The 116593-nt window shown below is 53.7% G+C and overlaps 17 protein-coding genes, 1 long non-coding RNA gene and 1 other non-coding gene across 43 annotated transcripts in view; 7 read left to right on the top strand and 12 right to left on the bottom strand.

Moving 5' to 3' along the window:
* Positions 1 to 7113: 7113 nt before the first annotated feature.
* Eef1g (eukaryotic translation elongation factor 1 gamma) lies at positions 7114 to 16009 on the bottom strand. 2 transcript variants are annotated; one of them, XM_003467927.5, is made up of 10 exons: positions 15833 to 16009; positions 14870 to 15028; positions 14116 to 14179; positions 13884 to 14026; positions 13344 to 13487; positions 10986 to 11115; positions 10615 to 10819; positions 7626 to 7798; positions 7430 to 7554; positions 7114 to 7346 (listed from the first exon to the last, which is right to left on the bottom strand). In XM_003467927.5, the coding sequence occupies exons 1-10, from the start codon at positions 15842 to 15844 to the stop codon at positions 7188 to 7190; spliced, it is 1314 nt and encodes a 437-aa protein (XP_003467975.1). In that variant the 5' UTR covers positions 15845 to 16009; the 3' UTR covers positions 7114 to 7187. The 2 variants fall into 2 exon arrangements, with proteins under 2 accessions (XP_003467975.1, XP_063084323.1); XM_063228253.1 differs by having other exon boundaries at positions 15680 to 15859.
* Positions 16010 to 16465: 456 nt separating this feature from the next.
* Positions 16466 to 26042, bottom strand: Tut1 (terminal uridylyl transferase 1, U6 snRNA-specific). The gene is made up of 9 exons (XM_003467854.4): positions 25854 to 26042; positions 23681 to 23871; positions 21639 to 21957; positions 21457 to 21557; positions 19032 to 19495; positions 18207 to 18316; positions 17981 to 18091; positions 17799 to 17891; positions 16466 to 17567 (listed from the first exon to the last, which is right to left on the bottom strand). The coding sequence occupies exons 1-9, from the start codon at positions 25933 to 25935 to the stop codon at positions 16480 to 16482; spliced, it is 2559 nt and encodes an 852-aa protein (XP_003467902.1). The 5' UTR covers positions 25936 to 26042; the 3' UTR covers positions 16466 to 16479.
* Positions 26043 to 27041: 999 nt separating this feature from the next.
* On the bottom strand, positions 27042 to 34954 carry Mta2 (metastasis associated 1 family member 2). Its single transcript, XM_003467926.5, has 18 exons — positions 34602 to 34954; positions 34340 to 34407; positions 33926 to 34019; positions 31768 to 31885; positions 31613 to 31676; positions 31352 to 31469; positions 30929 to 31031; positions 30687 to 30786; positions 30363 to 30551; positions 30207 to 30281; positions 30066 to 30124; positions 29577 to 29674; positions 29356 to 29495; positions 28907 to 29135; positions 28704 to 28793; positions 28117 to 28235; positions 27871 to 28019; positions 27042 to 27780 (listed from the first exon to the last, which is right to left on the bottom strand). The coding sequence occupies exons 1-18, from the start codon at positions 34627 to 34629 to the stop codon at positions 27615 to 27617; spliced, it is 2007 nt and encodes a 668-aa protein (XP_003467974.1). The 5' UTR covers positions 34630 to 34954; the 3' UTR covers positions 27042 to 27614.
* A 148-nt stretch (positions 34955 to 35102) lies between these two features.
* Eml3 (EMAP like 3) lies at positions 35103 to 42326 on the bottom strand. Of its 5 annotated transcripts, none has more exons than XM_063228258.1 (22): positions 42169 to 42326; positions 41793 to 41940; positions 41443 to 41697; positions 41246 to 41356; positions 40237 to 40304; positions 40028 to 40148; positions 39714 to 39884; positions 39523 to 39592; positions 39348 to 39458; positions 39138 to 39233; positions 38771 to 38926; positions 38530 to 38671; positions 38057 to 38208; positions 37858 to 37983; positions 37660 to 37791; positions 37405 to 37472; positions 36670 to 36758; positions 36504 to 36601; positions 36076 to 36163; positions 35733 to 35831; positions 35527 to 35657; positions 35103 to 35423 (listed from the first exon to the last, which is right to left on the bottom strand). In XM_063228258.1, the coding sequence occupies exons 1-22, from the start codon at positions 42188 to 42190 to the stop codon at positions 35235 to 35237; spliced, it is 2643 nt and encodes an 880-aa protein (XP_063084328.1). In that variant the 5' UTR covers positions 42191 to 42326; the 3' UTR covers positions 35103 to 35234. The 5 variants fall into 5 exon arrangements, 4 of the variants coding, with proteins under 4 accessions (XP_063084328.1, XP_005002928.1, XP_063084329.1 ...); XM_005002871.4 differs by having other exon boundaries at positions 40028 to 40151; XR_216263.4 differs by lacking the exon at positions 35103 to 35423 and having other exon boundaries at positions 36504 to 36549; positions 40028 to 40151.
* Positions 42327 to 42550: 224 nt separating this feature from the next.
* Positions 42551 to 44428, top strand: Rom1 (retinal outer segment membrane protein 1). 2 transcript variants are annotated; one of them, XM_063228262.1, is made up of 4 exons: positions 42551 to 43141; positions 43262 to 43416; positions 43699 to 43945; positions 44023 to 44428. In XM_063228262.1, exons 1-4 carry the CDS (start codon positions 42827 to 42829, stop codon positions 44239 to 44241), a joined length of 936 nt encoding a protein of 311 aa, XP_063084332.1. In that variant the 5' UTR covers positions 42551 to 42826; the 3' UTR covers positions 44242 to 44428. The 2 variants fall into 2 exon arrangements, with proteins under 2 accessions (XP_063084332.1, XP_063084331.1); XM_063228261.1 differs by having other exon boundaries at positions 42695 to 43416.
* A 129-nt stretch (positions 44429 to 44557) lies between these two features.
* B3gat3 (beta-1,3-glucuronyltransferase 3) lies at positions 44558 to 47886 on the bottom strand. Its single transcript, XM_003467922.5, has 5 exons — positions 47655 to 47886; positions 46879 to 47053; positions 45631 to 45991; positions 45213 to 45503; positions 44558 to 44931 (listed from the first exon to the last, which is right to left on the bottom strand). Exons 1-5 carry the CDS (start codon positions 47734 to 47736, stop codon positions 44833 to 44835), a joined length of 1008 nt encoding a protein of 335 aa, XP_003467970.1. The 5' UTR covers positions 47737 to 47886; the 3' UTR covers positions 44558 to 44832.
* On the top strand, positions 47872 to 51391 carry LOC134470994 (uncharacterized). Its single transcript, XR_010040294.1, has 2 exons — positions 47872 to 48008; positions 48382 to 51391. It is a non-coding gene; the product is annotated as an uncharacterized LOC134470994 (long non-coding RNA).
* Ganab (glucosidase II alpha subunit) lies at positions 50590 to 64292 on the bottom strand. 6 transcript variants are annotated; one of them, XM_013150523.3, is made up of 25 exons: positions 64167 to 64292; positions 60413 to 60517; positions 60183 to 60291; positions 59931 to 60058; positions 58160 to 58339; positions 57721 to 57786; positions 56989 to 57058; positions 56828 to 56906; positions 56656 to 56752; positions 56394 to 56574; positions 55931 to 56051; positions 55547 to 55782; positions 55334 to 55460; positions 55158 to 55237; positions 54821 to 54964; positions 54641 to 54737; positions 54369 to 54470; positions 54000 to 54243; positions 52551 to 52615; positions 52384 to 52460; positions 52205 to 52279; positions 51966 to 52079; positions 51761 to 51873; positions 51583 to 51683; positions 50590 to 51492 (listed from the first exon to the last, which is right to left on the bottom strand). In XM_013150523.3, the coding sequence occupies exons 1-25, from the start codon at positions 64202 to 64204 to the stop codon at positions 51383 to 51385; spliced, it is 2859 nt and encodes a 952-aa protein (XP_013005977.1). In that variant the 5' UTR covers positions 64205 to 64292; the 3' UTR covers positions 50590 to 51382. The 6 variants fall into 6 exon arrangements, with proteins under 6 accessions (XP_013005977.1, XP_003467969.2, XP_063084325.1 ...); XM_003467921.5 differs by having other exon boundaries at positions 55931 to 56084; XM_063228255.1 differs by having other exon boundaries at positions 55931 to 56084; positions 56828 to 56902; positions 56985 to 57058.
* A 139-nt stretch (positions 64293 to 64431) lies between these two features.
* Positions 64432 to 68876, bottom strand: Ints5 (integrator complex subunit 5). The gene is made up of 2 exons (XM_003467920.5): positions 68741 to 68876; positions 64432 to 67463 (listed from the first exon to the last, which is right to left on the bottom strand). Exons 1-2 carry the CDS (start codon positions 68824 to 68826, stop codon positions 64523 to 64525), a joined length of 3027 nt encoding a protein of 1008 aa, XP_003467968.1. The 5' UTR covers positions 68827 to 68876; the 3' UTR covers positions 64432 to 64522.
* Positions 68877 to 74261: 5385 nt separating this feature from the next.
* Positions 74262 to 76244, bottom strand: CUNH11orf98 (chromosome unknown C11orf98 homolog). 2 transcript variants are annotated; one of them, XM_013150522.3, is made up of 4 exons: positions 75785 to 76244; positions 75584 to 75708; positions 74821 to 74918; positions 74262 to 74741 (listed from the first exon to the last, which is right to left on the bottom strand). In XM_013150522.3, exons 1-4 carry the CDS (start codon positions 76046 to 76048, stop codon positions 74632 to 74634), a joined length of 597 nt encoding a protein of 198 aa, XP_013005976.2. In that variant the 5' UTR covers positions 76049 to 76244; the 3' UTR covers positions 74262 to 74631. The 2 variants fall into 2 exon arrangements, with proteins under 2 accessions (XP_013005976.2, XP_063084349.1); XM_063228279.1 differs by lacking the exons at positions 74262 to 74741; positions 74821 to 74918 and adding an exon at positions 75289 to 75444.
* On the top strand, positions 76042 to 76189 carry LOC111756256 (small nucleolar RNA SNORA57). Its single transcript, XR_002790734.1, has one exon. It is a non-coding gene; the product is annotated as a small nucleolar RNA SNORA57 (small nucleolar RNA).
* Positions 76245 to 76350: 106 nt separating the features above from the next.
* Positions 76351 to 77324, top strand: Cskmt (citrate synthase lysine methyltransferase). Its single transcript, XM_003467852.4, has 2 exons — positions 76351 to 76514; positions 76645 to 77324. The coding sequence occupies exons 1-2, from the start codon at positions 76451 to 76453 to the stop codon at positions 77298 to 77300; spliced, it is 720 nt and encodes a 239-aa protein (XP_003467900.2). The 5' UTR covers positions 76351 to 76450; the 3' UTR covers positions 77301 to 77324.
* Positions 77325 to 80604: 3280 nt separating this feature from the next.
* On the top strand, positions 80605 to 81307 carry LOC100734804 (ubiquinol-cytochrome-c reductase complex assembly factor 3). Its single transcript, XM_003467851.5, has 2 exons — positions 80605 to 80899; positions 80987 to 81307. Exons 1-2 carry the CDS (start codon positions 80780 to 80782, stop codon positions 81128 to 81130), a joined length of 264 nt encoding a protein of 87 aa, XP_003467899.1. The 5' UTR covers positions 80605 to 80779; the 3' UTR covers positions 81131 to 81307.
* A 1345-nt stretch (positions 81308 to 82652) lies between these two features.
* Positions 82653 to 85553, bottom strand: Ubxn1 (UBX domain protein 1). 3 transcript variants are annotated; one of them, XM_023564313.2, is made up of 10 exons: positions 85425 to 85553; positions 85275 to 85350; positions 85146 to 85199; positions 84989 to 85083; positions 84834 to 84903; positions 84144 to 84335; positions 84000 to 84051; positions 83779 to 83895; positions 82911 to 83103; positions 82653 to 82792 (listed from the first exon to the last, which is right to left on the bottom strand). In XM_023564313.2, the coding sequence occupies exons 2-10, from the start codon at positions 85331 to 85333 to the stop codon at positions 82743 to 82745; spliced, it is 882 nt and encodes a 293-aa protein (XP_023420081.1). In that variant the 5' UTR covers positions 85334 to 85350; positions 85425 to 85553; the 3' UTR covers positions 82653 to 82742. The 3 variants fall into 3 exon arrangements, with proteins under 3 accessions (XP_023420081.1, XP_023420080.1, XP_063084345.1); XM_023564312.2 differs by having other exon boundaries at positions 85275 to 85486; XM_063228275.1 differs by lacking the exon at positions 85146 to 85199 and having other exon boundaries at positions 85275 to 85486.
* A 4025-nt stretch (positions 85554 to 89578) lies between these two features.
* Positions 89579 to 91883, bottom strand: Lrrn4cl (LRRN4 C-terminal like). 2 transcript variants are annotated; one of them, XR_010040296.1, is made up of 3 exons: positions 91444 to 91883; positions 89884 to 90790; positions 89579 to 89715 (listed from the first exon to the last, which is right to left on the bottom strand). XR_010040296.1 is itself a non-coding variant. In XM_063228277.1 (2 exons), the coding sequence occupies exons 1-2, from the start codon at positions 91454 to 91456 to the stop codon at positions 90105 to 90107; spliced, it is 699 nt and encodes a 232-aa protein (XP_063084347.1). In that variant the 5' UTR covers positions 91457 to 91883; the 3' UTR covers positions 89579 to 90104. The 2 variants fall into 2 exon arrangements, 1 of the variants encoding a protein (XP_063084347.1); XM_063228277.1 differs by having other exon boundaries at positions 89579 to 90790.
* A 200-nt stretch (positions 91884 to 92083) lies between these two features.
* Bscl2 (BSCL2 lipid droplet biogenesis associated, seipin) lies at positions 92084 to 99695 on the bottom strand. Of its 7 annotated transcripts, none has more exons than XM_023564307.2 (11): positions 99449 to 99694; positions 98157 to 98461; positions 96241 to 96322; positions 94948 to 95091; positions 94155 to 94289; positions 93957 to 94054; positions 92896 to 93037; positions 92727 to 92801; positions 92554 to 92643; positions 92390 to 92467; positions 92084 to 92310 (listed from the first exon to the last, which is right to left on the bottom strand). In XM_023564307.2, exons 1-11 carry the CDS (start codon positions 99518 to 99520, stop codon positions 92209 to 92211), a joined length of 1323 nt encoding a protein of 440 aa, XP_023420075.2. In that variant the 5' UTR covers positions 99521 to 99694; the 3' UTR covers positions 92084 to 92208. The 7 variants fall into 7 exon arrangements, with proteins under 7 accessions (XP_023420075.2, XP_013005972.2, XP_063084337.1 ...); XM_013150518.3 differs by having other exon boundaries at positions 92727 to 92787; positions 99449 to 99691; XM_063228267.1 differs by having other exon boundaries at positions 92554 to 92787; positions 94155 to 94256; positions 99449 to 99695.
* A 294-nt stretch (positions 99696 to 99989) lies between these two features.
* On the top strand, positions 99990 to 101000 carry Gng3 (G protein subunit gamma 3). 2 transcript variants are annotated; one of them, XM_003467917.5, is made up of 3 exons: positions 99990 to 100075; positions 100319 to 100418; positions 100605 to 101000. In XM_003467917.5, the coding sequence occupies exons 2-3, from the start codon at positions 100320 to 100322 to the stop codon at positions 100731 to 100733; spliced, it is 228 nt and encodes a 75-aa protein (XP_003467965.1). In that variant the 5' UTR covers positions 99990 to 100075; position 100319; the 3' UTR covers positions 100734 to 101000. The 2 variants fall into 2 exon arrangements, with proteins under 2 accessions (XP_003467965.1, XP_023420071.1); XM_023564303.2 differs by having other exon boundaries at positions 99999 to 100075; positions 100578 to 101000.
* A 3610-nt stretch (positions 101001 to 104610) lies between these two features.
* Hnrnpul2 (heterogeneous nuclear ribonucleoprotein U like 2) lies at positions 104611 to 115737 on the bottom strand. 2 transcript variants are annotated; one of them, XM_063228263.1, is made up of 14 exons: positions 114856 to 115718; positions 112770 to 112905; positions 112476 to 112552; positions 112147 to 112286; positions 111651 to 111741; positions 111446 to 111558; positions 110980 to 111243; positions 110594 to 110716; positions 109948 to 110076; positions 108670 to 108838; positions 106592 to 106792; positions 105561 to 105634; positions 105229 to 105336; positions 104611 to 105144 (listed from the first exon to the last, which is right to left on the bottom strand). In XM_063228263.1, the coding sequence occupies exons 1-14, from the start codon at positions 115418 to 115420 to the stop codon at positions 105064 to 105066; spliced, it is 2271 nt and encodes a 756-aa protein (XP_063084333.1). In that variant the 5' UTR covers positions 115421 to 115718; the 3' UTR covers positions 104611 to 105063. The 2 variants fall into 2 exon arrangements, 1 of the variants encoding a protein (XP_063084333.1); XR_010040295.1 differs by lacking the exon at positions 105561 to 105634 and having other exon boundaries at positions 104986 to 105144; positions 114856 to 115737.
* Positions 115738 to 115898: 161 nt separating this feature from the next.
* The window catches only part of Ttc9c (tetratricopeptide repeat domain 9C), an 8284-nt gene continuing 7589 nt past the window's right edge, over positions 115899 to 116593 (top strand). The window contains exon 1 of one of the 2 annotated variants that reach the window (XM_003467912.5): positions 115899 to 116593. This exon is cut by the window's right edge and continues 463 nt beyond it. The gene's annotated coding sequence lies outside the window, so the exon portion shown is untranslated. The other variant, XM_023564301.2, reaches the window with a different exon arrangement.

Raw genomic sequence — 116593 nt, forward strand, 5'->3', positions numbered from 1 at the left:
GTGGGGGAGGGGAGGAAGGAGCTGCCACCGGCGGCGTGGGGCACACACGCGGTGCGCAGACACGCGTGTGGCGGTGCAGACGTGCGTACAGGCACAGACAAGCGCTGGGGACCGGCCTGCAGACCGGTAGAGACATGCAGAGACCAGACGTGGCTCGCAGTATCAGCGACTGACTCAGCCCCGCCGCGCGCCACAGGGACCCGACAGGACTCCCCAAACTGCCTCCCCTTTATCCCTGCATCTCTCAGCCCCCCATTACTGAAGGGGGGGCAACCTGTGGGCATGCGTGCTGCGGCTAGAGCAGCTAAACTTCCAAATTTTGGGGCATATTTTTTAAAAAGCAAAAACCAAGAGCCATTTGTGTCCTCTGCCGTTGTCTTCCTGCAACTTTTCTTTCTCCTTCTATTCCCCCCTCACCATGGTGTCTTGGGCCATGGTCCTGCACTGCGTGGTCCAGACTGGCCTTGAACTTGCGGTGCAGCCGGCAGCGAGCTGCCCTTCTGTGTCATAAGACCGAGAGTCAGTGGCCTGTGTGCCTACAAACCCAGTGGCAGCTGCTGACACTGTTTTAACAGTAAAATCAGTGGCTCTCTCGAGCTCTAGGGTTTTTTTTTATTTGTTTTGCTTTGCTTTTTGTTTTTCAGTGTTGTGAGCTGGACTTGGTTGTGCAGGCCTGTGATCCCCTAGCAATGGGAGGCTGAGTTCAAGCCAGCCTGGGGTACATATGGAGATCCTGTCTCAAAAAGCCAAATTAAAAAAAGTGGATGCCAAGAGTAGAACCCTCAGGCCCTCCCCAAAGCTAAGCAGCACCCAGCCGGCCACTGCCCCACACCCAAGTGCCTGGAATTTAAACAACACAGAGGCAGAGGTAGTGGTAGGGCCCCTCCCCCATGGGCCCACGCCTCCGTGACAGAAGGATTCAAACTTGGAAAACTCATTTCTCGAAAGAACAAGTTTTCTGTCCCTGTTAGAACACAAGTTGGTCTACACCTATGTTTTCAGAGACAGTGGGGCTAACACAGGCCACAGTGGCTCAGTGCAGCCCAGAGGTGGGCTGGGAGGGCATGGGGGAAGGAAAGGAGGCAGGGGCAAGAGGGGCAGGGAAGGAAAGAAGGGAGACCATGGCATCACTCGTCACTCGGAGTCACTCACACGCTCAGTGCCACAGCACACAGCAGAAGTTACGTCTGTCCCCTCCTGGGGCTCATCCTGGCCACTCAGGGTCACTCAGGTGCCACAAGTATGGGGAAGGGTGGCAGGCTCCCTGGAGAGCCCCATCCTGAGGCCAGGCAGACCTGAAAGCCCAGGGCTGCCAGCAGTAGAAACACAGGCAGGGCAGATGTTTCAGGGCTCCTCCCCTCTGCCCAGGCCTGGAGTGCAGTGGGGTTTTCCTGTTGGCTCATTGATCCCCAGTGAAGGGAGAGTCTCAGAGAGGGTTAGCAACCACAAGACAACAAAGCCAAAGGTTGGTGTTGCCACTAGAACAGGGAGTACCTGCGTGTGTGTGTCTGTCTGTGTACTGTGTGTGCTGTGTCTCACTGTGTGCACATGTGTCTGTGTGTGTGTACGCGTGCTTTGTACCTGATGGACAGCAGTCAGCTTTTATCTCATTCATTGAGTGATTGAGCTATGCTGGTGATCAAACCCTCACACACGCATGGTATGTGTGTTCTACCTTTGCTGCACTTCTAGCTGCCAGCAGCAGATTTTCTTAACTTAGGCCCTTTGCATGAGCTTTATCCCTTGCCCTTATTTCTTATCTGAGAAAGGGTCTAAGTCACTAAGTTGCTCAGGCTGTGCTTGAACTTGTGATCTTCCTACTGCAGCCTCCTCGAGTGCTGGGATTATGGGTATGTGTCACCACCATCAGCCAGGAACGGTTTCAAGGTGGCATAAGCGCCTGCCTGGCAAGCTCAGGGTCATGAGTTCAATCCCTAGTACCACAAAAAAAAAAAAAAAAAAGAGAGAGAGAGAGAGAGAGAGAATGAATGCCAGGTGTAACTGGCCCCCAGAGGCCTTGCTCTTTCCAAGCGGTTCAAAGGCACTGCCACAGGCTTCTGGGCTCCCAGCCCCAGAAAGCAACTCCTGTACTCATTGTGGGCCACTGTGTACACACAGGTACAGGTACATGTGCACACAGATATACACACATGCGCACAGTTTTTAAGACAGCTCGGTCTTTAAAACTGTCTAAAGGATCTAAAACTGTAACTGTGAAGAAAGGCTGCATCTGTCCATCAGCTCCACATTCTGTGACTTTGTCTAAACAGGAGTCTTCTAGGCCCCACTGCAGCAGAGAGGCCCCTGGCTTCAGGCTGGCCCTCCACACCCTTCCAGGTGTCCCCATGAGGCCCTTCGAATGCTGCATGTCGTCATCGTGGGGATGGCCCCACTTCCCCAGGAGTGACGCTCCCTCCGGGGTTCCCTGAAATGCGGAGGTGTGTGTGAGCTGAACCTTGAGCTGCTGTGTTGCTAGGCAACAGCCTTTGTTTGCTTCTATTATTCACATTTCCATGGTAACCACCAAGGGAGCTCCTGGGCAGGCCCCTGGCCAGGGGATTCCCCTTCCCTCCTGCTGAGGGTCCCCTCCTCTGAAATCTGGTGCAGCCGGGAGGGAAGCAGGCCCACAGCTCAGTGGTAATCTCTGAATCGTGGCCCTGACAGGAAGCAGGGTGAGCAGCCTGCGTTGTGGTCTCCACAAACACCTTTTTTCCCCAGGAGCAGCCTTCTGTATGGCCTGCTCCAAAGTCCAGAAATGACTCCTCAGTGCTGCATCCATCCTGCCCCCAACCACACAGTAGACTCCTGGGCGACACAGGAATCCATGTCAACCCCAAGCCTTGTCTGGCTTCAGACTCTTCACCCTAACCAAACAGTAGGAGCCAAGTAAAATCATCCTTCCCAGCTCTGTGCCACCCAGCAGCCTGGATTAGACCTCCAGATCCCATGGGGCTCCTGAATGATCAGGTGGGAGACTGTCACACGGGCTCTCCTGACTCAGCGCAGACCCACAACTGGAAAGACTGTCAAGGCAGAACAGGAAGTAAGAGTGTGCAGAGGGAGGCAAGGGGCGGGGGGCATGGGTGCTGAGGGACTGAAAGGAGCAATATGCACCTAAGACTGGAGGAAAGAAGGGCCAGGAGGGACTGCAGGGCTGGGAAAGAGGGAGGGGAGACCGAAGAGCACAGGGCCAGCGGGGGCCTGGGCGGGCCGCTCAGGAAACCAGAGCTGTGGGAGGGCACTGGAATGGATAGCTCAGCCGCGCCCAGCCACCCCCCCTCACCCCACCCCACCCCCGCCCCAGGACAGCGGCCTCTGCCCCCTCAGTGGAATCTGCCTCCCTGCCGTCCCATCCACTTCCTCTGCCCGCCCCCGGCTCCCGGGAAGGGAGACTGCCTGGGATCCCCGCCCTCGTCAGCCCAGCCAAGGAGAGCAGGCTGGGCGGGAAGGAAGGGCCGGGGCTGCCCAACCCTGAGTCACCGAATTGCTGAGTTCCCGTCCTGAGCCCCACCTGGGCTGCACGCTGTCCTCTGCCCACCCTCCCAGCTGGCATTGCGGCAGCCCACCTTCCCCCAAGCCTGCTCCATGTCTCGCCCTTCACGCTGGTCCTGGGGTGGGAGCCTCTGGGGGCTGAAGATCTGCTAGTCTGGGGTGAAGGCAACTGGGTGGCAGCCAGAATACGGGGGCAGGATGCACCCTTGGTCCTGTCCTCTCGCGTGCATTCACAGGTGAAATATGGGACCTTAGGAGGCCTGATGGCCCCTGCCAGCTACATTCTGTGAGGCTGAGTCAGGACAGGGCAAGTGGGGGAGGGGTGTGTGTCCGGTAATCCCTGTCCCAACAGTAGAATCGATATCAACACCCCAATGACTCATCTGTACCCGTGGGATGTGGCATCTTGAAGCAATGACAGCCAGGGTCCACTAGTTGACCACCCCACCGTCACCAGCCGAGCTTCAGTCATGAGCAGCTGGCTCCCAGGACGAGGCAGCCCTGCATTCATGCTTTCCTCTCCCTGGGCTGCTCAGCTGATTTACTCCCCCACCGGAATGGCAACTCCAGTGCCTTCAGCTGCGGCCCTCCCCTGCTTCCCCACATCTGCCTCCAGTCCTGCCCTGTCCACTGACGACTGGCAGAGCCAGCCAGGCTGCAAAGGGCTGAGGCAGCAGAGGCCTCCCCAGGACGACAGCCGAGGTGGGGAGGGGCGGAGAGGGAAGCGCATTCCACAGAGAGCCAAGCCTGACAGTGGCCCGCCCCTACCCCGCCCAGGCTATTGTGTAAAAAAGGGAAAGTCAACAGGTCCGGGCTGCCCTCGGGATCCTGAGGAAACCAGGAAAACAAAGAAGGCCATGGGCCCTGGGTCTTGGGCCACGGGGCACAGGGCATGGGCCATGGGGCGGGTCAGGGCCATGGGGTATTAGCTGCTGGGCCACACCTGCTCAGGCATGTGGCCTCCCAGGAGGGATTCCAGAGGACCCCTCCCACCACCCCTGGGTGCTCAGCCCTGGGACATCCCAGGAATTCCGCTGGAATAAGATGACGGGTACCGGGAGCCATGCCAAAGGATCAGAACAGAGTGACAGAGCAGGTGGCCGCTTCTCTAACCTTTCAGGACCCTTAGGGGAACAGGGTGGGGCGCCGAGCCACATCCCCGAGCGGGTTGAGAGGCATCCCACACCCCGAGGCCCGGCTTCAGAGGTGATCAGGCAGTGGGACCCACAGCGTCCTCCCTGCTCTAGGGCAGGCAGCCGCTGGCGGATGAGTCTCCCGCAGGGACAGCACCAGCTGCCTGGCTCCGGTTTATGACAGGACACGAGAAGATAACCTAGGTCTTTCTTGGAAGAACTTTAAAGACTTTTAACTTTAATAAGTGACAAGAAGATTACCAATGAAGCTGAAATAAATAGCCGCTTGCCGCCAGCATGTGCTGGTCTACAGCTGAATTAGGCCCGGCCTGGCGCTCTCCCCGACTCGGCGCGGATCCTCCTGCAGCTGCAGCCCAGCCCCAGGATCCCCTCGGGAGGCCCTGAGCCTCCCAGCAAGCGCGCAGAACACCCCTCCTTCCCTCATTCCGCTAGTTTCCCGAGACCACGGCGTCCTCGGCGCCTGGCCCACCGCCAGCGGCCCTCCTCTTACAGCTCTCCCTGCCCGGTGAGAGCGGGCCTGGGCCCTGTGCTGCGCAGAACACGCTCCCGCCGCATGCGGGGAAAACTGCCCAGCAACCGGAGACATCTGCTGGTCTGGGCTCCCATTGGCTATGAACACCCACGGGCGCGGGCTCCGATTGGTTGCTCAGGGTGGGAAGGGCGGGGCCTAGAGCAAAGAGGCTAGGCTGGTAACTCTGGTTGCAGGCTTGTGGGGCAAATTGAACCGCGTCCAGATGTTTCCGTTTCCCTCGCCACATCTGCCGCTGCACTCAGGCAAAAGAGGCGAGGGCTCCAGCCCCCAGCTGCTCCTGGGCAGCCTGGGCTGAGGCGGCGGAACCTGCACCCGACGCCCCTCCCCCCCCAATACACCTCCACACCCGACACCTTCCTCCCCGTGCCCGTCCTGCCGGCCCAGACCAGGTTCCGTCCAAACTAAATCTTGCACAACTTGTCTCCTCTGCCCAAAGCTGCAGCTCCCGGGGATAGGGTGAAAATTGCACAAGAAGGGGTGCGGTGGGAAATGGAATTCAGGTGCCTAACAGGTTCGGCGAGGCTGGCAGGTAGCCGGAGCTCCAGATCCCGTTGGATGCGACCTATGAGAACAAGAGCCACCCATCCTCTCGGTGGAGTGTAGACGTCCACGGCGCCTGCCCCTTGCCGAGGCTGTCAGATTGCCAGGCTGCCAGCTTCTGGCTTGGACCAGGGGTCGCGAGAGGGAAAACAGTCCCATTTTAAGCAAAGGTAGATTTGCATTAGCCTCAAATGTGAACGGAAGCTGGGCATGGTGGCACATGCCTGGAATCCCAGCACTCAGACGCTGAGGCAAGAGGATTGTTGCCAAGTTCGAGACCAGCCAGGGCTACAAAGTGAGCCTAAGGCCACCCTGAACTGATAACAAGACACTGTCTCAAAGACAAAAAAAATAAGTGACTTGTTTGCAGCTGAGAGCATTTGACCCAGGGTACTCCTGGCCACTAAGCTGTATCCCTGACCCTTCTTGAGACTTGCTAAACTGTCCTCCAACTTGCAATCTTCCTGTCTGAGCCTCCAGAGTGGCTGGGATTATAGGGACCCCCTCTCCTGTCTGGTTCTTCCCAATCTTTTTTGGTACCAGTAACTCACAAGCTTGCCCTTGTCAGGCAGGTGCTGTGTAGTGAGCTATATCCCCAGCCCTCTTTCCAGATTTTACCTTAAGCTGTTAAGATTAAAGGGACAGGGACTGAAGATTTAGCTCAGCGGCATAAGCATCTGCCTTGCAAGCAGGCAGGCATGAGTTCGACCCCTGGTACCAATAAAAAGGAAGAAAACAACAACAAAAAAAAGATTTAAAGGGACAATTTCAGTGCTTTTTTTTGATGTTTTGTGGGTTTTTGGTACTAGGGATCAAACTCATGACCTCATGCTTGCCAGGCAGGCACTTACGCCACTGAACTAAATCCCTGGCCAAAACGTTTTTGTTTTTTTTACCAAGTATAATCTGGCATTTGCCAGGCCGACATTTATGCCACTAAGCTAAATACCAGGGGCAAATAGTACTTTTTTTTTTTGGTGCCAGGGATCAAACTCAGGACCTTGTGTTTACCAAGCAAGCACTTATGCCACTGAGCTAAACCCCAAGCCCAGCTCAGCCAGCAGGCAGGAAGCACTCAGGACCACACTCTGCAGCCTTGCTCCTCAAACTGCAGTGTAGCTGCCCATCGGGACCAGATGTGTCCACAATGGAGAGCCGAAGCAGGGGGCACGCTCAGGCTCCATGCAAGTGTACTAAGTGTACTACTTACTCAAGGGATTCGGGCACCAAGAACATGAGGCATGGGGGGTTCCTGGGACAGCATCCAACCCTGACCCAGGTCAGCTGCCTGTGCCTCAGACATACCCTCCCCTCCCTGGGAAGAGCACAGGTGCCACAAAGGAGGCTGCAGAATGCACCACAGGGTCCCCCCAACAGAAGGCAGAAGGCCAAAGATTCAGTGTTCAGTTTCCTTTAATGACCCCACCTCCCAAGGGGCAGAGCAGGCGGCTGGGCGATGGCAACAATGGTCACTTGAAGATCTTGCCCTGATTGAAGGCTTTGCCCACGTGCTGGAAGGCCCCCTCCCAGGAGAAGTACTCTCGGACCAGCGTCTGTGTCTCCTCGTTGCCGGGGTCCAGCTTCCGCCACGTGTAGGACTCATAGTCCACCTGCCAGTCGGGACTCAGCTGCAGGAGGCAAGGCGCAGGCAGTGGTTAGGGTGTTGGCCACCATGGGGCCCCACATGCCCCTAACCTAGACCCCTCCTCACCGTAAAGGCCAGCTCCTGGCCCCGGAAGACCCAGACTCCAGAGATGGAGCTGCTGTTGTTGGTGCCAAAAAGGATGACACTGGCAAAGGCATTCTTCCTCAGCTTGTCCAGCCGCTGAAACATTCCTGAGGCAAGGGACAACGGTGTGAGACCCCGGCCTCAGCCTTGGCACCACTGCCCCAGTCACCCTTCTCACCAGTGATGAGATTGCAGCTCATGAAGGTCTGTGTGAGTTCCTCTGGGAAGCGGTACTCAGCAAACCACAGGGACCAGCCGTCCTTGTCGAAGTGCTCCCAGAAGTACGGAAGTGCCACAGACAGGGTATCCTCATTGGAGTACTTGCGCTTAAACTCATCCAACACGAAGGTGCTAAGGGGAAGAAGGCACGTCACCAGGGTCTAGAGAACCCTCCATTTCCCTGTAGAACGAAGTTTTTAGATGTACCCACGTCTGGCAGGCAGCAGCTATGCAGGGCCACCAGGGCCCACCCTCCATGGCCCACTGCTGCCCCCAGGTGGACACCTGGAGCCATAGCTGGGTACTTCCCAGGCCACCTCCAGGCCCAAAGATAGGCCTTGGGCCCCAGCTTGCACTGGCCTAGCAGCCCCTCCTGTGGCTCAGATGGGTTTTTTTTTTTTTCCTCTCATTCTGCAAACACACACTGCCCAAGGACACTTACTTTGTCCTCTCTTTTCTCTCTTAAGTCCTGGGGCTTGAACACAGAACCTCCACCCGGAACTGTGTCCCTAGAACGATTTTGCTAAGCCCCTGGCTGGGCTTCCAACCCTGCAGAGACTGCACCTAGCTAGTAATTCACATTTACAGATTCCCTTTGGCTTCTGAGTTTCTGAGAACAAAGCCAAACTGTGCAGCAGCTTGGTGACTGGCAGCTGCCACACTGTGGCAGACCATGAAGCACACCTGGAAACTACCATCCACCTTGGGCTGAGCCATTGCCTCATCAGCATGCACAAGAAACTCAGATAGTTGCCAAGGATCAGTTGGAAAGCAAGAAGGCAACCCAGCGCCTGTCTACATTCCCACCATGGAGACCAGGGCCCTGCCCCAGCCCTGCACACAGCGGCCTGCCCATCAGGGACTCCGCACACCTCATCTCTCCAATCAGCACAGAAGCAGAGGGCTCAGGAATCACACACACACCCCTCCCATGATATTAACAATCCCGGGGAACAAATGGACAGATTGCTGCCCACATACAATGGAGCACTACTCTGCCGTAAAAAGGCACATTTTGGACACCTATTAGCTCAGTGGCATATGTGTATGGGCAAGCACAAGGTCATGAGTTCAATCCCTGGTTCCCCCCCTTCAAAAAAACCCAGATGCACCCTGAAAACATCAAGTGAAATAAATCGAACATATAAGCTTGAATATGAATATCACATGGTTTCTCCACAAGAGGAATCCAAAGTGCAAAGGAAAATAAAGAACAAACTAAAGGACCAACGAAAAGAAATGGGAAGATAGATCTGCATATGCTAAGAGGAGACAACAGGTTTGGAGGAGGGGAGGTGCAGTGAGACTTCCCATGACTGCAATTATAGTACACCAGACAGGAGCTGTGATAATAGAATTGAGAAGGGTGGGATGAGAGGAAGCACTGGACTGCTCCCTGTGGGGACCACGGCTACCACCTGTGCTGACAGAAACGTCAGAGCTTGGGGGGGCCGCTGGCTGTGGTGCAAGATTCTAGAGAGGGTGAGGTGAGAACAGAATGCAGGCATGAGGTGTGAGCAATTTAGCAACTGAGTGACACCCTGCTTTGAAATGGAAAAAAGGGGGGGGGGAAGCCTGGGGATTTAGCTCAGCAGCATAAGCACCTGCCTTGCAAGCAGACAGTCATGAGTTCAATCCCTGGTACCGATAAAAAGGAAAAAGACAAAGAAAAAAAGGGGGGGGGGCAGGGGATGTAGCTCCATTCATCCCCAGTGCCACAAAAAATTAATTCTTAACTTTTAATATCCAAAGGAAAACAAGTCCTGGAATAAAGTACTTTTGGCAACCCAGACAGGCATTACAATTGAAAGAAATAGGTATCAATGAACATTTCAAAGATATGTGACAACCACAGCTTAATAGCTGCAGCTCCCTGGGAGGCTGATACAGGAAACCTAGTGGACCCAGAGAAGTATGAGGCCACCTTGGAGAAAGGACTTTTTTTTTTTTTGAGACAGGGTCTATGTATGCAGTTCAGGCTGTCCTTGAGCTCATTTGTAGTCTATCTAGGCCGGTCTCAAACTCACAATTATCCTCCTGCCTCAGCCTCCCGAGTGCTGGCATTACATGTGTGAGCCACCATGCTTGGCGCAAAGGATTTTTAATTTGAGGCCCAATTTATTTTTCCACCCAGCGTACAGACCTACCGTACAGCCTGTGAAAATCTCCAGCCGACGGCACCATCCTTACTACATATAACAGCACGGGTGTGGTTGTCACTGCCCAGCTACCCCTTCAGGCTTCAAGCTGGGCACTGCAGGGATGGAACACGAGGGTCCTGGATGCTGCCCAGCACTGCATGCTGAGCCAGCCCAGAGTCGGGGAGAAACCATGACAAGGCAGGACAGCCCCAACAGAGCCCCGCACTGAGCCCACCCCAATGGCCCAGTGAGTGGGCTCTGAGACAAGCAGATGGCAGTACAGGCAGCACTCAATGTCCTCGGTCCAGCTCCCCATAAGCCTGGGATCAGGACAAGCAAAGAGCAGGCGAGACCATGAGCCCTATCTCCTGTCAGACCCCACTTTCCCTCAGCAAGTGCATTCAAGGAGGCTGCTTGGGCAACACACCAAGACTCTGGAAAGCAGACACAATCAACATCCCCATTTACCTCCTTCTCTCTGGGGAGCCAAATCCTAATTCTGCTACCAGACTGGAATTGCTGAGCAGCCCCTTAGGAAGCTGCCTAGTCAACCCAGCACCCCACTCTGCCACCTGTACCTCCTCCCAGGCCTCACTGCCAAGCCTGAGGGTCTTCATGAGGGACAAGCTGAGCCCCAGTTCCTGCCCTGCTGTGGCCAACATCCCCAAAGACCAGATGGACCTGAAGCTGGCTTCGTACTGCTTTGTTTTAAAAGCAAAATCCACCTTTTGACTCCCCAAGAACCTAAACTTCCAGTGCAGGTCACTTGGGGATGCACGCAGAGCAAGAGGGCGCCCAGTGCCTCACCTCTTAGGCAGGAGTGCAAAGGGGTCCTTGGCCTTGGGCTCAGCAGCCAGCGCCTGCTCACACTCGTCCAGCTCTTCCTCGGGGGCCGGGGCAGCTGCCTTTTTCTCCTCTTTCCGCTCAACCTGAGGCTTCGGCTTTTCTTCCCGAGAGCCCTTCTCTTTCCGTGGGGTATCCTTCTTGGGCTGGCTCTCTGCAAACTTCTTGGCTGGTGGATGAGAGGGGCACAGAGTAAGCGTCCCTTCCTCTGAGCCTCAGGCACAAAGGAGGGGCAGCCCCCAGGCCGTCAGCGCCTTGTTTTAACCTCTACAGGATGCCAGGGGCTGGCAGCGAGTGGACACTCCACTGGGTGCAGTCCCCCAACCTCAACTCACCGTCAAACTGGGCCATCTTCTCACAGAGCTTCACCTCGCCCAGGACTGCGCGGAATTGCGGCTGATTGATGCAGGTGAGGAACCAGCGATTGGTGTTGGGAAAGGCCTGGCGGAAAGAAGGCTCCAAAACCTACAGGAGTGAGGGCAGAAATGAAGTCAGGGGAGGGAGGGAGTGGCCCAGTCCGGAGGAGATTCGGGCGGGCCTCACCTCCCTCCACACCAGCAGACACAGATCCACGGAGCCCTCACTGCACTGTTCACTCTCCACCCCTCAGGCCCATCTTCCCAGGCAGTGCAGCTCACACACCTGCACGCCAGGCCCCAGGAGCACTGTAAATTCAGCTTAGTCTGGTTAAAAAAAAAAAAAAAAAAAATCAACATAAGACCTGGCCTCAAAATGAGATACAACTCAGAGTAAAGGTGAAAGGTTTAATCCCTGCTGCCACCAAAGAATTGGGACTACACCAGGCACAGTGACAATAGCCTGCAATGCCAAAACCTGGGATGCTGAGGTAAAAGGATTCCAAGTTTGAAAGCCAGTGTGGGCTACATATCAAGACTGCTTTAAAATAAACCAAAAAAGGAGCTGTGAAAAGGCACAGCACTTCTTTTAGGCTGGGAATGGAGCAGCAGTGCCTTGTCTAACATGCATGAGGCCCTGAGTGTGATACACAGCACTACCTGCCAAAACAGAGTACTTACTATGCCAAGAAAGAGAAAAAGAAAGAAAAAAAAAGCATCTGGTCAATCTATTTTTTCTTATCCTTTTGAGATACAGTTCTACCATGAAGTTCAAGCAGGCCTTGAACTCACAGGAATCCTCCTGCCTTAGCCTACCAAGTGCTAGGATTGCAAATGTGTGCCACCAAGCCCACTATCAACCTGTTTTTTACATTAACTGATCTACAAATAATCACCAAGTCCCTCAGAACTACTGTGTCATGGCACCTTAAACCCAACACTCAAGAGAGGCAGGAAGACCACAAATTTAAGGCCAGCCTGGACTGCACAGCAAGACTCAGTCTCAAAAAACAACATCCACACAGAAAATCCAGGCTGGGGATGCAGGCCAGGGGTGGACACTCGCTTTGGGTGCACAAGGTTCTGGGTTCACTCCCCAGCACTACAAAAAGCACAAACAAACAAACTCACAAACCGCAAACAACACTCAGAAAAAAAGCAACAGCCGAGCATGGTGGTGCTGCTGCACACCTGTAAACCCAGCATTCAGGAGGCTGAGGTGGGAGAATAACTATGAGCTCAAGGTTAGGGCTAAACTGTACAGTTAGACCCTGCCTCAAAAAACCAAAGGAAAAAAAAAAAAACAAAAAAAACAAATATTCAACTTGGAGGAACCAACTTGGAGGTTCAGTGGTCCCTTAGGTTAACCTCAAGAAAGAGCCCACATACTGTTCATTTAGGCTAAATATAAGGGAAAAGGGCTGTATGAAAGATGTGTTTTTTTTTTTTTGTACTGGGGATCGAACTCGGGACCTCACACTTGCCAGGTAGGTGCTTATTATGCTGGTAAACTAAATCTTCAGCCCCGGGGGCTGGAGATTTAGCTCAGCGGTATAAGCGCCTGCCTTGCAAGCAGGCAGTCGTGAATTCAATCCCTGGTACCGATAAAAATGAAATAAATAAATAAATCTTCAGCCCCTTCAAGGTTTTTTGATGGTAGTAGGGATTAAACTCAGTGTCTTTGCACTGAGTGACATCCCAACCCTTCTTATTTTGAGACAGGATCTTGCAAAGTTGCCCAGCCAGCGCTCGAACTTAAGATCCTCCTGCCTCAGCCTCCCAGAGTGCTTGGATTTTACACATGCACGATCATGCCCAATTGATATGAAGTGCTTGGGTTTGCATTCAATTCCAGCACTGAATGGCTACAATGCCATGGGTAGGAGACATTTCTTCCCTCACCAACTGGGGTGTTAAGTACTTAGAGGACACTGTACAACACCCTTGGCCCAGGGTCTGGCTGGCAGTGGGTACTGTTACTGCTACATCACACCCCTACTGGGCACCAGAGTGGGTCCAAAGCTGTCCAGTGTTCTAGCTAGCCCATAATCTGCAGAGCATGACCACTACGACTTTACAAAACAGAGGGAAAAAATGGACTATGGACTAAAGGGGCTTGAACCATTCTACATCCAACAGCAAACGATGTACAAAAGACCCTGGCTAGAGCTGCCTCTCCGTCTCCCCAACCAAGCCCACTCTGGCTCTGGAGAACCCAACAGCCAACAGAAGCCAGAGGGCACAGCTCGGCACAGATCCTGGCCCTCAAGCAGGGCAAATTGCTACCTGTCACCTGTAGGATCTACCCTGCCTGCTGCCAAGGGGCCCTGAACTCACCTGTTTGTAGAGCCACAGCAAGGTGCAGACGACAGTGATGTCAGCCAGCGTCACTCTTTCACCCACCAGAAAGGTCCTGGTCTTCAAGTGAGCATCCAGCAGCCCCAGCACACGCTTCACCTCCTCCTTTGCATTTTCAGTAGCCTGTTGATTCAAACCTTCAACTCAGCAGCAGGTGCCAACCTCTCTGCAAACAGGACTATAATCCTGGACACCCCAAGCCTCTCAGCAGGAACATGAATCACAGGAAGCTGTTCATGTTAAACTTCCTCCCAGCAAGTCTGACTTTTTGCCCCACCGTATGATGTTCGTCTCCCATTGGGAGGAACTTTAGGGGTCCCTGGTGTAGACATGCCACTCCCTCTGGTCCAACCTCCTTACAGCAGAACTCTCAACCTGAACACCACCCTCAGCCCCTCTACAAGTGCCCCACTGCAGGCACATTACTGCAAGGCCTACACACTCAGCAACACCCTGCCGATGTTTCTTCACCAACCAAATGCCATCTTCACCCACCAACAAGCAGGTTCCACAGCTCACCTGCTTGTTGTGGTGCATGATACCCAAGGTGGGGAACACCCAGGTGCTGGCGGGAGGCACGATGTCGCTGTCAGCGAAGCTCACCCACTGTACCACCTGAGCGGCCACCTCTGGAGTTCTTCCCCGAAGCTCCTCATTGCTCACTATAGAAGCCAGGTGCAAAGATCAAGACTTTGGGGTCCTGCCAACACGGCCCCAGAATCCTGCATCCCCACCAGTTCCCTCAAGTTACCGTAGTAAGCGATGGCATTGCTTTCAAACACACAGAACCCATCATCACCCTCAAACGCTGGAACCTGGAGACAAAGCAAAGGAAGATAAGGTTAGATACATGGGAATTTCTCACTGACCAAGGTCAATTCTGAGAACTAAAACATCTTAAGTATGCTCTCTGCATCCAAGGTCAAAACACTCTTGGAAAGTGCTTGACCGGCTTAGTAATTTTCGAAGTGTCAATTCATACTACCTAAATAAAGCTCCCCAGTCAAATAAGCAAAAGGCCAGGATCCAAGTCTCACATCCATGTTGGCATCCCTGACAGTCACTGGGCGCCTATGCACAGGCATTGACCCGCTGTTCTCTAAGACCTCCCTCACTGTTGGAGCTCCTCACACCCCCGGGGTAAGAATCCCACTCTTAAAAAAAAAAATCCCACTCTTAACAGATGTTTGGTGCAATTGTGTTAATTATTCCCACAAATGCAAATCTGACCTCTGAATTTTAGGCAGTCTCTTAAAAAAAAAAATCCCACTCTTAACAGATGTTTGGTGCAATTGTGTTAATTATTCCCACAAATGCAAATCTGACCTCTGAATTTTAGGCAGTCGCTAAATCTATCTAAATACACACGGATCTCAGGAACAACCGTTCTCAGAATTTGTTTTGGAGTCGAATGTGAAGTAACATGAAAAACTGCCTTTCTTTTTAAAGACGGGGCCACCTCCAGGGACTGCAAGACTGAAAATCCCATCCACCTCCCTACTTACCTTGCCGGCAGGAAATTTGCGGAGAAATTCAGGGGTGCGGTTGGTTTGGCCAAAGTGGAAGTGGGGTGGTGCGGAGAGCACACGAATCTGAGCCCCGCTGTACTGAGCAGCGATGAGAGCCTTGAAGGCCCTCCAGTTTTCGGGGTACGTGTACAGGGTCTGCATGAGAAACACCGCGAGTCAGGGGGCAGGGGTCCTGCATGGCTCCGGGAGGGGATCCCGAGACCCCATCAGCGTCTCCTCCCTCTAGACAACTGGGTCCCTCAGCCTGTACCCAGTGTAACCAGAGTCCCCTGCAGCACCGAGCGGTGTACTGCAAACCAACTGCTAAATAAAGCTCGCTGCCACCCGACCTTCCCCGAGGACACCCTGGCCCCTCAAGTGCGTCTCCAGACACCATAACTTGTGGCCGCACCGGACTCCCCTGCCCTGCCGAGCTACGTGCGTTTCATTCATTTCCCAGCGCCTGCGGCCACGTACCGCCAACCCGGCACGCGGCACCCAGCGGCGCCCGTGTCCTCTCCTCCGCAGGCCGGGGACCGGTGTCTCCATCGCGGTCAGCCCCTCCGCGGCCCCCTCCTAGGGCTATTTCCACAGCCCGCCGGCCGGCCCGCAGGCGCTGGCAGGACCTCCCCGCAAGACAGAGACCTATGTCCCTGTCCGCGCCATTCGATAGCAGGAGCGCCGTCCCCCTGACCAGCTCCCTCTTCACACACGACAAGGAGCGGCGTGGCTCTGCGGGAGCCTGGCGGCGCCGTCCCCACCTCCCTATCCCCAGAATCCCCGCTCCGGCCCGAGCCTCTATCTTGCCTGCCGGAGCACCCTGCCCTCCGACACCGCGGACTGCAGACCCAGGCCGGCCCCCTCACTTGTCTGCAGAACGCCTCTGGTCCTGCCCGGGCCTCTAGGTAACAGGATGGCGACGGATAGGGCGAACCGGCTCACCACAGCCGGCAAACTCACCCCAGCCGCCATGGTGATTCCGCAGAGAAAGGGGGTGGGGCTCTGGCGCTGCCGCAAAGTATACCGGCCGGAGGGGGGAGGGGAGAGCCGTGAGGAAACAGCAGCCGGAAAGTGAGGACGGCATAGAAGGCTTACGCACGACAGTTTCGTGTTCAGTAGCGTGTCTCAGACAAAGGGGTGGGGCCTGGCTGCTTGCGCAGCGGAATCGTTGATTGACCCGCCTCTGGGGGCAGCAGGCCAATTAGAGCCCCAGCTGGTGGGGCGGAGGGCGGGGGAGGGTGTGAGAGCCGGCAGGAAGGACCGCCCCCTAGAGGTTCCCAGGCTGGGAGGGAGCTGGTCGCGCAAAGGGTTCCTGCAGAGTTGGGGAAAAGAGGGTATAAAGGGGCGCCCTCCAAGGTGGGGAGAGGGCCCCTCAAACGGACGCGGGTCCATGTGGGTCCTTGCAGGGTGGCGGGTTCCCAGCAGAAGCACGCACCCGTGACCCTTACTCCAAACCCACAGGACCGTGGGGACCATGCTGGCATCCCAAACCCTCCGCTGTGCGAATAAAGAGCAACTCATCTCTGCATCCCCCGTCCTGTTTGGCCACAGAGGCCGGACCTGGGGAGGAGACAGAGGACACAGAGACACTGGTGTGGTTCCGCAGTTCATTGTTTTATTGCCTGGCGCAGCGCCTGGGGCACGAAGCCCTGTAGGAAGTGGTGTAGCTCAGGGAACAGACCCTGCGCATCCTGTAAGGGGGTGACCGTGAGCGTCCCCTCTGCCTCAGATAGGCTCGCCACAAAGGTCACAAGAGGCTCAGCCCTCGCTGCCTGCTCCCCGCCGCTGCCAGGTCTGGCCAGCTCCTGGGTCACACGGGCCTCGACTGCTAGCCACTCAGTCCCTGTGTCGTCCCCCTGGCCCTGTCGCCACTGCTGCTGCAGGCGCCGCCGGACTCGACGCCGCCCCTGCCACGTGCGATACCAGAGGGCACAGCGCCAGCTGGCATGGCCCTGGCATGGTCGAGTTGGCCCAGAGTGGCTCGTTCCCTCTCCGGGACTCGGGCATTGGCCAGCCACCACTGGCAGGTCCCCTGACTGCCCGGGGCTCCACATGCCCCAGTCCTGTGCCGCCTCGCCAGCCTCTACAACCATCTCCTCTTCTGCTCCTCGACCAAGGTCCCTTGTGTCTCCCCACGGATCCTCAGCCCCAGCCCCGTCCTTGCCACCCTCTCTGTGTCCATCTAGTTTTGGTCTTTTAACAGCTCCTCCCTGGGCAGCCTCCTCCATCCCTGCTCCAGGCCTTTGCCTCTTTGTTCCCTGTTCTATCTGGCACCCCAGTGCATCCCGCAGCACCTGGACCAGGGCAGCAGCAAGCTGAGGGAAGGGCACTGTGGGCAGGAGGATGGGAGTGGCTGCAAGCAGTGAGGCAGGGGAACACGGTTGCAGGAGGGGCAGCAGCCCCCAGTCCCGGCCTCGGGCAGAGCGGCGCTGATACTGCAGGCTCCGGCAGTAACTGGCTGCAGCCCGGCAGCAGTTCTGCAGTCGCGCAGCCACACAGCTGGTCACGTTGGCAGCCACATTGTGACTCAGGTCAAAGGGGTCTTGAAGATTCATGGGGCCCAGACGTAGACCCTCCCATAGATCAGCTAGCTGGCCCCCAGCTACCAGCAGTGCCTGGCCCTCCCGTAGGGACAACAGAGAGCCACGAAGATTCCAGCAGGACACACAAGAGAAGAACTGGGCCAGCAGAGAGCCTGTAAGGGAACCAGTATGAGGGTCCTTGGAGGCCACACTGTAGTAAGACTGGCTTCATCCCCGCAGAGACACCTGCAGCCTCACAGACAAGAGGTCACCCCCTCCCCTTGCTCTGCTCCAGGGCTGAATTTGGCAGTCCCAGGCTCCGGTGGGAACTCACACCTGGGAGTGCATTGCATGAACACTGACATTTTCCCCACCTCCCCCAATCCATGCCCACTACTGCTCACCCAAGGGCTCCACGTTAGTGCTGGATTCCAGATTGGAGGTGTCCCTGGGGAAACTGCAATCCCAGCCATCCACTTCCACCTGCTCCTCCTCACCTGTGAGAGCAAAGGAAGGGTAAGCTTGGAGGAAGAAGCAGGGTGCAGGAACAGACGGCACCCCAGGTGGATGGCGTATTCAGCAATACCTGCTTTCTGGGTGAGCTGGGCTACCGTGGGCAACACAGGGGGGTCCCGGGTTTGCAGGAAGTAGATCACAAGCAGAGTCAGAGCATAGTTGCTGAGGAGGGGACCACTTCCTGGGTAAGCAAGGAGAACACTGTCAAAGAGGGAGCCTACTGCACCCCTGTCTTCTCGCCCTAACCCTTGAACCCAGTACCCTCTCTAGCCAAGTCAGTCCCAGTCTGTGCTTACCGGTTAGTCCTCGGCCCTGCGCCCAGCAGCGGACAGTGTACACGAGGGGTCGGACGCGCCCGTCCAGCTCAGAGCACAAACTAAGGAATCGGGAGTTGTGCAGAGCCAGGCTGGGGCAGAGGAGACAGGCATGTCAGGCTTAGCAATCTTGGCCATCATTCACCCGCCCACTCCATCTAGTTAAAAAGAGGACAAGTGCAAAAGTGCTGCTAAAGCCTGATTTTGAGAGAATGCCAGACAAGGCTGGGTGTAGCTCCGTAGTACAGCACTTGCCTGGCATGTGTGCAGCCCAGGGTTTAATCCCCAAAACAAAAAGGACAGTAGGGCAAGGATGTCACCGGACTGCTGGGCATGGTGGGACATACCTGTAATCCTAGCATTCTAGAAGGCTGAGACAGAGAATCACAAATTTCAGCCCACCCTAGGTAATTTAGGGAGTTGGTGAGACCCTATCTCAAAAAGGAGTTTGGAGATGTGGCTGGGGGTGAACCACCTGGGTTCCATCTCCAATACCACAAGAGAAGGAGGGTGAAAAGACTTCCGGAGCCTGTAATATGCAATGGACAAATCCTGGACAGGCAAGGAGAAGCAAGGAGGGACGTGTTTGCATCTCCCCTAGTATTTCCCAAATTGATGCAGCCACAAACTTTGCACATGCTCCCTAGAACCAACATTTTAAGATGCACACATCCCAAACAGTAAAGCTAGAGACAACCCAGAGAGACAGAGAAAGACACAAGCAAGCAACAGAGGGGCCCGGGGATGACCCAGCAGAACCCAACAGCCTCCCTGCCCAGACTCCTCCCCCTGGTACCCTCCAGGTACCGGTTACCGAGGGAGATGTCACCGTGAAGCCCTGAGGGCCTGTGACAGAACTTCACCACAGGGCGCCTGGCCGAGGGCACGCTGTGGACTCGGTACACACCAGGGACACAGCGCCGCAGGATGGAGCCCACCAGCTCCAGCACAGCTGCTCCCACTGGTTTCTCATGCCCTGGAGCCTCTGCCAAACTGGGGCCCTTCCCAAGGTCCTCCTCGCCCCTGTCCTCCTGCAGTGGTGAGGCTGGAGGCAAGGACTGCGGAGAGGCGAGGGTCTCAGAGGCCAGTGCAGAATCTGGTGTCTGGGGGGCTCGGGAGGAGGACAGGGTCTCAAAGTCCAGCACTTCAGAGTCATGGGGAGATGCTGGGGACTGCAAGTCCACAGAGGAGGCTGGGGTACAGGCTTGAGGATCCAAGGGGGAAGCGAGGGCAGAGTCCAAGGATGGAGACTCTGGCGCCTTCAGGACTGGCTGTGGATAGAAATGAGCCACGTGAGTCCTCATCCACTCTTCCCAAAACAGGGACATCTGTCTGTGTTCCCAGGAGTTCTTACTGCCAGGTCCTGTCCTATGGGCTTTTCATATGATAAATTCCTTCAATTAACACAGCAACCCTTTCTTAAAATCATCTTTCAACTCCATAAAATAAATGTGTCAGCCGGTGCAGTGGTACTGGCCTGTGATCTCAGTGCTCAGGATACTGAAGGAGAAGGATCACAAGTTCAAGGCCAGCCTGGACTTACAGCAAGACCTCATCACAAAATTTATGATACTCCTACCCTCCGCGGCAGTGCCATGGTCCTGACAGACAAGCACAGAGGAACCACTGCAGAGCAAAGACTGAGAGGTAACACACAGTACACTGTTGGGACAGCTGACAGCGAACACAGGCTGCCCACTGGTGCCCTTTTGTTCTTAAGTGATGCGCCCTACAATATCAAGGTACAAAAGAAAACAGTGTATATCACCTCCACCTCAACAATTCTGAAAACATAAATAATAAGCATGCAGAGAAAGAGAAAGTAACAAACACCATTACAGACCACTCCCTGTGGAAGGGGGCAGCTAGCTCAGCACAGAGATCTTACCTAACAAGCACTCAACACTCATCTAGTGCCCAGCACTGCAGAGAAAACAATGAAAGTTCTCTGTGGCGGCCAGAGGTGGGAACTCTATTTACTTTCCACCCAACTCTCCTGGGAACCTAAAACAGCTCTAAAAACTAAAGTCTTGGGACTGGATTTAACTCAGGGCACAAGTGCCTGCTTGGCAGGCACCAAATCATGAGTTTGATCCCCGGTACCAAAACAATAAAAACTAGTCTTCTTTAAAGCTGGGGATAGGGGCTGGGGATTTAGCTCAGCGGCATAAGCGCCTGCCTTGCAAGCAGGCAGTCGTGAGTTCGATCCCTGGTACCGATAAAAACGATAGTAGGACATGTCTACAATGGGGATAGTAGCACATGTCTATAATCCCAATATTTGGGAGGCTGAGGTAAGATGACTGCTACAAGTTCAAGGCCAGCTTGGGCTACATAGTGAGTTCGTGGGCTGGCTTGAACTATAAAGTGAGACCCTGACTCATAAAGAAAAAAAATCTTGGGATTTAGCTCAGCAGTATAAGCGCCTGCCTGGCAAGCAGGAGGTTGTGAATTCAATCCCCGGTACCACAAAAAAAAAAAAAAAAATCTTTAAAAATAATACCTTTTCCTATTCCAAAAAAAGAATCTGTACATTAGATGTTACAAAGTGCAGATAAACAGCTGAGCCTGGCAACACAAGACTATAATCCCAACACACTGGGAAGCTGAGTCAGGAGAAATGCAAGTTCAAGATCAGTTTGAACAACTTTTAGCAAGTCAATGAAACCTTGTCTCAAAAAAATAAAAGGGGGAGAAGCTGGAAATGTACTCCAATGTGAAGGCACTGGATTCAATCTCCAGTACCACAAAAGAAAGGAGAATAGATAAACGAATGACCCCAGATTACTTTACTAGTATCTTTTTTTCCCCAGTTTATATTGTTCATATCATTTAACATTACAGTACCATACTACTGCCTAGTATTGAGACTCAGTAATTCACGACTGATACAATTCCACCAAATCTATGTATATACTTTTTTTTTTTTTTTGGGTACTGGGGATCAAACTCACAATCTTGCACTTACCAGGCAAGCACTTGAGCCACTGAACTAATCTCAAGCTATTCTTTTACAGATTTTTTTTTTTTTTTTACAATATAATCTACACCCCATTTGGAAATCTTTCTTCCCATCAATCTACCACCTGTCTCATATCAGCCCACAGGCACCCTGACCCCCACCTTGCACCTTTCTCCAACATGCCAACCTCTGCAGGCAGAGCCACAAGGTGGAACCAAGGAACAGAGGCGAGATGTGTATCCACAGGTCCAGCCACCTCCGCTCACTCACCTGAGGCTCCTCCAGCTCCCCCAGATCCAGGAAGAGGTCAAGATCACAGCCATGGACATCAAAGCTATTTGTGGAAGAGCCAAAAGGGTGGACCACACAGCCTAGGGACCAAGACAGCCACAGTCAGGGCCACCAGGAGGGGCAAAAGACTCGAGACAAGGGGGGGGCCAGCCTGTACTTACCTGGGAAGAACTCTGTAAAGACCTCCTGCATCAGGGCCACCACCAGGCGCCGCAGCTGCCGCTCAGCCTCAGACAGCTCCCGCAGTGCCACCAGCTTCAGCATCTGCCCACCCACATCTGGGGCCTCTGCCAGGGTGCTGAGTAGCTGGTCACTGTCATCGGGGGCCACGCCCTGTGGGCCCCTAGATACTGGGCTCTGGAATGCTTTCTGTTCCCGAGGGCGCACACGGAGACGCTGTCCTCGAAGGCTGTGTTGGGGCTGGGCCAGGGCAGCGTCCCGGGAGGCCACATCCCCCATCTCCACAATGGCAAACACCCCCTGCAAACCCACAGTGCCACATGAGGACTCTGAACCATGACTCCCCACCTTCTTACTGATGATTTTCCCCAAGGCAATGCCGTGGAAATTAAATGAGATAATGTAGATAAAATTCTTAGCATACAATTGGTAGACAGTAATTAATAAACACTTTAGCCAGACAAAGTGGCACAGGCCTGCAATCCCAGCACACAGGAGACTGAGGCAAAAGGATTGTAAATTCAAGGCCAGCCTGGATTACACAGCAATTTCAGGGCTGGCCTCAACTACACAGTGAGATCCCATTTCATAAAACCAAGAGGAATAAAACATAACAAAGCAAAATATCATTCTCTGCAAAAGAAGTAAATATGAGCTGAAATGGGAACATTGGGCTTTCTGAACAAGCAGCCTGGGGCAGACAATGCCAACTGCTCACCTACACATTCTCTTTCTTCCTGATAAATGGAACCCCCACTTTGTTCAGAGGCAAAGTCCTCACTGAAAAAACTTAATTTCCCAGGTTGGCTCTAGTGGAGGATAATAACATAGTAGAGTTCGGGCTGATGAGAGAGATGTTGAAGCCTGCCAAGGCCTCTACAAAGTGTTCTCAGCTATGAAGAAGAGGAAAGAAGGGAGTCAGACCCTGGCAGTCACTGGCCTTTCTTGCGCTGCCTTGTCACCTTGTCCATGTTTTCCTGGAGTTGTAGAAACAGCAGCATCACGAGCTTTTGGCACATTGCTCTCACTACGACGTGCCAAAGCGATCAAGGAAAAAAGCAGGTGAACCCTGGCCTTCTTGTTAGATGGAAGAACACTGAAGGTTATAGGTCAGTTGCTAAATGGAAGCCCTTACAGAGTCAGCCTTGACTCCATCCCAACACAAGCTCTGGCCTGCTGAGGACATTTGTTCTTTCCCCTGCAGTGCTGGGCCAGTGCTCACCACAGTGTTGCATCTCCACCCCCAGAGGTGTCTAGGAGCCCCTGAGCCACACCTGAATGGCCCCCATGCAGCCTTAGAACCACAGTGTGACCCAGCAATACAGCACCACATGAATGAATTCATTTGAAGGGACAATTCAAAAAGTTCTACATGGAAGCAAGATAAAAGAGCTACCAAGAATGAGCTAGTTTCTGCCTGGCAAGCATAAGACCCTGAGTTACATTCCTGATACCAAAAAAACTCAACAAAACAAAACGGAATGAGCTTGTTTTCCTATCAGGGTGTTCTGACCCAGTAACCTCAAACAGGTAATAAACTGCCAACCATTTCATCAAGCTGTTTGGAGAGGAGGGGTGTTCTCCAATAGCATGTTTTTGTTTTTGAGACATCATCTTACTCTGTAGTCCAAGCAGGCCTTGGACTCACAGTGATCTTCCTGCCTCAGCCTCCCAAGTGCTGGGGTTACAGGTGTGCGCCACTATGTCCAGCATCTCCTGTGGTCAGTAAACTTCAGGTAAGCAAGGATTCATCTATCTCCTTTACTACTTAAGATCTGACTCCAACATTTAACACAAAGGCAGCAGTGAATAAACATGTGGCAAGCAAATAAAAAACACAGTGAATAAATAAATAAATAAATAGTCCATCAGCAATTACCTTGGGATTGGATAAAGCCCAATGGGGTGGGGGCAATGTGAGCTTATGGAGCTAGACTGTCCCAAGTTCTGTGGTGTCAGCAAGAACAGGCTGCTACTTGCTCCCTCCTGTCCTGATTCACTCCTTATCCCAGGGCCACTCTACCTTATCCTTGTCCATGACCACACTGGCTACAGGTCCAAATGCCTGGAAGTATTCAGACAGCTCTGTAGAATCCACATTCCTGGGAAAACCACTAACAAACACACTCCGAAGTCCCTGGGCCTTTCTGGCAGCTCGCAGTTCTACCAGATGCCGGTGCTTTCGGCCTCCCAAGTGGGCATCTAGGCTCGGTCCTGTAGAGACAAGACAGAAACAAAAATATCAGGTCACTCTTCAGTGCACTACCACCATTCTGCATAGTTAAAATTCTACTGATCCTCCAAGTCACAAAAGTATAGCCTTTGAAGCACTTGGAAGACTGAAGCAGAACTGCCACAAGTTTGAGGTCAGGGTGGGCCATACAGTGAGTTCAAGATCAGCCTGAACTGCATAGTCAAACCTTCTCAAAAAAAAGTGGGACCAGGGATTTAGCTCAGCAGCACACCTGCCTGGCAAGCATAAGGTAATGCATTTGATCCCTGCTACTATAAATAAATAAAAGTAACCTTTAAGTCCTGGTTCCTTCTACCCCTGATATGCTTGTGCATGTGTTTACATAACGTGGAGGAAGTCACTTCCTGACTAGCGTTTTCTAGGTAGTTCTTTTCTTTTTAAAATTACGTTTATTTGACAGAGGGTCTAGTAACTAAATTCCCCAGCCTGGGCTTAAATTGGTTCTCCTCTACCTCTACCTCCCTTCATGCTCGGATTATGAGCATGTATTTGACCATCAGCTATATGCACACTAGGGACTGAACCTAGAGCTACCACTAAGCAACATCTCCAGGCCCTATTTTGTATTCAGACAGAGTTCACTAAATTGCCCAAGCTGGCCTCAAATTTGTGATCCTCCAGCATCAGCCTCCCAAACAGCTGGGATTACAAATTTATAAAGAAGCACAGCTCAAGTCATTCTTAAATCAATTATATGCAGTAAACTGGTAGGCATGACGGCACATGCCTCCAACCCCTGCTACTTGGAGCCTTAAGCAGGATTGAAACTTTGAATTCAACCTGGGGAACCTAGACTTTTTGTCTCAGTGAAAAGTTTCTTTAAAAGTCTGGGGACATAGCTTAGAAGCAGAACACTTGCCCACTATATACAAGGCCATGAATTCAATCCCCAATACCACACACAAGACAGACATACGTATTTGCTAGGTAGAGCAATACGTGCAGACTAAAGAAATCAACAGGTAACTTATCTACCTCATACAGAGAACTCAGGACATGGATAATTCTCTTTGATCAATTGTGGGTATGGTATGGTGACAGCAAGCACAGGATTCTAAATTGCTCAAAATTGAAACTCGGCTTTATTATGCTTTGTGAGAACTTAGGCAAGTTGCTTAACCTCTCTGTGCATCAGTTTCTCCAGATTTAAATGTAGGTAACCATAATATCTTCAACAAAGTCCAAATTTGTATTAACTGACAAGAGTCTGGTACATGGTAAATGAGGAAAGTTTCACTGCTAGTATTATTTGTATTATCAGTCAGCGGCCTGGTGTCAACAAAGTATTTGTTAAGTCAATGAGACTTTTGATTTCCAGCTTGCCCTACTGAACGAGGATAGTGCTATTCACACAGAAAAGGAAAAATGGAAGATCCTATTTAAGAGATCAGGAGTCCAGGAGATCAGGAGTCCAGGTCTCAAAAGTGGAATCTTGAGGTTTCCTGGAGCTCCTTAAACTGCCCTAGGAGAACTAAGTCCGGTTCCCAAACCCATTCTATGTCTTCTCCTCGCGGGCACCTTCAGCTCCTTGCCACACCATCTCGCCCATCCTGGCCCCTGGGAAGATCCTGTAGGTTTCCCCACTCAGCCTTTCCTGCGATGCCACAGCTCTGTCTGCATCCAGATGGGGGCAACTGCAGTCCCGAACCACTCCCCCCACCCCCGGGCCAGCAAATCACCAGGCACGAACAGGGGCCCATAAGAGATAGCTACAGGAAAATGAACCACGGAGCTTTGGCCGTGGGTGTTCCGTACAGCAGGAAAGATGGTGCCGGTGGCGTAAGTCCCCACTCCGCCGTCCCCTCCCTCTGACGTGCAGTGAGGACCAAGGTGAGCGGCCCCGCCAGGAATACTGCATGAATTATGAATTATAATTAACATGAATTATGATCTACAACCACCAGACGAACGCCCCCAACCACCCTCACTAGCCACCGCTTACGGTTGGCTGTAGTAACTTGGCAGAGGCAACAGCGGAAACCCCCCCGCGGCAGCGATTCGACATCCGAATCCACTGCCTCCATGGCGACTCCTGCACAGACCAAAGGCCACCACTCCTGCCTCCGCCGGAACTCTCTTGTGCGTACCGCGATGCTCTTGAAAGCGACTTCCGCCACACCCACAGGAGATGACGTAGGTCGGCCAATCACAAGCACCACCTACCTACCCCCCCTCCCGGAAACTGAGATCTCTCAACTCAGGGTTCCACTTCCGCCTATGACTCTCAAATCCCCGCCTTACGCTTCTCAGAAGGCTCCACACTTTTCCGGCTTTGATTGGCCCAAAGCCTCGTGAATATTCATGAAACGGCGGCAGTGGCGCCCTGGGGCGGGGCTAAAACCTACTTCTAGGTATCCTGCCTGAGTCGCCTGCTGAGCTGCCCTGTCCTGCTCCTTTCCAGTAATTGCTTCTTTTGCGAGAAGCGCCCAAACCGATGACTGAGCCGGGGAGATCCTGGCAGGATGGAAGGCGCAGGACTCAGAGGCGCGCAAACCGGCAGCTGCCGCGGCTTGCGGCCCAGCGCTGAGGCTGATTGTGTACAGCAGCAGGAGCCCAAGGAGCGGACAGGCTGGGCTTCTCCCAGAGGGCACACACAGGCAGGAGAGGTCCTGCAGGACCTGAGATGCATACCTTTGGGGTATGACATCAGTACTCCACTGCCAGCATTCGGGCCCTGGGAGACAGAGGCCAGCAGGCAGCTATCTAGACAACCCACCCCCTGCACTGCGTGAGTCCCTCCGGGCCCAAATGACGCTTGGGGCCCACCATCCTAGTTGGAGGCAGCTTGGGTCTCAAGGCAGTGGAGCCCAGCAGCGGCACATCCCTGGAATCCACTACTCTGGGAGCTGAGGCCGGACAAGCTTGTGCCCAATCTGGGCAACTTAGTAAAACCATGTCTCCAAAACAGCTGGAACTCATTGAGTGTGAAAGCCTTGGCTTTAATCCCAGTAAAAAAAAAAAAGAAAAAAAGGTAGGTAGTGGGGACAGGGAGCAGGCCACTCTGTCACACCTCTTGCAATACTACTCCCCATGTGTACTTTTGTCTACTCTGTCCTTTATTATCCTTGTCAAAGACATCCCAACACATACCCCACACCTACTCAGGGCAGAGAACAGCTGAGCCAGGAGGGACTGAAGAAAACAGCTTTTTATTTGTTACTATAAGAACCAATTACAGAATCCAAGGTTTAAAAAAACCGACAAAAGATCTTTATTTCTGAGAATTGGCATACAAAAGGCGGTAGGGGGAGGGGAGAAAAGAAAGAGCACGCATGGGCTGGGACTGATGCCAGCTCAGGGGCCTCAAATACCAATTAGCAAAGTCCGGACACCGGACAGGAAAAGAAACCCCCCAATTAGGAAAAACAGAAGAGACATGGCAGTACATGCCCCCCACCCCCAGCCAGGTGCCATCACCTGAGAGTTGTCACTCTTTCTGTCCCCTGTCCCCTTTCACAAAGGGAGGTAAAATTTTTAAAAAATTAAAAAACCCTCCCCCTGAAACTGTCCAAGACAAGTGTGGAAGGAACCTTCCAGGGCAGGCCAGATGTCCCCAAGTGCAAGCTCCACAGGCTGCCCAGCCACAAGGAGAAGCAAGAAGGCCCAGTTCCCAGATGGTAAGGCCAAGGGCACCAAGCCCCATGGTCCTGCACACTCCAGAGAAACGAGGTTTAAGTCCTGGGCTCCACCCTGGCTTCCTGGCTCAGTCCTCCAGGACAATGGGCTCACTGGTGCTGGCAGGCCTTGAGGGTACAGGCAGAGGGGCAGGGGGTCGCACCGACATCAGTGCTGGTTTCACTTTGAGAGGCAAGTTGGGCCTCCGGGCTGCCCGCCGCATCTCCAGGTGCGTGAGAGCCTTCCGCAAGGCCCTGCAGGGAAAGCAAGAAAAACAGAAGAGGTGCAGGAAGCCCTGACACTCCAGAGCAGGTCAGCCAGGACCAGAATCATGGACACCTTACCTGGTATCCTTCGTGGCCACAAACACCACAGGATTGGGAGCATCTGCGGGATTCAGTTTCTGACGTTTAGCTGCTGGCTGTGAGCCTGAGCGGATCCCTGAGGTCAGAGGCCTTCCATTGGCAGAGAAAGGGACCCCTGCCCCTGCCATCTGCAAAAAGACAAGACAACACAATGAGGAAGGAGCCAGACTCTAGTCGAAATAATAAAAGCCCACCCAGACCAGCCTCCTCCATCAACCAGCTCACCGTCTCATAGGCCCGCTTCACCATTATGCCTCCCAGACCCCGGTTCTGGGTCAGCTGGTTTCTGTTGATTGGGGTCTTCGTGCCCCGAGGTGTTTTTGGTTTCAGAGGTGCCTGAGCCACTGTCAGGAGAAAAATAAAAGTTTTCACACCTCTACCCTACACTGCCCCTTTGTTGGTTCCATCTCTTTTCCCTCAGCTAACAGTTTACCTTAAACCCTCAAATGTATGGGGAAAGGGCTTGGAAGCAATTACCAAGGTTCGAAATCTTACATGCATGACAATACCCAACCAGGCAAGAGCCCAGAGAAAAAAACTATTGGGCTGAAGATGTAGTTCAGTAGTAGAGCACTTGCTAGGATTCGAAAGGCCCTGGGTTCAACAGCTGGGCATGGTGGTCCATGCCTGTATTCCTAACACTCGGGAGGCTAAGGTACAAGGGTTGCTACACAATGAGAAAGAAAAAGAAAATGACCACCACAAATGCAGTTTATCAGACTGAAATCTCATCAGACTCAGGAAAAAGGAATGTTCGTGATAACACGGAACTGGAAGCCTGACACCACCCAAACTGGCTGCCCATTCTGTACCCAGGTCCTTGACAATTGTTGCCAGGGGCAGCCGCACCAGAGGGTGAATCTTCAGTGGTGTCTTGGCAGCCTTTGGAAGGCGGATGGAGCCTGGAGAAAAGAAAGCACGCTTCTAAGGGGCTGTACCAGCCAAGTTTCCTAAGTACCAGGCTGGGTCCCATTTCCCACAGTTCCTGCAGCCCCCACCCACACTGCGTCCTTACACTCTGCCTTAATGGCATTGGCATTGATGGGGGCGTAAGGCCGCCGGGCCGCCCTCCTTGGCTGTAGCAGGTCCCTGCACATCCGCCGGGCAAGCCGGGTCAGCTTTGTGGTCTGCAGCAGAAATGTCTGCCTGTTCTTGGCCAACAGCTTGGCACGGTTGGCGCTGGTCGTATAGGGAGAGAGACTTTGGGCTTCAGGTCTAGACAAATGACCCCTTGAGTGTGGCTCCTGAGGAAGGACACAGAGGATGGAGACTGCAGTGGCACTAAGGTTCCCTTCTTTTCTCCCATTCCTTTCAGGGGACAACTTATTTCTGCCTGGTGACCTTACTGGCCCATACCCTTCTTCTAGCCACCCTTCTTCTAGCCACCCTCCGCCTGCCTGAAGCCGGTACTCTGCTCTAGTGGGCACTCAAGTCAGCTCATGTTTTCCCTGCTCTGATCCTTACTGTGGAGCCCCGAGCAGCCCCCTCAAGCTGGGTTGGGGTCTTCAGTCCCCCATACTTCTTCCAGTAGATCCAACAGGAAGCACAGAGGCGACACTGCATGTTGGGTGGGCCCCAAGCGTACCACTGGGCAGACTGCGTCGCTATGGGAACATAGGTCTGTCAGTGAGGAACCTGCTCCAGAGACCCTACTGCCCAGTCCCATGTCTTGCCCTGCAACTCACTGTGGCAGCTTTCACAGGTCAAGCCCTTCTGGAATCCAGCTCCATTCATGCCAGGTTTTGAGCCCACAGAAATGATCTGGTTAGGGTTTGGCTTAGTGCTAACAAAAAAAGTAAATGAAAGAAACTAGTCAAGAACTTTTTTTGTTTTCTAATTCTCTTAAGAGAGAGTCTCATTATGTAGTCAAGCTGGCCTTGAATTCAATGGGCAGCCCAGGTTGGCATCAAACTCACAGCAATCCTGCCTCAGCCCCCAAGTGTCAGGATTACAGATGCCCCCAGTCAGCTGGGGAAAAGAACTCATTTCTCATTTTTCTCTCCCAGCCATGGGGCCTGAACAGGGGTATCATGTGTGCCAGTCATGAATTTACCACTCAGCTGAACCCACCTCCACCACTTCACTCTGCTCCCCACCACCCTGCATCACTGAGGAGGGCAGAAACTGAAGGAAAAGAAGGGAGACATGCCTGTCTCCCCTGTGCAAATACTCACTAGGTGGGGATGTAGACTTGCTTCAGTTTGCTGTCTGCTTCAGCAGCCTTCAATCTCTTCTGCAAGAAGAAAGAGGAGAAGAGGTCAGTGACTCCACACACAACTCAGACAGCCCTGGTCCAGCCATGCAGCCCTCCGCACCTGCTGAATGTAGCGGTCTGTGGTCTTCCACATGTAGTAGAACTGGACTATGCTTGCAAGTGACTTCCAGGGCAACTGAGCAGGACAGAAGGCAGAAGAATGAGGTGGTACCTGACCCTGGTCTCTGCTGCCTCCCCTCCTACCCCGTACACTTACAAAGTCCTGACGGATGTCATTAAAATCCTTCCCATACTTCTCCAGGGCCTCCTCAAACAGCATGGCCTCAGAAGCAGACCACTCCTCCATCTCATCTCGACACAGCACCGGGCCCCCCTGGGGCACCAGGGTGGACATGGCTTTGGCCAGGTCATAGCCATTTCTCTGCAGCGTATCCATGGCATGAAACTAGAGAAAAGGAGGCAGCTGAGGACCTGGAGCCTGGGCACTGCCAGCCTGCTACCCTTTGAACACTCATGTACGCTGGGGACATGCATCTCTCTATGCCAAGCCCTGCAACCAGCTCTCCCAGAGGCTGCTCACCAGGGTGATGTCTCGGGAGGCAGCGGCTGCACTCATGTGCAGGCTAGGCTGCCGGATGGAGCTGCTGCAATCCAGGGCTCTTGCAAAGGTCCCCACAGCTCTGCAGGGGAAATAAGTCATGAAAGGAAAGCAAGCAGGAGCAGATTAAGGAGAAACAGCGCCACCTGCCAACATCTAGAGCGAATAGAACTCAGAGCCTTGCCCACAGCTCCCCAGCCCTCTTCCTAGCCACCGGCTCTCACCGGGCCACCACGAGGAACTGGTCAATCTGCCGGTCCGTGAGGGGGTTGTCAGGGTCCCAGACCTTCATCTCCATCTTCTGCTGATTCCGATTGTCTAGTTCTCCTGAGGAGTGAGAAACAGCATCACCAGAAAAAAGAAAGACAAGTGGTATTCAGTTTTCACACTGTCATTCTACCTTCCTCTCTATATACAATCAATCGGCTGTTTCAACTTTCAATAGCTTCCCAGCTATGCCTTGTCACCCTGACAGGGTTCTGAGGTCCCATCCCAGCAGGACACAGCACGGAAACACACAGATTTCCCTGAAGGATAAACATGTCAGCTACACTGACCGTGCCCTTAGTAGCTGACCATGTCAGCTACTGAGAGTGCCCTAGGAATTAGGTAACTGGGCAACCCACACAATCTGCTCTGGTGCTTACCCTCTGCCAGGCGATCAGGAATCTCAGCTTGGTATTTGCAACCAACTCTGATCTCCCCTTGGTCAGCTAACAGTGTCTTCTGCACCGGGTCAAACACCAGCGAGTAAAAAAAACAATCCTGGCAGGGGAAGAGACAAGGTGAGCGATGTGGCATGCATGGGATGCGCAGGCACTGGGCTACCTTTAGGGGTCCTAAGGCCGGACTCTACCAACACAACCTTCTTGCTACCCTACTGTCCTCCTGCAACACCTCCTCCTTACCTCCTTTTCCAGATACTGGCTCAAGATATCTGTCTCATTCAGGAGGGTCACACTGCACTTCCCTCTGCAGAAGACAGAAAAACAGGTGAGCTTGCCCCCTCACCTTCCCAGTGCACAGCTATCCACCAGGCGTCCAGGCCCAAAGAGTCCCCTACCTTATGTGGGTAGCTGGTAATGACTCAAACTGACGGGACAGGAAAAGCTCCCGATGCTTCAGCTGATGCCTCTGCTGCTCTGACACCCCTGGCTGCTTTGATTCCTCCTCGAACTCCCCTAAGATGAAAAGGAAGAAACCGGGGCTGGGAATTTAGCTCAGCGGCATAAGTGCCTGCCTTGTAAGCAGGCAGTCGTGAGTTCGATCCCTGGTACCGATAAAAATGAAAAAGACAAAAAAAAAAAAAAAAAGAAAAGGAAGAAACCAAGTCAGAAGCTAACTGGGACTAAAAGGCAGTCTGCAGCAGGTTGTGACAATACACATCTATAAACCCAGCACTCACCTGAGGTGAGAGGACTGCCAAGTTCAAGACCAGCCTGAGTGAAAACCTGTCTTCCCCACTCTAACTCCCTCCCTAAAAAGGTACCTTTTTCAATGCTAGGGATTAAATTTAGCAGCTTAGCACTGACCTACATCCCCAGCCATTTTTTCATTAAGACAGGATCTTCCAAGCTTGCTAACTTGCTGGCTGAGCTGAAACTTGCTATTCTCCTGCCTCAGCCGCTCCTCTTCTCCCTAATGCTCAGGAAACAGCTATGAGTACCCAAAGAACCCTAGAAATACACCCCAGGCCCAAGTGTACAAATACGACTACAAAAGACCCAGCAGCCTAAGCACACTTGGCTCTTACTGAACCAGCCCGAGGTCGTGTAAGCCAGCAAGATGAAAGGTCACACAAGGTTATGTTTACTAGTTCTTTTTAGATTTCAGAAGACTCTTTGCTCAGAAGCATCACATGTAACCCTAACTACCTCTTCCCTTACTACTTGGCTAATAATAGTTTGTGGGGTTTTCAAGGACAGTACAGCTCAACCCAAGTGCCAACATCTTCCTGCCCAAGAGCCGTTCACCTTAAAACCCTGGAGCAAAGGGTTAACCTGGCTGAGGGCCAACCTCCGTGTGGGGAGAGCCTCAGCCCAGGTTCACTTGAGCATTGTTCCAACCTCAGGGAACAGAGAGGGGGTGAGGAGGCTCCACCCAAGCCTGGTGGAGCTTGCAAGCTGCAGGAAACCCTATGCTAGAGTAGGGGACCACACCCCCCACATCCCCTCTGATTGGTCAAGGCTAAGGTCAGCCCCTGCCAGATGGGGCTGAAAACCCCAAAAGGCCAGGGCTCCATCTGGGTAAGTCTACTTCATTAACCCCTTCCTGACAAAACCAGCCTGAAAAAAATGTGAAAGGAGACCAATAAAGGATAAAAGCTAGTTAAAACTAAAGGAAAATTTTTTTAAAAATGATTAAAGCCAAAAAGGATAAAAACAGCCAGGCATGACAGCAAGTCTGTAATCCCAGTACTCAGAAGATGCTAAAGCAGGAGAATCATTATGAGTTCCAAGCCAGCCTGAGCTACAGTGAGTTCAAGACCAGACTAAATTACATAGGAAGACCCTGTCTCAAAAAAAGAAAAAGAATAAGGAAAAAAAAAGAGAAAATTCAAATAAGGTGGAAAAAAATAATACAAAATAGAGTGGAAAGGGAAATAGAGATAAATAAGAAAAAAATGCAAGAAAATTTTCGGGTCACCTTTCGATTTCCAAGGTTCTTTCCAATGTATACATGCCTCCAACACAAAATAATCCTGCTCCCCCAAAGTGCAGTCTCCCCAGCACAACCTTTCTCTCCAGCCTGACCTTCTCACTGCCCTGTCCTAATCCACCCAAAACTTTCCAACCAAGTATTCTGCTTCATCCTCATCCCCTAAATGCCCTCCCTAAATCCATATTTTCCAGGTGAGCGTAGTGGCACATGCCTGTAATCCTAGCACCCAAGAGGCTCAGGTAGCCGGATCCCCGAAAGTTCAAGGACGGTCTGGGGTACAAATCAAACTTTGTCTCAAAAAAAAAAATAAGTAAACCCATTCTTTCTGTCTCTCTCTCTCTCATACACACACACACACACACACACACACACACACACACACCACAGAAACTGGCTCTATCATCAACTCACCACTCAGCTTCCAACCCCAACATGTGATAACAGGCCACCATCCCCAGACTCACCTCTCTGCGCTGGGCAACTCTATCAGGGCAACACCTGCAGGAACAGGCCCAGGCTCAGACCGTGGGCATGGGGAGAACAGGGACGAAGATACTCACTGGCATTGCTATCAGCCAGGCTGTTGAGACTGCTCGAAATGTCCCTTCTCCGGAAAAGGCAGACCACCTTTGCTTCTACGTTTCCATTTGCAGTCTAAGAGAGACAAACGTGGCAGAGAATGCAGGTCATTCGTAAATGGAAATACACAGAGCCTAACAACAGTCAATGCGCATCTAAGCAGCAAAGCGCAGGAAACTACTGGTGGAAGCCCAAGGCTCCAGGACAGACTTCCAAACCCCTTTCCTCTGCCCCAGGACACAGACAGTAAAGTTTCCACTGAGCTCGCTGACTGCTCTCCAAGACGCGGGGAATGAATGGCTATGAACGGGGGTGGCAAACAGGGCCCTAGCCGTCAGCCGAGCAAACACCACACGAAAGGCGCGCGCCCTGCGGATCGGGGACCCGCCGCCCACCTTGTTGAGCTCCTCGATCCGCCGCACCAAGTACGGGTTGCTGGAAGAGTTCTCGAAGTAAACGTAATCTGCGGTGAGAGGCGGGAGTCATGGCTGGGTGCGAGCCCAGGAAGTGCAGGATAGCCCGCGCCATCTCAGACCCAGACCGGCACCCGGGGCAGCCTCAGGAGACCAAGACGCGACCCCCGAACCGAGCCCACCCGCGCCCCGATTCCGGTTCCGGTCTCGCGCCCGGCCCACGCGGCCCTCGGCCCACACTCACCCCCCACCCGGTACATGTTGGCCGCCATGGCTGCCGCCACACAAAGGGCTCCGGGTCCGGGGCTACACTCGCGGTCTCCACGTCTCAGCCGTAGCGGCTCATCCCGGCCAGCGGCGCCGCTGACCTCCCGCCCGTTGCCTCGGCTCCTTCCGGGACGCGCGCGCTCGGGACCGCCCGCGCGCCCGCGCACGCCGCGACGTGAGCCTGCGCCGGGACCGCGGGGAAGCGCCAGCCGCCTCGGGCTCAGCGTCTTCTGGACGCCCGGCCGGCCGGAGAACAAGGCCCGCCGCTCGGCTCAGCTCGGCCGCTTCCGGAGCGGGCTCGGCCTCTTCCGGCCGTTTCCGCCGCAGCCCGGCCCCTCCCCGGAGCGGACTCGGCTTCTTCCGGTTGTTTCCGCCGCGGCTTGGCACCTGGCGGAGGGCAGAGCCCGCCCTATCCTCTGCCCCTACTGCACCCCCTTGCCCTCGTCCCCCAGTCGCACCCCACGAAGGCACCGGGAGACGACGTTTATCTGTTTATTGCCCTCAGCAGGCAGCGGGTTGGGCCGGGCTGGTACGGCCTGGTGAGCAGGGTCTCAGTGTGGGGGCTCCTGGGGGCGCCGGGAATGTCAAGGTGGGGAGCTGGGCTTCCAGGTCACACGTCCAGGGAAGAGGCTGGGGACAGGGAGGGCGTCCGCGACGGTGTGGTGGGCCCAGTGCCCAGCACGCGCCACTGGAAGATGCTGGCGTCCTTCCCTCCCAGAGAGATGAGGTACGCGTCGTCGTGAGTGAAGCGGACGCTTGTCACATGGCTGCCGTGGCCCGCGAACACGCGGCTAGGCGCCTGCGCCAAAGGAAGTCATTGAGGCCCAGGAACCGGCTGGGCCGTGGGGCCTGCCCAGTCCTGCCCAGTCCCGTCTGCTCCTGACCCCCAGCCCGGGGCTGACCTTGGCACGCGCGCATGGGTACTGAAACAGGTGCACCTTGCAGAAGTCGTCAGCCACGGCCACCACGCGCTCATGGTGGGAGCGACACAGAGAGTTGATGTCTGTCCCGTCTGAGCCATCCGGCCACACTCCTGGTAGTTGAGAGTCAGTACAGCCCGGGCCCCCACAGCCTGCCCTCGACCACCTGCACCAGCCTGCCTGCTTACCGTACACATGAAAGCCCAGCACACAGGTGTAGGTCGCCCACTCGCGGTCTCGGCTCTCATAGCGATTCCTCAGCAGCTTACAGCCCCCAGCCACGTCCCCTGAGTATAGGGCCGGCCCCCCGAGTGTCCCTGAGTTCTCGGACCTAACCTCTCAAGAGGGCCCTGCAACATGCCCAGCTGACAGCAAGCTCCAGGTGTTGCTTAGTGTGGCCCCCAAGAGAGCGTCTCCCCAGTGCCACTGCTGCCCCTATGCCCACCCAACTATCTGGAGCCCCCAGTCTCCTCTTTCATACTTAGACCAGAAGCCCCTGAGCAGAGCCCAGCCCTCTCCCCTACCACTCACAGTAAAGAATCTCATAATCTCCAGAGTTGGACATGATGAAGTTGCCATCTTTGGACCAGTCAAGGTGAGTGATGAAGCTGGAGTGACCCTGGGGACAAGAGTCAAGGGTTTAAAAATGGAGGGGAGGTTGGGGATACAGCCCAGTGGCACAGCAGCACAGCAACCACCTGCTAAGCACAAGGTTGTGAGTTAGATCCCCAGTACCAAAAAAATTCAGGGGACCCACAGATAGGACTGGGAGGGGAAGTGAAGAGACAAGGTGAACTTTGTCTACTGCAGATGTGGGCTAACAAAGGTTGAGAGATTATTTTAAGTGTGTTCAAATAAAAAAAGCTTCAAAACGCAGCCACTGTTTCCCATCTGTTCCCAGTGCATCAGGCTGAAAGTGCCCACCGCTCCCAGGCTTGGCCCCAACCTGGCCCCCTCACCACACAGCGGCCGAAGCGGCTGGACTTGGCCCCGTCACTGGAAACACTGTAGATGTAGATTGTGTTGTCATGGGAGCCGATGGCCAGGTACAGGCCGTCTGCAGAGACAGTCACTCAGATCGGGAAGGGCCAGGGGGACTTGAGGCAGGGTGGGGGCGGCGCCCACCTGGACTATACCGGACGACTGAAAGCTGCTCATTGCCATCGGTGACGTCAGATACAATCTCCCTGGTCTCTGTGTCCAGAACCAACCACCTAGCCGGGAGAGGAGGCCACAGACTAACAAAATGTGTACCAACCCATGCAGGAAAGTGGAAAGGGCAAATGAGAGAGCCTCAGGCTGGGAGGCCTCCACTCTGGGAGGCCTTGGCAGGAGGCAGCAAATTCCAATCCAGCCTGGGGCAACATAGCGAATTAGCAAGACCCTGTCTCAAAATTTAAAAAGAGGGCCAGGACTTGGTGTGGTGGTCCATACCTGTAACCTCTGCATTTGGGAGGCTGAAGTGGTAGGATCATTACAAGTTTGAGACCACCTTAAACTACAGTGAGTTCAATACTAGCCCGAACTACATAGTGAGATCCTGTCTCAAACAACAAATAGATATTAAACACCTGGACCAGAGAAATAGCCCAATGCCACACTCGGACTCACTCCCCAGCACTGCAAATGAGGCAAAAAACTCAGGTTGTCAGGCAAAGGTGCGGTCACCACATTCTTAGGCTGGGAAAGGAGCACATCAGAGAGGCTTCTGGCTTCAGAAGCCTCCAGGAAGGAGGCGGGACCCACAGAGGCCTGTGCCAGTGCTCAGCTGAGCAGCGTAGGCTCCTCCTACACAGGCTCACAAGGGTGAGCAGCACCCCACAGCTGGCTTGTGTCCCCCCAGCGTCCCTGAGCCCTCACCTGCCAGTGTTCAGTCCCACAGCCACGACCGACCCACTCGGGTGGAAGTCAGCACAGAGACCCGTCTCCTGGCGGGGGGGGGATGGGTTAGAAGGTCAAGGTGCCTACCAAGAACCGAGATCTCTCCTGTCCATAGAGCCTCCTCCCTGATGGGTCCTGAGAGCCTAAACAGCTCCTTTGGGAAGTCTCCACAGGTGGGCAGGCAGGCAGCCAAGGCAGCACAGCCTGGGCAGCAGCCACAAACCCTGACTCTACCTTGAGGTCGAGGCTCCAGGCCAGTGCATGTCCCTCCCCGTCCCACAGGCAGAGCTGCCGGTCGTGGCCACAGGTGAGGAAGCAGTTCTGGGCAGGGTGGGTGCAGAGTCCCCAGAGCTCGTCAGTGTGGCCCTGCAGTGGAGCAGTGAGCCGGTTACCACCACCCTTGCCGGCGCCCTGCCCTCACCCACCACTGACCTGGATGACAGGAGAGAAGCCCTGGGCCAGGTCTCCTCTCAGCAGCGCGTTCCTTGTGGTCCCCACCAGCAGCTCGGAGCCTGGCCCCTCGGCGATGGCCCGCACAGCACCAAAGTGCTCTGGAATCTGCACGCAGAAACAGAAGTCTGGGGCCAGCTTGCAGCCACTCCAACCCTCCTGGGTGCAGACCTGCCCTCACCTCTGCCTCCTGGAGGGCCACCAACCCTGGCCCCCACTGCACCAGCCGGCGGTCCCGGCCACCACCACTCAGCACCGTTCCATCCCGTCGGAGACACAGAGCGAAGATAGAACCTTCGTGAGCGTGGGCTTGGGCCACAATCCCATAGGTCTCTGTGGACAAAGCCCTAGGAACCATGATCTTGAGGCACATGGGAATGGTATCATAATAGCAGTAAATACATGGCACCTGCTAGGTACCATCCCTCATCCTCTCACCTTCCGTGGCCATGGGTCTTCCCATTTTACAGATGGGAAAGCCAAAGGTCAGAGAGGCAAAGGTGCTTCCTGAAGGCCAGGTGACCCAGCCCTCCTCCCTCAGCCCCTTCTAGCTCAGAGCCCCAAAACTACCAACTCCAAGGTGGAAAGGGGACCCTCCACTTGTGCCCACAGACCCTCCAGGAGCAGCTGTCCCAGCCAGTAGGGGCCACACACCTTTGGCCCCACCCCTGCCTGGCGTCTTGGAATCAGACAGGCTCCGGCCCCAGGTGAGGATGTTCCCCTCTGAGTCCCCAGTGAGGATGTCCCCGTCCGGCAGAAAGACAAAGCAGGGGATGAACTTGGGCTTCTTGTATTTCTGGGAGTGGGGAAGAGATCAGAGTTAGGGGAAATGCTGAGGAGTCCCAGGACATCTGGGGGTGGCAGGCCCACCAAACCTGGACCTTCCTCGCCTTACCCCAAAGACACCCTGCTTCCGTGCCAGAGCACTATTCCCAGAAGCCCCTGTCCCGCCGTTCCAGTTCCAGAAGTGGACATGGGATTTCCCACTGGTGACAATGCAGCTGCTGTCACGAGGGCTGAAGCCGACAGCCAGGACCGAATCATTTGTGCTCTGGAAAGGGAAGACAGGATGGAGCCACCCCAGCCCTAAGTACCCATGGTCCCTCCAAGCTCCACAGGTGTCCTAACAGTGGCTGTGCCCTGGGCCCCCAACACAGGAAGAACTGCAGTCCCCTCTTCATAGATGCAGGGAGTGAGATGGAGAAGGAGGGGCCTGCTGGGTCCCAGCCAAGAAGGCTGTCAGGAACAGCCAATATCCCCACCTTGATCTCTGCCAGCTTAGTCCCCCGGCCACAATCCCACACGGACAGCATGTGCTCGTTGGAGTCGTCCACCACACAGAGAAAGGCGCCCTGGTCCTAGGGATGCAGAGAGAGCCAGATGAGCACTCCAGGTGCAGGCATCCATAGGCATCAGGCACGGTGCGGCTGACTGGCATGGTGGAAGTGGCCTGGAGCCCTGGGCCAGCTCACCGCTACGGAAAAGGCCAGGGCGCCTACGCCACGTTCAAAGGCACCCAGTCCGATCTCCTGCAGCTTCAGCAGTGTCTCTGAGTCCCAGATGTGGACCACCGGCTGCAGGGGCTGCGGAGGAGGAGGAGTGGGTCAAAGTGGAGGACAGGAGCAGGCCCCACCTGTCTGGCCTTACCTTGCCATCCTTGTCCACACCAGCCGTCTGTCCTGAAGCCACCCGGATGCCATCAGGGTGGACTGCGAGGCTAGGCAGGAGAGGATGCTCTAGGGAGAGTTGGTCTCCCCCAAGACCTGAGTCACCTCCCTCCAGCCCTGCTGCCCACCAGCCCCTCTTCCTGCCGGGCCCATCCTGTGCCAGGCCCTCACCATCGAACGCAGTCTGTGTGCCCCCGATAATGTCTCTGGCCACCATCTCCAGGTCCTCCAGGACCTCCCCCAGGCCGGTATAGCACCACCACACAGGCAATGAAGTAGACCACCTCCCCGGAGCGCAGTACAAACAGGTTGGAGCGGGAGTCCCGGCCCCGGTACCCGTAACTGGGCAGGGGTCAAGTCAAGGAAAGGGCCCAAGAGGCATACAGGGCAGATGGGAAGACTGTGGCTTGTGAGGGTGTGGGTGAGGATGCAGGGCTTCTATTCCCTCATGCCCAGGAGGAAGTTGGGGAACCCAGGAAGGATACACCCAGTCCAGGCTGAGGGTCTCGGGGGGCAAACCACTGGGCAGCTCCTCAAGACTTCGGATGCCAGAGGGGATGTACATGGTGATTGGGCGGCCACGGAGGAACATCTTCACCGAGATGCCTTCTGTGAAAGAAGGGGGTGTCACCACCCCTTCATTGAGAAAAAGTCCTGGGCCCAAGTGCACCCTTGCCTCATCTCCTACACATACCCAAATTGTAGTTGCTCCTCCGAGACCCAGGGCCTCCAGGGCTGGAGAGGGGATCTTTGCCCCCACGGCTGTAAGGGAGAGAAGTGTAAGGACTGAGGACACCAAAAAGGAAGTTCCTCCAGAAACCAGTGACTTAAGGAGACCCTGTCTCAAAAAAAAGTTAAAAGGGCTTAGGATGCAGCTCTGTGCAAAAGCCTACGGGTCAGTCCCACAGACTACCACAAACTTTTTTTGGGGGGTACCACGGATCGAACTCACCTCACGCTTGCTGGGCACATGCTTATGCCACTGAGCTAAATGTGGTGGCCCTGACTACCACAACTTTAAAAATGTATTTCCAGGGGTGGGGATTTAACTCAGCGGCGTAAGCACCTGCCTTGCAAGTGCGCAGTCGTGAGTTCGATCCCTGGTACCAATAAAAAAAAACTAATAATAATAAAAATAAATAAATAAAAAATGTATTTCCAAAGGGCTGGAGTGTAGCTCAATGAAAGCCCTGGGTTCAGGCCCAGTAGCACAAAAACAGCAGGAGTTAGACCAGACCACACAGGCATCAGAGGCAGTGCCGGCACCAGTGCCCTTCCGGCCTCTGTCTTCACCTTCCCAGATACCCGGGCAGCCCTGTCCCTCTGGGGAGAGGAAAGAGACAGCTGAACTCCAAGGATCACTGCCATCGGGGGATGTGGTAGCATTGTCTCTTCAGCAGAAGAGACAGGGCAGGATGCACACCCTGGAGCCCTGAGGCAGAGTCCTGCCTCCTGGTGTCCCTCTGCCCCAAACAGTGAGTGCACAGGGACTTTTTTTTTTTTTTCTCCATGGGACACTGTAGTGATTAGAGACTTAATAGTTTGGGGATGGTCACCTACCAGATCATGAAAGCTTCAGGAAGAGCCTTGAGGGCTCCAGGAAGGCAGCTGTGAACCCTAGAGGTCCCAGGGCTGAGTGCTAGGGCCTGGCCCTTTTGGGCAACAAGATAGAGCCCCAGAGGGGAATGGGTGCTCCGGCCCACCTCTCTGTGCTCCCCAAGCGCAGCAGCAGGTTGGCGGAGGATGCAGCCTTTCGGGACAGTTTCTGCCGAGGCCGCTCAGAGGGAGAGGATGAGGACGAATTTCTCCGGGGCCTGGCAGGGTGGATGGACAGGAATTCAGGTGGCAGTCTGGTCCACAGGCACAGCCCGCCTGCATGCCAGCGACCCAGGTCACCTACGTGTCCACTCGTGCTGGGGGCTGCCCTGGCCTGAGCATCCCGGGGGGGCCCGGCGACCCAGCCCCGCTGCTGCCACTGCCGCCTTCAGAGAGAGCTCCACCAGGGACCTCGCTGCCCGTCCGGGGGCCAGGGGGTCCGTTGCTCAGGCCGAGAGGGCCATGGCCCGGCATAGAGTCTTCCTGTGGCTCGGTCTGGGTGCCTCGGCTCACTAGAGATGGGGTGCAGGGTGGCGGCAGGCCCGGGGGCGCTGCAGAGCTGTGGGGACACGAGGGGAGGAGGCGTGGCGGGCGCCTGTCCATCCCTGTCCCCTGTCCCCTTATTTTCTGACCCTGCCCCGCCTGTCCCCGTACCGGTCCCCGTCCCCGTCCCCATGCGGGGGTCGCATCCGCAGGAGGCGCAGAGCCTCAGCCAGCGCTGCCTTCACGAGCTCCATCTCCTCCTCCTGCGCTTGCAGCCGGCGGCTCAGCACCCGCAGAGCCTCAGGGGCGGCGCCCGCACCTGGGACGGGCGGGATGCGGGGCATGAGTGTGGTTGAGGAATGGGAACGGACGGGAGGGACGTGGCGCCCGAGGACACTCAGCCCGGATAGGGCGGACCTGAGGACGCACGACGGGACGGACAGAGCGCGCCACCGTTCGGGAGCGGTGGACCCGCGGAGTCCCACGGCCTCCGTGACAGCGGGAGGAGTCGGGGGATGGGGACAGGGGCAGCCGCTCTAGAACTCACCGGGCCCCGAGGCCCCGTCCATGTGGCCCGCGGTTCCGCGGTGGCGGCGTCTACACCGCCGCTGACTCGGCCTTGCCAGTCCCCATGCGGGCTTGTGGCGCCGTGGGCGGCGGGCTCCGGGCCGCGCGAAGTGTCGGACGCCGGCGCAGGAAGCGCGGGCGGAGCAGCCCCTCCCCGTCCGCTCAGGTCCCCGCCCCGCGGGTAGCGCGGGACCCCACTTCCGCGAGGCGGGGCAGGCTGTCCCCACAAAAAGGGGCGGGCCAGTCCCTAAGCAGATGGGAAATGTCCCATGGGGTTATCCAGCCTGTCCCCATGGAGGGGGGAGTGTCCCCATGGGGTTATCCAGCTGTCCCCAAGGAGGGGGAGTGACTCCGTGGGGGGTCCAACCTGTCCCCTGGTAGGGGGAGTGTCCCTGTAGGGTTGTCCTATGGTGGGGGAGTGTCCCCGTGGGGATCTGGGCTGTCCACATGGGGCAGGGAAAGGAAAGGACCCTCTGGTGAGTTGAGCCTGTCTCAACAGAGGGAGGGATGTGGGGAGTGCGCCCAGGGTATTGGGGTCAGAGCCGCATTAGCCTGCTGGAGCTGAGCTGCGCTGACTCAGCCCTATCTCCCAGTCCCTGACCACCCCTGTTACTGTCCTGTGCCATCTGCCTGTCCTGATGGCACCCATGCTGGCTCTGCCGCTGCCCCTCGGGCCCCGAGTGCGCCTGGCACAGGGACTCTGGTTGCTCTCTTGGCTGCTGGTGTTGGCGGGCAGCCTGGTACTGCTGGGCGCTGCTCACCTCCTGTCCCAGCTGCGCACCCTGGGCGCCTTCCTACCCCCGAGCTGCTACTTCCTGACGCTGCCTCGAGCTGCACTGCTGGCGGGTGCCACAGCGTTGGGAACAGGGCTGGGTGGTGCGGGTGCCAGCCAGGCCAGCCTGGACGCGGCACGCTACCCAGCCTGGCGTGCCATGCTGGGCCCACTGCTGCTGGTGGGTGCACTGGGCGGTGGGGGGCTGCTGGTGGTTGCCCTGGGGCTGGCCTTGGCACTGCCTGCAGGCCTGGACGCAGGGCTACAGGAGGGCCTGGGGTCCGCCTTATCCCACTACAAGGACACAGAGGTGCCCGGGCACTGCCACACTAAGTGGCTGATGGACGAGCTGCAGCTCAGGCACCAATGCTGCGGACGCCATGGCTACAAGGACTGGTTCGGGGTTCAGTGGGTCAGCAGTCGCTACCTGGACCCCAGCGACCAGGACGTGGCAGAGTGAGTGACTTCTGTCCCCCGCTGCTGCCTGAAGCCCCCTTTGCACTCAAATGGGCAGTGGTAAGCCCCCCACCCAAGGCTCAGCCACAGCCCCACCAGGATCTCTGCAACCCCAGGCTGGGGCAGATTTCCAGAGGGCTGTCCAACCTTCTCCACTGTGAGCCGGAGGTGGCCTGCAGATAGGTGAATTGGGCACACTCAGCACTTGGCTGCAGCCCACATCTTGCACAGCCTCCTTCCCTTCATGCTGCAGACACCTGACACCATCTATTGTTGCCACAGCCGCATCCAGAGCAACGTGGAAGGCCTCTACCTGACCGACAGTGTCCCCTTTTCTTGCTGCAACCCCCACTCGCCTAGGCCCTGCCTGCAGAGCCGCCTCTCGGACCCTTATGCCCACCCACTCTTTGATCCCCGGCAGCCTAATCTAAACCTCTGGCCCCAGGGGTGCCATGAGGTGCTACTGGACCATCTGCAGGGCCTGGCAGGCACCTTGGGCAGCGTACTGGCCATCACCTTCCTACTGCAGGTGAGGGGGACACCTGGCTGCTCCACCTCGTGGGCCCTAGCAGCAGGCCCTTCCCACATTTCCTCTCACTCCTGTAGGTGCTGGTGCTACTTGGCCTGCGGTACCTGCAGACAGCGCTGGAGGGACTTGGTGGGGTCATCGATGGGGACGGCGACACCCAGGGCTACCTCCTCCCCCGAGGGTTCAAAGATATGCTGAAGACAGCCTGGCAACATGCAGGGGGTACCCACAGGCCAGCACCTGCTGAGTCACCCACAAGAGAGGGCCCTGCCCAGGAGGACCTGCCAGAGGCCTAGGGGCCAGGGAGTTAGGGTCAGGAGCTACAGATGGAGAACTTGGCTCCTTGCCAGGAGGCCCCTGAATTGAGGAACTGTCCACAAGCCAGACAGAGAACAGGCACCCTCCTCTGCCTCTGTGAACAGCAGCAATAGAGGACCGGAGGCTGCTTCTACACAGACTCAGTAATAAAGCTCTGGGACAGAAGCCATGGCCACAGTGATGTCCCTTCACAGGAGCGGGCCCTGAGCAGGCTGTGTCTGAGGAGAGGCCAGGCTGCCAACTCCCACTGCCTCAGTCTGAACAGGAAACAGGAGAGCAGACCACAAAGAGAACCACAGGCTCAGGTGGGGTGTTTATTCTGGAGGCAGGAGGGGATTCACATGCTCAGGTGTGGAGTGCCCAGCCCAGCTCCCCCAGCCCTCAGCAAGCTAACCCCAATAAGTTACCCATCCCCCAATCTGTCTGTCCCCTGCCCAGCCCAGCCAGGGCACTGCTACATGGCAGTGCCAGGGAGGACAGGCAGCCGGGCCATGCCCTGGGCAAGGGGTCAGGCCTAAAGAGCCCCACGAGGCATGTGCCTGAAATGAGCCAGAAGCATGGCAAGGCCATCACACCTCCACAGCCCTGTCTGAGCCACGGCCCTGCCGCTGCAGCTGCTCCTCCTGCTTCATCTTGGGCTTCTCTGTCCGAGTGTGCCACACCAGCACCTGGCAGGAGGATGCAAGGTGGAGTCGGGCCAGGCACTGAAGCCCTCCCTGCCCTCTGTACAGTGCTGACTGCAAAGGGGTAAGCTGGGAACCAGGCAAGACTGGTGCCTGTCCCTCCACTTCTCATTTCACGCGGGTTCCCTCCCCATTCCCAATTCCCTTTTCAGCATACCAGACAGCGCGAACGAGGAGGACTGAGGGTCCCTCCATTCACAGTCCCAGGGACACCCCCACCCCTAGCACCGGCCCACCCGAGCCAGGTCCCAGCTGCTGCCCCCTACCCGGGTGCAGTTGGCAGCCCGTGGCTCCAGGTCCTTGGGCTCCACTAGGTGACTCAGGAGGCTGCTTTCCAGGTGGCCTCGAGGGGCAGCAGCATCAAATTGTGCATCCGGCCTGGCCAGCAGGAGGGGCAGGGCAACCGCAAACCCCGCCATGTCCATAGGGAAGGGCCTGGTGGGCTCCCACGCTGTGTGGAACCCCACCACCCGGCCATCCTGTACTCGAGGACCCTCGAAACGCAGGCCCCCAACCAGCCCCACTGGCCACACTGAGACACCCCGGGTCCAGCGCATCTGCCAGAGATCAAGAGAGGAGACAGGGTGGTCCAGGGAAGCAGAGGTAGAAGAACAACATGATTCCCTCCACCCAGAGTACCCCACTCCTCACCCACCCTACAGCCACCATCACCCCAGCCCTCACCTCCTCAAAGAGAGCCCTGCTGTAGGTGTTGTCATCATCAGCAAAGTACACAACTCCTGGGGATCCAGGGGGTGGCGGGTCCTTCTCCCCACCAACAGCGCCCCCTTGGCCCCGGAGCCAGGCCAGAGCCCCGTTCCGCTGCTCCACACCCCGAGGCCGCACCCAGCCAGGCTCACCCTCTCGGAGCCGCTGGGCCTTGGGTGTAAGGACAGCCAGGTGGGTGAAGAGGAGCCCGGAGGCAGCCAGCAGCCCTGAGACCAGTGGGGTGGGACCCTCGGCATCCTCCACCAGCAGCCAGTGCAGCCGGGGCACCAGGCTCAGCGTCTGAGACAGCCGTACCAGCTCAGCCTTCTGCACCAGCCTGTGGAGCAGGCAGGAAGGTGCACTGCAGCTGGGTTCTCCCGGGTTCCCCCACTGGCCCACACTCCTGCTGACCCCCACCTAGCCTGTCCTTCTACCCTGGGGCTCTAGCAGTTAATGACACGTGGTCTGGGGTCAGGCAAATCTGTTTTTTTTAGTGGTTGTTTTCTCTCTCTCTCTCTCTCTCTCTCTCTCACTCTCTGTCTGTCTCTCTCTCTCTCTCTCTCTCTCTCTCTCTTTTTGTACTGTGAATTTAACTCACAACCTCACACTTGCCCAGCAGGCACTGTGCCACTGAACTGTATCCCTATACCCCCAACCTTGGGTTTTAAAATCTTTAATTTTTTTTTTTTTCAGTTTTTTGAGACAGGATTGTGCCATGTAGGTTAGTGACCTGAAGTCACCATGTAGCAGAGGCTGGCCTCCAACTCATGGCAACCCTCCTGCTTTAGCCTCCTGAGTGCTAGGATTACAGACATACACTTCTATGCCTGGCCCAGACCTGGGTTTGAGTCTCAGATTTGGCAGTATCAGGGAAAGCGTCTTTACACTTCAAAGCCTACCTGGCTGTAAAATAGGAATAAGCATACTTGATGTTTTAAAAAGAGTCACTGGAGATAACTCAGTGGTATAAGCACCTGCAAGGTCATGAGTTTGATCTGCGACACCAAAAAAAACAAACAAACAAACAAAAAAACTAAAGAGCCTTGTGCATGACAAGCAAGCTCTCATTAAGAACAGTTCATTGGCAAGCTCAGAACTTCTTTGCAAGACACTTTAAAACCTTTGGTTCATCTTTGCCATGCTCTAATAAGCACAGCACCTCCCAAATTCATCCTCAACTAAGACTTTTGGGAGGATACAGTCCTGGGTGCCCAATGCCCATACCTCGCATAGGTGGGGGTAATGACATAGATGGTCGGCAGGGCCTCGGGGTCAGGAGGCTGCGCGGGGACGGCAGGCGGGCGTCGGAGGTCAGCCTGCAGCTGGGAAATCTTCAGATCCTTCTGCCGGAGCTGCTCCGCTGCTGCTCGCAGGGCAGGGAGGCAGTCGCAGGGCTGGCCTGGTCCCAGGGAGCAACGACAGGGGAAATGATGGAGCAGAGAACCACAGATCATTCACAGCGCAGAGGTTTAACCCCACCACTCTCGGCCTGTCTGCACCTCTGGCGTGGGTAGCGCGCTACTTCAACCTTTCTCCATTTTTAATGCATCCTATGAATGTGCGTGCGTGTGTATATCCCCCACAAAACCAGGGATGGAACCTGGAGACTCCGCGCGCAGGCTAAGTAACTCCTGAGCCTCCTGCTGCACCCCTGCCCTGGGAGTTTTTATCTGGATATTGAACTGATTGCGTCCATCCTGCCCCACTGTCGGTCCTCACTTCAGCTCTGGACTCCTAAGGAACAGATGTGTATGCCGGACTGGGTCGGTGTCACACGGTCACCCTGCACAGGAGCTCCGGGGCCGTGCGCAGAGACTCCGGCCTGGCCCGCTACCGGGAACACGGCCCAGGTGCTAGGGGCGCGGCAGAAACAAATCAGCCCACGCCAGCGAGGACGCCGGCCGTCCGAGGGGGCACGTGACGAGGTCACGGAAACCGCGCCCAGGCCGCAGGAGGGGTCGCGCGGCACTGGAGGGAGGAAGGCCCGCCTGACCGCTCACCCAGCTGCACCAGCGCGTAGAGCAGGCCGGCGATCGACACCAGGAAGTAAACGAGGAACACATTCTTTAGCTTCAGCTTCATGGCCGCGCCGCCGCCGTCGCGGCCGCCCCACCCGGCGGAGTCCCCGGGCGAGAGGGGGTCCTTCCCACCGCCTGTAGGCCCCGCCCCCGCCGCGCGCCCCCGCACCCGCTCCCAGCAGCGGGGCAGGCAGCGCCGCCCGGCGCCCACTTCCGGTCATCGGTGCCCTCCCAATGCCAGCTTCCGGTCCCACAGCCTGTTTCCGGCCCGGCGACCTCACATCCGGCGTGTGGAAGCGGGGTCGCGGATCCCAAACCATTTGGGGACGTGTTCAGGTACGAGGTCTAGTGCCTGTGCCTGGCCTGCGCCCACAGAGCCGGGCGCTCCTGGTGATCCTGAGAGCGCGAGGTTGGGGTGCGGCGCAGTGGTGGAGTGGGCTTCATACGCAGCCCTGCGAAGGGAAAACCGTGCTCGCTGTGGCTGCACATACAGTATACAAAAAGGTCCCCGGCGCAGAGCCGGCTGGCTTGGCCCGAGGGTGACACGCGCATTTGTGAAGGGGTCGTATTTCTTGAAAAAAAAAGAAAGCCCGTGGGATTGTCCTGCGCCCTTCCTTGGCTTGTTGAGACATTGTCTCACTTTGTGGTGCAATCCTCCTGCCTCAGCCTCCTGAGCGTTGCAGCACGATTTTCCCCTTTTAAAAACCAGGTCTTGGGAGCCAGGCGTGGTGGCTCAAGCTACTCGGGAGGCTGAGGCAGGAAGATCGTTGCGAGTTCGAGATCAGCCTGGGCTACAAAATGAGCTCCAAGGCCAGCCTGAACTGCATAGTGAGACCCTGTCTCAAAATGATAAAAAAAAAAAAAAAAATTAAATAAATAAAAACAAGATCTTGGGGCCAGGGGTTTAGCTCATTGGCATAAGCGCTTGCCTGGCAAGAGCAAGCTCAAGAGTTAGATCCCTGGTACCAAAAACACCCAAAAAACTAAGATCTTGCTGTATAGACCAACTGGCTCTCAAATTCTCAAATCCTCCATCTCAGCCTCCTAAATGCTAGGATTCTAAGTGCAGACCACAGCAGTTTGGAGTGGATTGTCTCTATTTCAAAAATTAAAGTTATTGTCATAGTCCAGGTCCCCCCCCACCCCCCGGTTTTGTTTTGTTTGGTTCTAGAGAAAAAAACAATGCCTCGAGCTTGCCAGGAAGGCACTTAAGCAAATGAGCTAAATCCCAGCCTCACCAGGTTTCTTTTTTTCTTTTTTTTGGCTAGTTCAAGCTAGTTCTAGCTAGTTCAAGATGACCTCATGTCCAGGGGGCATTGAACTCCCCCAGCCTTGTGCCTTGGCTTCTCAAGTGAGTCTTGGAGCAGTTTTCTATGTCCACATAGAAACCCATCTCCAGAATGCGTGTTGTTTCTTCTGACCCAGTTCTTTCCATCAAATCTTGGCAAGGAGGTGTTCAGGCAACCCATCCCTGGAAAGAGCTGAAGAACTTCTTCCAAGCTAGGGTACCCTATGGGACTCCCTCCCTCCAAGCCATTCTGAACTTCATTTCTCATATAATAGCCTCTAAGACATGTATGTGTTCAGTGTACAGAATGGAAGAATGTATTTCCTGTCACACAATGGGAGGTTTTATTTAACCAATACACAATCATAAGGTTTTAATACAAATGCTCAGTATTGAGATCAGGGATACCTCAGCCTTTCCCCTTGATTATCTCCCTATAGTTGAAACACTCAAAATCCTTTCTGTAGTTTTTACATATATTTATATAGATGTATATAAATATATATCACCCTGCTGTGGGTAGCACACTACTGTAATCCTAGCACTCTGGGAGGTTAAGGCAGGAGGATCCCACAGTCAGTCCCAGTTTAGGTAATTTAGCAAGACCCCATTTCAAAATAAAAAGAGGCCCTGGGTTGTTGTACCATAAAAATGAAGGCTCATCTCAAGTCACTCTCTTGTGCATCGTGACTTTTTCCCACCAGATAATTAACTTTTCCTTTCTCTGCCTCCCCAAAATGGGAGGTTTGGGAGACAGGGTATCCTGTCACCTGGGGTATCGGGAACTCCTAGGCTCAGGCAGTCTTCCTGCCTCAGCCCAGAGTAGCTCCAGCTACAAGCTAGCACGTAGTCCAACAGAATTTCTAGGCTAGGGATATAACTCAATGAGAAGAGTGCTAGCCTAGTACACATGAGACCATGAGTTCCATCCCTAGCCTTACCAAAGAAAAAAGAATGTTAAATGGGGAGTGGTGGCATACACCTATAATCCCAGTACTGGTGAGGCAGGAAAATCTAAGCCAGTCTGAGCTACATAGTTTTTTTGTTGTTGTTTTTTTAAAATCAATTTTATTTAATAATAAAGGAAAAAACCTACAACAAAACTTCAAAGCACAGCAATCAGGGGACAACAATGGTACATACATTGTGCACTGTCATCCTCAAATCATGGGCTAGTGAGTCCAGGCCAGCCCAAATCACATAGTAAGATCCTGTCTCAAAAAAAAAAAAAAGGTGTGTGGAAGCCAGGTATGGTGGCACACACCTGTAACCCCAGCATTCAGGAGGCTGAGGCAGGAGAATCATTGCAAGTTCAAGACCAACCTGGGCTACAAAGTGAGTCCTAGGCCAGCTGAAACTGCACAGCAAGACCGTGTCAAAAAGACAAAAAACAAGTATGGGCACTGACCTGAGAGCTATTTTGACCCACAGATACACAGGAAGCCCTGGTCCACACACACCCACTAGGCCTGCTAAATCTAGCCCTCCTGAGAGTGTGTACCAAGCAGAGGGAAACTGGTGTGGGTTTGTTTTGCTCAAATGGAGTGGCTTGTGCCGAAGCCAGATGAAAATATTAGGCGCTGGGCCTTCTAGGCTACATCACTACAACCAGAATTCAGATCCTGAAAATTTTGTGTAGTTTATCTCTTTATTGTTTCTTTTATCAAAACCTGTCACAGTTGGGGCCAAAGAGGTTAAAAAAAAATCCCCCAGCCCCCACCCTGTTTCCCCATTAATCCTCCCAACACCCACCCGGGCTTCAGGCCAAACCTGGGCACACATGATCCTCTCCCCCACCCCATCTTCCCACAGCAATAAATACAGGTGACCATGATTCCATCAAGCCACAACCAATTTCTCCATCTTGAACACTCCAAGGGGACCCTAAAGGAGTAAGTTTAATGTCCACTCCTTAACTTGAGGAGCCGTGGAAACACTTTCTCCAGGGACAGAGAGGCAGCAGTGACTGCCCCAGAAGAGCCCAGCCACTCTGCCAGGAGGAGGTGGGAGGGAGCAGTTGTCAGCCCAATGGGGGCCTGTCAGGGCAATCCCAGCCCCCTCAGCAGGTGAGATCCCTCCCTCAGCAGGTGAGCCATCCCAGGACAGCTTCGGGCAGGACAGTGCCAGGGAGAAGCAGTACAGAGAGAGGGCAGCCAGATGGGCAGAGGAAAGGAGAGGAAGAGCCTTTAGCCCATACCCTCAGTGGTGTCTTCAAGGCATCAACAAGGAGGGGACAGCTGAAGTCCTCAGAGAAGCAGGATGGTGGGGAAAGGGGAGTGCAGGGAGGTCAGGTCATAGAGAAGCCCGGAGTCCAGGGCCAGCCATTTGTCGGGGCCAGATGTCTAGGAGAGGGAAGGTGAGGCCGGGGACAGGCCAGACTCAAGGCAGAAGGTGACTCCCCCACCCCCACCCCTGCCCTGGGTTATCGCAGCTGAATGCTCCAGTCAGAGGCCACACTGACGCCAGGCTTGCGCACAACCAGTGTGGAGGTCTCAGTGTTGTGCTGGAAGGACAGATGGCTCTCGGGAGACCCTGGAGGAGGCAGAGCAACTAACCGGTCAGCAGTCAACAACAGGGCTGTCCCCCTCCCTCGAGGTGGGCAGGCTGGCTCAGGAAAAGCACCTGGAACCTGGAGCACCACAGTGGCAGGCTTCTCAGCTCCCATGATCACCACCCGCTCGATCCACACTGGAGTCTCAAAGTGGCCTCGGAGGTCTGCAGAGCTGAAGGGAAAGGCAGATGCAGGCGAGAAAAGGCTGGGGCAAGGGAGGGAGACTGCCCCGCATCCCCCAGCCCATACCTGGAGACCAGCGTGTTTTGGGAGAAGGAGAAACGCCGCAGCAGAAATTCCTGGCGTGTTTGGTAGTTGAATGAGTGCCCATCATCCAAGAAGAGCTCACCTTGGGCCATGCCCTGCACAGGATGGAGGGGTGGACTGAGCAGGCAGAAGATGGCTTGGGGCTGGGGTGGGCCGGGGCAGCCAGGTGGCAGGGGTGGCCACTCACCTGGGGGCTAAGGGCAACAAAGAGGGTGATGGGGTCGTCCTTCATGCAGTCGGAGGAGCGCCGTACACGCATCCATCGAGGCACGACTGTCCCTCCTCGCTGGAACACCGGTATCTAGAGCGAGGGCAGAGCTGGGCTGAAGCCCTCAAGGTCCCTGGTATCTGCCATCACACACCAGTGCCCACTCAGATCCTGGGCTGCAGGGACACGTGTGTCCATGAGGCTGCAGAGCTACTCACACTGCTGAGAGTTACGGGCAGGTACAGGGTCTGTGGACCATGGTGCTTCTGGTAGCTCTGAATGTTGTACCACACCTAGGGGTGACACACAGGAAGACAGTAGTCACTCTGAGGGGCTGGTAGCCCCTCTGCTGTCTTTAGCTTCACTGCCCTAGCCAACCCACCTTTCCGCAACTCACCTCCCCAGAACCAGGCAGATAGACCTGCACACCATGGGCCCCAGCATCCGACACAGGATGAACCAGCAAGGCATCCCCTAAACAAGCCAGAACTCATTCACTCACAGCCTGGGGAAGTGGCACAGCTGCCGGGGTTCAGCCCCCCCGCTGCCAGGTGCCCTCCTCACCCAGCAGGAACTGGTCATCGATGCTGAAGGTGGTCACATCCTGAGGATACTGCACCCACAGGGGCCTGGCAGGGAGACAGGACAATGTCAGTCCAGACACGGCAATAGACACATGTGCAAACATGGCCAACATCTTTGACATGCTTGGTTTCACAAGACTTAGCTTACGACCAGTGTTCCATGGACAGGAAGACTGATGTGTGTCCAGACATGCCCGTAAGGCTGCATTACTGGAAAGACCCCAGAGCCAAGGCCCTGGCCTAAGGACCTGGCAGGAGTCTATGGCACCCTAAAGCCTCACCTCTTGCCCACAGGATACAGCCCCACACTGACCAAGTCTACGTGCCAGGAAAGGCCTCATGCTTCCACTGGGCCCTGTTGTCCTACTGAAACACTTTCCTCAAAGGACACTCAGCTTGCAGGCTGGGGCCCACCAAGCTGGGTGTCAGCCTGGCAGGTGGAAGTGAGGAAGGGCCTTCCCACCTGGCTGCGGACAGCGGACTCCACTCTGCTCCGAACCACCTGCCTGGCCTTGTGCTGCTCACAGGTACCAGGCACAACTAGCCCCAGCCCCATGGCAGCTCACCTTGGGCATTCATGGTAACCCCAGGCACTGACTCAGTACCCATTGACACGGAGCCCCAGGAGGCTGCGACCCTGTGGACACTACCAGCCATTCTACAGTGTGAGCCAAGCTGTCCAGCCACTCAGCTGAGGGTGTCCAGGCTGGCCCACCAGGAGTGGGTGTCATGAGTGATAAGTGCTTCCTGTGCTGACTGGCTCGGCTGCTCTTCATCTGTGAACTGGACTGTTCCTGCCAGGGAACTTAATAAGCATGCGCAGGGTCACTGGGGCATCTGGGCCTGCTCTGAAAACAGAGAGCAGCCCCCCAGGAAGAACCTGGGGTGCATAGCACTGGTACAGCCCCCAATCACACTGCCTCGCCTTTCCCTTCCCGTGTGTTTCCAGGCAGCGGAGCCTTGAGTGTGAAGACTAACAGAATGGGCCTGCCAAGTCCCTCCCTGTGGACAGGAGCAGGGGCAGAGGTGAGGTGGAAGGCGCTGCAGTGAGCTCAGGGTGCAGGGCATGCTGTGCATGGACCACAGGGCGTCCAGGCCTCATCTTGTGTGGCCTTCTCCAAGGCTACTGTCACTTCTGTCCCCACCTCCTGGTCTCACTTCTGTCAAGCAGCTTGTCATTCCACAGCCAGTGTCCTTCAGACTTTCATGGTTACACCTTATACCCCTTGGCCCACCCTTCACACTTCACCTGCCACTGAGCCTCAAGCTCAAGCCTTCCTGCCACAGCTCCCAAGTGCAGGGATTACAGGGGTCCAGGCCCACCTGCTCCCCTCCATGTTGCCATCAGACTCCCTCCTCTAGAAGGTCTTGGTGAAGATCCAGACCAGGCCCCAGCAGGGCCACTCTGCAGTCCCAGAGTATGACTCACCTCATGACGGGAACGCCTTCGATGTGCGCCCGGTAGAAGAGGGTGTACCAGTAGGGCAGCAGGGAATACCGCTGGCCCAAGGCCTCCCGGATCACTTCTTGGTGCTGAGCTGGTAACAGCCAGGGCTCCCGTCGCACTGTGTCCAAGTGGGCATGAGCCCGGAAGAAGGGCTGGAAGGCACCCATCTGGTACCAGCGCACGAGCAGCTCAGGGTCCGGGTTCTTGAAGAAGCCCCCCACGTCCGCTGGGGAGGAGAGAGTATGTTGCAAGAAGTATAAAAAAGGGCACCTACACTAGCAGCCCTCCTGCTTCAGTGCTCCACCCTCACACTGCCTCTGCCCCCAGACATGTCCTGCTCGCCCTTCTCACCCCCACAGAAGGACAGTCCCACCAGCCCCATGCTGAGGCACATTGGAATAGAGATCTTCAAGTGGTCCCACTCAGCAGTGTTGTCCCCTGTCCATACGGCCCCTGGGAATGGAAAAGGCGCATCAAAGAGAGGGCCCTTCTTGCACGGTGGGAGGCCCATAACCTGGACAGGGACACCCCCTGAAGACCACTGCTGGGAAGGCAATGCCCAGGCCATGGCTCCAGTGCCAGGATCTGTGCCCTCTGCCACATCTCCACTCTCTGGATCTTACCAAAGCGCTGGGAACCAGCGAAGAATGCCCGGCTCAGGACAAAGGGGCGCTCAACACCCCCAGAGCGTTGGATGAGCCCTTCTGCAGTCGCCATGTGCTGGGGAGATGGAAGCAAGAGCCAGTGTCAGAGGCATGCTGCCTGGCCCCTGCCCTCCTGCCCGTGCTGCGCCTGTGCCATACCACATAGAAGCCATAGATGTTGTGGACGTCACGGTGCTCCCAGCCCCCATAGTGCTGGGCATCCTTGAGCATGGTAACTTCAGGGCCGTTGAACACGGAAGGTTCGTTCATGTCATTCCAGATGAAGAGGTTGGGAGCGGAGCCCTGGGGACACAGGCAGAAGATGTAAACAGGACAGAAAGAAGACAAGACCCTGCTGGTGCAGCGTACTTCCTAAGGTGCTCCTAGGATCACTAAGGGCCCCCCCCCCCCTTTTACCACAGACAACCAAGCAAAGCAGAAATACTACTGGGAGAAGCAGGGCGGGCTGCACAGACCCCAGAGGAGGCCGCCCTACCTCGTAGTTGTCAAAGCTGAACATGCTGGCCCACCAGGCCCTCGTAGCAGGATTAATGAAGTCAGGGTACCCAGCAGAGCCTGGGAGATAATGAGGACAGCCTGTCAGCCCCCCACAGGTGGGGAAGCCACCAGGCCTCCTCCCTTGCCTTAGGCTTTGGGCCTGGGCCTGCCCACCTGGCCAGCACCAGCCCTCGTAGTCAGAGCCATCCCGGGTCTTCACATACAGGCCCTGGTTCCGCAGCTCCTCATGTACCCGGTAGCCAGAGTCCACTTTGATGTGGGGGTCCACGATGGCCACCAGCTGGGCGGGGCACAGCCGGTCAGAGTCCCCAAGATGTCCATGCCCCAGGCTCACCCATGAGGATGCACAGGGCTTCTGCCCCTCACCTTCCGCCGCTTGGAGGCCAAGTGCTGGAGCATACTGTGGGGCTGGGGGAACCGGCTGGGGTCCCAGGTGAAGTACCGCTTGCCATCAGCATGTTCAATGTCTAGCCAGATCACATCACAGGGGAAATTGTGGTCATCAAAGCCCTGGTCCACCTGTAGCACATCGGCTTCATCCCGGTAGTTCCAGCGGCTCTGGTGGTAGCCAAGGGAGAAGAGCGGGGGCAATGCCTGGGTCCCTGCAGGGTCAGTGAGGGATTCGTGGTAAGGGGCACAGTGGGGCTCAGGCCCAGCCAGGCCCCATGTGGATGCTCAGAGATGGAGAGAAGCCCAGGCCTCCTAGGAAGGAACAGGGCAGCAGGCTAAGAAAGCAAGGGCGCTGAGTACCCGTGAGGCTGGTGTACTGCCGGAAGACATCGAAGACAGAGGGCCCAAGCAGCAGAAAGACGTCGATGATGCCGCTCTCTGACATCCAGCGCACATCTGTCTGAGGGGTCTCCCCGGAGCCCTGCAGGTAGTCCAGCATTTTCCCAAACAAGGTCTGCAAGGACCAGAGGGCACTGCTCACACCCCAGCTCCAGATAGCAGCAGCCCTGCTCTCCTCAAACCCTTGACTGTGCTAAGCCTCTGCCAGGGACACATCTCCTGCCACCTTGCCCACGCCAGCTCCGTGTTGGCAGGATTAATGAAAGATTAATCCTCCCCTGCCCTCATCCTGCCTGCTGCCCACCCCACACTGCTCCTTCCTGAGATGGGGCCCCTTCAAGCTCGCAGCATCAAGCACCTGACACGAACGGCAGCCCCTATGCGTGCCCTCTGGATACCAGGACCCTCTCCCAGCCAGACACACCTTCCCTGCTGTATTGGAGGAGATGTCAACCCAGGTCTCGGCAGCATTGAGCCAGAAGATGCCCAGGTCACGGTGAGGACTGTGGGCCAGCAACACAGGCACGGACCCATACAGGGCCATGGGGTTGTCTAACTCATACTGGAACACATCCAGGTTGTACAGACGGTATGGTTCCCCGCCCCTGCAGAGGAGACAGGGTCTGGTGACAGCCTGTGCACCACACAGGTCTGCATCTCCCATGCCTCGTCTCTCCTATACTCACTCGGTGACCTTTAGCCGCAGGCTGTCTGCGTGTTCAGGGATCCCGTACACATGCTCCATGCCCGGCAGAGAGAAGTCCAAGCCCACAGATGTGGGGCCTGGAGAAAAGGCAAGGCTGAGCCCAGAGGTTCCCTGGGCCAGGGCTCCCCGCCCACCCACTGGCTGGGCCTCACCATAGGGCTTGCTGTCGGAATGAGTCTTGAAAGTCTCCTCCCAGGCCCCCGGCTCCTCTCTCTCTGTTGGCTCCTCTGGCTGTGAGGAGCAAACGGACCCAAGCTGTCACTAGTGGCTTCCTCCCCAGCACCGACATCCAGGCCACACCCCACCGACTTGCCTTGTCTCCATCCCCAGCTGCAGCCTCAGGCTGGGCCCCGTCGACCTCAGCAGGGTCTCTGGCTCCTTGCCTGGAAGGTAGGAAAGCTGTCTGCTCCAATCCAGAGGGGGCAGGGATGAGGGGCTAGTAGAGGAGGGGTGGGGACAGACAGCCACGGGTCCAAAGGAATGAAAGCGCCAAAGGAGGGACTAAAGGTTAAGCCTGGAAGGGCCTCACAGGCAGGCAGGGAAAGAATGAAAAAGTAGGGAGAATGCCACTAGCGGTGCCTCCCACACACAGGCCCAAGTCTGTCTTTGCTGGTGCCCCCAGGAGGCAGGCAGGCAGGCAGGCAGGCAGTCAGGCAGTTCAGAGGTCTGATGTCAGGTGGGCCCTGGACCTCCACTGTCCGGCCAGACAGCTGTGGCTGGGCCAGTGGGGTTGGTCCAGACCTGGGGCCTCCAGAGATTTGGTACTGGCCAGGGCAACTGGTATGCAGCCCCACCTAGAACCCCACTCTGTCCCAGCTGGGAGCCAGGCCCTCCCAAACAGCACCCCGCCACCCAGGGCAGGCAGTTGGCTCCCTAACATTCCTGAGGGCTCATACCCAGTTTTCTCCCTGGGCTCCCAGCCAGGGCAACAGGAAGCAGGATAGGGTGCAGGGCCAGGCATAGAAAGGTTCAGGGTCCCTTCCCAGGCCAGATAAGGGTGGGGAAGGCAGAGGAACAGATACAATACCCGTGGCCATGGATTTACCTAGAGAAAATGTTCTTGATCTTATCCCACATGCTACCGAGCGTGAGACTAACTTTATCCGAGAAACTGGGGCAGGAGGAGATGAGTAGGGAAGGGGGAAAGGAGGCACAAAACCAACACAAAAACAGAAACATAAAAGTGAATTTCAGTCGACAAACTTCCAGAGATGGGGAAAGAAACCAAAATAAACAATAAATAAATAAATAAGAAGGAAATTAACTTGGGAAACATGATGGCGTAAGAAAGGGGAGAGGGAGAGGTAGACCCAGGAGGCCTCCCACTGCTCAGGGCTAAGTCACTGCCTCCTGGTCTGCATGGGGATGGAGGACGCCGCTACCGCAACAGGCCTGACCCTCGAGGGCCCAGCACCAGGTTCACAACAGCCCAGGACATCCCAGCATCCCTCACCCACACCCTGCAGCCCAAACCCTGTACTCACGGGACCCTGCGGTGCCTCTGGTGCTCAAACTCCAGCAGCCCTCGGGCATTAACACTGAGCAGGAGGCTGCGGCCTTCCAGTAGGTCAAGGCGGAAGGGCTTCGCAGTCAAGATGATTTTGTAGGGCCCCTCGGCCACAGTCAGCTCCACACTATTGTCATCACGGCCAGAGACAGAGAGTCTGCAAAAAGACCAAAAATATTTGAGAATCGTAGGGCCAGGGGTCTGCTGGGGGAGAAAAAGGATGGGTCTGCAGAAGCTCCAGGTGGTGGTGACAGTACAAGGACAGGCATGCAAGCAGGGAGTTCCTGCAGCTTAGAAATGCCACCACAGCAGACCAGCAAGGGATAGGAAAAACATACTTCTCACAAAGGAAAAAAAAATATCATTTCTCACATCATACTAGACACAAACATCAACTAGAGAAAGGTTATGGCTTAGGGTCAAGGATATAGCTCAGTGGCACAGTGCCTGCCAGGCAAGCATGAGGTTATGAGTTCAGTCCCTGGTAACAAAAGAAAAAAGAAGGTTACTGCTTAAAAGTTTCTTCTTTGCAGCACTGGGGAAGAAACCCAAGGTCCTACATATGCTATTAGAGCGTAGGGTCTACCATGAGCTACACCCAACCCTGTGGCTTAAGGTATAAAACTAAATACATCAGAAAGAAATATAAACCAATTGACTTTTTTTTTTTCTTTCTGTCTTTTTCAGACAGGGCCTCACTATGCAGTTTATGCTGGCCTTGAACTCACTTTGTAGCCCAGGCTGGTCTCAAAGTTGTATAGATCCTCCTGCCTGTCTTCCAAGTGCTGGGATTATAGATATGTGCCACCACACCCAGCCCCTAGTTGATTTTGTTACCTTGAAACATCGAGATTATTTTCTTTTGAGCCAGGGCACTGTTACATTTCCCAACTGAAACTCATATGCCTGGGTTACAAAGGGGAAACACTGTGGCCCAGACACCAGGCCTATAGCACCACAGCTGACAGAATACAAATTTCTGTTCATCAAAAAACATATTGGAGCTGACCATGGTAGCACATCTCAGTAATCTCAGCACTCTGGAGGCTGAGGCAAGAGGCACACTGCAAGTCCAAGGCAAGGCTGGACCACATAGAGAGTTCAAGGCCAGCCCAGACTACACAATGAGATTTTGTTTCAAAAAGAAAAAAAAAACTTCTGGGCAGCATCATGGTGCATATCTGTAATCCCAGCACTTAGAACTCAAGTTTAAAAACAAAAAACAAAATAAAAAGAATTGCAACTTTGAGCCCAACAGGGGCAATGAAAAGATTTAGTAAGATCCTTTTTTGTTTGTTTGTTTGGTTTTTTTGTCTTTTTCCTTTTTTTATCGGTACCGGGGATCAAACTCACGACTGCCTACTTGCAAGGCAGGCGCTTTTGCTGCTGAGCTAAATCTCCAGCCCCTAGTAAGATCTTCTTGTAAAAAATAAGGCTGGAGATGTGTCTTGGTATGAAGACCTGGGCTCAGTCCCCTGTAGCACAAAACAGGCAAGAGACCCAGGGCCAACAAGGACCACTAGGTAAGATATATGTTTAGTTAGTCACGTCCCCAGCCAGGCCAGACCTCAGCAACAGCAGTGTGCATCTATCTGCTGACCCACTGAAGACAATGAAGGACAGGCAAAGCCCAGCAGCAGTGTGGAGGAGCAGAGAAGCATAGGGAAGCACGAGGCAGCCTCCACACAGGCTGGGTGGAAATGAGAAAGTAGCAGCATGAGACAGCAGGCGTCTTAGGAAACACGCACCGAGCTGGTGCGGGGTCAGCCACCAGAACATCGGACACCCGGTAGCGGGGGTGCAGAGGCTGCAGCTCATCCAGCCTGAACCGAGTCATGTTCTTCTGAAGCCCTTGCAGCTCCAGCACCAGCACCACCTGCAGGAATAGAACTCAGATGTGGGTGGGGCAGGTGGCACTCTTACAGGGGCTCCCTCGAAGGACGAGATGAGGGACTGGTCTATTCCAAATGCCCTATAGCCACCCACCCTGGCCTCCTGACCTTGGTGACCTCGTGTACCAGCTGGACCGTGAGGCCATCAGGCCCGAGCTGCAGAGAGTCCAGCAAGGCCCGGTATGGAGAGAGGCCTGGCCGGAGACTTCGCTGCCGCCTGCCAAGTCCAAGGAGTAGGAGTAAGGTTGGGAGGCTTCCAAAGTCCCTTGCTTTTGTCAGCTACCACAGACGCTTCCCATATCCCCTCCTCTCCAGCCCATCCTCCAGAGCCAGCATACTTGCAAAAGGAGCTCTCATCACAGGTCTTAAAGTTGCTTCTGTCCACAGCAAGGGCGTTCCCCATAAAGAGCCCTAGAAACACCAGCATCAAACCCATTCGATACCTATGGGGAAGAGATGATCAACAGGAGTGTGGGAAGGGACACCTTCCTGTCACTGCTACCAGACAGCTCAGGAGAGTGGGGAAAAGACTGAGACACTACATGGAAAAGAAAAGCCAGGTATGGTGGCCCACACCTGTAATCCCCACACTGTGGGAGGATGAGACAGGATTCCAAATTCAAGCTCAGCCAGAGCAACTTAATGACAAAATAAAAAAGCACTGGGGGTGTGCAACCCCTAGTACCACAAATACATGAACAGGGCCAGGCCACACCTTGCACCCAGAGACAGAGAAGTGAGCAACTAGCCTGGTCCTCAGAGGCCCTGGTGTGGATGCTGGTTACATCAGCGTCTCAGAGGATGGTGGCTGGGACAACCTGTCCCAAGGGGGAAGGTGGCAGGGACAGTAAGCATGCTGCATGTCTTGGGCCAGGCACCAATCAGGTGGGGACTGGCAGAGCTGGAACCTAGAGGCAAGGTCTTAAGCTGCTCTGGCATTGCCATCCCTAGCTTCCTCAGTGCCCCAGGCTCCCATCCACTGAGCCCTACTTCTGCATCTTCCCACTACTGCTACTGTCCTAAGCCGAAAACAACGTGGGCCACTGCCGGGCCCCACATGCTCTGTATCCCTCTAGCTTATTTCACTGCTCTTCTCGCTCATCCTCAGAGACTGACTGATATAATCGGCCTGATGTGGGCCTGGGCTTCAGGTTTTTGTTTTTGTTTTTTGTCATTTCCAGACAGGGTCTCACTATGCAGTTCAGGCTGGCCTTGAGCTCGCTTTGTAGCCCAGAATGGTCTCAAATTCTAAATGACCCTTCTACCTCAGACTCCCAGTGCTTAGATTATAGGTATGCACCACTACACCGGGCTTCTGGGCTTCAATTCTTTAAAAAATCCCTAGCTGGCATGGAGCTGTATAGTAGTAGTCTCCTACAACTTGGGAGGCTGAGGCAGGAAGATCTCTCAAGGCCAGGAGCTCAAGACCAAACTGTCTACCACATTGAAATCAAATCTCAAGCTCCTATTTAAAAAATTTTTCTTTCTCTTTTTTTTTGGGGGGGGGGGTGGTTTGTACTGAGGATCAAACTCATGACCTTGCACTTGTCAGGCAGGCACTGTGCCACTGAGCGATAGCCCCCATCTTAAGACCACATCTCTCTCTCTTTTTTTTAATTGATACCGGGGATTGAACTCATGACCACCTGCTTGCAAGGCAGGTGCTTATGCCGCTGACCTAAATCCCCAGCCCCATTAAGACCACATCTCAAAAAATTAAAAAATTTTTTTATTTTGTTTTTTAAGACAAGAGCTCACTATACAGTTCAAGGTGGCCTTGAACTCATTATGTAGGCTAGGTTGGTCTCCAGCTCTACAGCAAAACTGTCTTGATCTTCTTGAGTGCTGGGATTACAGGTGAGTGCCATCACACCTGGCCAAAAAAAAACCAAACAAAAAACAAAAAAACACTGTTAAATAAATAACCAGGCATGGTGGTATATGCCACCTACTCAGGAGGCTGAGACAGGAGGACCTCAAGTTCTAGACCCATATATGCAATTTATCAAGATCTTGTCTCAAAATAAAATTTTAAAAGGCCTAGTAGTAGAGCTGGGCATGGTGATGCATGCCTGTTAATCACCACACTGAGGCAGAATAGCCACAAGTTCATGGCCAGCCATGAGACTATCTCAAAAAAATAAAAGACTCACTTCTTTACATGCACTATCCCTTTCTTTAGGGAATGCAGCATTAGGATTTCTTCTTAGATGAGACCTTTAGCATATGTAAAGTTCAATGATTCATCCAAGTTTGAACAGGCAGAAAGGATGGGAAACAAATATAACCCATTTCTCCCTGATTCTGGACCCACATATTTTAATGTGACACAGAACTTGCTCAGAACAAACAGGACGAATCCAATTGGGACTATCACTCCAACAAACCATCACCTCCCAGTGTGCTGGCAAATGGAAGACAGGCACTAGTAACAAGCTTAAACTTAAATAAATTAGCTTGAAGGACTTATTCATCCACTGAGTGAGCCCTAAACAGGGGTTCTTACTTTAGTTTCTGTTAAGAAATACCTGAAGTGCTTATGCTTACCAAGTGAAAGTCGCTTCCGTATTTTGTTAGTTTTACAGTGCTTGGGCCTTGCACAAGCTAGCAAAACATTCTTCCGCTGACATACCTTCCTAGACCCTAACATATAGTTTAAACACCTGGAGACTGCTATGAGGAGTCCAAGTAGCACACTGTTTCAAATGAGACAAGGGAGCAGAGGAAGACATTTCTTTTAAACAAGGAAACTGCAATCTATGGTAGGGTAAGGGAAGGGTCTACCATCCACATTGCATCTAGATTAGCCTCAGTCAGTACCTGCTTTGGAGCTTAAGGTAAGGAATAGAGTAGCTCAGTGGTTCAGCAATTGCCTAGCATGAGGGAAGTCCTGTGTTCCATACCCAGTAATACCCAGAAAAAGAAAAAAAAAATCATCAGAACAAAGATCACCCCAAGCCAGATGTAGTGGTGCACATCTGTAATCCCAAGACTGGGGAGAATCAGGCAAAAGGATCACTGCAAATTCGAGGTCAGCCTGGGCTACAAAGTGAGTTCAAGGCCAATCTGACAAAAAAACAAGCAAACAAACAAAAAACCCAACCAGAACAGAGATTACAGAACACCAAGCTCTCCAGTGTCAGAAGAATTCTGCAAGACAAGCACTCCACACCAGACCAGTCAGGGAAGTCAAGCATACAGTACGCACTGGTTAAATTAGCCAAGGAGGAGTAAGCACCAGCAAACCAAGAAGAAATGCTCCACATCCATCTACAGCAAGGCATAAGCCCAGCTCCAGAGGAGTGGTGACCCCGTCCAACTGCCCCAAGCGGAGTGACCAGAGGTTCAAGCAGTTGGCACACTCTGGAGCACTATTCACTGTCTACCAGACAGGTTCGCAGAGATGCCAGAAAGGGAGTTTCCGAAGCATCTATTCGCTGCGACCTGTTGAAAGCCCTAGAACTCAAGGGATCTCTTAAGCACCCCGGAAAGGGACGAGCTGGAGGGCGGGCCGTGCCCGTGGACCGCTTTAGATCACAAGCCGCACAGGGTGAGGTCGAGACCCAGCCTCGAGCGACGCTCCTCCTGGACACTGCCAGTGCGGGGCACCGCTCTGCAGCGTGGCTTCCAACCTGTCGCAAACCTGTGTTCAAAGTCTTTCGGTTACGCGTCATGTCACTCCAGCGGCTGTGAACCCTGGTTCTGCCGCGCTAGGCCGGGGCCCACGTGCGGACCACCCGCGGGCAAGGTTGGCAGAGACGACAGGGACCCTGGTCGCGGGGTCATCGCTATTCCCGCCTCCCGACGACCCCGCCGCAGAGACCACAGGAGGTAGGGTCGACCGCCGCGGGCCCAAGGCCGAGGCCCGACCAAACGCAGCACGGCTGCGGCTTTCCGGCCCAAAGCAGAGCTGGTAGCTGGGCGCTGAGGCCGCTACGCGCGCAATCTACTGCCGGAGGCTGAGGAGCCCAGGTCGCCAACAGGGAGACAAGGGGCGCCCGCGGAGCGGAGGTGGCAGGAAGCCCTACAGAAGGGGGCAGTACGGGGTCTGGGGACCCTGCGGGGCGCGCCTCCGCGTTTCGGGCTCCTCACCGCCTCCTCCGCGCCACCACCTCCACTACCGCAGCCATCTTGTGCCGGGTTTGCTCCTTGACCCCGGGCCTCCGCCCCTGCGCACAGCTAGCCACGTACCACAGTGCCCGCCCCTTCCGACTTCCGATTGGCCCTGCGAGTCCCGCCGCCGTGGGCCCCATTGGCCGAGCGCACAATGCCCGGAGGCGGAGCCTGAGTACATGGGCGGGGCATCGGAGCCCGCGTGGTCCGGCTCCGCCCGCTCTCAACACACCAGGGCTCGGGATTGTCTTAACTGGCAAATTTTATTTAGAAAATACGTCGGGGAGGGAAAACACGACAGTGCTCACCGGACCTGGCACGGACCCGACACCTTGCTAGGGAGCCTGGAAGCGGCCAGAGAAGAGGCCCAGGCGGTCAACGCTGCGGTGCAGCACGCTGTGCAGCACGGCCAGGTGCGCGCCACTGCCCTCCCTGGAGAAGTCACGCACGAAGCGGCCGCGCTCCGGCTGGAAAGCGAACTTTTGGGGCAGTGGCCCGTGCTCGCGCAGGAAGCCCCAGACACTAAGCAGCAGCAGCCGCACCTCGAAAGGGGCTAGGCGGCCGAACACCTCGTGCATGTTCCCCAGGGCCGGTGGCAAGAGGCTGCCCTCTGCCATGACAGATACCAGCGTACAGGATGCCTGCAGGTGCCAGGGGGAGCCGGCCGTGTCCGGGTGGCGCGAGGCTTCCCAGTGGCCGAGCAGCGCAGCCAGCAGTCCGCGTAGGAGTACGGAGCAGTAGCACAGCGCCGGAGGCGCAGCCGCCACCAGCTTCAACAGCTCAAACAGCAAGGGCTGCTCGCGGAACCGACGGCCAATGCGGAGGTCGCGCTCCACCGTTGCCCGGGCGTGCTCCTCCGGCGGCCAGGCCAGCTCGGCGCCAGCAGCGTCGGGACACACGCTCTCCACTAGTGTCACTGCCACCGCCTTGGCTGCCTCCGGACTTAGGGTGGGAGCCGCCCAGCAGCCCCCGCAGTCCACACCCCCTGCAGCCCTGCAGCAGTGCACCAGGAGGCAAAGGAGGCTCTGGGTGTTGTACATTACTTCCTGCTGGTCCCTAGCCTGGATGGACTTGGGGGGCTTCAGACCACGGCCAATGACTCCAGCGTGGAAAACGGACCAGATCCCTCCAGGCCCAGGCACAGCAGCGGTGTGCCGCCGGTTCGTGTCCAGCAGGGAGGGCAAAGTGAGAGGAGCCGAGTCAGGGGAAATAGACTCACCCTCTCCATCCACCTCCCCTCCAAACAGTTCTGCGTTGCCTCGATGCAAAGCTCCCTCCACCAGCAGCTGCAGGACTGCTTTAAGTCCAGCTGGGGAGGTCTGAGAAAGGCGAGTGAGAAGCTGGGAAGCAGAGGCCACTCCTGGAGGCCCATGCAGCCTCAGGGAGGCAAAAAACCGGTGCACCCCAGCCCTCACCAGTCCTAGGAGCTGCGAGGGGGACAAAGCTTCCACAGGAAAGGGACAGATGGCCAAGAGAGAGGCTGCAGCTCCAGCTACTTCCTCCTCAGGGTGAAGCAGGAGAGGAGCCAGGTCAGACAAATGGGCAGACGCAGACTCCCCAAAGCGGGCTCCGAGGGCTGCAGCGCCCTCACCTCCCTGCTGTTCCCACCCCACCAACAGTGCCAGGTTGCGCAAGAAGCGGGCTGTGAAAGGAGGCTGGAGAGTCCCTGCATGAACCCGAGCCAGGCAGCTCCGAAATGCCAGGGGCAGGAGGCCGGAGAGACTAACCACCAGCCCTGCGTACAGCTGTGTGGCCAAACTCAACTCCTCAGGGCTTCGGGCACGGCTCAGTAGGTGGCCCAAGGCCTCAGGTCCACAGCTGGGCCTGGTATAGACAGACAGCAGGCCCAGGAGCTGGTGCTGCCAGAGGAAGCGTTTTCGTTCTAGCCGCAGCGTCTCTCCACACAGTTCTCCAAGGTGGTTTCTTAGCGCATCTAGGAAAGGCACTGGGCGTGGGGGTGGGGATGGGCCCAGCACCCCATCACCAGGGGACCCTCCCCTGTGATGGACTAGTTTTTGCAGATGCAGCAGCAGCAGCTGGATCAGCCGGTCACAGGCCTCACGCACGGTATCTGGCACAGCCAGGCCCTGGGTGGTGATGACTGAGGCAGGCATGGCTGTGTCCACAAGGAACTGCAGCAGATGGTAGGCACCTGCCCCAGAGGCCTGGCTCACCAAGTGCACAGCCAGGTTCAGCATGTTGTCCAGTTCTTCCCGAGGGAAGCCTTGCAGGTGTTGCTGCAGCTGGCTCAACACGGCCGGGGGCTTGAGACAGTCCACGAGCTCACCAGAGACTGTGCCCAGAAGAGCAGGTGACATGACTGCCAACTGCAGGAGGAAGGGAACTGTGGCCTGAAGGGAAGGGTCCCCACTCCGGCACCCAGCGCCCCCTGCAAGGCTATCATGAAACATTTGAAGGAGCTCCCGACGGATGCTGTCTCCATGGCGGGAGGCCAAGTGCCCTAAGATGCCCACAACCGAGGCAATCTTAGGCACTCGTTTTTCACCAGGGATGCCAGGAGATCCTGGGAAAGAGTCTGCAGAGGGAGTCTGAGAAGAGCTTCCACTACCACCACCAGCTCCCCCTCCAGCCCCTCCGTGTACACAGAAGTCCTTAAGGCCACAGGAGAGCACGCGTGAGATGATGGTACCAGGAAAAGAAGAGCCAATATGCGCCACAACCCAGTCAAAATGTGGGGAATGCTGGACAGAGGTATCCAGCAAGGCATCCACACATGCATCTGGGCAGCTACCAATGAGAGCTGAGAGGCACTGCACATATATGTCCATGAGTGTGCGGGTGGCCCTGCACCCCATCCACAGCTGCAGTAGCTCATTGAGGGAGCCAGTAGCATGGGGCACCCGCTGATGCTGACCTGAGTAAGTGCTGCTCAGCTGTCCCATGAGGTCAATGGACCACGCACTAATCACAGGTGCCCAAGCCTTTGGGTTGGCCCGGATAAACTCAGACAGCACCTGCTGTACTTCCTGCACCACGTCCTCTAGACCAGGTCCCCCAGTAGGGACATGGGAGGGTGGAGGCGGACGAAGGTGAGGTGGCCCTGCCATAGGGCTTTCATCTAGGGCAGCTAGGTGGGCCCGGACACTCTCATCAAAAACACCTCTTAAGTGGTCAAGCACAGCAGCCCGAGCTGGTGGCAGAGACCGGAGTAGGAGAAGACCACAGCGAGCATGTTCCCGGGCTGAGAGCTGGTGGCCCAAGATGGGGTCTATGCCAGTCAGAAAAGCCTTGATCTCCTGGGACAGCTCCTGAGCACTATAAAAAAGCAAAAGAAGCACACTTAGCAAGTTATAATCACTCTGTGAGCTTTCTTTACATAGGGATAACAACTGTACCTACCTCATAAAGGTTTGTAAAGCACTTGTATATCACACATAATTCCCATTAGTCACTCAATAAATGCTTGCTATTCCGTTCAATTATAATCATATCAGTAATAAAATAAAAATAGGTAACTTGAGATGATCAGGTATTCGGTTTTGGTGCCCACACACCCAGCCTAGTTTGGTGGTTGCTTAAGAACTTTTTATGTATTATTTCAGCCCTCAAAACAGCTTTACAGAGACAAACACCAAGGTTAAGAAAAACTATGCTTTTTTTTAAAAGAGTAGGAATCATTTCTGTGAGCTTCAACACTGAAAATACTTCTATAAGGTGCCTCAAATATAGGAAGTGCTCAATAAACACTTGTTAAATTCAGCAGGGTATGATGGTGCACTCCTGCAATCCCAGCACTTTGGGAGGCTGAAACGGGAAGATCAAAAATTCTAGCTCAGCCTGGGTAGCTTGGCAATTTAGCCTATCTAGAGACGAGGGGAAAAAAAAAAGCTAGGAGGGTAGTTCAATCAGAGGGCTCTGGATTCAAGTCCCAGTACCACCAAAGAAATATATTTTGTGTATCTTTCAAAAACACTTTCCCAGCTTTATTGCACCCTCTCCTACACATAACACAGACACCTTAGGAATCTGTACTTTGCAAAAGGAAAATCATGAGTGGCTCATGAAGGGTTTCACCTCCCAACACCCGCTGCTTCCTCCACTGGACAGGTATCCTAACCACTCACCACTCACTACCTACTCAGCACCAGCAGTGTGCCGGAAACCGGGTCGACAGAGTAATGCCTTCCACTCAAGCCACCCCCCAAACCAAAAAAGCTTAGTTCCAGCGGCTCGGAAAGCGGTGTAGCGGTAAGAAGCGAACCCCTTCCTCGTTTAGCCTTTCTGTCAAGAGACCGCATCCCCGGGTGATGATGAGACTGGCTGCGCCGTTCCTCTCGGTTCTTCAAAATCGTTTAAAATACAAAAAGAGCCCGAGAGGAGGAGGCTCGCGGGGCAGTCAGGTTCCTAGGTCTGAGTTCCGGGCCTCCACGGACCCACTGCCTCAGTCCCTTGGATGTAGAGGGACGCGGCAGCTCTGGGTTTGGCCGGCGAAGCGGCGCGGAGTCTGGACGGGTCTGAGCCCAATCAGGCTCGGGGTCCTCCGGGAAGGCGGAGATCGGTTTGGGCTTGGCGGGACGCGGGGCTGTGGCTACCTGAGCGGCGCGGGGCCGTGGGTGGCCGGGGTGGGGGCGGGCGCGGGGGGCCCCGGGGCCCCGGGAGGGTCGCACAGTGCCGACATCCCGAGCCCGCCCGGAGCCCGAGGCGCGAGCTACGGGGCGCAGGCGACGCATGCGCAGACAGGAGACACGCCGGAAGCCGTGCCGAGCCTCTCTGCAAAATTGGTCCGGCCACACCTGTGACCCTAGCGCCTTGGTTCCGCGCAGGTCCGCCCTTTAAGCTCTACACTAATAGTCCGCGCGCAGACTGGCAAGTTCGCTCACCATAGGCCATACTTGATTGCCTGGCGCCGGAAACACAAATACACAGCTCGCGTGCACAGCTCGTTTTAAGAAACAAAGCGGGACTGGAAATTTAGCTCAGTGGCACAAGCGCTTGCCTGGCAAGTGAGAGGGGTCGTGAGTTCGATCCCCAGTACTAAAAAAACCCCCCAAAACACCAAAAGCGAAGCTCTCGCCAGACGTGGCGCACTTCTGTAATTCCAGTATTCAGGAGGCTGATGCAGAAAGAGCGTTGCGAGTTCGAGACCAGCCGGGGCTACAAAGTGAGCCCAAGTCTGACCTGAACTGCAAACCGAGACCCTGTCTCAAAAAAGAGAGAAAGAGAGAGAAAGAGAGAAAGAAAGAAAGGGTTAGGATTAGGGCCTTGCCCCCCGCCGCCAAAAACATGAAGCCCCAGGCTGTGGAGGCAACTCAGCTGGACAGCGCTGCTAGCATGCACAAGATCGGTTCACGCGTGGCAACAAAAAAACAGGCCAACGAGCAAAGATCCTGTAAAAAGCAATTGAGAAAGCAGAAAAAAGAAAGAAAAGAAAAAAAATTTCTAAATGTTAAAAAGAAAGAGATGAAAAAACAAAACAATAAGGAGAAAAATCGTGCCGGAGGTGAGGCACTGTCTCCAAAGTAAAATAAAATAGGAGTCAAGGGTTTAGCTCAGTGGTGTAAAGCGCCTGCCTGGCAAGAGCAAGGTTGTGAGTTCAATCTCCCCCCCCCCCAAAAAAAGCAAAATAAAATCAAGCTGGTCTCCTAACAAGGAAAGCAAAACAAATATGGGAGGGACCCAACTTGTGTAGCTGCTGGGGGCTTGGAGGCAGGGTCCAGCTGGAGTGGGGAAGGCATCTGCTTTCACAAAGCAGTTGAGGAAGGCCAGGTCCAGTTCCATTCTTTTCTCTGACTTACTCCCTTCCTTCCTCTCTTTTTCTTTTCCTTTTCCTTTCCTTCTCCCAGGCCTGGTTTATAGCTCAGTTTGAGTCCTCATAATTCAGGTGATTTGGTCCCCAGAGGAAGAACCCTCATCGCTCAAAGGACGGTCTCAATCTTGTGAGGCTTGCTGCAATCCAGGGACCCTAGATTCAGGACAATGAGGAGCCACACACACACACACACTTGTGTCCCTTGAGTCCCAAAGAGTGATGAGACACTTCTTCCGTGACTGACCTGCCTCTGTCACCCAGAGTCTCACACAGTAAAGGTCAATTTTTATTTATTTTATTTTTTTTAAGACAGAGTCTATAAAGTTCAGGCTGGCCTTGTGTTTGTTCACTATGTAGCCTCCAGGATGGCCTCGAACTCACAGTGATCCTCCTGCTGCTGCCTCACATGTATTTGGTATGTACCACCATGCCCGGTTTTGTGCTGTTTTAGTTACCTATTCAGCATTTGTAGGTCCAAATAGTTTTAGCAAAAACTTTGTTTACTTGGTGGAAAGGGACATGGTTTTTGTTTGTTTGGTTAGTTTAGTTTTGTTTTGTTTTGTTTTGTTTTTTTTTTTTTGAGCCAGGATTTTACTGTGTAGTTCTAATTGGCTTTGAACTCATGGTGATCCTCCTGCCTCAGGCTCATAAATGCTGGGATTACAGGTATATGCCACCACCCCTGGTTCCAGCAGAAACCACTTTTTTTTTTTTTGGTACTGGGGATCGAACTCATGAGTGCACACTTGCAAAACAGGCGCTTATGCCACTGAGCTAAATCCCCAGAAACTACTTTTTTTTTTTTTTTTGTCTTTTCTTTGAGACAGGGTCTCGATATGCAGTTCAGACTGGCCTTGAGCTCACTTTGTAGCCCAGGCTGGTCTCCAACTCGCAAAGATCCTCCCACCTCAGCTTCCCAAATTCTGGGATACAGGTGTGAGCCATCACACCTGGCTTTTTCCCAGAAACTACATTTTTTTTTTTGTCTTTTTCCTTTTTATCAGCCCTCAGAAACCACTTTTAAAGAAACCACTTTTTAATCCCTCTCTACTTCAGAAGAAAACATAAATTGTGCTTTTGATGTGTAACAGGTTTCGAGCCCAGGAGTCTGTCTGTCCTCTATCCTGTGACTGGATCATGTTTCTTCAGCAAGTTTTGTGTTAACCAGAGGGAAATGTGCCAGATGGTCTGTGCATGAGGTTTTGGGGGGGGGGGTGTTGGTACCAGGGATCAAACTTACGATCTTGTGCTTGCCAGGGAGGCGTTTGTGCAGCTAAGCTAAATCCCCAGATAAATACGGTGGTTTTTTTTTTTGTTTTTTTTTTTTTGTTGTTTTTTTTTGAGACTGGGTCTCTTTATGCAGTTCAGGCTGGCCTTGAGCTCACTTTGTAGCCTAGGCTGGTCTTGAACTCACAACAATCCTCCTGCCTCAGCCTCCCAAGTAGTGGGATTACAGGCATGAGCCACCACATCCAGCTCTAAATATTTTTTTTAAACATGTTTTTATTTACGTATTTATTTTTGAGACAGGGCCTATGTAGCCTAGGTTGCTCTTCAACACAAGGTGATCCTGCCTCAATTTCCTTAGTTCAGGAATTACAGATGTGTACCACCCCACCTGGCTGAATATGCCCCCCTTTTTAAAATATGCTTCTAAGAGACAGTACTCAAAGGGCTAAAATAAGAGACTAATTTATTACTGTGCTTTATGACTCTTTATTTGTTCCTAAATGTTAGATGTTTAGTCGCAAAGTGTTCCTACAGCCTACTTGTAAGCACTATCTTAATTCTAGGGGGTTAGGGGCTCGGGATTTAGCTCAGCGGCATAAGCACCTGCCTTGCAAGCAGGCAGTCATGAGTTCAATCCCCAGTACCGATAAAAAGGAAAAAGACTGAAAAAAAAAAAATTTTAGGGGGTTAAACACCAGACACAACTTCTAGCTTCTTGTCAATGAATGTACATGTAGTCCTGGCCACTCTGCAGGCTGAGGCAGGAGGATTACTTCAGTCTGGTCTACACTGAGAGACCTGGTTAGCCTCCAACTGTCACTTTTTCTACCTCAGTCTCCCCAGTGTTGGGGTTACAGATTAGGCTTACAGCATCACCAGTCTTAGGTAACTTTTGTTTTCAATACTAAAGATTGAACCCAGAGCCTTTCTAATGGACTCCAGTTCTAGCCTCCACTTTTTGAGACAGCATCTCACTAAATTATGCCAGGCTGGCTCAAATTTGTGATACTCCTGTTTCAGCCTCTGAGTGTTGGATGGTGGATATCTGAGCCACACCTGGTCATGATCTTACTTTCATGCATAAACTTCATATTTTGGGGTTTTGTTTTTTTTTTTGTCTTTGTCTTTTTCTTTTTTATCCGTACCGGGGATCGAACTCACGACTGCCTGCTTGCAAGGCAGGTGCTTATGCCGCTGAGATAAATCCCCAGCCCCCAAACTTCGTATTTTGAAGTTAGAAAGACTTGGGTGCTTGTCAATATTAGCACTATAACCCTGGGCTATGGGCCTAGGACCTGGATGCCTAGAGACAGGGTCCTCATCTCTATTTTTAAATTTTGTTTTTTTGTTGCTTTTGCAACAGGATCTTGCTATGCAGCCCAGGCTGGCCTTGAACTCAGTGATCCTTCTGCCTCAGCCTCCCTAGTGCTGGGACCACAGGTGTGTACCACCACACCCAGCTTTCATCTGCAAAATCAGCAGGAAATCTCCATCTCACAGACTGTGAGGGACACTAGAAATGATTTACTGTAAAGGGCTTGGAAACCCTCTTTGAAGGACCTCAACCACAAGCAGTGTTTTGAAGGAGACTAGAGCTAGCCTGTATGGAGCTGAGTCTATCATTTCCTAGCTTTTTTCTGTGGACAAGGTTTTCTGAATCTTGTCTCTGCATCTGTGCAATGGATCTCAGGATGAGTACTATCTGCTTTAGCATGTGGTTGTGAGACAAGCAAGTAATATACCCAAAGCCAGAAAGCAGCATTTGGGGCACAGCTTAGCTTGCAGACAGAAGTTGTCTAATGTGGCTGCCTAATTGGAAAGGTGAGAGACCCTACTTATGTCTACATAAGCAGAGTTTCTACAGATGTCTGTGGCAGTAGATGTTTTTTAGATGGGAAGCGTGGGTGAGGAAGATGGTGGTGGCTTGAGTTTATAAGCCAGGCACTCAAGAGGCTATGGATTGATAGTTGAGTTTAAGATCAGCCTGGGCTACAGTGAGACCCTGTCTCACAAATTTTTTTTTTTTGTCTTTTTCATTTTTATCGGTACCAGGGATAAAACTCACGACTGCCTGCTTGCAAGACAGGCCCTTATGCCACTGAGCTAAATCCCCAGCCCCACAAAAAATTTTAAAAAGAGCTAAAGATGTAACTCAGTGGCCTGCCATGGTGGCCCATGCCTCTAACCCCAGCACTCAGGAGGCTGAGGCTGCAAGATCATTGCAAGTTTGAAACCAGCCTGGGCTACAAAGTGAGTGCATCGCCAGCCTGAACTACATAACTAGACCCTCTCTCGAAAAGAAAAAAATGTAACCCAGTATAAAGACCCTGGGTTAAATCCCCACAATCAAAAAATATGAGTCGGGCTGGAGGTTTAGCTCAGCGGCATAAGCGCCTGTCTTGCAAGCAGGCAGTCGTGAGTTCAATCCCTGGTACCGATAAAAACGAAAAAGACAAAAAAAAAAAAAAAAAAAGAAAACAAAAAATATGAGTCATCAGTTGGTTCCCCAGTACAAAAAAAAACAAAAAAAAATTCAGATAGGGTCTCCATATGTGGCTGGGTTTGAACTGCTTAGCACATGCTAGCCTCAAACTTATGGTAATCCTCCTGCCTCAGTCTCCCACATGGTACGGTTATACAGGAGTTCACTGCCATGCCCAGCTCAAAAAGTTCTGAAAGTTAAAAAAAAGAAATTATGAAAGTTAAAAGTATAGGGGCTCAGTGGTAGAGTGCCTGGCTAGCATGCTTGAGGTCCTAGTGGCCACCAGGGTAAAAAAAGCTTAGTATTTATTTTACTCAAAATGTAACACAGCAAAGACAAACAGGAGGTAAGATAACCCATCCTGGTTATACAGCTGCAATACAGGACTGATCTGTACAAGGCAAAGCTTCCCTACAATAATCTGTACTTTTGCTGAACATAAAATTTAAAGAGTCACTCACTGGGAGACCAGGGAGGCTGGCTCCTTGCTGCCTCTTGCCAAGCAGGCTTCCTGGGTCTGGATTCTTCACCCATCCTGACTCTTCATATCCCTCCCTACTACTGCATTTTAACCACACACGAGTCACAGCTGTTGGGTTTATTTCATTTATTTTTTTTTCACTTATTTATTTTTGAAACAGGACCTCCCTATGTAGTTCAGGCTAACCTTGAATTCCACACAATTTCTCTGCATCAGCCTGCCAAGTGCTGGGATGACAGATGTGCCAACCATAGCTGGCTCTTAGGCTTCATTACAAATGGAGGCAACTGCTCCACAGGTCCCTCTGCCATCTTGCTTCTATGCCCTCTTCCACATCTCTGCCAGCAGCAGAGTCCACCAGCCGCTATGGAGGGAGACTATGGAAGAGTGAAGGAGGAAATGCTGTCTCCAAAGTCATCTCAAACACTCATCCAACCTTCCATTTGCAGGTGAAAATGTTCTACTGGAAGAAGTGAAAACTTCAGCTCCCATCCTCCAGATCCAACATGTCAACATCCTGGGGAGCTGTCATTTTCTTCTGTTGCTTGGCCTGTGGCTCTCTGGTCCTGGCTGGCTTTGAGGGGGCTTCCACTGAGCAGAGCAGAAAGAGGAGGTGTTGAAGAACCCAATCCCCAGGATGCCCCATCCCTGCATCTCAGAGGAACCTCACCTTCCATGGCTGCCTTCTCCTTCTGGGCTAGCCGGATCTGCTGCAGGAGCTTCCTGCGCTTCTTCCCCGACAGGGTGATGTTGGCCCGCGCACTGGACCTGAAAAGCAGGAGGAGCAACCTTAACTCACACGGGTCACCAAGTGATAATGGCTGCTCCCGGGCCACAGGCTTTGGTTCAAATCCCTACAGTCACAACAGTGTGGGTCCTCAAGCTGTGGGGTGACTCTTAAGCCTAAGGCGTTCAGCCAGGACCTTAAGGACAGGGAAGGCTTAATTCAAGGCGTCAAGGATTAAAGTACTTAACACTAAACGTTACAGTTTCTTATGTAGTTAACACCTCTGATGTTTACAGGAAGCCAAGTAAAGGACGTAAAAGTAATTAATGGGCTTAATCGGCGGACACACAGGGGTCTTGAAACCTGAATGAAAAATCCTACGTACACCTTTGAGAAAATTCACCAAGCACATACTTTTACTTGTGTATTTCGTAAGTAAGTCTTCTTATAAAACTACAAATAAAATCGGGTGAGGTGGGGAACTCCTGTAGGTCACCGCACTGTGGCAGGCAGAAACAAGCCCTCAAGTTCGAGTCCCGCCTTAGCATCGTGTTGACTTGAGGGGTCCTGTATCAAAATTAAAAATAAACGGGCTAGGAATGCAGCTCTGTACAAAAGTTCAACGCCAACACCAGAAAAAAGATCCAAGGGCATGAACCGACGTGGTGTGTGGACCAGGTAGCCCCTGGGTTCGGCTCGGACTCACGCGCGCTTCCGTAGATGGTGCCGCGTGGTCAGCCCCGCGTCCACCACGGCCCCGACCACCCTGCGCCGCAGCCGCCGCGCCCGGCCCAGCAACCGCCGGCGCTTGAACAGCTTCCTCTTCAACTCCTGCGGGGAAAGAGACAAGGCGAGTAAGCGCAGGGGCTACTGGCCGGAAGCCTGGCCCCTGAGACCCCATAGTCACCGTGCGCGGCCGGTTGATCTTCCCGCCCGGAGCCATAACCTCTCTGACTCTCAGGACGCCGTTCTTCCGCTCCCTACCGACCTGCCCTTCCGGTCTGGTTGTACGCAGGTCCCGCCCCCGGCCCCTGCAGACCAATCGCCGCTCGGGGCGGATATATAAGGCAAACCGGAGGGTCTTGTTTCCTTTCTGACTGCAATGTCCACCAGGTAAGATGAGATCTACTGGTGGCTGGGGGTGGGGGGGTTTCCAGATGAGACCCTCCATTTCTTGGCGGAGACCGGGCGTGCAGTCCCGTTCCCCGTTATGTACGGAGGCAAAAGAAGGGGCTCCGGCTCCCTCGGCGTCATGTCTTCGGTGCCGGCGGCGTCCCGTCTGCCGGTTCTATCCTCTGGCGCTGCGACAGACTCAAGAGCGAGGCCCAGGGCCCGGGCGCTCACTCCCTTTTTTCTTGGTTTCAGGTCTGCGGGCACCGGCCTCCGAGGTGGATCTGTTGAATTTCCCTTTATTTGACATTGCAACCAATAAAGACTGTTGGTGCCAAAGCCTGGGTCGGCGTTTTTATTTCCGAGGTGGTGGGATTCAGGGAACCACACGCGGTTCTCTGCGGCGTGGAATTTGCATACTTCAGAAGTCTGGCCCTGCGGCGTGCTACCTCGGGAATCTCCTATGGCTGCGCTGCGCTGGACGCTGCGGGTGTCGCCCATGCTGGCCCGGGCGCGCACCTCGCCGGGTAGGGAGCGAGACAAAGTGGGCAGCAGGGCGGGATCCTCAGCAATCTCGGGACCGTAATCCTCTGAAACCTTTGCAGTTTTGGGACAAAACTCGCACCAGTGACTTCTGTCCTCCACCCGTGTCCACAGGCTCCCTGGCTACTACCTGCTTGGCAGACCGCTACCTCTGGGACCGGTTCCATGCCCAGCCACGTCCGGGCAGTGTCCCCACCTTCGACTGGTTCTTTGGATATGAGGAAGTCCAGGGCCTCCTCCTTCCGCTCCTGAAGGAAGGCCCGGTTTCCTGTCCACCCAGAGTCCTGGACGTGGGATGTGGGACCTCAGGCCTGTGCACAAGCCTCTACACCCAGTCGCCATACCCAGTGGACGTGCTAGGTGTTGATTTCTCTCCTGTGGCAGTGGCCCACATGAACCGTCTCCTGGAGGGCAGCCAAGGCCAGATACCCCTGTCCCCAGGACACCCTGCTTCCCACCTCTGCTTCAGGCAAGCTGACGCCCAGAACCTGGGACCTGTAGCTCCCTCAGGCTCTTTCCAGCTTCTGCTGGACAAGGGCACCTGGGACGCTGTGGCCCGGGGTGGGTTGCCTGGGGCTCGCCGGATGCTGTCAGAGTGCCTTAGGGTCCTGAGTAAGCAGGGGACCCTCATCCAGTTCTCTGATGAGGATCCAGATGTGAGGTTGCCTTTCTTGGAGCAAATGTGCTGTGGCCAAACTGTGACCATGCAGGAGTTAGGACCTTTTGGGGGCATCACCTACTTCGCTTACTTGGTTAAATGTGCTCATTAAAGATGCGGAAGAGGGTTGGAGACAGCTTTGCTTTGCAGTATGGATGACTAGAAAGAGAATCTAGGTCTTGGTGTTCTCTTTCTGTAAAGTGAGAATGATACCTGGACTGCATATATTCACCTGAGATGGTCAGTGGTGTGAGTGAAGGAGACTAGATAGAAGGTTGGTTCCCCCATTTGACCCAGAAGTCTCAGAAGACCAACAGAGGAATTCATCTTACTTAGCCCATGGCCTGGTCTGTGAGCCTTGAGTGTAGGGGATGGCTTGGAGTCTGGTTGGATAGAAGGCTCAGTTGGCTGTGAAATGTTGCAGAGAACAGTACTTGCCTCCAAGGCTATTGGGAGACAGATGGGAATGCTCCACAAGTCAACACAACAACCTGGTGCTGGGTCCCAAAGAGAACAGGGTTTGGAGGTCTAGTACTGTCCTCAGGAATCCAGGAGACACCTTGCTCTTCCCACTCCTGTCCCCAACGGAGTCCAGGGTTAAACATTTTCAAGGGAGATCTAAGGTCCTCTGGGCTCTAAGCCCATCCTGGGGAAGTAAAGAACCCAGTTAAGATTAAAAAACTTTTAACACTTTCTAAAGTTTTGAAAACAATTTGTGTAAACCAGGCATAGTACAGTGCCAGGACTGTAATCCCAGTCCTAGGAGCCTGAGGCAGGAGTCCAACCTAAACAACTTTTTTTTAATTTATAATGTAGCACTGTATCAAAAAGGCTAGGGATGCAGCTCAATGAGAAGGTCATGAAATCAATACCCAGTACTACCAAAAAAAAAAAAAGTATGGTGGTACACACCTATAATCCCAGCATTTAGGAGGCTAAGGCTGGAGGATTTTTGCTAGTTCAAAACCACCCTGGGCTACAAAGTGAGCCCAGGTTCAGCCTAAATTGCATAGTGAGACCCTGTCTCAAAAAGGAAAAAAAAATTTTAAGTGTGTGGGTCAGGGATGTAGTTCAGTGCTAGAGCTCTTGTCTGACATGCACAAGGCCCTGGATTCAATCCCCAACACCACTAAAAGAAAAAAAGCCAGATGTGGAATGCACCTGTAATCCTAGTGTCCCATAGGCAGAGGCAGGTTTGCCATGAGTTCAAGACGACCTAGTTCAGGACCAGGGATTTAGCTGTTGTGTAAAGTGCCTCCCTGGCAAGAACAAGGTTATGAGTTTGATCTCTGATACCACAAAATAAAACAAAGATTACCTAGTTCAAAGACTACCCTGAACTACATAGTGAGAGCCTGTTTAAAAAAAAAGTGTTCTGGGCTATGGCCTAGTGGTAAAGTGTGCCCTTGCGAGCCCTAGACACTCAGCTTGATGACCAGCATTAAAAAAAAAAAAAAAAAAAAAAAAATCTAAAAAAAGAGCCTAGATTGGATGGGCATGGTGGTACATGATTGTCATTTTAAACTTGAGAAACATGAGTTCAAAGCCAACCTGGGGTACATAGCAAGACCCTGTCTCAAAAAAGCAAACAATAAAGGAAGTCTAGATTCATAGGCTCAGTTTCCTCATTTAGAAAGAAAAAATGTGTCTCTAGAGGCTGAGATAGGATGATTGTAGATTTGACCCCACCTGGGCAGTTATGGACACCTGGGCTATAGCTCAGTAGCACAGCACTATAGTTGGATGTAGATAACTTAATCAGTCCTTTACCCAGAACAAGCAGTGTATATATGTATAAATACTGATTAAAATATTAATACTTACTAAAGGTGTCACAAGCCTGGGCATGGTGGTGCATGCCTGTAATCCCAGCACTTGGGACGCTGAGATAGAAGGATCACTAAAAATTCAAGGCCAGCCTGAACTACAAAGTGAGTTTGAAGCCAGCCTGAACTGCATAGTGAAACCCTGTCTCAAAAAGACTTAAAAAAAAAAAAAAGCATCACACATTCTGACACCAGAACTGCCCCCTAATAAAGTCTATCAACTTCAGCCACATTGGCTTTCTCCGCCATGAGCTGCTATTTGTACCTGGTAAGTGTGCCCTCCACCATCTGCTCTCCCTCTGGTCCTGGAAGGTTTTAGTTTTCTCTTCCTCACCACCTATGCAGCAGCAGCAGCTTTTCCTGGGGTCAATGGAAATGCCTGCTATCTTCATCAGTCTCCAAGACCTCCACCACAGATGGGGCTTTTGTGAGACCACCTAAGCAAAGACAGCAGAGAGTTGACATAGCCTGATAAGCTTGTCAGTACTAACCTACACATCCTGGTGACCCTCAGACCTTTATTCCTTTGTCTTTGTCAACCTAGGACTTCCTGGCTATGAAGAGCCAGGCCCAAGCCTCTCCAGGTTGTTTCCTGGCACAAGAGCCACCATGGTGCTAGCTCATAGTGCAAGCACCAGGCCCAGCCAGTACACCATGTCAACTGCTCCTTTAATCTTTGTCCCTTAAGCATGGAAAGGGTAATGTGCTAGATTATGGACCTTACAAGGGTGAGAAGTTCCAGAGGTAGGAAAGGAGCTTTGTTTTTGTTTACTCTCTTGGGACACAGAGAAGACAAGCAAAGACACTGGGATTAGAGCCCTGAGTGAAGACAATGGATTTGAGATTCTCTCTTTGCTTACTGGTTTTCCCAAGCCAACTTGCCCATTTATGTCTTAAGAATTTTGTATATAGTGTTCACTGAAGCACTTACATGTTGGGAGCCATTGAGCTAGTCAGCATTACTCGTATGGAGCCAAAAGCCCACATCCCTGGACAGCAGCGCCCCAAGGGCAGGGAGCACCTGAAAAATGCCCTGAGTTCTTGGGGTGCTGGAGAGGCACAGGTGTTCCAGCCCCCAAAAAGGGGCAAAAGAAATCTGGGGTGGTGGCGCGGGTGCCTGTAATCCCAGCACTCAGGAAGCTGAGGCAGGAGGGCCGTTGCAAATTCGAGACCAGTCTGGACTACAAAGTGAGCCCAAGGCCAGCCTCAACCACAAGAGATGCTTTCTTAAAAAGACAAAAAAAAAAAAAAAAAAAAAAAGGCTGGGGTGTAGTTCGGTGGTGGCTGGCCCCCAGTGTGTGCGTGTGGCGCTGTCACAAAAGCAAGGCTATGCCACGAAGAAAGTAACAGGCCACTTAAAGCAAAGAGAAATATTGGTAACTGCACCAGGGCTGGTAGGAATCCATGGAGGTCCACGAAGTGCCGCGTTGGACGCGCTTTGAGTCATTGCAGCAGATCACCGGCCGGCCCAGCCCATAGTAAACCTACGGTGGCCTGGACAAGCTCTGAGCCAGCGATTCCGCCGCGGATCAGAGGCGGGGCAGCGCAAGCTCCGCCCCATGCCTGCGCTTCCAGACGCCCTCCGGCGGCCAGACCATTGAGACGCAGGCGCCATGGAGGTCTGCGACTCTGGGCCAGACCAGTTCTAGGCGGGCGCAACTGAACCGCTCCCCAGCACCGCTCCCCCTGCAGCCGCTCTAGCCCGCTGGGGGTAGAGAGGCCCTGCGGCGGCAGCGCGAGGCGGCCACAGGAGCCCTGGGCCGCCATGGGTGCCCTGCAGAAGGCACAGGTCGTAGTCGCAGCGCTGGGTGCCGGGGCGGGCGTAGGGTACGCGCTCTTTGCGCTGGTGACCCCGGCGGAGCAGCAGAAGCAGGCGATGCTGAAGGTAGGCCGCGGGGTGCGTAGCTCGGCGGTTAGCGGTTGACAGGCTGCGGGCAGTGGGCCGGGAACTAATACCCAGCTGTCCCCTCAGGAGATGCCAGAGCAACACCCGCAGCACAGGGACGAGGCGGCGCATACCCATCGGCTCGTGATGGTTACGCTGCAGGAGGCCGCGGCCACGCAGGAGAACGTGGCGTGGAGGAAGAACTGGACACGTGGCGGCGGGGCAGTTTGAGAGCAGACACACCTGGTGGGAGACGCAGGACGCCTTCCAGAATTGGAATTAAGGACCCGCAAAGCAGCTGTGTAAGACCCGGACTCAAAAACCCAGTCCGTATACCCGAGGCCTGCCTATTCCCGTGTTGTCCCATAGGTCCTGCAACCATATTTTTAAAAGATTTTCAAATGGGAATATGTCTGTTTTCTCCAAGCGACGTTGTTGTCTTCCAGGATCGAACCCTGGGCCCTCTCTTTTTGCTGCACCCCAGGACAACCCCCTCCCCGGTCTATTTAAATTTTGACAGGGTCAGGTCAGTTATCTAGAATGAGCTTGCTTTTGGTCCTCCCAGAGCCCTGGGATTACAGTAGCAGACTAGGCTCAATCTCAAGGATTCTTTTAAGTCTAGATTGCCCAGGAGACTCCTAGCAACGGACTCCTGTAGAGAAGAACTTAGTCTCAGCTGGTTGAAGGTGCTGTACAGCAACTAATGAGCAATAATGCCTTCTGTGGCCACCACTGGGAGTGGTGAGAAGTGCCCTCTGTAAAGATCTGGTTCTTGCCTGCAATCACAGCAGTGGAGAGGCTGAGACAAGATCACCCTGGGCTACAAATTGAGCTCAAGGCCAGCCTGAAATGCATAGTGAGGCTGTCTCAAAGACCAAAAAAAAAAAAAAAAAGAACGCTGAGGATTTAGCTCAGTGGCATAAATGCCTGCCTGGCAAGCATAAGGCTGTGAGTTCAATCCCCTGCGTATGTGTGCACACACGCATGCGCGCACGCACACACCCATTCATCGCTTTTCTACAGGTTACAAAACCTGACTTTCTCTTGTTCTACAAATCAGAATTGTCTGGACAAGGTGCACCTGCCTGTATTCTAGCAGTCAGGTGGTGGAGGCAGAAGAGGATAATTGCAAGTTTGAGGCCAGCACTACACAGACCGTCTCACAAAATAAACACAATTGGGTGTGGTGGTGCATGCCTGTAGTCTCAGCATTCAGGAAGCCTAAGGTGGAAGGATCACTGTGGAGTTCAAGGCCAGCCTGAATTATACAGCAAGGACAGGCTCAGTAAATCTGGGTTTTGATCCCTATGCCTTAAGGTTTTTACTAGTGGTTTCCAGTCTGCCACCCCCACACTGAGGATAGAACCCAAGGGCCCTCTACCACTGAGCTACATACATCCCAGCCCACTTGGGTTGGTTTTTTTTCTTTTAGTTTTTATTTTGGGCTAAGATCTAAGTTGCCCAGGTTAGCCTCAAACTTTCAGTCTTTTCAGCTTGAACCCAAGCATAACCTCTGGTATGCTAAGCACATGGGTTCCCACTGAGTGACACCTTCAGCCCCCTAAATTTCATCCCATAGTTCCCAAGCACAACTGCAACTGAACAGAGGTTGCAGTGATTAAAGTCAGAACACTACTTTGTTGGAAATGAAAGCTGAGCAACAGTGTATAAGGCAACATCTCCCCACTCTTCTCATTAACTGATGACCCTGCAGTTTTGTCTCATCCAGCTATTCAGGAAGGAGCCAGGCATATACAGAACACATGGGGTTCATTTATTAAGATGGAAATGTCAGTGCCTTAGTGAAGACGAAGGTCAAAAAGGATAGCAGGAAAAAGGCTCTTCAACTGGGACATTTCTTGGCCACGATGAGTACAGCAGAAGGCACAAGTCCTAAGGATCAATTGAAGAAAACAAGCTTGAAACACAAAGGCACTTGCTTTCTGCTCCCCAAATCCTGGCCTATACACCAGCAGCCTCCTCTCCAGGCTGTCACACTCCCAGTCCATACCCAGCTCCTGCAGGGGCCGCTCCATGTCAGCCTCAGAGAAGGCTCGTCTAGGGAAGCCGCTGAGCAGCTGTACAGGGTCCTGGGCCCCTCCAGGATCTCCCCCACAGTGTAGCTCCACATAGAGTCTCACAGCTGCCAACTGTTCCCGGGCCTGGAAAGTCTGGGTCAGTGAGGTCCCGTCTGGTAGCCTGACCTGGAGGGCAAGGGAGACAGGTACCCAGAGTGGTAAGCATCAAAACTAGGTGGGCCAATAGCTATACAGTTAAAGCTGCCTCTCCTCTCAGACCGAGCTAGCAGAACTATTTAAAGCTCCTACTGAAAAAATCACTCGTTCTGCATTACTAAGTGTGAATGGCCTCTGCTCCTTCACATCTAACCTAATAATGACACAAGGTGGTATACAGAAATATCAAGATCAAAATCAACTGGGTGTGGCGGCCCAAGCCTGTAATACTAGGATTCTGGAAGTTGAAGCAAAAGGATCACCATGATGAGGTCATGGACAGCCTGAATAACAGTGAAACCCTGTCTCAAAAAAAAAAAGAAAGAAAAATGACCACAAAATTAGCTGTGTGAGAGTAAGAAAAAATACAGCAAAACAAACCCAAAAATTAGCTGTGTAGTGAACCAAACAAAAATAAGGACAAGTGAAAAAAGGTAATCATTGCATAAGAGGGAGATGTGGATTTAAGACAGACTGTGCAGGGGAAATTTGATCCCTTTCCTTAAGTAGGAGGTGAGGTTTTAAAAGTCATTTACAAAGAAGGGAAAGATCTGGCAACTAGAGGATGACTGCAGAATTCTCTGAGCTGGATACCATATAGGCCAACAAAAGTTTCAGCTGCAAGGCAGGAATCGGTGTCAGTACCTGGATACGACACTGGTCATACTCCCGCTTGCTGGGAGGCTCCTGGCTGGGAGAAGAGGGAACAGGACCTGGCTCTGTCACTGGCAGGGATGTCTGAGGACCCATATTACCACCATACTGGAGGACAAAGTAAAACAGAAACAGATGTGTGACCTCTGAGATGCTTTCCCACTGAGAGGTGATTAACCCAGTCACCGCTTTATAGTCTTCCCCAAGCCCACCTTTTTAGCTCTCTCTGCTTTGTCTCTTTCAATCTTTTCTCGAACCCTCTGTCTAGAATGCAGAGAGGCAAAAAATAGGTCAGGTGTGGACAAAGCAAATCTTGAATTCTTTCTCACCTATTGACCTGCCAGCCCAGCACAGACCTGGCTGCTAACTCTTCGGCCTTCTCCCTCCTTCGCTCCTCAGCTGCTCGGCGCATCTCATCTTCCTGTAGTCTCTGTCGAGCAGCTGTCAGCTCCTGTCCTTGTCTCCTGCGCTGCCTTTCTCTTTCCAAGGCCTCCCTTTCCTCCCTTTCTTCCCGTTCCCGCTGCTTCTGAGCCACCAACTCCATCATCCTGTTTTGCAGAAAGAGTTCAAGAGAAGTGAACTCGGCTTGGGAAGACAGATTTACAATGAACATGTGTCTAACAATAAAAGAAACAAAAAAGGAAAATGCCAAGGGAAAACAGAATGATGCTAGGAGAGTACTTCAGTGTTAAAGCACATGCTTATCATGTCTCATGCCCTGGGTTTTAAAAACAAAAAATGCCAGGCACGGTGGTGCGCATCTGTAAGGCCAGCACTCCAGAAGCTGAGACAGGATTGTTGAGAAAGCAAAGCAAGACTGAGCAACAGTGAGACCCTGCCTCAAAATAAACCGAAATAGGGTTAGGGTTGTGGCTCAACGGTAGAGTTCTTGCCTTGCATGTAGAAGGCCCTGCTTTCGATCCCCAGCACCCATCAAAAAAAAAAAAAAAAAAAAAAAAAAAAAAAAGAAGGAAAGTAATGTCTCCTAATGCAAAAGTCAAGGTTCTGTCCAAACTCCGCAGGAGAGGGAGGAGCCCTAGCTTCACCTCTTGGTCTGCTCCTGTCGCTCCTCTTCGGTCAGGACGGGTCTCCTCTCTCCGGCAGCCGCCCCGGCTCCTGGAAGGAGCGCTGGTGTCACGGTGGCCCCAGATCCTCTTATCCCTCCCCGCCGTGCTTCCCTCGGCCCTGCCGCCCCGCCGACCTTCCCGTCCCGGTTCTCCGCCTAGGGTGGTCCCGTGCGGGGTTGGCAGCGGCGGCGGCTCATCGGCCTCGGGGTCGTCCTCGTGCTCCATGAGCCTGCGGGGCGAGGAGTTAGCGCGTGGCTGCGGCCGCCCGCCCTCCCCCGGCCCGGAGCTCACCAGTCCATGGCAGCCTCGATGCCCTGGTTCCCCGTGAGGGCCAGAGCCTTCTCCCTGGGGGCAGAAACACCGTGAGCGGCGCCCGAGCCATGGCGGAGACAGGCGGGGCGCGGGGCCGGGCTCCCTTACGCGCGTCCCCGAGCGAAGCCCATCTCGATGAGGCTCTCCAGCGCCGTCAGCTCCGCCATGGCGCCGCCGCGCGGACCTGGGGGCGAGAAGGACGACGCGAGGGTCAGCTGGGGTCACTGCCCGACCCTGGCCCGGCGCGCGCTTGCTCACCGGGACGCCGCTACGCTGGAAGCCAACCGGAGGCGGAAGTGCCCAGTCTGTTTGGGTCACGTGGAGTGGGCGCAGACGGGTACTGTAGGAGGACAGAAAGCTCCTGCCGACTGGCAGCGCGGAATTGCGCAAGTGGAAGAGACGGGCGAACTACGAGCGAAGGCGGGGAAGTTTAAGGCGTGGTCGGCTCTGGAGCCCCGCGCCGCCACCCCCTCCTCACATTATGGGGTCTGGAAGAAAAAAGTGTCTAGCACGCTGGAGCCGGCTCACCTCCACGACACGTAGTTCGGACACGTGATTAAATAAGTAAAATAAGGGGGCGGGTGGAGGAGGGGACATCAAAAACATTAAGGTGTATGACGTCCGTGCACCACGAAGCAGTCATTGCGTACTCCAGACCCAAAAAAGTAAAAGTTAAAAGTGAGTGACGCAGCTTGCAGAAGTAAAGAGCGGGAGATGGGAGCAACAGGGCGCGTGATGCAGCCGGGGACCCACCCCTCCTGGGGCGGAGTCCGGCCCCCAGCTGAGAACCCAGTCGCGCTTCAGTGGGCGAGTTACTCCGCTGCTGGGGTGGGGCGGATTGTTTTTCTGGAGAACCAGGGCTTGCTTGGTAGTCCTGGTTGGCCTAGAACCTTCAGTCTTCCTGCTTCAGCTTGCCTCCTACCTGGGTTTATAATCGTGAGCCACCACACCTGACCCATTGTCAGAAAAGCGCTATCTGTACCGGGAGATGATCCGTGTTGCTATGTAGGTCTCTGCCAGGTGGACTGGCTAGTGGTAGTAGTTACTGTGCATTTTCATCCACCAACCGGAGACAGCCTGTGCGTGTTTCAGGGTAGGAGTTATTTCAACACTCATGGGTTTGCTTTTTCTTTCCCTCCAGTGTTATAGATCTCCAGTCCTTTGTGTTTTTTTATTTTGAGACAGGATCTCCCTAAATAAATGCCCCGGGCTAGTCTGGAATTTGCAGTCCTTCTGCTTAACCTTCCCAGAGTGCTGGGATTACAGGACTGTGCCGCCACACCCAGTTAATGCTCACTCATTTTAAAATGTTTTTAAATGTTTTTTAGAAACAGGGTTGGAGGATTCCACCCATAGCAGCTAGGAAGCTACAAAAAAGAGAATGGAGGGGGTGGGGATCTAGCTCAGAAGCACAGTGCCAGCCTGCCAAGAAGCACAAGGTCCTGAGTTTGAGCACCCTGTACCAGAGACAGAGACAGAGAGAGAGAATGGAGACTTGGAGGCCAGTCTGGACAATTTAGCAAGATCTGGTCTCAAAATTAAAAGGACTTGGGGCCAGGCATTAGTGATACAGGCCTGTTATCCTAGCATACTGGAGGCTGAGGCAGGAGGAGAGCCTTGAGTTCCAGGGCAGCCTAAACTACATAGTGAGACCTTGTTTCAAACAACAAAACAAAACACTGAAAAAACAGGGCTAGATGTTACTCAGTGATAGAACTCTGGCTTAACATATGGGAGGCCTTGCGTTCCATCCCCAGTATCAGGGCAAAAAAAAAAAGCAATTGATACTAAAATACAAGCGCTAGAGAATTTTTTTAAATCTGATTTTGGGTTTTGTTGGTTTTTTTGGTCTTTTGAGACAGGGTCTTACTGTGTAGTTCAGGCTGACCTTGAACTCACTGTGGAGCCCAGGTTGGCCTCAAACTCATGGTGATCATCCTGTGTCAGCCTTCCAAGTGCTGGGATTAAAGCGTGTACCTCCACATCTGCCTGATTAGTTCAGATTTAATTCAACAATAACAGCAACATCATCACAACAATCCCTGTCATGTAGGTAGTATTATTAGTCATGGGAAAAAGATGCAGAAAGATAACTTTTGTAAGGCCACAAAAGTAGTAGGTAGCTGGTAGCTGTTAGGACTCACCCCATGATGACTTCTGTACTACACTGCCTGTCCATGTGGAGTGAACACAGTCTAGAGTTGGGTAACTTAGGGGTAGTCATCATTTTGTTGTTGCTGAAACAGTGTCACTGTGTATTCCAGGCTGGCCTCAGACTCAAGACAATCCTCCTGCTTTGGCCTCTTGAGGGCTGGAATTACAGGAGTACACCTCCATGCCTGGCTGAAGAGCCTCACATCTCTCACTAGGAACAAGTGATACCACCCTGGCTTGGTGGTGCACTCCTATAATCCCAGCATATTGGGAGGCTGAGGCAAGAGAATCAAAATTTTGAGAGCAGTATGAGCAATTTGGGGACCCAGTCTCAAAAGACAAAAAAAAAAAAAAAAACAGGCTGAGGAAAGCCTGGGTTCAAACCTCAGTACTGGAGGAAAAAATAGTGATACCCTCTTCCCATGTCATGGGATGATTGTGTAAAAAGACTAAGCAAAGTATATCATATTAGTGAGAGAGGAGGCAATTGCTACTGATGGTTAAGTGAAAGCTGAAGACATACAGGCATTCAGGAACAGTCACAAGTGAATCACACAGTGTGAAGCCAGAGTCTCAGTGACAAGAGTATTCCAGGCCCCTCTGGAAGAATGACTGAATGTCACAGTTCTGTCAATTTGTCCTTCATGACCCAAGGGTGCAAAATAGATTTACCAGCAAGTAGCAAGGGTGCAGACTTCCACAGCTTCCAAAGCCATGAGGGGAGTGAGGAGGCTGAGTTCTATCCCTGTGCAGATGCCCATGCCGAACAGTGAGCACAAAAAGAAAATCTTGGTATTTCTGGAATTTGCCTTGGTGCTGGGTGTGGCTGTTGTGCTCAGGAGGCTGAAGAGGAGGACTCTTTTTTTTTTTTTTTTTTTTTTTTATCGGTACCAGGGATCGAACCCAGGACTACCTGCTTGCAAGGCAGGGGCTTATGCCGCTGAGCTAAATCCCCAGCCCAAGAGAAGGACTCTTTATGTGCTGTTAACCTGGGCTACACAGTGAGACTATTGCAAAAAAAAAAAAAAAAAAAGACCCAAACCGGATCATGCCTGTTATCCCAGTACTTGGGAAGCTGAGGCAGGAGGATCCTTGGGAGTTCAAGACCCACCTAGGCTACAAAGTGAGCTCGAGGCCAGCCTGAACTGCAGAGAGACCCTGTCTCAAAAAGACCAAAAAACCAAAACAACAACAAAAACAGGTGTGGTGCCACATGCCTGCCATCCCAGCATTCCAGAGGCTGAGTCAGGAGGATCATTGAGAGTTAGATGCCAGCCTGGATGGTATGGGCCAGCCTGAACTATATAGAAAGACCCTCATATAAAAAGAAAAAATAAAGCCAGACATGGTGGCTCATGTCTGTAATCCCAGCACTCCAGAGGCTGAGGTGGAAGGATCCTTTCGAGTTTGAGACCAGCATAGCTACAAAGTGAGCTCAAGGCCAGCCTGAACTGCATAGCGAGACCCCGCCTCAAAAAAAAAAAAAAATAAATAAAAAAGAAAAAGCTGGGTATGGTGGCACATGCCTGTAATCCCAGCACTCAGGAGGCTAAGGCAGGTGGATCCTTGCAAGTTTAAGACCAGTCTGGGTTACAAAGTGAACTCAAGGCCAGCTTGACTGCATAGTGAGACCCTGTCTCAAAACAAACAAAAAAGCTCTGCTAAGAGCAATTACCTCATTTTACTGGGGATCAATATAGGGCCAAGCACATTACCACCAAGGTACACCTGCACTTAGGATGCTGAGGCAGTGTTGGGAGCCACTGACCTAGTGCATGTAGAGCCAAAAGCACAAGTGCCTAAACAGGAGTGCCCCAAGGGCCCAGAGGGCCTGAAGAATGCCCAGAGGGCCTTGGGTGCTGGAATGGCACAGGTGTCAGAAGTGAGCTGGTTAAGCAGAGGGGCAGGGGCAGCATACAACAAATGTACACATAAGAGCACTGCAGTAGAGGAGCTGTCTCAGGAAGAAGGGCTCTACCGCTGTCTCATTTCCTCCATCCTCTCATGTCCCCTAATCCTTGGCAACTTAGAGAGCTGCTCACAGCAGTGGCAAGGCAGGGGGACCAGGAGCTACACAGTGAGTCCCAGGTCAACATAGAATACAGAACTTTCTTGGCCATTCTAAGCCAGGGGCAGTGGCACACACCTGTCACTCCAGTACTCTGGGAGGCCGAGGCATTTATATAAAGTGAGTGAGGCTGGCCTAAATTACAAAGTGAGATGGTCTGACAGACACAAAGGAGGTGATGCTTGTATAATAACTGTTAATAATTTTTATTCTTGCTAGGCCATGTTGGCAGTAACAGTAACAGTTACATTTGTCCTGGGGAGTTGGTTCCTGTACAGCAGGACCTTAATTCTTTTCACACCGCTTCTACCAGGGGTAACTGTTTTTCTGTTTTAAACATCAAGGAGAAAAAAACACAAAACAAAACATCATGGAGATTTACTTGTGCCAGATGGCACCTGGGCTGCTCTTCTCTATCCCTCCTGGGACCAGGCAGATTCCCACACAGGTTTGTTCAGTCTTGGAAACCATGGAAGCAGGAGACCCAACACCTACCCCCAAGCCTTTCACAAAGTCCCCTGGAGCCACTGTGGTGTAACAGTTCAGCAGGCCACAGCTGCGGAGCCAGGAGGGGTTGCTGGTGGCTGCAGTTTCCAGGGTCAGGATTTTCTTCTTATACCTAAGAGCCTCAGTGACCACCGGATGTCCCTCTGGGGCCCCGAAGCTCTCAGTGTTCCTAGCCACCATGCAGATGTCCTCTAGGGTCTGGCAGTGGCTTAGTGGTGTCTTGGGCAGCCCCAGCGTTGGCGCAGGTGGAAATGCCAGACCAAGGCAGCACAGCTCAGCAGGGCCAGGGCAGCGCCCAGCCCAATGGCTGTGTGCACCAAGGTGCTGGGCCTAGGGGGCACCGAGAACCGGCCACAGGGCCCAAAAGTGGGGGAGGCCACCCCGTCAGGATCCTCGCTGCCCGGCCCAGGAGCCAAGCTCTCCCCAGCATCGTTGGCAGCCACCACACAGAGTACATAGGTACTCCCCAACTGTAGCCCCCTCAGTGTGGCTCTACGGATAGTGGCATTGAGTAGGGGTCCCCTGTGTGGTGCCTTGGTGCCCTCCCAGAGCAGAAGCTGGTAGTGGTGCACAGGGGAGGCTGGCGCACACCAGTGTACCTCGGCGTGGCTATCCTCGGCCACCACTCGTACCTCGCCCAGGCGGGGCGGGGCAGGTGGCTGGGCCAGGCTGGACAGCCCTGGACACAGGCAAGGCACTGGCCTGGCCTGCTGCAGCTCCTCACATGGCACCTGCAGGTGGCGACACTGGTCGTAATCACAGGGTACAGGCCGCAGAGGTGTGGCTGTGGAGTCCTCCTCTTCCTCAGGGTCCTGAGGGGTCAGTGGCTGTGCCCCGGCAGCTAAGGAGGTCACAGCCAGGAGCCACAGAAGCCATGGAGAGCCCAGCATGAAGCCTATGAAGGGAGTAGACAGAGCTATGTAGCAGGTGAGGGCATGGAGGGTGGCCGGGCTGATGGGGTGCTGGTTGCTCAGCCCCTGCTCTGGCTTGCAGCAGGGATGAGGAAAGGCTCTCACATGTGTGACGCAGCTGTGTGGCCCTACTCAGAGTGGGTGGGGAGCAGCAGTGCTGAGGGAGTAACCCTAAATGCCCCGGGACAGGCATCCTGGCTGCCCTGCACACCCAGGAGGAAACCGGCACCGCAGAGGAGGCTGGGGTCTCACAGACCCTGGCTTTACTGGAGGACACGGGCCCTTCCCAGTTCTGAGATGGGGTCTCCCTGTCACTGAGTAGCCCAGGGTAGTCTGTTTTTTTGGGGGGGTGGGGAGTACCAGGGATTAAACTCACGACTAAACACCTACCAGGCAAGTGCTTGAGCTATGGGGCAGGGAACTAAATCCCTGGCCCGTCTTTTTTCTTTTGGTACTGGAGGTTGAACTCGGGACCATGTACTTGCCAGGGAGGTGCTGTGCCACTCAGCTATATCCCCAGCCCCACCCAGGCCCAGGCCCAGGCCCAGGCTGGTCTGGGACTTGGGTCCTCCTGCCTCAGCCTCCTGGTCTCCAGAGACAGGCCTGCACCCCCACCAAGCCCACAGCAGCCCCTCACCAGCAGGTGCCATGATGCAGGCAATCCGTAGGGTGCAGGTAGAGTTGCCGCTTCAAGTCAGCATACACTCAAGTTGGCGCCCCACTCGGCACTGTTCTGCTGCTCCAGCTTTTGTACCCCACTCTGATGTCACCACCTGGCCCCTCCTGCTCCCCACCCCATGAATGCTTGACTGCCAGGAGGGCTGTCAGACCTGAGTCACAGAGGGCGGGGAAACCTCTGTTCCCCCTGGGCTCTCTAGCTTGGGCCAGGCACAGGCAGATCTTGGCCTGGGGCCAACTGTGCAGAAGCCAGGCTGGAGCCATGCAGGATGGAGAGAGGGGCTCAAGTGGCACCTGCCTGCCTGCCAGAGGGCACAGCTGTGGACAGCACAGGCCAGCCAGGGTTACAACGTGCTGCTCTGGGGAAAGCTACCCCATCCCAGCAGTCACTTCCTGCCTCTGCCTCCCAGAAGACAGCAGGGAGGGGTGCAGGGTTGAGTGATGCATCCTGCACTTAGTGTCTGCCATATCCCCTCCCAGGCTGGGGATCATGCACATCTCCTGAAGGACAGTAGGAGGCTCTGAGCAGGCCCTGCCCATCCCTGCAGCCTGAGTACACAGCCTCTCGCCTGGGGGCAGAGATGGGACAGAGCCAGGGAGCAGCTGGCACAAAATAGTTTATTGGGGTGAAGCAGGATAGAGCGAGTGGGTGAGGCTGGTGTGCCGGACAGGGTCCTTCAGGAGCTGGAGCAGGTGGGGCGCTGGCGCAGGGTGCACCCAGTGGTCACCGGCTGTCCCAGGGTCTCGGGGGCCAGGATGGGGGCAGAGGCAGAGGCAGGCAGATTGGCCTCGGTGAGCAGAGCTGCATCTTCCCAGGACCCTGAGCCTGGTAGCACAGATGTCCAGTGAGGCCCTAGGTTCATGGAGCCCCCCACCCACAGGGCCTGTCCGCCAGGCCCCCTCACCGTCGCTGGCCTCAGGGTCCAGCTCGTCATTCCCTGAGGCTGGCTGAAGCTCCTGCTTCTCCTCTGATAGCTGTGCCTCTGCAACCAAGGGGCGTGGGTACTGCAAGGTGCTAGGGGCCAGCAGGGCACCCAGGCCCTGCCAGCCACCCATGCTGTCTCCCTACCTGTCCTCGAGGGTTCCTCCGGGCTCTCGCATTCCTCTGTCCCCTCTGCCACATCTGACAGCTGGCTGGCCTCTTCCCAGCCTTTTCGCCCTGCACCTCCAAAGCGTGTGGAGTAGGGGACAGGGTCCCATGGCCTCCCAGGGCCCACCCCCCCAGCGCCCCCAGCTCCCCACCTGGTTTCTGGGCAGTCTCCCATGGCTTCTGCTGGGCACAGTTCCCACTCCGGACGTTCGCCTGTGGAGACTGGGCTGAGTAGCAGGGACAAGGACGGCTACCGGTCCTCCCAGGTGACCACCCCATGTGGCCACCTCCACTCCCAGGGGCAAAGGGCCCAGCTCGCACCTGCACAGAGAAGCGGGGCCGGGGCCATATGCCCCCCCACGCCCACTGCATGTAGCTAAAGAGCAGGACCACGCTGAGGAAGGTGAAGTTGCTGGCGACGCCCACAAAGGCACAGGTCATGGGGAAGTTGTACAGCAGGTACCTAGGATGGCAGTGGCAGCTTGACCCACGGCCACAGCCCACGGCCCACAGCCCACAGCCCCTCACTGTTTGTTTTTTGCTGTACTGGGCCTGAACCTGGGGCCTTCGCACTGAGCTCCAGTCCTAGCCCATTTTACTTTTTACTTTGAGACAGCATCTCACTAAGTCCCTAAATTGCCCTTGCAATCTCTGCCCTCTGATTCGTATAGCGCAAGGAGGACAGGCATAGGCCAATACACCCAGCTAGCGCCAGTCTCCCAGAAATAACCCCAATTCTCTCCGTCTAGCTGCTAGATCCCAAGGCCTTGGTTGCTGACAGAAACCCAGAGTTCAAGAAGCCCCAGCAGGGCAGGTCTGGTGTCCCCTGAACCATGGATCAAGACTGCAGTCCATTTGGATGGAGCCCTGCTATTGGTAAGACAGATGGCTCCTGCTTTGGCCTTTCCAGCACTGGGGGCACATGTCATTTTACCCAGCCACATGGTCACTTTTAAATTTTTATTTGTTGTAGAACTAGGATTGAACCCAGGGCCAGGCCACAAGGGTGGTTTTCCGTTTGCTTTTGTTTTTTTTGAGACACATTCCTGCTACACAATTCAGGCAAACCTCAGATTCACTATGAAGGCCAGCGTGGCTTTGAACTGGTGATGATCCTCTTGCTTTAGCCTCCTGATTGCTTTGGTTACAGGGGTGCATATGCCACCATGCCTGACTCCACAAGGGTATTTTTAAAAATTTAAGGCAGATGTGGTGCTATCCACCTGGAGGCCCAGCTACACAGGAAGCTGAAGCAGAAGGACTACTTGAGCCACTTGAACTTAGGAGTCTGAGTCCAGTCTGGGCCACATAGCAAGATGCCATCTCGAAAAAGAAAGCAGTCTCGTGGTCCCTGGGCAGGAAGCTCCAGCTGCCAGCCTCACCTGAGCCCCGTGAAGTGGGCATGGATGCGCAGGTAGGCCCCATACAGCTGGATGCGCCTGCTGTGGATCTCGATGATGGCACCGGTGGTGGGGACATACTGTGCAGGAGGGGCGCAGGGTGAGCAGTGCCATGCCTAGGAGGGAGCCGCTGGCCTGTCCCTGATGGATCCCTGAGTCCTGAGCTCTGGGTGTCCTCACCGAGTTCTCCCTGTAGTCCGAGTACAGCTCCACTTCCAGGAGCTGCTTCTGTTCCGCGAAGCCAAAGAGCAGAAGACTGGAGAAGACGATCGTGTCCAGGGTCTGCAGCAGGTCAGAGCGGTAGTGCAGCATCACCTGCGCGCAGGCAGGGGCTGGAAGGGCCAGGCCGCACCACTCTACCCTGGCTTCTGTGAGGGCTGTTCTTCCCTTGTCCTATTCCTTGCCCAGCCACACCACTCCAGTTTTCTAGCTACTGCTTATTTCTGGAGCACTGGGGACTGAACCCAGGGCCTTTGCACTGAGCTAAGCCCCAGTTCTTTTTATTTTTCACTTTGAGAGTGTGTCTGGCTAAGTTGCTCAAGACAGACTAAAACCCAGCACAACACCGCCTCTGATCTGCTTGTCCCTAAGCAACTCTGTCATCTGAGGTGGGCAGGGTCCAAGTGCCAGGACAATGTGGGCAGTTTCTTCCTCACAGCCATCCTCATGTGGCTGTGGCAACCTTGCAAAGGATGGACACACACATGCCAATTCATTCCCTCTGGAGGCAGCTCCTGTGACACCTATGGTTGCTGACCCATGGTAGGGCCATTCCCAGGCAGTCCAGGGAGCTTGGGTCTCTTACTCCTTTCTTTTCTACACATAAGACTGGCCCTCGGGGTTCATATATGCTCCACTAGTGCTACTCCACTGAGCAGTACCTCCAGCCCTGTTTTAGGGCACCTGGCAGGTCCAGAGTCCAGGGGAAGAACCCCCAGACACTCCACTCCCCTCACTGTCCATGAACACTCACGGAGCGGGAAGAGGTGGAGATGATGCGGCCTCCTCTGGTATAGCAGGAAATCGTGACCAAGAACATGCCCAGGTCCTGGTTCACAGGGGACTCAGGCAGCTCCAGCTCCAAGGTGATGCGATAGGGCTGTCCATACATCAGCACCTGCCCGGAGCCACTGCCCAGTTAGGGCCCCACCCCAAGCCTCTGCTGCCCGATTCTGGGCCAGGACCCTGGGTTCCTCTGTCTTTCACAGGCTCCTCAGGACCTGGCTGCACCCCACTCCTGTTGTGGGACTGTGGATGGGTAACAGCCCCACCTGTAACTCAGGCTCAGTGCCAGTAGGGCTGTCCCTAAGCCCAGCCACCCACCTTGCATTGCTAGTTACCCCAGCACCCACAGTCCTTGGCTCTTGGGCAAGTTCATGTACCTCTTCTTGTCATTCTAAGTCTCCCAACTTTTTATTTTTTATTTACTTATTTAATACTGGGAATCGAACTCACGGCCTTGTGTTTGCCAGGCAGGTGCTGTGCCACTGTGCTATATCCCCCCAACTTTTAAAGATGGAATCATAGGGCTGGGGATTTAGCTCAGCGGCATAAGCACCTGACTTGCAAGCACGCGGTCGTAAGTTCGATCCCCGGTACCGATTAAAAAAAAAAAAAAGATGGAATCATGCCAGGCTGGTCTTCAACTACATGGCTCATAGCTCATATCTTGCCTCCCCACCTCCACTCTGAGCTCCATTCTGCCGTGGAACTCCAAGACTCATACCCAGAGGGCTTCTTCACTGGGCGGCCTCACAAGGATCCTCATGACCCCAGTATCCATTCTTTCATCCTCCTAATCTGCTTCCTCAGGTCTGTCTCCAGCTGGTCTTTCAGTGCTGCAGACACCCAGGGCTCAGCGTGTGCTGGGCACATGCTGAACCGCCCTGCCCTGTCCCTCTTCCTCCTCCCCTCCCCTCTGGATTCTTCCCTGGCTTTCTGCCTCCAGGGTGGGTTCCCGGGGCCACAGCACTGACACAAGCCTGCTTTCTGCCTTTTGAAGGCTTATCTGTGCTATGTGTATGCTCCACCACTAACTAACCACCACTAACCACAGGACTACAGCCATAGCCCTCCAAGCTCCCATCTCCAGGCCAAGCAGGAGTGAATGCAGCACCCTCTGCAGTACAGGACACCATGTTCCCTCTTATTTCCCCAGGGCCCTCCTCATCATCTCTGTTCCTCAGGCCCTGCTCTCCAAGTCTTCCTTCAGGCTCTTTGCCGCCAGTCCTGGAAGCATGGACAAAGTCTCAGCCCCAGTACTCACCCGATCGCGTCCATTCTTAGCCAGTGAGACATTGGCAACAGGGAAGGAACACAGGGAGGTAATGGAGGGGTCACAGTCAGTCCTATGGGAAAAGGGATGACATTGCTGTCACAGCCTCGATCATGCTCATGTGCCTCCTGGTCCCAGGCCCAGCCTATTTATTTGTATTTCACTACCAGAGATGAAACATAGAGCCTTTTCATTAATCTATGTCCCCTTCTTTTCTCCTTAAGTCAAGGTCTTGCTAAACCACTAACTTGCTGAGGCTGAGCCCCAACTTTCAGTCCTCCTACTTTAGTCTCCAGACTGCTGAGATTACAGGTGTGTGCCACTATACATGACTAAGAACTCCTTTTGTCTCCATACTGGGACGGAACCCAGAGTGCTGAGGTATATCCCCAGCCCCTTTTTAGTTTGAAACAGCATCTCATGAAGTGGCCCAGTCTGGACTCTCAATTTGAGATCCTCCTGTTCAGCTTTCTGAGTAGTTGGGATTACAGGCAGCATCACCACCTGAGCCTTTATTTACTCTCTTGATGAGGATTACGAGCCCTAAGTATTCTGGGAGGCTGACTGTGGATGTAACTCAGTGCAAAGGCCTTGAATTCAACTCCCAGGACAGCAATAAATAAACACAGATCCCACCTAGGTATCATGGCACATGCCTGCAGCCTGCTGCCTGGAAGGCCGAGGCAGGGAGACTGGCTTTTGGGACCAGCCTGGACTAAGCAGGAGAGCCTGCGTCAAATAAGGAAAAAAAAAAAAAAAAAAAGATTTAAACTGAACAAACAACAACAAAAAAAGGTAAACTGAATAAATGAAACTAGCTGAGGCAGGAGATCACTGGTAGTTCAAAGTCAGCCTAGGCTGTATAGTAAGTACAAGATAATTGCAACCTTGTCTCAAAAAAGAGAAAAATCTAAAAATCTAACATATAGATTCCAAGGTCCTACTTCAGAGATTCTGATTCAGTAATTCTAGTCTGGGTCTTTTTTGAGAAAACCTCAAAAAGAACTACAGATGTGCTCTAAGAGACTCAAGAAAGCCCACTATTGTAGGTGAAACTGCATGTAGGGTGTGGGCATGCAGCAGGTGCCTAGGCACACATGTATGTTTTTATGGGAAGAAAGACTGTAGCTTTCGTTAGATCCATGTGTCTGAACATATAACTTTTATTTTGGAAACTACTATACAATATTAGGAATTCAGGCCAGAAAAAAAAATTTTTGTACCACTATTAATAATGTCTTTATTGGGCTGGGGATTTGGCTCAGTGGCACAAGCATTGCCTGGCAAGTGTGAAGTCATGAGTTCAATTCTCAGTACCAAAAAAAAAAAAGAAAGAAAGCAATAATGTCATTATTAACATTTGTTGAATGGTTGACAGCGAATTTGCAAGACAAGAGAATTTTGCCAAGTGTGTGAAATGGGGAGAAACCAAGGGGCCAGGCCAGCAGAAGTCAGGGAGGCCAAATTCTGTGCAGTCACCTTGTGTTTCCCTAATCTCGGTAGAGTACTGGGGCAGGAAGGATGCAGCTAGGGAAAAGGTGAAGGAAGTACTTCTCAGCACCTCATTGCTGAAAGCCAAGTGAAATCTGCACCAGTCCTGTGGCTGGGCAGGCTCCAATTTCCACGCTGACCGTGAGAGCTCTGACCCCAGGCTATAGAGAACCGACCCTCGCGAACTTCGTCTGAAATGCAAACACGCCTTTCTTAGTTTGTTGTTGTTTGTTTTGTTTTGGTACGGGGGATCAAACTCATGACCTCGTGCCCGCCAGGCAGGCGCTTATGCTGCTGAGCTCAATCACTGGCCCACAACCTTTCTTAGTTTTTAATCTTAATTCAGCAGCCAAGGTAGCCTCGGTCAGGCTTCTGCTCCGTGGGCCAGCAGGGACTGCGCACGGACGCCCCCTCACCTGTAATGGAAGTGCACCGGGCTCAGGTGGCTGACGGTCGGCATGTAGGAGTAGTAGAAGGAGCCGTAGAGGAACACGGACACCCAAAGCAGCAGCAGCACGCTGCAGAATAGCACTCCGAACTGCAGTAGCAGCCTGCGCGCGCGACCTGCCAGTGCCTGGCCCATCTCCTGCGCCCATCGCGCTACGGGCGCCGGCGGCTCGGGGGCCGTGGCGGCGCGGGGAGCGGGGTCCGGCCGCGGGGTCCTCGATGCACCGCCGCCCGGTCGCCCGCCCTGGCCATGGGGCGGCGCGGCCGGCGGTTCCTAGAAGCAGAGAAAGAAACAGCGGTTTGTCCCCTGCAGGCACGACGCAGCCTTCCCCCCGGTGGCCCTGCTGCAGGCCGGGGCGCTGCCGCCTCAGCTTAGTCAGAGACAGCGGCAGAGAACCAGCACCTTCCCGCTGCCTCGCAGGGTCCACGCGGCGGGGCAGCCGAACGCAGGACCAAAAACCCGCGGCCACCCCTGCCTTCCGACGCCAAGGTAGTTCTAGGTGTCTGTCGTCGCTCCGCGCCGTCACCACGGAAACAGCCGCGAACACTGCGCAGACTCGGGTGACCCTCGCGCCCGGCACAGAGGAGGGACTTCCGGTTGCCCTTCTGCCTAGGGGCGGGGCCATAACCAGACTGGGGGGGTGGGACCTCATCAGGGGACGGAGCACTGGTCAGGCGCAAAGGTGGGGCTAGCACCAGGCGCAGAGGCGGGGCCAGTAGCGCTTCAGGGCGGGGCCTCGAGCATGGGCGGGGCCTGTTCGGGGTTGGGAGACTGCGGGCCTCCAGTGGCCTCGCAGTCTCCCGCGCCTCTTTTCCGCCGGTGACCGGCAGGGACTCTGGATGTGTCCCTGCTATGCTCGGCCTCACCACTTCTCTCCGCTCCCTTTAACTTCGGAGCGGTGGCACTGACTTATTTGGGCCTCGCGTCTTGGGCTGGTGTGTTCGTCCTGCACACTGCGCAGGTGGGCTGCGGGGCGCTGTTCACTTGCGTGGCTACCTGTCAGCCAGGTTTGGTCTCCAGGTGTCAGCCTGTGCAGTCGACCTCCCCTTTTTCGCGTGGCCCACGCTCCCCACGTCCCCGAACCCGGTACTGGCAAGGGTTGTCTGCTTGTGCGTGCCCCCTCCTCTCGCCTGCAGAGTCTGAGCCGTGCACTCATCGGTGCTGGAAGCTACAGACGGGGCGGGATCCACTTGAGAGGTTGGCGATTTCCCCCTACTTCCTTTCCCCTGTCTCGTGCCCCCCACCCGCTGAGCCCCTCACCTCCTCTACGCAGTCCGGTCCTTTGGGCTGCTCCCTGGAGTCCGCCCTCGGCTCCGCGGTGTCCTTTGACATCTTCCTGGTGACGTTGCGGGTTTTGCGGAGGCCGAGCGAGGTGGTCTAGTCGCTTACCACCTGTCGCGCATCACATTCTCCTGGAGAAGGGATGCCGACCCTAGGACAGAAACCCAGATTCGGTGCTAAGTGAGGCGTCAGGGCGGAGCTACGGAACGGAGGGGGCGACTGATGTCAGAACCAGGAGCAGGGTCCTCACCAGCTGAGCGCTGCGCAGGGGCGCCGGGCCTGACCACCGCGCTCGGGGGGCGCTGCGGGGCGGGGTGTGGGCTTCCCCCCGCCGGTGAGGTGGTACGCTCCGGACCTGGCTTTCCAGCCTCCTCCCGCATCCTCAGCATCCTGCATTCTTGGGTACCGGTCATCAGCGTAAGGCTGGTGCTGCGAGATCCAGGCCGCCCCAGCGACCTCCCTCTGAGCCTCAAGCCCTCTCTGAGCGGTAGCTGACCTTTCTGAGGCGATTCCCTGCAGGGTGGCACTACCGAGGCTGGGCTAGGGGGCCCCGGGACCCAGCACACCAGGTGCAACTGCCACTGCGCTTGCTGCCTGTCACTTCAGGTGAGCGAGGCGGCTTCTGTCCCGCTGGGCTCCGGGCAGGGCGGCTTCCCGCAGGGCGGGGTTCCAGGACACCGGGCTCCAGTACTGAGCTTTCAAATCGCCTGGATGCTGCTTGTGCCAGACCGAAGGGGCCTTGGGAAGCGCCCCACCTCACCATCCCCTTCTCTGAGGCGGGCGGGGTAGGGCGGACCCCAGGAGGGCAGGCGGACAGGAGACAGTTCTGGGGCGCGACCCTCTCTCCAGGATGAAGGGCGAGACCCCCGTGAATAGTACTATGAGCATCGGGCAGGCCCGCAAGATGGTGGAGCAGCTGAAGATCGAAGCCAGTCTGTGTCGGATAAAGGTGGGTGCGGCAGCACGCGGGAGCACCAGCCCTGCAGCAGGGGGCTCGGGTCCCAGACCGGACGCCGGATGGCGGGAGGGAGGCCTGGTGTGGGATGCTGCTGTTCTCTAGGGTGGGCACAGTAGTACCCTTGTAGAAGGAGGCGGCCGCCCTCTTCAGTGCCGCCAACCCCCTCCGGGCGACCAGGTGTCCAAAGCTGCAGCGGACCTGATGACGTACTGTGATGCCCACGCCTGCGAGGATCCGCTCATCACGCCGGTGCCTACTTCGGAGAACCCTTTCCGCGAGAAGAAGTTCTTTTGCGCGCTACTGTGACCCCGCCCCTGCCCCGCCCCTGCCAGATAGCCCCGCCCCCTCATTGCGGGCTCTGGGAGCCAGCTTGGGACTAGGAACATGCCCCTCCCGTCTGCTCCCAGTGCCCCGCCCCCTGCCTACCCCACGAGGCCGTCTGGAGCTTGGAACCCGCCCCGCTATTGGCCCCACCCACTGAGCCCTGCCCCTCCTTGGGCCTCGCCCACTGTGGGTACCCGCGCTCTCCCCTACTTGCAGCCGCTACTTGGGCAATAAAAGTCGTCCAGATCCTGCCTGCGCGTTCTTGGGGTGGGGCCGTGGCCCCCAACCTAGCAGCCAGCGGGAGGCTGTCACCAACTCGCGGGATAAGTTTCGGCGCCAAAGGTCGCACACAAGCAAGTGTGAGACCACAGCAGGCGCCTCGGCCCAAGATGGCAGCGCACAGCGATGCACCCTACAGTGCGGCTCTCAAGATGGCGGCCTTGCCCGCCGGCCCGGTCGAGTTCCTTCTGAGCTTGCCTGGCCCCAAAATGGCCGCGATAGAATTTGAAAGCGGCGTTGCAACACTGGGGTCCAGGAACAGGGTTTCATGTTTTCGGCTCTAGCGAAGGACACCCTCTGGACAGTGGCACGGAGCCTACCTGCACCACTTTGGTTGGGTCTCATGGTGGACCCAGGGCCCGAGCCACCTCCACCCTTGCTCTGCCTGCTCAGGGCCGTAGAGGCGCAGCTTAGCCGAGACCATCGGAGGCGGGGCTGCCCCTCAGGGTCCAGCTGCCTCCCGGCAGAACCAAGTAGGGAAGGACCCCTCCTCCCCCGCGCAGGTCTCAAGGTCGCCAAAGCAAGCTCCGCGGCTGCACCTGGCGCCTGAGCACGCTGGGCAGCCTGGGAGGGTCTTCTGGAGCTGCAGGAACATCGACGGTCCTGGGTTAGTCAGTGAATTCCTTCTCCCAGAGGGGAGACGAAGAAGCCAGCCTTTGGCCACCTTTGGTCCAGGGTCTCAGTCTCTTGGGAGTCGGGTCCACCCTGGTTCCTGTGCTGCGGCACGGCACAGGCAGCAGAGACCAAGACCTTCCCTTTCAACTGCATCAGTGCTGGGCAGTTTTCACATCAGCTTATAGTTGGTAAAGAGTCAAGAGTGCTCAGTAAACTTAACCTTGACTATGGGATAAAAAAAGAAAAAACAACCAGGTGTGGTTAGGGAATGGGATCCAGCCCTAGAGGAGGCTGAAGCAGCAAGACTGCTTGGACTACACAGTGAGTCCCTGTCTTCAAAAGCTAAAGTTAAAATTACTTTTCTGCACTTTTTTTTCCTACACAGTTTTCATACTGATAAATTTCCAGGTGAATGCCTGGAAGCTGGGTGGGAGTTAGGGACAAAAGTTGTTAAGAGTTCATAGACACAAGGCTTGAGCTTTCGTGGTAATGAAAATTGACTACTTAGTGCTGGGATATAGTCTAGTAGCAGGGCATTGCACAAGCATTTGGGTTTAGAAAGTAGTTTGTGCTGGAGGTAGGGTTAATTAGCTCCAACAGATTTAAATGTTCTAGTGATTAGACAGCCACCAAAATCAAGGATGAGATTTCGGATGCAAGTCGTGGTATCCTGGGATCAGTCCTGAGGGAGCAGCTGGAGCTGTCTATATGGGTGCCTCCTAGAACTTCACACTGGGGCCTCTGGGTGCCAGCCTTTATGATGGGATGCTGGGCATGGTGGCCCATGAATCTCAGCCTGCTCAGGAGACAAAGGCAGGAGGATTGAGAAAGTTTGGGTCCCACTTGGGACACCTAGGGTGTGCCTGAATGCCAGCAGCCTGGGAAGCTGAGCAGACTGAAAGCCCAGATACAGCAATTTAGCAAGATCCTGTCTTTAATTACAAAGCTGAAGATGTGAAGACCCCAATACCAAGAAAAAAGGAAGGACTGGAGAATCTAGCTCACTGGTAGAGTATCCCTGGGTTGAATCCCCAGTGCAGAGGGAAAGTAAGAAATTGGATTGTTTTCTGATTTTTATTATTCTATTCATTTTTGGTTTTATTTTTATTTTTAATTTCTCAAGGAAAGATAGGATATTTCATAACTTTCTTCTTTTCTAATTAGTGTTAAAAAAGGAAGAAATTGGTCAGTTACAAAACTGAGAAGGGTGTGGGCTGGGGATTTAGCTCAGGGGCATAAGCGCCTGCCTTGCAAGCAGGCAGTTTTGAGTTTGATCCCTGGTACCGATAAAAACGAAAAAAGACAAAAACAAACAAAAAAACTGAGAATGTAGGGTCACTTTGGCAGTATAATAAATAGGGCTTTGAGGGGCAAGCAGTACTGGAGATTGTGCCTAGGACCTTCACAGGGAGGTATCCTTGGCTCCTTACCTTTTGACATAGGCTCTAAGTTGCTGGGCTAGACTTTTAGCTGTTCTGCCTCAGTGTCCCAGACTGCTGGCATTACAGGTATACAGCACCACAACCTACTATTACTGCTCTTGTTACCTAAGTTACTTTCCCGTTCTTTAAATTCACTAGAAAGCAACTCCCATCAAATACGTTCTGTTGAACAAGTAGGCCTTTCCCCACATTGTAATTACTCTCCAATAAATTTATTCACCTTCAAAATGGACAGCTGCAGCCAAAGCCAGTGTCCAACCAGCTCTGGTGGGGTCTGCACAGAGCCTTTCCAGAGGTGACACAGGGCTGCTCCCAGCCAAGGTCTGGGGAAGGAGGCAGCCAGCAGCCAGCAAGAGGAATGACATCCTCAGGTGGGCCTGGAGAAATAAGTGGAGAAATAAGCATAGGAAAGTGGTAGCTTTGAATCAACACCCAACATGCCACCAACTAATGTAGCCACAGGACAGGAGGTAGAATCAGTCCGAATGGTTATTTATTCTAAAACTCAAAGCCCTTTACCTACATTTTTGTCTGAATGCTGTAATGAGAACAGAGAGGAAAAATTTACAGATGTAAACAATCACACAGTTACATTTTTTTTAAACGTAAAACTTTTTACTGGCCACTTCCAAGAATGCTTTACAGGTTGTGCAAGAACATTTACAGGCCCCAATTGGTGCTTTTCTCAGAGAAGCTTTTCCGTCTACATAAGATGTTGAATTACACACTAGACAAGTCTTCCTAGGAGAACAAGATCGGTTCTTCCCTGCCATTACGGTCTGCGGCCATGTCCATTTGCAAGATGGCAGGAAGGGGCCTAAACAGCCCCTGGAGACCATGGCTCTGCTCTCCTCCAACCCCCAAGAAAAAAAAATGACTTTCTAGTGTCAGAAACCAAGCACAAGCACTTCCTCTCCCAGCAGAGCTCACACCCCCTTCATTCCCATGTCCCTAGGCACCCTACCCCAGCCAGCAAAGCTGTGGCCCATTCCTCCCTGAGGGCAAGGTCCCTTCACCACTGCTGGGTGGCACCAGCAGAGACTTCTTTAGGAGTGGGCAAGCTGCCAGCCTGGGCCTGCAGACCCCTCCAGCCTCCCCAGGGACAGGGTGAAGGTGCCTGGGGCCAGGGCCAGGCCTGTGGCACACTCTGGGCAGGCCTGGCACTCTCATAGGAAGCGAGTTGCTGCTCACCAGGCTGAGGGAGGGAGGGAAGACTAAAGCCAAATCCAAAAAAGCACCCAGCTTCCCCAGAAACCATGTGTGTTCTGTCCGTGAATTGAACCCAGAACTGGTCCCAGCTAAGGCCCAGTAAGAGGTGGACCTGGTGACTGCTCAGCACTGCCTGCACGCTTTCTGCCTGTAACCCTGAGAATCAGATTGCAACCTTCAGCAAGGAGTAGGCAGCCTCGGCACCTCCACTGGGACAGTGCAGCACAGAGACTGTGGCTGGAATGGCTCCCAGCCCAGCAGACCAGGAGTCCCCAGAAGGCCCAGAAGGAAAAGTCGGAAAGAAAATGCAAACGTTCATGGGTAAAGTGATCGCCAAGAGCTAATCGTTTATTTCGCTGCCTGGTGGTCACAAGGCCTTGGCCCCTGCCTGCGCCTTCCTGGGCGGAGCTTCTTCCTCCTCCCACCACTGCCTGCATGGTTGCCAGCGTCACTGGGGACACTAGCAACTGCAGGGTATAGTCCAAGCAGCCCTAGTTCTGCGCAGATGGTTTCCAATTACAAATACCTAACTAGGTTTGAAATATTTTATAGAATAAGACAATATTCTTTTCAACAAACTTTTAAAAAAATGTACAGTTTTGTGGTTGGTTTCCACCTCCCCCCACCCCGCCATGTGCCCACCCCCCACCACCCTCCCCGGCAGCTCAGCCCCACCCCGCCTGCCCCTGTTTTCCTTGGATGTGTTTAGAGGGTGCCGAGCACCCCTGAGATCCAGCTTCGTGATGGACAGGTGGCCATGTGGGGCTTCACCGATACCCTTGGTAGCCGTAGTAGTTCCTGTAGTACCGGTCTCGGTCCTGCGGGTGATGGTAGTAGTAATTCTGCCACTGCAAGAGAGGGGATGAATGGTCAGGGCTCAGGCTAGCACCATGACCACCACCACCCTAGCTTCTGCCTGGCTGCAGACTCACATCCCGGTTGTACTGCCTGTAATAGTCTCTGTATCTGTTGTACTCGTAGTCTCGGCCATAGAATCGGTCATAGTCTCCACGGTAGCGGTCATAGAAGTTACGGTAGCCCTGGGAAAGGAGAGAGGAGACTTACGGGGTTTCAGCAGTGTGACCCACTGGGCCCCTTCACACAGATGCCTTGGGCCAGACAGTGCAGACGGGACGAATCTGTCTGATGGGCACAGTAACTGGGCAAGGCCCTGAGCCCTGAGATGACAGCCTGCGCCCCTCTGCTCCCCGCGCCATGGCAATGGTGGCCTGGGCCAGAGGGAGAAGCGGGGGACCGCACTCACCCCTCTGTTTCCAGACTGCCCCCAGTACTGCTGCCCGTAGGCCCGGTTGTCGTAGCCTCGGCGCTGCCCGCCCACTGGAAGAGAAACGGAGAGCGCTCAGACAGCTGGCAGCAGCCGGCTTGGCATGGAGCGCAGCAGAAAAGCGGGGGCCACAGGCCACTCTGTGGGCACAGGAGCCTGCCTAGCAGGGACAGCCCCAGCACTGGGGCTCACAAGTCTGGAGGGTGGGCAGAGATAAGGGCCAGGAAAGCCACGTCACCTTGCTCTGGATGCCCCAGTTCCTGGAAGACATTCAGGATGGCAAATGGTACGTGGCAGAGTAAACACCAGCAGCAGAAACTGCCATTTGGAGTATCACAGACTATCATCCTTGGGAGAGCCCCAAGATGCCCCACTGCTTTTTTTTTTTTTTTTTTTTTTTTGTCTTTTTCTTTTTTCATTGGTACCAGGGATCGAACTCATGACCACACACTTTGCAAGGCAGGCCCTTATGCTGCTGAACTAAATCCCCAGCCCCTAGATGCACCACTACTGTCTGTGAGAAACCATCTACACCCCACGGTCCTAGAGGAGGGGCAGGCTGCAGAGCACAACTCATCTGAGTGCCAGCTGACAAAATGAACCCCAGGACATTATTCCGTAAAGCACCCATTTAACTTACTGAACAGGGGGCTCACTTTCCGGCCTACATAGCTGGGTTGGTCCAAGAGGCGAAGCAATGAGAAAATGGACTATGAGAACAGGACGCCACCATCAAACCCTTCTGCTGCACCAGCAGCCAATTTTGAGACACGTGTGTTAGCATGATAGCCAGATACATAAGGCACAGCATGCTTTTCAGGAAACAAGTACTTTGTGGGAAAGGAACTGTCCTTCTTATGAAAGGATTACAGGAAGGCCAGGAGAGAGAGGGGAAGACATGGGAGGATGCCTGCTCCAGGAAGGTGCCTCCTTACCAGCTGCTACCCTACTTCCTGGGCCTTCTCGTCCCACAACTGACAAAGCTGGGCCAGCCTTGCCCCTGGACTCACCATATCCTTGGCCACGGCTTCGGTTCTGGCGATTGCGCTTGTTTCGGTTGTTTCGACGATTTGTGCGCTTTTCTGAGGGAGGCAGCAACTTCCTGGCTTCTTCCTTGTACTTGGTGACAATGGGCTGAGCTTCCTCCTTCTCAAGCTCCCCATATGTCACCTCATCCATATAGTCACATTTCTCAGGCAAAGAAAAGTTGGCTACAAGAGTAAGAGAGAAGCTTGTGAGCCTGGAAAGTACACAGATGAGTGCAAACTCATTATGAACACTCTACTACAAGAGTACCATTTTTTTTTTCTTTTTCTCTTTTTATCGGTACCAGTCATCGAACTCTAACCACCTGTTTGCAAGGCAGGTGCTTATGTCACTGAGCTAAACCCCCAGCCCCTCACTCTACTACAGGAAACCTACTTTAAATTTTCCTTCAACTGTAACAGCCCCAAGCAAAGTACTACCTGCCAACTGTTGATTCACAGGTCTCAAGTGATCCATAATGAATTAGCAGTGAACTGGGGTAAGGTTTCTTATCAGGACAGGAGGAGGTAACGGAGGCCAAAAGTAATGGAGAAAGTTTTGGTGTTGGGTAGGTAAGATGCCAAGAAGTGACATTTTAGAAAGGCTTAGCCTCATGGCATCTGCTGTCCACACCATGAGACAGGGAACACCCTTGGTCACTCTGAGCATGCTGGGCTAGCACACTCTGTACCCGAGTCCACAGGCTGCCCTGTGGCCTTCAATACAGCAAGCTTCCCATGATTCTTTAGTGAACCCAGTCAGTCCTGATACCAATTCCCCTGAGCACCTGAGTACCAGCTGTAGACTTGCATAGTCATTCTACATGAACCTGCAGGATGTGACTCAAAAGTGTCCATGAGGAAAGCCAGCAGTTCCCAGGGCAGGCAGGAAGCCACCAGTCAAGGGGAAAACTAGGGAAAAATCAGCTAAGGGCACAGCAGGAAGTAAGAGTAACCAAAAAAATCTGTAACTTGTTCTTCTTTACAGTCTTTTTTTAGTATTTATTTAAGCAGGTAATGCTACTTTGTGGGAGACCTTGCTCTAGGACTCTGTAATGCATGAATGATTTAATTCAATACCAAAAAGAAAAAAGAAAAAAAGAACTAAAAACGAATGGGTCAGGGGTTTAGCTTAGTGGCACAAGTGCCTGCCTAGCAAGCACGAGGTCATGAGTTCGATCTCCAGTACCAAAAACAAAAACACCCCAAAAATCTAAAAATGAGCCTACTATGATACCATAAATCAAGATCCACCAGTGTGGGGCTGGGGATTGAGCTCAGCCGCATAAGCGCCTGCCTTGCAAGCAGGCAGTTGTGAGTTTGATCGCCGGTACCGATAAAAATGAAAAAGACAAAAAAAAAAAAAAAGACCAAAAAAAAAAAAAAAAAAAATCCACCAGCGAGATCCTCACTTTAACTGCCTTGACTTGAACCATACCACCTCCCGGCCCTTTACAAAATAAAAGGCACTGGCTGCTATTTCCCTGTGTGGAACATTGCTGGGCAAACAGCAAACACACTGTATCTATGTATTAAGTGACTTACTTAAGGAAGGTTCTTTATGAGTTTTCTCTGTTTTCTTCAGTACTGGGGACTGAACACAAGGCCTCATGCATAGTAGGCATGCACTGTTCCACTGAGCTATATCCCTAGCCTTGCACTGACTTTAAGTATCCTATGATAGATACATCACTGTTTCCCCTTTTGTGATTCATACAGGGTGATTCACAGGATCACAGCAGGCATGATGGCACACGCCTGTCATTCTAGCACTCAGGAGGTTGAAACAGGAGGGTCACTGAAAGTTTGAACCAGTCTGGGATCACTGTGAGTTCAAGGCCAGCCTGGACTACAGTGTGAGATTCCATTTCAAAACAAACAAACAAAAAACAACAAAAGGGAGGAGTCACTATTTTGTTATTTACTCTGCTTATTCATTCATCCACCCACAGTGCTCACACTCACTAAGGCAGTCTTTGGTCAGGGTGGGTCAGATTGAGCCAGGGCTAGGGCGCTAAGTAGACTGGTGGAGGTGGGGTCCTGGCAGTCTAACTTCAGCCCACCTTTCATTTCCAACATTATGGACTCAGGCACATCGTCTCCCTCCACTTCCTTCCTCAACTCCAGCCTCTTCTTCCAGTCTTCCTCATTAGGGACAATCACCACCACCTTCCGGGAGAAAGTCTTGAACAACAATAGCTTCCTCCGTTGGCCAGAGTTGTACACGTTACACTAGGAAAAGGAGGAGGAACAGATGTTTAAGAATAAACACTATCATCCAAGTTCAACCAAAACTCTGTGTCTTTTACAACTGCAACACCAGGGGCTGGGGATTTAGCTCAGTGGCATAAGCGCCTGCCTTGCAAGCAGGCAGTCGTGAATTCAATCCCTGGTACCGATTAAAAAAAAAAAAAAAAAGAAAAAGACAACTGGAACACCAAATTAAGGGTCAATATTCCCAACAGCCTTTGTTAAAACCTTTACCTGACTGGTGTTACTTATCTTGCACACCAGCAAAACTGAGGTTCAGTGAAGCAAAGGGACTTATCCAAGATAACAAATCTTTTAAGTGGAGCCCGTAATTCATTAAGAGCTAGGTCTTTTATTTGTTTTTTGGTACCAGAAATTGAACCTTGTGCTTGCCAGGCAGGCGTCAATACTGCTGAGCTAAATCTCCAGCCCCCAAGTGCCAGCTCTTTTTTTTTTTTTTTTTTTTTTTTTTTTTTTTTTTGGCTTTTTCATTTTTATCGGTACCAGGGATCGAACTCACGACCGCCTGCTTGCAAGGCAGGTGCTTATGCCACTGAGCTAAATCCCCAGCCCCTTGCCAGCTCTTTTTTATACTTTTATTTTCTGGGGCTATATATGCTGAGTAAAAACACCAATAAGAGTTTGATCCCTGGTACTCAAAAACAAAAACAAAAACAAAAACAAAACAAAACAACAACAAAAAACACCAATAAGGTTACTCCTGTAATGTTACCCCATAATATTTAAAACCACCATTAACTAAAGCTGGACGTGGTGACACACAGCACCTGTAAGGCCAAGGCAGGAGTACCACCATGTGTTCCAGCCTGAGGTACATGGTTAGTTCCAGCCTGAACTATCTAGTGAGACTGTCTCAGTGCCCACATCAAAAGTCACTCCCCAAAAACCATCATAATTAGCAAAGGACATTACAGTGAGTTTAACAGCAGTGAGATGCTATCTGTTGCTCCTTAATTCAGTCTCTCTTTATATATGCACCCCAGTTTGACTCTAAGCAATTTTATTAAGTGGATACAAAATACTCATCTTCATATCCTCTGAAAAGCCAATTTCTTTTGTTTAAACAATACCTGATCAAGAATGAAGTTCCTCTTTGTCCGAGAAGCAATCTGGACCAGCTTACTAAGGCACTGGGAGGCTTGCTGAACTAAAACGTCACGACTTTTAGGGTCCATCTCTGGTTCCTCAAGCCCCTTCATCTGCAAGAGAAGAGAGATGGCACACAAGGAGTTGACAGTGAGTTCAAGCCCGAAACAGTTGTCACTTGAAATGCCACAAATGTCACCTTGATTCATTTTTATGGTTCAATGCTGAACACTTTTTTGCAATACCATTTCCAGTCAACCTAGACAGATCCCAGATTTTACCAAATTTTCAGAAATTTCACAATACAGCAGAGAACAAAGAAAATCCACCTGCAACACTTAAAGAGAATAGATCCCTCCTATTTGTGGGATCGTTGTTCCCAGACTTTTGGAGGGAGGTAGCAGGGATCAAACTCATGACCTTGTTTGCCACATTGCTGAGCTTAACCCCTGGCCCCTTCCCCTTTTTTCTATACTGGGGATCGAACTCAGCACCTTATACTCCTAGGCAGGTGCTTGTGCTGCTGAGCTATATCCCTGGCTGAGATGCACTCTTCATGGAGGACAGCTGAAGTTTCCTGATCCCCCAAGTGAGGAAGCAAGTGCTCCACTGGGCAGTCTCTTCACTTACCCTCATCTGACTGAGCACCATCTCAGCTCCCAGGATATTGTATCTTTTCTCAGGGTTTTCTTTTGCATATTTCAGTGCCCACTGGGTCTTTCCAGATCCAGGTAGTCCCACCATCAGAATTACCTACAAGTAAACAGAATCACTAATGCAATGAAAATAAGTAAGGATCAATTTCTGAGATCCCATTTAAGCCAGGTATGGAGGAGGTAAGGCCCACAATTCCATCTACTGGAGAGGGCTAGGTAACACCATGAGATCCCATCTCAAAAGAACCCCCCAACATGAACTTCTGAGGAAGAACCTCCCCCCATTCATTAGTGCTTTGAGAAGAGACCAGGGAACTTACCCACCCACCATCCCAAAGCAGGAGCCCCAAGACGGCGCACCTCACACTCCTCTCCAGCCTTAGGTGGGACTGCAGTGCGCACGCGCCCCTCAACTGGCACGGTGTGGAGGAACACAAATTCTTCGGGGTGTGGGAAGAAGGGCTCTTCCTTCTGACCAAAGTTTAGTTCTACAACACAATTTTTGCAGAGGACATGGGGTAGGAGGGCACGGTCTGCTAAGGAGTCCTTGTTGATCCGGAATGCCACACCTAGATCTTCTCCATTCTTGGAGAAGGAAAGTTCTATTTCTTCAGTCTCAAAGTTCTATAAGAACAAAGGATAAGAGCACTTAGGGGCTGCCGGACCTTGAGGTTGATCAAACTTTAGTCTCATTTTTTCTGAAATTCCAGACTGCTACGCCACACAATGAAGGGAGCTATGCATCACATGACAGAGTCAGTGTGGCTGGGCCCTGGGTGCGGCTCCCAGGTCGTTCCCATCACGACCCCAGTTTGGAAACACTTACAGCAAAGCAGCCAATGACATCATTCTCCCCAAAAGTCTGGCCAAACTCCTCAAACTGGCCATTCTCTGCCTTGAGTCCACGACCATCAAAGCCGTAAGAGAATTCATCCTCACCTGGAATAGCCAATAATCAGCTACTCATGCCCAAAGTTCCCATAGAGTAAGCAACATCAGATCAGACACAGGTGAGGAAGTTATAACTTTACCCAGCTGAGGACAGGAAAAATCCACAGACCAACCAACTCGGAGGACAGATGCCTCTGTGCAGCCTTCTTTCACTGGGAGATTCTGGGTTACCTGGCCAAATCAGAACAGGAACTTAGGTACCCTGACCACTTGGGAACAGGGGTTAGAAAGACAAGCTTTTTACAGCTAAAAATGATAGCTACCACACTGAAACATCAGAACAACAACTGTCACTCAATCTAACCAAGGCTGGGGGTTAATTTCTTGGTTGTTAAACTAAGATTATTACTAAAACAGGGTGACCTCTCCCATATTTTTTTTTTCTTTTTCATTTTTATCGGTACCAGGGATCGAGCTCACGACTGCCTGCTTGCAAGGCAGGCGCTTATGCCGTTGAGCCAAATCCCCAGCCCCGACCTCTCCTAAGTTAACAAAACACTTTGATAGAAAGGAGTCCAATGCAGATACTTTAAGGGATAAATTAAATGAGTGGCGGTGATGCGCTACTGCTACTACCTTGGCCTCAAAGCAGACCTTTCCCTTTGTTACTCCGTAAGTGCTTCTGGCCCCAGACCAGAGGGTGGGGAACTTCTCTGAGAAGAGTGGCTGCCCTCCATAGCGGTCTTTGCTCACTTGGAAGTGAAGATCCGAGGTATCTGTAAGAAGCACAGGGCAGGTTTATTTTGAGACCCAGAACTTGAGTGATCTACCCACCTGCCCAGCACAAGTGCCCCTGATGTCAGGAATGGGGGCAACGTCTGAGGACATGCAGGCCACATTCCAATTCCCCAAACTACTTTTAGAGAGAGTAGTTAAAACCCCGAGGATTTTTGTCTCATACATACACGTGTCCAGGTTCACAAGAGTGTGATCTTCCTCCTCTTCCTTTGCCTCTTCTTCAGGAGGTGGTGGGGACTTGGAGCTAAATAAGAGTAAAATAAATTCATGCGACCACAGCTATCTTCAAGAACTGCAGCACATTAAGTCCACTTTAAATAATCAGTAAATAGCAAATCCCAGCAGACAGCTTCTTTTAACAAACCAGAGTCTAACCCATTCTTCCCTCTAGACACCAGTCAGTGTGTAGTACAGCAGAATTGGATGCGACACTCTTGGGCAGGGAAGACCCATGGCCTCACCGACTATGGTGAGCCTCCTCTCGAAACTCATAATATGCGCGGCCATGCTCATCTTTTTCGTCCCGCTGTCTCTTCACCCCTCGACGCTCAACATCTGAGCCTGCTGGCTTTGACTTCTCACTGTCTTGGTCATCCCCTACAAAAGCAGGGAAAGACAATCACCAGTTTTTCTGCTGAGTGTGGAATAAGCCCAGAACCAATAGAAACTAAATGTGTATCTTAAGTATGCCCAATTAGATCAGGTTATTTCCATTGTGCCCACAGCATACTTTATTTCCGAAGATTATTTTCTCGTCATTGGCCAGGAATTTATGGGCGGGGGTGGAGTGTGCATTATAGAGTACTGAACAGCCCAACACCTGATAAACACTGGACAATTTAGCCAAGCAGGGTGGTGTACTCTGCAATCCCCCCACTGGGAGGCTGAGGCAGGAGGACTGCCATGAGTTCAAAACCAGACTACACTAAGTAACAAGACCCTGCCTCAAAAAATTTTTTTATTTCTAAATATATCTATTTAATTAGGTCAAACTTGCAGATTTTCCCATTAATATGATATAAATGGTCTCTAAAAAATCTTCACTGCTTAGGGGGCTGGGGATTTAGCTCAGCAGCATAAGCACCTGCCTTGTATGAAGGCGGTCGTGAGTTCGATCCCCGGTACCGATAAAAAGTTAAAAAAATCTTTACTGGTTAATTTAACCCATCAGGATTCAAAGTAGGCATTAAATATTTTGTAAGTTTCCCACAGAGTCATAACATAGAAGCCTCAAATTTTCTGAGTTTACCTTTCTTGCATTAAAATACACAAGCACCACTGCTTTTCTCATATAGCAAAAACTCAAATGCATGACACACAGCTGTATTTTAACCAGGGATTTACTGAAAGTTGCAAGACCAAACAAGTCACAAGAAACCCATAAATAATACTATATCTTTACAGCACACAATTTGGGGGCAGAACCGTGTATATATTTAGTAACTTTTTTTGGTGGTAGTAACAGACAAGGGAACCATCACTAAGTTATCCTGGCTGGCCAGAATTTGTAATCCTCCTGTTTCAGCTTTCTAACAAGATGGGATTTACAAGTGTGCATCACCGTGTCAGGCATGCAACATCTTTTGCAAAAGGAAAAAGAAGCTATAATTTTTAACTCAGTCCTTATACTTTACAACACTATACTTTTTAAAGTAACAGTTATCTTTAAAGCAGTCTTTTATCCTTCCATGTTTTTTTAATCTGGTATTTGGAACACACACACACACACACACACGAGTCAAAGGTTATGTAATGGGATTTTGTTCTAGGACATCAGACGAAAAAATCTGCAAGTTGCAAGTGATTGCTATAACGCAGGTTTCACTTACACCAAGATACTCGGTAACAGTCTGAAACACGCGATACAGAAAGAACTTGGGCAATGCACTCCGCGATAACAGTTGGAAACAACTCTAGGTTCCCTTCCTTCTCTGGAGAATACAATTCCAGATCAGCTCTAGCATCCCATTACCAAAACAAAGGAAAAAGGTCATCTACATCCGTGGGCACCTCTGCACTTTCTCTTCCAAAAGGTCCTAGGTAGACCCAGCAGAACCTGGACCATCTCAAGAAGTAAAGACTCTGACAGGTTTAAAAAAAAAAAAAAAGGCAGGCCAGCTCAAGCGCAGCAAATCTAAGGTGTACCCGCGCAGCGCCTCAGTGGGAATATCCACACTTAATCACAGGACACGGGACAGGTAGCGAAGGTGCACCAGATGCCAAAGGGATAGCTTTCCCCTCCAGGGTTAACAATCAAGTCCAGCGCTTGGAAGGGAAGGGGAGGGCAAGCGAGTGGGGTCCGCTCATTGCTCAATAACTTTACTGTGGAAGCCCGAGCCCTGAGCCTGCCACCGCTGTCCTTGCCAGTCCCTCCACGCACTCCAAGCTGGGTAAGAGATGGGGGCGCGGGAGAGGCCGCTCCACAGGTGTCTCCAGGCGGGCAGGGATCGCCTTCCCGCGACAGCGGGCAGGGAACAGGGCTAGGATCACGGGCAAGGGGCACGGGACCAATGACAGGGACAGTACGGGCCACCCTCCGCAGCCCACCTGGCTCCTCTGCCGCGCCGCCGCCCGCTGCTTCATCCCCGCTCCGCTCCTCGTCCCCGCTCCGCTCGTCGTTCCCGCCGTCGCCGCCATCCTCGCCGGGGCCCGGCTCCTCGCCGCCGTTCACGCCACCAGGTCCCGCCGCCGCCTCCTCCTCTGCCTCCCCCGCCGGCGCCGCGCTCGCTCCAGGCCCGGGTTCGGCCTGCGCGGCCGCCTCCTCGGAACGCTCGGAGGCCGCGACGCACTCAGACCGCTCGGGGCTCGTGCCTGGCGGCGGCTCCTCATCCTCATCCTCCAGCAGCGCCTCCTCGTCTTCCTCTTCGTCCTCGTCCTCGTCCTCGTCCCCGCCCGCGCCGCTGCCTGCTGTTGCTGCCGCCGCCGCAGGCCGCGGCTCCGCCTGGCAGGCCCCGCCGGGCCCGGGCGCGCCGCCCGCTTCGTCCTCCAGCATCTCGGCGTCCAGCGCCTCCTGCAGTCGCTGCGCCAGATCCATCTTGAGACCGCGCGAGTCCAGGCCGCGCCGCTGCAGTTCAGACCGCAGCTCGGTCACTTTCAGCCGCTTCACCTCCATCGCCGCCTCCCGCCGCCTCCTCCCCTGCGAGCCGCCGGCCGCGCCGCACCGCGCAGGCGCCGCCGCCCGCCTCTGCCTCCCGCGCCGGCGCGGGACCCGCGTGAGCAAGCGATCAAGTCTCCGCGGCGAGGCAGCAGTGTCGCCTTCCTCCCGCACTCCCCCCGCGGCCCGCGGGGCTCAGAACGACGCAGCGGAGAGCAAGTTCTCTCCCGGCGCCTCGGTTCGGACCGTGAGCGTGCACCCGACGACGGAGCCCCCGGCCGCTTTTGCCCGCCTTCTTCGGCCCGCGAGCCAATCAATACCGGGAGTTTTATCGCGCAGCCGCACCACGACCCGAATAAACAGGGCTGGCTGCGGCTCAAGTGCCTCGTAGCCCGGAAGCGTGTCTGCGCCCGGCTTTCCGTACTTTAGCCTGAAGTTCTGCGCAAGCGTCGTGAGTGCCTCTTACAGCCTGTCGCCTCCCTTAGTCCTCACTTCCGGTTTTAGCGGCGTTTTGCCCTACGATATTCTGCGCCGGCAGCAGCCTTGTGAAAGTAACGAGAGACGCCGGAAGGCAACTATTACTAACATGAGAACTCACTAATAATTGTTTATGTGACTTGTTGGCAAAAGGGCTCTTTAGGACCAAAGGATTCGGTAATCTCTTTTCTCAACGCTTCAACTTTTACCCAGCAACAGACGCCCGGACTCCGCCTTTAGTCCCTGTTATTGGCCATCTTGAATTGCAATCTGCCCTTCTGATTGGTCAACCGTGATCGGCCAAATTTTTTTTTTTTTTTTTTTCCCAATTGGCGAAGCAGTCTTGTGGGAAGCCAGTCGTTCCTGCGGGAGTGCCTCACAGCGCCGCCTCTGATTGGGCGCTGTGGTGCGCGGTCCCTTTAGTTACATTGCAGAAGGGCCGACCTTTCGGTCCCGCGCTACGCTCCGGAGCCGCAGTCCCCAGGGGACTTCCGGGTTCGGGCGCCGCAGAGGCAGGAAGGGGCGGGCACTGCCGTGCTGGGAGTCCGGGTGGCTGTGGTTCTATTCTGTCTCCCCTGCGGGCGGTGGTGTAGGCCTCGTATGCCTGGTGCCTTTGCCAGGTCCGCAGACGCCGGCCGAAGGCTTGGTGGGCGAGGACACGGGCGCGCGCCTGGAATTCATGTTTGCGGGAGGCTGAGGCGGGAGGATCTCAAG

Source organism: Cavia porcellus, unplaced genomic scaffold (assembly GCF_034190915.1).
Source record: "Cavia porcellus strain 051 isolate PalLab524CR breed Dunkin Hartley unplaced genomic scaffold, mCavPor4.1 scaffold_17, whole genome shotgun sequence".
Taxonomy (NCBI): Eukaryota; Metazoa; Chordata; class Mammalia; order Rodentia; family Caviidae; genus Cavia; species Cavia porcellus.

What these genes read in the sequence shown, in the direction of transcription:
- Eef1g (XM_063228253.1), bottom strand. Translation starts at nt 15,844, where the DNA reads ATGGCGGCTGGGGTGAGTTTGCCGGCTGTGGTGAGCCGGTTCGCCCTA. An exon ending in AGGGCAGGGTGCTCCGGCAG is followed by an intron (nt 15,029 to 15,679) that starts GCAAGATAGAGG and finishes TTTCTCATGCAG; the next exon opens with ACCCTGTACACGTACCCCGA. An exon ending in GAAGATGGCCCAGTTTGACG is followed by an intron (nt 10,820 to 10,985) that starts GTGAGTTGAGGT and finishes CTCATCCACCAG; the next exon opens with CCAAGAAGTTTGCAGAGAGC.
- Tut1 (XM_003467854.4), bottom strand. Translation starts at nt 25,935, where the DNA reads ATGGAGGCAGTGGATTCGGATGTCGAATCGCTGCCGCGGGGGGGTTTC. An exon ending in CTTTACAGAGTTCTTCCCAG is followed by an intron (nt 21,558 to 21,638) that starts GTAAGTACAGGC and finishes CTTGGTCCCTAG; the next exon opens with GCTGTGTGGTCCACCCTTTT. An exon ending in CACTAACGTGGAGCCCTTGG is followed by an intron (nt 17,568 to 17,798) that starts GTGAGCAGTAGT and finishes GTTCCCTTACAG; the next exon opens with GCTCTCTGCTGGCCCAGTTC.
- Mta2 (XM_003467926.5), bottom strand. Translation starts at nt 34,629, where the DNA reads ATGGCGGCCAACATGTACCGGGTGGGGG. An exon ending in CAAGTCTACATCCCCACCTA is followed by an intron (nt 29,675 to 30,065) that starts GTGAGTATTTGC and finishes TTTTTTTGTTAG; the next exon opens with CACTAAGCCAAACCCTAACC. An exon ending in GTGGCCACGAAGGATACCAG is followed by an intron (nt 27,781 to 27,870) that starts GTAAGGTGTCCA and finishes CTTTCCCTGCAG; the next exon opens with GGCCTTGCGGAAGGCTCTCA.
- Eml3 (XM_005002871.4), bottom strand. Translation starts at nt 42,190, where the DNA reads ATGGACGGGGCCTCGGGGCCCG. An exon ending in GCCGCTTCGGCCGCTGTGTG is followed by an intron (nt 36,164 to 36,503) that starts GTGAGGGGGCCA and finishes TCTTGTCCCCAG; the next exon opens with GGTCACTCCAGCTTCATCAC. An exon ending in ACCCATGCGCGCGTGCCAAG is followed by an intron (nt 35,424 to 35,526) that starts GTCAGCCCCGGG and finishes CCTTTGGCGCAG; the next exon opens with GCGCCTAGCCGCGTGTTCGC.
- Rom1 (XM_063228261.1), top strand. Translation starts at nt 42,827, where the DNA reads ATGGCACCCATGCTGGCTCTGCCGCTGCCCCTCGGGCCCCGAGTGCGC. An exon ending in AGCGACCAGGACGTGGCAGA is followed by an intron (nt 43,417 to 43,698) that starts GTGAGTGACTTC and finishes TTGTTGCCACAG; the next exon opens with CCGCATCCAGAGCAACGTGG. An exon ending in CCATCACCTTCCTACTGCAG is followed by an intron (nt 43,946 to 44,022) that starts GTGAGGGGGACA and finishes TCACTCCTGTAG; the next exon opens with GTGCTGGTGCTACTTGGCCT.
- B3gat3 (XM_003467922.5), bottom strand. Translation starts at nt 47,736, where the DNA reads ATGAAGCTGAAGCTAAAGAATGTGTTCCTCGTTTACTTCCTGGTGTCG. An exon ending in GCAGGGCTCTCTTTGAGGAG is followed by an intron (nt 45,504 to 45,630) that starts GTGAGGGCTGGG and finishes GATCTCTGGCAG; the next exon opens with ATGCGCTGGACCCGGGGTGT. An exon ending in GGGCTGCCAACTGCACCCGG is followed by an intron (nt 44,932 to 45,212) that starts GTAGGGGGCAGC and finishes TCCTCCTGCCAG; the next exon opens with GTGCTGGTGTGGCACACTCG.
- Ganab (XM_003467921.5), bottom strand. Translation starts at nt 64,204, where the DNA reads ATGGCTGCGGTAGTGGAGGTGGTGGCGCGGAGGAGGCG. An exon ending in CCTCCAATACAGCAGGGAAG is followed by an intron (nt 56,085 to 56,393) that starts GTGTGTCTGGCT and finishes TGGTCCTTGCAG; the next exon opens with ACCTTGTTTGGGAAAATGCT. An exon ending in CGCTGGTTCCCAGCGCTTTG is followed by an intron (nt 54,471 to 54,640) that starts GTAAGATCCAGA and finishes TTCCATTCCCAG; the next exon opens with GGGCCGTATGGACAGGGGAC.
- Ints5 (XM_003467920.5), bottom strand. Translation starts at nt 68,826, where the DNA reads ATGTCGGCACTGTGCGACCCTCCCGGGGCCCCGGGGCCCCCCGCGCCC. An exon ending in CACGGCCCCGCGCCGCTCAG is followed by an intron (nt 67,464 to 68,740) that starts GTAGCCACAGCC and finishes GCTTTTTTATAG; the next exon opens with TGCTCAGGAGCTGTCCCAGG.
- CUNH11orf98 (XM_013150522.3), bottom strand. Translation starts at nt 76,048, where the DNA reads ATGGAGGGTCTCATCTGGAAACCCCCCCACCCCCAGCCACCAGTAGAT. An exon ending in CACCATCTACGGAAGCGCGC is followed by an intron (nt 74,919 to 75,583) that starts GTGAGTCCGAGC and finishes CCTGCTTTTCAG; the next exon opens with GTCCAGTGCGCGGGCCAACA. An exon ending in GGAGAAGGCAGCCATGGAAG is followed by an intron (nt 74,742 to 74,820) that starts GTGAGGTTCCTC and finishes TGCTCTGCTCAG; the next exon opens with TGGAAGCCCCCTCAAAGCCA.
- Cskmt (XM_003467852.4), top strand. Translation starts at nt 76,451, where the DNA reads ATGGCTGCGCTGCGCTGGACGCTGCGGGTGTCGCCCATGCTGGCCCGG. An exon ending in CCGGGCGCGCACCTCGCCGG is followed by an intron (nt 76,515 to 76,644) that starts GTAGGGAGCGAG and finishes CCGTGTCCACAG; the next exon opens with GCTCCCTGGCTACTACCTGC.
- LOC100734804 (XM_003467851.5), top strand. Translation starts at nt 80,780, where the DNA reads ATGGGTGCCCTGCAGAAGGCACAGGTCGTAGTCGCAGCGCTGGGTGCC. An exon ending in AGAAGCAGGCGATGCTGAAG is followed by an intron (nt 80,900 to 80,986) that starts GTAGGCCGCGGG and finishes CTGTCCCCTCAG; the next exon opens with GAGATGCCAGAGCAACACCC.
- Ubxn1 (XM_023564313.2), bottom strand. Translation starts at nt 85,333, where the DNA reads ATGGCGGAGCTGACGGCGCTGGAGAGCCTCATCGAGATGGGCTTCGCT. An exon ending in CGGAGAACCGGGACGGGAAG is followed by an intron (nt 84,904 to 84,988) that starts GTCGGCGGGGCG and finishes CGCTCCTTCCAG; the next exon opens with GAGCCGGGGCGGCTGCCGGA. An exon ending in ATGACCAGTGTCGTATCCAG is followed by an intron (nt 83,104 to 83,778) that starts GTACTGACACCG and finishes CTTGCCCTCCAG; the next exon opens with GTCAGGCTACCAGACGGGAC.
- Bscl2 (XM_063228266.1), bottom strand. Translation starts at nt 99,520, where the DNA reads ATGTCAAAGGACACCGCGGAGCCGAGGGCGGACTCCAGGGAGCAGCCC. An exon ending in CTAAGAATGGACGCGATCGG is followed by an intron (nt 95,092 to 96,240) that starts GTGAGTACTGGG and finishes GGCTCCGGGCAG; the next exon opens with GTGCTGATGTATGGACAGCC. An exon ending in GCCCACTTCACGGGGCTCAG is followed by an intron (nt 93,038 to 93,956) that starts GTGAGGCTGGCA and finishes CTGCCATCCTAG; the next exon opens with GTACCTGCTGTACAACTTCC.
- Gng3 (XM_023564303.2), top strand. Translation starts at nt 100,320, where the DNA reads ATGAAGGGCGAGACCCCCGTGAATAGTACTATGAGCATCGGGCAGGCC. An exon ending in CCAGTCTGTGTCGGATAAAG is followed by an intron (nt 100,419 to 100,577) that starts GTGGGTGCGGCA and finishes CGCCCTCTTCAG; the next exon opens with TGCCGCCAACCCCCTCCGGG.
- Hnrnpul2 (XM_063228263.1), bottom strand. Translation starts at nt 115,420, where the DNA reads ATGGAGGTGAAGCGGCTGAAAGTGACCGAGCTGCGGTCTGAACTGCAG. An exon ending in GGAACTTCATTCTTGATCAG is followed by an intron (nt 108,839 to 109,947) that starts GTATTGTTTAAA and finishes TCCTTTTCCTAG; the next exon opens with TGTAACGTGTACAACTCTGG. An exon ending in AAGCCGTGGCCAAGGATATG is followed by an intron (nt 105,635 to 106,591) that starts GTGAGTCCAGGG and finishes TTTCTCTTCCAG; the next exon opens with TGGGCGGGCAGCGCCGAGGC.